Source organism: Episyrphus balteatus, chromosome 2, assembly GCF_945859705.1.
Source record: "Episyrphus balteatus chromosome 2, idEpiBalt1.1, whole genome shotgun sequence".
Lineage (NCBI taxonomy): Eukaryota > Metazoa > Arthropoda > Insecta > Diptera > Syrphidae > Episyrphus > Episyrphus balteatus.
Genome location: NC_079135.1, coordinates 71,810,803 through 71,952,646, shown reverse-complemented (window position 1 = coordinate 71,952,646; position 141,844 = coordinate 71,810,803). Strand labels below are relative to the sequence as shown.

At 31.2% G+C, this 141,844-nt stretch overlaps 10 protein-coding genes across 16 annotated transcripts; 6 read left to right on the top strand and 4 right to left on the bottom strand.

Moving 5' to 3' along the window:
• The first annotated feature begins 4,068 nt into the window (after positions 1–4,068).
• On the top strand, positions 4,069–7,273 carry LOC129912057 (regucalcin-like). 3 transcript variants are annotated; one of them, XM_055990155.1, is made up of 5 exons: positions 4,069–4,177; positions 5,949–6,129; positions 6,283–6,702; positions 6,765–6,900; positions 6,968–7,273. In XM_055990155.1, exons 2-5 carry the CDS (start codon positions 5,970–5,972, stop codon positions 7,161–7,163), a joined length of 912 nt encoding a protein of 303 aa, XP_055846130.1. In that variant the 5' UTR covers positions 4,069–4,177; positions 5,949–5,969; the 3' UTR covers positions 7,164–7,273. The 3 variants fall into 3 exon arrangements, with proteins under 3 accessions (XP_055846130.1, XP_055846132.1, XP_055846129.1); XM_055990157.1 differs by lacking the exon at positions 4,069–4,177 and adding an exon at positions 4,645–4,668; XM_055990154.1 differs by lacking the exon at positions 4,069–4,177 and adding an exon at positions 5,494–5,659.
• A 5,564-nt stretch (positions 7,274–12,837) lies between these two features.
• On the top strand, positions 12,838–24,572 carry LOC129910034 (regucalcin-like). Of its 4 annotated transcripts, none has more exons than XM_055987277.1 (5): positions 12,838–13,002; positions 15,474–15,633; positions 23,608–24,027; positions 24,097–24,238; positions 24,307–24,572. In XM_055987277.1, exons 2-5 carry the CDS (start codon positions 15,474–15,476, stop codon positions 24,503–24,505), a joined length of 921 nt encoding a protein of 306 aa, XP_055843252.1. In that variant the 5' UTR covers positions 12,838–13,002; the 3' UTR covers positions 24,506–24,572. The 4 variants fall into 4 exon arrangements, with proteins under 4 accessions (XP_055843252.1, XP_055843251.1, XP_055843250.1 ...); XM_055987276.1 differs by having other exon boundaries at positions 12,838–13,067; XM_055987275.1 differs by lacking the exon at positions 12,838–13,002 and adding an exon at positions 13,067–13,179.
• Positions 24,573–33,064: 8,492 nt separating this feature from the next.
• LOC129910708 (regucalcin-like) lies at positions 33,065–34,715 on the top strand. Its single transcript, XM_055988197.1, has 5 exons — positions 33,065–33,198; positions 33,275–33,434; positions 33,704–34,117; positions 34,172–34,289; positions 34,344–34,715. Exons 1-5 carry the CDS (start codon positions 33,121–33,123, stop codon positions 34,546–34,548), a joined length of 975 nt encoding a protein of 324 aa, XP_055844172.1. The 5' UTR covers positions 33,065–33,120; the 3' UTR covers positions 34,549–34,715.
• A 3,773-nt stretch (positions 34,716–38,488) lies between these two features.
• LOC129910955 (regucalcin-like) lies at positions 38,489–41,505 on the top strand. Its single transcript, XM_055988561.1, has 5 exons — positions 38,489–38,616; positions 38,709–38,868; positions 40,252–40,674; positions 40,994–41,126; positions 41,190–41,505. The coding sequence occupies exons 1-5, from the start codon at positions 38,539–38,541 to the stop codon at positions 41,407–41,409; spliced, it is 1,014 nt and encodes a 337-aa protein (XP_055844536.1). The 5' UTR covers positions 38,489–38,538; the 3' UTR covers positions 41,410–41,505.
• A 3,517-nt stretch (positions 41,506–45,022) lies between these two features.
• Positions 45,023–45,956, top strand: LOC129911821 (protein yippee). The gene is made up of 2 exons (XM_055989774.1): positions 45,023–45,672; positions 45,740–45,956. Exons 1-2 carry the CDS (start codon positions 45,395–45,397, stop codon positions 45,822–45,824), a joined length of 363 nt encoding a protein of 120 aa, XP_055845749.1. The 5' UTR covers positions 45,023–45,394; the 3' UTR covers positions 45,825–45,956.
• Positions 45,899–46,656, bottom strand: LOC129911822 (mitochondrial import inner membrane translocase subunit Tim9). The gene is made up of 3 exons (XM_055989775.1): positions 46,499–46,656; positions 46,218–46,313; positions 45,899–46,158 (listed from the first exon to the last, which is right to left on the bottom strand). Exons 1-3 carry the CDS (start codon positions 46,550–46,552, stop codon positions 46,027–46,029), a joined length of 282 nt encoding a protein of 93 aa, XP_055845750.1. The 5' UTR covers positions 46,553–46,656; the 3' UTR covers positions 45,899–46,026.
• Positions 46,657–48,628: 1,972 nt separating this feature from the next.
• LOC129908999 (protein wings apart-like) lies at positions 48,629–64,677 on the bottom strand. The gene is made up of 6 exons (XM_055985880.1): positions 63,208–64,677; positions 55,865–59,167; positions 55,643–55,800; positions 49,696–49,781; positions 49,437–49,627; positions 48,629–49,374 (listed from the first exon to the last, which is right to left on the bottom strand). The coding sequence occupies exons 1-6, from the start codon at positions 64,018–64,020 to the stop codon at positions 49,177–49,179; spliced, it is 4,749 nt and encodes a 1,582-aa protein (XP_055841855.1). The 5' UTR covers positions 64,021–64,677; the 3' UTR covers positions 48,629–49,176.
• Positions 64,678–68,348: 3,671 nt separating this feature from the next.
• Positions 68,349–74,802, bottom strand: LOC129910489 (uncharacterized). Its single transcript, XM_055987892.1, has 5 exons — positions 74,683–74,802; positions 72,462–72,599; positions 68,842–68,965; positions 68,629–68,785; positions 68,349–68,559 (listed from the first exon to the last, which is right to left on the bottom strand). The coding sequence occupies exons 1-5, from the start codon at positions 74,800–74,802 to the stop codon at positions 68,397–68,399; spliced, it is 702 nt and encodes a 233-aa protein (XP_055843867.1). The 3' UTR covers positions 68,349–68,396.
• A 101-nt stretch (positions 74,803–74,903) lies between these two features.
• On the top strand, positions 74,904–119,618 carry LOC129910488 (uncharacterized). Of its 2 annotated transcripts, none has more exons than XM_055987889.1 (4): positions 74,904–75,191; positions 102,645–102,726; positions 117,695–117,851; positions 117,914–119,618. In XM_055987889.1, exons 2-4 carry the CDS (start codon positions 102,667–102,669, stop codon positions 119,386–119,388), a joined length of 1,692 nt encoding a protein of 563 aa, XP_055843864.1. In that variant the 5' UTR covers positions 74,904–75,191; positions 102,645–102,666; the 3' UTR covers positions 119,389–119,618. The 2 variants fall into 2 exon arrangements, with proteins under 2 accessions (XP_055843864.1, XP_055843865.1); XM_055987890.1 differs by lacking the exon at positions 74,904–75,191 and adding an exon at positions 89,636–90,091.
• Positions 119,619–128,691: 9,073 nt separating this feature from the next.
• On the bottom strand, positions 128,692–141,429 carry LOC129909518 (uncharacterized). Its single transcript, XM_055986592.1, has 6 exons — positions 141,331–141,429; positions 135,272–135,425; positions 135,069–135,196; positions 134,827–134,974; positions 134,404–134,526; positions 128,692–130,175 (listed from the first exon to the last, which is right to left on the bottom strand). Exons 1-6 carry the CDS (start codon positions 141,427–141,429, stop codon positions 128,932–128,934), a joined length of 1,896 nt encoding a protein of 631 aa, XP_055842567.1. The 3' UTR covers positions 128,692–128,931.
• Positions 141,430–141,844: the final 415 nt, after the last annotated feature.

Genomic DNA, 141,844 nt, shown 5'->3' with positions numbered 1-141,844 from the left:
GTTATCGACTCGAATCAAATTATTAGTTCACAATAGCAAATATTTTTGTCGAAAGAGATACCCAATACCAAATTAGATATTTATCGATTCGATCGACTTTTATCGCATCGAAAGTTGAATGACACTCTTTTCTTTGAAATTTTATATTCATGTGTGATGTGCGTACGTTCAGTTCTTATGTCAGAAGACTCCCAAAAGCAACTCGATCGAGGAGTTTTTGAAAGGTCTCTGAATTATGAAAAAATGACTTGAAAAAAGAATATTTTTGTATTTTCCAGCTGAACAAAATTGCAGTATTCTGAATTAAGAAATAATGGTTTTTTAATAAACAAATACAAACAAACACAAAAAGTGGAATCCTAAATTTGATTTGAATCAAAAGCTTATGGAGAAGACCGCATTCTGTTGAATGAACGACAGAACAACATGAACAGATTCCTTTTTTTAAAAGGTTAAAGTAATTCATGAAATACAAGCGAAAGATAGAAATTGAACTTTAAAAATTGAATAATAATGACAATTATCCAAGACCATAATGCAATAAGTTTTTCAAAACACATGGAGGATATAAGAAAAAAGGATGAGGTGTCCCATTTTTTTCTTGTAGGGCCAATAGCTGTACAAAGTGTGTGCATATAATAAATGCAACCGCTTGCTTTTGACAATTCAACGAGTTTTTCATTTGCTTTGCGTTTAGGAATTCGCTCCATTTATTTTTGGAAGAAAGTAGAATAAAGACTAGAATTTGTTTTTGATTTTGTTTTTGGATTTATTTGTATGTATATGTTTTTTTTCGATACCAATGGAATTTGTGATTCTTTATTTTCGACTTAAAATGATACTTTTAATTAACTATGTACGTACTTACCTTGAACAAAAACGATACTTGATTATGTTCACTTTCATCGCGTTCATATTTCGATGAGAGGATGGTTTGAAATTTGTTCCTTGATGATATTTATTTGGTGATGGAGACTGGAGTAACAAATTGGCTGTATCAAGCACAGTCGCAGTGTTTACACCATAGTAATTCTGTGGCGTGCTCAGAATGCACAAAAGCAATTCCAAAGTAAGTATTTTTCATCAGTTGCTCCTAGATTTTTTGTTTCCTGCTATCTTCTTCTAAAGTTTAAATTTTGTTATACAACTCATTTCTTTAGACCTTGGAAAACACTTACATACATACTTAACAATTTATTTATAACTTATGTATGTATGTATTGCGTTCGTACTAAAACGACAAGAAAACGACTTGCTCTAGGAGCTGTTGAAGTACATAAACACGGTCATATCGGGAGCATCCTTCGGAGCGGAAAATTCTCCGAATTCATACAAATCAAAATCATGCTTCGAGCATAGAGGTCTGTTAATAAAATCTCTACGATTCTAATGAAATCGGACAAATTTTTGGAGTTTTTACCTGACGGAAGCACATTTTAAAGAACAATTCGTACAAAATCGGAGAACGTTCAAGAAACATTAGAGACTCAACTTTAAGTTAACTTCATTTTCCGAACGGAAATGATGTAAGATGATATTTTAAATTTCTTTGACAAAATTTTGTGTCCATAATGTTTCTGAAACTGTCCCATTGTAGAGTGAGAAAGTGCTTCAGAGATGTGGGCTGAGGCTCCGAGCACCATTTTTAATTTATCTCCCAGTTTCCAACAGTGAGATTATAATCTCCAGATTTTCTTTCTTTCATTATAGTTAAGATAAAACGAAACACTTAATTATTCTTAAGACCAAAAAACAACGAACTTGTAAAGAAGTGGACTTGAGCCATTTTATTATATTTTGAACGCCTTATTTGATAGAAAGAAATTGAATAATTTTTTTGTTTATCTTTTTTTTTATTATTATTTCCTTTGCGTTTCAAATGTCTTTTCCAAGTAATTGAAAACTTTGGTTTCATAATTAAAATACATTTTTGACACGTTGCTCATGAATTGTTTGAAGCCATCGGATTCCTCTATTGTACGAAAGTTTGCTCTTATTAAACAAACCATTCTCATAGTCTTCAGCTTGATAACTTCCCAATCCATATTGTTTTTATCTGATGGTTGAGATTCAGTCAAATTACAGCATTTACAATCCAAACTTTTGATCGCATTCTTCGTCCACTCAGTTAATGAGATACAACAATTCTTAATGAGCCATTTATCTCGAGGAAATATTTTTTGCGGAGAAGAACTTTTTAAACGATACTTATTCAAATTATTGATCACCGAATTATTCCCAGGTAATCTATTCATTTCAAATATAAGGCTTGTTTTAAATACAAATTTTGAATTTTTAAAAAGAAATACTAGCTTTTAATTATTTTACGTTAATTATTTACGTTTATATTCCATTTTGTTACTTCATTCTATAAAAATATTAATGAGGGTACAGTAGAAATAATTATGCTAATCAATTCTCAATCAACCGTATTTTAAACCTTTTATTGTTAAACTTTTCACCCGAAATAATCTTGTTCGTTCCAAACTTTAAAAGGTATTGCGAATTTCATCTTAATGAAATGTTGTTTTTTTTTTGATAAAATGGTTTCTCACTTAAGTGAAACGAAACGATCATTTGCCTCGCATTTCACATGAAAATATGTAGTTTCGAAATTTTAGAAACATTAATGTATGTATATGTGTACTATAACTTCAATAACTCCATTTTTTCATTGGTATTTGTTAAATATAATTTTATTTAATTCTTTGTCTGTACTGTATTACCCGGTTTTCGTGTTTAAAGTGCATTAAAATAAAATTTTAATAAAAATACACAAAAAGTACGTATACGCCATGTTGAATATTATTTTTATGATACAAGTACTTGGCCACATATGCAAGTAACCGTGAGAAAAAAGTATTCCTTGCAAGTCTGTCTGTCTGCATAAAGAGATACAAACATTTCCGACATTACATACATTACGATTACAAGTACGATTTATTCTAATAATCTACGTGTAAAAATATTTTTCGATGATTTACTAGGTATTAAGTGCAAGACAAGGAAAACGAGAAATTATCCTAAAGGGTGAAATAAAATTAGAAGTTCCAAAAAACGGTTTGTTTTGTCTGGAAAAATCGTAAATTTTATAGAGAATACGATGTTGCAACTCTAAATTTAAAATTATTTAATCGCTCCATTTTATTTTTCTAACATCATCGGATAGCACGCAACAAGTATTTTTAAAACTTTGAACGCGTTTTTTCTCGAAACAAGCATTTTTGAGATTTGCGTGCACAATAACTCAAAAAGTTCTCAGCCCATATTGCTCTCATTTGGATGCTCGAAACATAGACAAAAATTTCCGTTTCCGATTTGCTGGCATTTTTTATTTTTCGTCTTTTGCTTGTATGAGATTTTTCATTTAACAAACCGTAAAGAAAATAATTGGTTTAGCCAATTAACAACAGAACCAAAAAAAACTGTTTTTTGTATACTTTTTTGTTTTTTTTTATATTGATAACTTCTTTAAATAGTCGTTGTTGATCATGATAACGATACTTGGGGCTGCTCGCACTTCTTCCAAGTGGTCTCTTATTTCATAATCAATTGCAAGAGTTACTGATATCAATAGTTATCTATCAGTATGTTTTTGTACAAAATTTTATTTACAAAGGTATATGGTGATTTTAATTTGTTTAATTTTGTTGGTGCTAAAGTGACGGTATTGGTTTATTACAAATTTAATTTTATATTCACCGGGAAGGGAATCCGTTTTGATGGGAGGGGCAACTTTCGAAAAAAATGATACAAAAATAATCAGAAACAACGGCAACACTAACTATAAACATTTATACCTTTAAACTGAAATACTTTTTTATCTCTATATGAAATCATAATTTTTTTTAAATTTTTGGCTGCACACTATTTCTTAGAACTATGTAGGTACTTAAAAACTTTAGACTAAAAAATCAATAAAATATCTTTAAAAATAGAATATTGTACAATACACGGTTATAAAAACAAAAAATCTACAAAGCAAATGGAAAACAACTTCAGTCTTAGATTTATGTGAACAAGTTAATGGGACTCAATAGGACACTTTATGTTGTCAAACATTTAATCAAACTATTTAAATCATCACACTCATTAGAATTTGTTTTATCGCATATAAGCACAAGGTTATATATTTTGAATCGGAAGTATAATATTTCATAGTGCTGTACCGATCAAGGTAGGTGGTAAACCTAAGCTTAATTTTTATTTTTATAAAGAAAAGTTTGGTGCACAAAGTAAAAAATATTTAAAAACAAATATTGTTTAGAAACAATATTCTTCTTTGTACTCTTAATAACAAATTTTTCATAAGTTAAGTAGGTACTCCAGTTTTTGCTATCGTACTCACAATAAACGTATTATAGGTGCAAAAGATCAAAATAAAAAAACACCGGTTTGCACAAAATAAAATTAATAATATTAATCTAAAAATCGCTTTATTTGATAATAGCTGCTAGTGTCTAAGTTTTTTTTTAGTATAGAGCGTTATTTGAGTAGATATACCGAAAAATATACTTTGAAGAGTGTCTAAATATTTAATTGTTGTGATCTCAATTCAACGATAGTTAAGTGTCAACCTACGTGCAGTGTATCTTTTGAAAATTCGTTGATGACAAAACTCTTCCCGCCGCTGCCGGTTGTTGGGGAACACTCCCTTTATTTTACGATGTAGGCCGTGTTTTATTAGTACTCAGTATTTTTATGATTAAAGATTTTAACCTCTAAACAAAAAAAACGATTACTTTTATTTATTTTTAATAAACCCTTAAACCATAAATGTATAAGTTTAGAACAAAACTTTCTCAGAAAAATCTAAAAATGCAGTTTTATTGCAGTTGCTTTGAATATATCGTGTGCAAAGTTTAATCAAAATCATTAGAGTCGTTTTTAAAAAAATATTGCAAAACCTCGAAAATTTTGTATGGGAGGTTGGTTTTAACTTAAAGAAATTCATAAAAATTTAACATTTGAATAGTATCTTTACACCCCTGGGGGCAGTAGAAATATATACAGACGTTCAGATGCACAAACCGAATTCGAAATTTGTTGTTTACACGAAACCAATACTTGCCTTTTATAACAAGTAAAAATAACTTATCTCTCAAATTTTTATTTTGCGAATCTTCATTTGGCCTTTGATTTAACTTGCAACTTATCATTTCACCAATTTTTTGTTCCCCCTGTTTTGTTCTTAGCTATTTTTTGTTTTGCTTGAATTTGTTTGGCTAAGTGTTAGTTTCCGTTATATTACAACTAAATAAATGTAGTTGCACTAATAACAAAATAGCATCTATTTTTTTAAAAGTAAAATTTTGAGTTATTTAATTTTCTTTAATTAAATTGTATGTTAAAAGGAGAATATTTTCATGATTTTCATTGAATTTTATTTTTAGAAGAAAAGAATACATTTTTTTGGTCTTTAGCTTTTAAATTAATATTTCAACTATTAAATTATCATAAGTTTCACGCTAAATTTATTAGCATTTAATAGTTTGGAATTTTTTGGCAAGATGTTATTTTTCTTAACAAAAACTTAAGCAACAGTGTTTTGCAAAATAATCAAATTAGGAAATTAAGATTGACGGAATAATTTTGACGAAGTGAAAAGTGGCAGAAAAAAACCTTCCCGTGTTCCGATATATTAGTTCAGGGGCTAAATGTGAGTACATACCGCACATTTCAGAGAACAATTTTCTTCTTTTTAGTTTCTCCAATTCAATTTCTCCAATTTAAACTTTTAAGATTAATAAATTACAAGCATGTAAAAGATTCAGTTTTATTGTTGGTAAGAGTCACTTGAGTGACCGCTAAGAATAATAATCTTTAGTTTAATTTAATTTTAAAATAAAAAGATAAAAAATAGGTAATTTTAAAAGTTAATTTAATTGAAAAAGCATCAGTGTATGATCAAACTGACAATATACAATGATTTTGTTTCTACTCCATAGACTTTCAAGTTTATTATAGCGATGTCTTACCAAATTAAACAAGTACCAGACTGTTGCAATGTATTAGGCGAAGGACCACATTGGGATATTGAAACTCAAAACCTATATCTGGTTGATGTTTTTGGAAAAAAGCTTCTAAGATTCGACTATGCACAGCAGAAAGTTTATAGATGTGAAATTGGTAAGAAATTTATCTAATCTGAAATTAATCTTATTTTAAATCAAAAACTGGTAACTTTACTTGAGTATTGAACAAGTATTAGAATTCTGGATTGGACGATATAATTTGAAATCATTATGTATATCTAACCATGTAATTTGAATATATTTTTAGAAAACGAATCAGCTCCACCAACATTTATAATACCAATTGAAGGAGCTCCTGATAAATTCGTAGTTGCACTTAAAAATCGTGTTGTTGTTATATCTTGGGATGGCACATCTAAGACTTGTAAAGTTGACAAAGACATCCTTGTTGTTGAACAAGAGGATAAATACAAAAATAACAATTTAAATGATGGCAAATGTGACCCGAAAGGACGCCTCTTTACTGGATCCATGAACTCAGATTTCTTAAATTTTAGGACAGGAAATTTATACAGGTTAGATGGAAATGGCCATAAGCTTTTGATGCCAAATATTGGGCTTTCAAATGGACTAGTGTGGAATGAAGTTACTAAAAAATTTTATTACGTTGATTCTATGGATTTCACGGTCAGAGAATTTGATTACGATATCGAAACTGGTGATATAAGTATGTTTAATAATAAAAATTAATTGTCTACTAGATTTTAAACAAAATATTATGTATTTCAGAAAATCCAAAAATAATCTATGAACAACCACAGAAAGAAGGTAGTATTTGCCTTCCTGATGGTGTAACCATTGATTCAGAAGGATTTCTTTATGTAGCCTTTTTTAAAGGTTCGAATGTTCTTAAAATCGATCCAAAGTAAGTTATACTATTTATTTTTGTTATAAAAAAAATGTTGTAATTTTGGTACTAATTTTTATTATAGAAATTGCAAGGTTCTACTTGAAATTAAACTTCCATGTCAACAAGTTACATCACTTGCTTTTGGTGGGCCAAATTTGGATATTCTTTATATTACAACTGGTGCACTTGAAAACCAACCTGCACCAGCTGGCCAAACATTTAAAGTCACAGGTCTGGGGGCAAAAGGTCTGCCCATGAAAAAGTTTAAACTTAAATAATTCGTTTTAGAATTCTTGATGAAAATTTCATATTTGAATGTGCAATAAAAAAATTTAATTGATATTTGCTTGTAAACAATTAAAAAAATTAATAAAATATATTAAATGCATTTCGGTCTCATTTGATTTGAGTTATTGAAAAAGAAGTGAAAATGGAACTATTTTTTTAATTTCACAATGTTTGATCAATTTGGTATATAATGTTTATGCCCATAATAATTCTTAATAATAGTAATTAAACTTCTAAAAGGACCTACATATTTCATCCCTTTTGCGAGGAAGGTGCAATGAAAAAAAAATATATATTTAAAAACAACACTAACATATTTCATTTATTTTATATTAATTTTAAAACAATTTTAACAAACTATCGGTGTGTTGAATATCGGAAAACTCCTTTAATAATTGAGGCGCTCAGAACTAAAACGGCCTAACCCACATTTTCAAAAAAATCAAACTAAGTACACAGATCGAACCGCAATAAAACAATTTATAATATAAAAATACTTTCCCATTAAATTATATTAAATAGAGTTAAAATTAGAGCCAAAAACGTTTGTCACTCTAGTGGACGCCATTTTGGCTTCGGCGACGAAATTGCCTAAATTATTTATAACAAATGTAGTTTCGGAATAAAAAAAATATCAGACCCTAGCCCAAAAGTATAGCCAACACTCGTAACTAAAAAAAATTACAAACTAAGAATTAAATAATATTTTTTTTATAACTTTTACAAGCCAACAAAAAAGAAAACCCTGAAAATATGATTTTCTTTAAACTCGTTTTTCTCAAAACGATATTTCTGGGGTTAGGCCGTTTTGGCGCTGAGAGCCTCAATTATAATGTTTATGTTGATTTTGTGCCTTAAAATCGAGGCTAAAAAACGCAACGAAAACGATCAATCGTTTTCTCAAAAACAAAAATAAAGAAATCCAAAAACAAAGACGAAGAAACCCAAAAACAAAGACAAAGAAACCCAAAGACAAAGTAAAAAATGCTTGTATTTGGCTCCTCTACAAGAATTCGATACTGTTTTTAACCGCCTAAGTTATCGTGTTATCTGTTTCTTTAAAAAGTACCAAATCTGATATTTTCGTTACTTTTTTAAATAGAAACTAAATTTGTGACGACCCTAATATTATGCACACCAGTTTCATATTAAAAGCCTTTTTAAACAAACGAGTCACTATGGCGAATGAGTAACTTTTTTTAGATTTTAAAATTCCAGTCAAACTTAAAAAAATATAGTGGCCCTAATAAATTAAACTCAAAAACAAACATTCATCGTCAATAAGAAAACAATTCAATGGTATTTGAAAAAATATTTTTTCATTTTGTATTGGAGGCACGGGTTAGAATAATTAAAAAAATCTTGGAGAATATTTTTTAAAAATTTATTTCCAGCCATAAAAGCCCCTGGGAGCTTAGAAATTCCAATTTTTTTTAAACAACGACCACCCTAGTGAACATGTATTGTATTTATGGAATACTTTTTTTAATTAGCATAGGCCAAAATATAAAGAACCTAGAAAATAGTATTCTAATAACCTAAAAAATAGTATCATAATAAGGCGTTTTAAATGTGACGTCTTTATATATAGTCAAAACGTTTATAAATACGAAATGGGTACTTCGGGTATCTAGAAAATAGTATTATAATAAAGCGATTTAATTGTGACGTCTTTATCTTGATATGGTCAAAATATATGTATATAAATAAGAAATGGGTAGTTACTTCGGTAGAATTAATTTCTGTTGCTAATTACAGATAAAATTTAATAACAAAAATAAGTTTCAAGCAAATCGTTGATTTAAAAACTTTTTATTTAATTTTCTTAACAGAGAATAATAAACAAAATTTAAAACACTTCATTGGATATCATCGCGTTCTTATTATCTATCAAGTTGAATGTTGGTAAAAAACTAATTAATTTAAAATAAATTATTACTGGTAAAACTTTTAAAAGAATTATTATCATCAAGCTTTCGATAAAATCTAAGAGAACAGAATAGTAGTAGGAAAGAGATCTTTTAGTTAGTTTTAATTTTGTTATTGCTTCACTTGTACACTGCCGCTCATCTGAATAGGTTCACATTTTAGTTCATTTTACATTTGGCCTGTCTTGGTATTTAATGCAATGGCACATCTTTTTTATGTATGTAACGAGAGAACATCTTTATGCGCTTAGTTTAGGAGAAAAAAAATTGTCTTGGGGCCTACCGTTCTTCTCACACGGTAGCTAGACCAAATCTAGTCATAAAATCAAGCATATCTTTTGGCTCATCTGAATAGGTTCAAAAGCAAAAATGTTAATAAATGATGAGTTGCAATGGTCTGTTGGACTCAAAATTGTGTCTGTCAATAAATCTGATTGTGTATAACCTGTAAGGATGAAAACGGGTCGTGAAAAATCTTTAGGCGCGGAAAAAATGTGGAAAATAAAAGAAGAATTTGAATTAGACTGAAACCAACGATGCATTGGGACAAAAACAAACACAAGTTAAAATTTAGTAAGCAGTTATTTGCGCAATATCCAAGGGTATAGAAACAACATTAAAAGTCGATGTAACTCAGTCACAACATGGGCCGATAGATGTGCAATGATCAGAATAGCATGACTTCGAGCTAAAAATTAAGCTGAAAACCGGTATAAAATGCAGTTTAACGACGGCAAAACGGGTTGTCAGAAGTGGTAAACATTTGAGGAAAACAAAACCTCGCAAAAATTATCACTTTACAAACCACGAACAGAAACTCACCTCCAATAGTAAAAAAAACTCTGTTTGAAATTGCAGATAAAAAGTTTTGTATGAGGAAATAGCAAATTCGACTTTCACGACAATTTTTTTTTTTTATTGGAGGTGAGTTTCTGTTCGTGGTTTGTAAAGTGATAATTTTTGCGAGGTTTTGTTTTCCTCAAATGTTTACCACTTCTGACAACCCGTTTTGCCGTCGTTAAACTGCATTTTATACCGGTTTTCAGCTTAATTTTTAGCTCGAAGTCATGCTATTCTGATCATTGCACATCTATCGGCCCATGTTGTGACTGAGTTACATCGACTTTTAATGTTGTTTCTATACCCTTGGATATTGCGCAAATAACTGCTTACTAAATTTTAACTTGTGTTTGTTTTTGTCCCAATGCATCGTTGGTTTCAGTCTAATTCAAATTCTTCTTTTATTTTCCACAATTTTTCCGCGCCTAATGATTTTTCACGACCCGTTTTCATCCTTACAGGTTATACACAATCAGATTTATTGACAGACACAATTTTGAGTCCAACAGACCCATGCAACTCATCATTTATTAACATTTTTGCTTTTGAACCTATTCAGATGAGCCAAAAGATATGCTTGATTTTATGACTAGATTTGGTCTAGCTACCGTGTGAGAAGAACGGTAGGCCCCAAGACAATTTTTTTTCTCCTAAACTAAGCGCATAAAGATGTTCTCTCGTTACATACATAAAAAAAATGTGCCATTGCATTAAATACCAACACAGGCCAAATGTAAAATGAACTAAAATGTGAACCTATTCAGATGAGCGGCAGTGTATGTATCAATGATTTGCTGTCGCGATATTTTGACAAGAAACTTTGAGAAGTATAAAAGTGCGATAAGTAACAAGGCTTAAAATTGTACAACAAAAAGCTGAAAGAAATCAAAAGGCAAGACTATAGAGCATTCAATTTTGTGCAAGCATTTATGGTGGGTATAAAAAAACACTCAAAAATTAATTTATTAATTAATTCGAAAGAAAATTTCATTTTCTACAAAAATAACTCAAATTTCAAATTCAGTTTCAACTTGTTCACAAAATACCTATGGAAAAGAAAAAAAAAAATTGGATACAGGGCTTACTACGCCACTGTATAACAGTAAAGTCACCTGGAAATATTCGGTTGTAAAACCCTCATAAAATCTGATATTTTCTCTAAATTATTTCGCATCAGAATAAAACTTAGGTTGTTATGGTTATATGACAGTAATAGAAATATTTATAATGTAGGCTTTGCTAATTAGCAAGCATTAAAAGTTCTATCTTCTATGTTTATAGCAAAGGAGTCATCTTGAATGGGTATAATAAATAATATTATATGAATTCTGCATGAAGGTGAATGAGGGTAAAAATATTAATGTTCATTTTTTATTTCACTTCACCTAAGACAAATTTTAGATTTAAGCCCATAGAATTAGACAATCGTATCTAAAAAAAAAAGTATGGATTCGTTTTCGAGATATCTATTTTTATTTTAAAAATCATGTAAATAGTTTTGGAGACCGACTGTTTTTTAGAGAACATACATAAATCTATTAAAGTTGTTCGATTTGAAAGTTGAAGTGACCTCAACTCCAAAGCGTTTCGCCCAGGTACGACAGTGGGCTCATCAGTTAGATCTGTCGTACCTACCCTTAAAATAAAAATAATTTTTATAATTTTTATAATTTTTTCTTCGTTACTATTAAAGTTGTGTTAAAAAAAATTGTCGAATGTTAAAAAAAAAAAAAACAGAAGACTTTTAAAGTCCATATTTTATCCAATTTAAGTCACATTCCACTTCTGTTAAAAAATGAAGCTTCTTCCCTTCTTCATATGCTTTAATTCTCAGGGACATACAAAAAAGCTTTTAAATAAAAACATAAAAATATCCCTTTTTTTCTATTTTGTTGAATAGTTTTTCTGAATTTTTTAACAATATTTTATTTTAAGAATTTTGGTTTTCGGGGTCCGAGATTAACACGTTCATTCCATTTTTTAAATACATTCAAATACTTTGTCGGATAGACGTTAGACAAAAGAGCAAAGAAACTTTTAAAAGATTTACCAAGAGCTTACAACGTTGGACGACAATATTGATAAATAAACAAAAAAAAACTTAGATTTCATTTCATTTCCTGTACCTATGCACCTCAAAATTTCCACCTCCATTATTTCGAGGTCTCACAAACCTAGTTAAAATGTTATTTTTTGCTTTGCAACAACCGGTTTAAAAATAAAATATATATTTAATCAGCATTTTTTTGATAGTATGATAATGTAGGTATAAAGCCAATCCATGACGTACATAACTGTTTTTTATCAGTTAAAAAATTAATTAAAAAGATTACAGGATACAGTTTAAGCAGCGTAAACCCAGTCCAAAATACAATAAGAATAGGTTCGGCGAAACTTAAATTAATACCTACGAATGTATTGAACAAATCTAAAAACAAGCAATTATGATTGAGTTTATTGAAAAATTTGGGAAATCCTTAAAATACTAAGAAGCGTTCTGGCTGTCATTTTTGTGCCAATACAACGGTTTCAGAAGTCTTCTGAATGATTCCGGACGCTTCCGGAGAGCCAATCGAAAACGACATTAGTCGGTACATCTTTTAAATTCAAAGTATAAGGAAATCCTTCAGAGTTAAGAATGTCACCTACATAATTCTTTTTCCCTTCACTTTTAAACTTCTCTTCTTTTTGGTATACAGTATAATCAAGCCATAAGTACTTTTAATATTAATAAAAAGTTCCTTCAATACTATTTTAAACTTTTTCAATACATTATGATCAAAATGTGCTTTAGCACTAAAAAAAGCTTTGGAAAATTTTGAACAGAATAAAAGAGCATCATTTCATTACGTTATTCGCTCAGAGTGTACGATATTATGTACCTACCTACTAGTTCTCTATTTATATGTGTGCAATTAAGAAGTAAAATTTGAGATTCTTATCAAATTATTGTTATTATTAAATTTGTTTTTGTTTTTCTATAAATCTGTGTTTTTGTTTGCTCTAAAGACAAGTCATAAATTTATTACTTTTCGTTTAATTGTATATCCAGCCCAAATTCGTGAGTACCTACATAAAAAATAAAATTAATAAATTGTTATCAAAAGCCATCACAGAAAAGATAACGTAAGTGTTTGAGAAAAGAGTATAAAAACATTGACAATGCCGACTATCGGCATTATTTTGTATCGGATTTTGTTATATACTTGACGTAGCTATAAAAATATCATCGGAAAAGGTAAAAATTTTGTGAAACATTAAAATGAACAAATTGTCAAATATAAAGAAAAATAATTTATTTTTGTGATGTCATACAGTGCGATTCGCTCGGTTAAGCATTTATTTTCTGACAAGGGGACATTGGTTTATTATAATATATTAATATCTGATCACGAATTCTGTTTCCGCTTTTTGACTTACTTGTCGGCAACCTCTTTTAGGAATTTGAATTTTTGTTTTATTTCAAAAGTACTGTTAGGTTACCTACGACAATTAATGAATCTGATAAATGAATCTGTGAAGTAACTAGATATACATATTAATTTTTCTTACAAGTTTCTAAACCAATGAACTTTTTTTTCAATATAAAAACGGCATATTATTTGTTTCCATTTACCTTTAAATTCATCGATTTCAAGCCATATTTGAAGTTTAATAAAATTCAGTTAAAAAAAATTTAAAATTTGTCAAAAAAGTTAATTTGTGTGCCTAAACTAAGATGGTTCTTCTAACTTTGTGATAGTCTAGACAAAATATACGTTTGAAAAATCCAAGCAAACAATTCTAATGCAATTATCATTGATTTTCCAAAGAAATACGTATCCACTGAATATACATACATACTCGCGAATCGTGACCGAGCCAAAAGTTATTCAATAACGAAAATATTGATTTTTTGCTGAAAAGCAAACAGTAACGCTCGATTTCTTGACAAAGTTTGGGCTCTCAAAACTCGGTTTAGGGTTTCTATTTAATACTAATTTATCCTTTAAATGAGTTTAAAAAACTAGACCTCTGTCAAAAAATCGGGTTTCGAAAACTTTTTAAAAATTATGAAAAAATTTTTGAGATTAAAGCCTTTGTACGCAGCTGAAGCGAAACGAAATTTTCCATACAAAAATAGCACAAACGAAATTTAATTTTTTTTGTTTTATTTTCTGATGTTTTTTATTTGTATTTTTATTATATTGACTTTGAAATAATACTCGATGGTATTTTTTGGCTATCATGTTCGCTGTTTACTTTGGAAACTTCAAAATTTTTCGTTTCGCTTCAACTGATACATAAATGAAAAATTGGTAAAAAAAAGAAGACTTTGAAAGTCTATATCACAACAAAAAAATAGCTTTTAAAAAAGAGCCAAGTTCTCCCTTTTAAAAATTATGCTGGCACAAAAAGCACTGAGTAATAAAAGTGTACCAAGTTCTTATGTTGGGTTTTAATTAATTAAAATTTATATTTGTTTGTTTACTTGGCAAGTTTTCACTACTTTTTGTAAGGTTGTGCTGAAGAATTTAAATGTATAGTAGTTTTGTTTTTTAGCTTTATTTTTTAGAAAATCTCAAGGTTATTGGCATAATATGTATACTTGAAAAATTAGCCTTTTCACAAAAATCAGTTTCTGTAGACGTAGAAGAATTTCTGAAGTAAGGAAAATACAAATACTGTTTATGTTTTTTTTTATACGACTAACGACTTTCACTTAAAAAATACAATTTTTTGGTACTTAACACTATTTAAATTATTTAAAAACTATATATGTAGTTCCATAGTATCTAATTATATGAACCGGACTGTTAATATATAGTTGAAAAAAAGCTTCCAAAAAGCTTATAATATGTTTAAGCTCAATAATAAAATTTCATAAACAGCATTTTGTTAAATCAATAGAAATGATGCTTTATGTTTGTGATTATTTTTAAAACCACGGAAGCCCACCTAAAGCTTTGGAGGTCTTCATCAAGCCTTCTCCCCACATTCACGTTTAATTTAAGAGTTGTTCTTTTAACCTGACCACATTGAACTCAACTTTGTGTTCTGATTCATAACTTTTGGTGTTACAATTTCGAGCTAATTCGATCTGACCGCAAATGAATTTTAAAGAATCGTCAAAGCCAATTGGTACATCCCCTTGCACGGGCTTTAGATGCAGAAAATAAAACTTTCGATTTCAAATGAATTGAACTCCAATCGAAGCCTCACGGGTTTTATTTATTTGATTTTATGATCACTCTCAATCGAAATGGCATCTCGATCGATCGCAGTTATAGTGCTAATAAGCTCATTTATGGTGTTTAGTGTTTTAGGCAACAATATAACCGTTTCGATGGAGGCTAATATAAGTGTGCAAAATAAAACTGTGGTATGAGACTATTATACATAAATAGTTGGCCAACATTTGAACGCATTACAATAGTTTGCTTGCTTGACTGAATCTAAAATTATGTTGTGCTACATAAATTATAATAAAATTAAGTTTGATTTGTAATCTGTCTAATGTTATGTTGTTTTGTTTATTTTGTTTTTTTGCAGATGTCTTACAAAGTTGAACCACTACCAGATTCCTTTGCTGGACTTGGTGAAGGACCTCATTGGGATGTTGCAACACAAAGCTTGTATATGGTCGATCTTCCAAATGGAAAGATTATGCGTTATGACTTCAATGAGAATAAGATGTACAGGTGTCAAATCGGTATGTATCGGTTATACAACCTTTTGTTATTATAATGTTACTCTTTATATCCGTTTCTGGTTTGGAATTAGTTGACAAAAGTGTAATTTAACATTTGTATGAGTTGACATTTACATTAAATGCTATAACCGGAAGTGACCTTTAAAAATAAGTCTCGAGTGCAATTTGTATCATTTTCATTAGTAAACTTTTTTTTTTTTTTGAGAGAAAAATGCAGGTATATCTCTTACAATAATCATTCTGTGAAACAGGTCCAAACCAAATGGCAATAACCCAAACTAATACCTGCGGCAAGGTTAGTTAGTGTGCACACCAATTTACCAAGGGTTTAAGCTAAATGATGTGCGCGTTGTCTCATAAAAGTGTTTAACAATGGAAATTAGTTTATGATTGATGTGTTTCCATTAATGTTTTTTTGTTTATATTTAATATAAAATATAATTGCTTTTGTGGTCTGGTCTGTGTTGATAAAGTTTATAACTATGTATCTGAATTGCAATTTGACCATTGTTGGTGTTATTTTTTATAGGAAGCACGATTTAAAAGTAAACCGTTTTTTGTGTATAAAACTCTTTGAAAAGGTTTTTTCTGGTTTTAACTAACAGTCACTTATTTTTTTTTTATTTTTGTGATTGATGAATATGCTGCGTTCAATTAAAACGGTTTATTCCAAGCACTACACATGCTTCATTATTCAAAGGCTTAGAAAAATAAAGTGTCTGCAGATCGAGTTTTTGAAGGCAAAAATATTAACGTATGTTTTAGTCTACTATCATTCTATCCCAAATTTGAATCCTTATTTTACTGGACAAAATATTAATGAGAATACATGAAAAACTACACCAACAATTTTGCTGTTGTTGAAATTTGTACGTTCTTGGGTTGTCTTAAGTATCTTCCTTTAAAAAATTCTCTGTCTGATCATAAAAGCTAAGTTATTCAACGTTTAGTACTTAGATTATTATTTATAAGGGCTTCTACTAGCTAATTAGAAGTCATATGAAGTCGGACATTTAGTAGGTATCGATCACGACTTCAAATAATTTGATTCATTAGAGATAAGATTGAAATAACTACATTTATGTATAATTTTTTCTTACAAATTATGCATGAATCTTATTAAATGTAATACAGAAAAACCTTCATTAATCTGATTACATTCACTTACAAGATTTTGAAAGACGTAAGGTCTGATATAGTAGAGTAACTAAAGCAAATTATTAGGGAACCCGGCCGAACAGCTCTGATTTTGACGATTTTTTTTTTTTAATACTTTAAAGTCTATAGATTAAAAATTGCCGGTATTGCCGTATTGTTTTTTAAAATTAAAATTAATTTTTTTTTAACAAAACCATTTTTTTTTGCATAAATTTCATAAAACAAATGATAGCAAAAGATTCTCTAGGTAATTTAAGGAAAATATATAAAAGGCAGTAAGGGACAATCTTCCATCGTTTAAGCGATAAATGCAATTTTCTAACATTCTGACCTCAAACACAAAAAAAATATTTTGAAAACAACGGCAACACCTACAAGATTTTAATATACATTTTTAAAAAGCCAGAAGCTCATTCTTACCTCTTAAATTTAAATCCACTAAATTTAATCAAGACTTTTTGAAAAAAATGGTCCTCAAACTCAGAATTAAAAAAAAAAAATGTTATGAGAAAAATTTAAAATGACTTTTTTCCAAACTTTTTCTAATATAATATGAATTTATTTAAAAAAAATGTTTGGCCATAAATATTATCAGTTGAATTTCGAAGCAAAAAAGGTAAAATATATCAAACTTTTGAAAAAAAAAAAAAAATTAAAAATTACTTCAATTTCAATGGTTTTTTTTTATTAAAACTGAATTTTTACATTGAAATAATTAATTTTCTCAAAGACTGTGGTAAATATTAACTTTAAATTTTTGCTATTTAACTTTCAACAGTAAGGGTTATTAAATGAATAAAAAATAATTTTATGTTTAGATGTTGAACTTAAAAAAAAAAAATAAGTTACATTTTTTTTCAAAACTTTTATTAAAAAAAGTTCTTTGAAAATGAAATACTTTTTCATTTTTTTCATAAACCGTAATACATATTGACATTTCCTTTTATAATTTGAAATCATAATAAATGCGACCAAAAAAATTTGAAAATAAATGCATTTTATATTACGACCAAGTTTAAAAAACGACATGTTAAAATTTTTTCAATAATTTTTTTTTTTTCAAAAATCTGAGTTCAATTACCATTCTTTCAAAAGCCGTTCATTCAATTAACTTAATTTTAATTTTACATATATGACTAAGCTTCTAGCTTTTAAAAAATGTATATTTGAATATTGTAGGTATTGCCGTTGTGTTCAAATATTTTTTTTTGTGTTTGAAGTCAATTAATAAGAAAATTGCATCTATCGCTTGAACTATGGAAGATTGTCCCTCGCTCCCATATATTTTTTTTCCTTGAATTTCCTAGACAATCTTTTGGCATCAATTAATTTATGAAATTTAAGAAAAATATTTGAAAAAAATTTGTTTTTGTTCACAAAAATCTTCAATTAAATTTAAAAAATCAAAACGGCAACACCGGCAATTTTTAATCTATAGACTTTAAAGTATTTTTTATTAAAGACGTTTGAAAAAAAATCATCAAAATCTAAGCTGTTCGGGATATTGCCAATTTTTGAGCTCCACTAATAGATAAGATATTGTTTCGTAATAAATAGTCCAGTAATTTTAGGTTTTATCTGCGGAAAAATTCCTACTGGGCTGAATTTTAGTATACAGCTTAATGACGGCTTTGTTATGAAGATGTGAAAAATCGACATTGATATCGTGTCCGCGTTAAGAGTTATAGGGGTCAAAAGGTCACAAAAACTGGTTTTTCACGATTTTCAGCAAAACGGTAAGTCTTATCAAAAAATTTTCAATGCAAGAATTGTAGACCAGATTATTATATATAAAAAGTGTCATGACACTTTTTTTCCTAAGACCCACCGTTTCTTAGGTATAACGATTCAAAAAGTTGAAGTTTAGTTGTAATCGTCATAATCCTATTCCTGAAAAAAAACTCCTAACTGAAAAGTTCCTGAAATTTCATTATTTTTTTAGCTTGAATTTCGTTCTTCAACTGTTAAGAATATGGGGAAACCAAAAAAAAAATGGAAATTTTCGCCATTTTTCCGATTGGGGCCCTTCTCCCGAAACCATTTCCCTGGGAATTTTTGTTTAGAATATGTCTGAAAATATACAGGGTGTGCAATAGAGAATGAACAACCCTAAAACGGCTTAAAGCTACACTTATGATTGTTCTAAAAACAGATAGAAAAAAGTTCTATCGCAACCAGTTCATAAAATATGGACTTTTTTTCGTTCAGTGTATTTTAAATTTTATCATCTTATGTTTTCGTTCACTACAACCACGAATGAATGAATTTTATTTATTTCTTTTTTTTATAATTTTCTACAGTAATTGGATGAGTACATAAACGCTTTAGAAACTGCAAAGCTATTGCACATTTTCGTAAAAAAAATTTTGAAATCTGTTTTTTGATGCAAAATGTAAAAAAAGTATTTTATGAAAAATTTTAAACACCTGTGGTATAAAATAAATCTATAGAAACCTAGGTGGCCATCTTTCTTAAAAATATTCTCCTTATACCAGAATATTTTTAAGAAAGTTGGCCACCTAGGTTTCTATAGATTTATTTTATACCACAGGTGTTTAAAATTTTTCATAAAATACTTTTTTTACATTTTGCATCAAAAAACAGATTTCAAAATTTTTTTTACGAAAATGTGCAATAGCTTTGCAGTTTCTAAAGCGTTTATGTAATCATCCAATTATTGTAGAAAATTATAAAAAAAAGAAATAAATAAAATTCATTCATTCGTGGTTGTAGTGAACGAAAACATAAGATGATAAAATTTAAAATACACTGAACGAAAAAAAGTCCATATTTTATGAACTGGTTGCGATAGAACTTTTTTCTATCTGTTTTTAGAACAATCATAAGTGTAGCTATAAGCCGTTTTAGGGTTGTTCATTCTCTATTGCACACCCTGTATATTTTCAGACATATTCTAAACAAAAATTCCCAGGGAAATGGTTTCGGGAGAAGGGCCCCAATCGGAAAAATGGCGAAAATTTCCATTTTTTTTTTGGTTTCCCCATATTCTTAACAGTTGAGGAACGAAATTCAAGCTAAAAAAATAATGAAATTTCAGGAACTTTTCAGTTAGGAGTTTTTTTTTCAGGAATAGGATTATGACGATTACAACTAAACTTCAACTTTTTGAATCGTTATACCTAAGAAACGGTGGGTCTTAGGAAAAAAAGTGTCATGACACTTTTTATATATAATAATCTGGTCTACAATTCTTGCATTGAAAATTTTTTGATAAGACTTACCGTTTTGCTGAAAATCGTGAAAAACCAGTTTTTGTGACCTTTTGACCCCTATAACTCTTAACGCGGACACGATATCAATGTCGATTTTTCACATCTTCATAACAAAGCCGTCATTAAGCTGTATACCAAAATTCAGCCCAGTAGGAATTTTTCCGCAGATTGGGCTTAAAAATGACTAAAATGACTGGGCTAAAAGGGGAAAAAATAATCTCTGTGTGTTAAAAAAAAAAAATGATTAATAAAAAAAATATAATTTAGTTAATGTAAGTTTTAACATTAGCCACAGCTTGTACTTAACACTTGATTTAAAAATAGGCTTTTATGTAAGAAAAATCATAAAAGATTTGGGCTATAATTTTTGAAAGAAATAAAATTATTGGTTTTTAATACCTATTACAAAAACATCTATTAAATTTGTTCGAATCTCTTAGTGCAGTGTATAATCTTCAATTTCTTTTACAAGAAAGAATTAAAAAAAAAAAAAAAAAACTTTTAAGAATTTTTGAAGCCATTTTTTTAAATAATTTTTTTTTTTAAATACAAGTTTTGAAACATTAAAAAAAATTGGTACGCTATTCAAAAGAGAATTTTTATTCGAAATGTAGTACAGGAAAGTTAGTAAAAAAACAGGCATTTTGTGGAACGAAATACAGGACGGCTGAATTTTTCAAATCTGAAAGAGTTGTATTAGAAAAGCTTAAGTCCTGGTTTTCGGGACGCCACCCCCCTGGCGAAATCCGCCATTTTGGAAAACGCGAATCACTCTATATCTCCAAAACTATGGGTCCTATACAAATGGTTATCAGACCAAAGTTATTGGAAATTTAATTATCTTTTTCTTTGTAGTACAATATTTTTCTGAGCGGGCAATAGTTTTGAGGTTATGTTGTTTTAATTTATTTTTTTTTCGGTTTTTTAAAGATTTTATCATTCCCGGTATCAGTTACATAGTTTTTTAAAGAGTAAAAGTTATAGACCATCAAATTTCTAATAATTTGGTATATTTTTGAAAGTCATGCGATGTATAAGTCGAAAGTTATTGATCTGAAAACTATAATCTAAGTGCAGGAAAGTTAGTAAAAAAAACAAGCATTTTGTGGAACGAAATATAGGACGGCTGATTTTTTCAAATCTGAAAGAAGGGTATTAAAAAACCTTAAGTCCTGGTTTTCGGAACGCCAACCACCTGACGAAATCCGCCATTTTGAAAAACGTGAATTGGTCTATATCTACTACACTATTGGCTTGAGCGAATAAGTTACTTAACCAAAGTTGTAGGTAATATAAATATCTTTCCTTGTGCATTCACTGTTTTTCAACACAACACATTTGAGGTTTTGTTGTTTTATTTTTTCGTTTTTTTTTAATTTTTCTCAGTCTCTATGATAGAAATATAAAAGTTGGATGTTTGACTTAAAACAAAATATGTGTACCACAATATTGTACATAAGTCTTACCATTACCCACCTTAATAAATCCCTCTCATATCATATTTTTCTTGTTTTTACATAACGTACACGATTTATACTTATGCAAAAATACCTTATGCAAAAATATAGGTATTAGTGGGTATATTTTTTGAAAATATCGAGAGAGATTGCTCTTAAAGTTCCTTATCTTTGGTTTTAAAAGTCATATAATCTTCAAAAGTATACCAAATTAATAGAAATTTGATGTTCTACAACTTTAATGGTGCTTATGTTTCATCATAGAGACTGAGAAAAGTTAAAAAAATAACGAAAAAATAGAAAATAAAACAACATAACCTCAAAAGCGTTGTCCTCGCTAAAAAAGAGTGCATGTACAAGGATAGATATTTATATTACCTACCTACAACTTTGGTTAAGTAACTTATTCGGTCAAGCCAAAAGTGTAGTAGATATGGACCAATACACGTTTTTCAAAATGGCGGATTTCGCCAGGTGGTTGGCGTCCCGAAAACCAAGACTTAAGCTTTTCTAATACCGTTCTTTCAGATTTGTAAAAATCAGCCGTCCTGTATTTTGTTCCACAAAATGCCTGTTTTTTTACTAATTTTCCTGCACTTAGATTATAGTTTTCATATCAATAACTTTCAACCTATACATCGCATGACTTTCAAAAATATACCAAATTATTGGAAAGTTGATGGTCTGTAACTTTTACTTTTTAAAAAATCATGTAGCTGATACCGGGAACAATAAAATCTTTGAAAAACCGAAAAAAAATAAATTAAAACAACATAACCTCAAAACTATTGCCCACTCAGAAAAATAATGTACTACAAAAAAAAAGATAATTAAATTTCCAATAACTTTGGTCTGATAACCATTTGTATAGGACCCATAGTTTTGGAGATATAGAGTGATTCGCGTTTTCCAAAATGGCGGATTTCGCCAGGGGGGTGGCGTCCCGAAAACCAGGACTTAAGCTTTTCTAATACCCCTCTTTCAGATTTTAAAAATTCAGCCGTCCTGTATTTCGTTCCACGAAAAAGTCTATCTTTCCTGTACTAATGTAAGCATAAAGTTCCAAAAAAATACATATCCCCGTTTTCAAAAAAAAAAAAAATGATTTTTCAAAAAATTATTAACTTTGTCAAGGGTTAACAATTCTAAACCTAGATTCTGTCTTCTATTTGTAAATCAAAATGTATCTTTGATGTTGCTTTCTTCACTTGACTTGTATCGAAGAAACTTTGAAATTTTCCGTTCTCAGTATGTGTCTCTTGAGACAACCCTAATGCAATAGCTATTCCCGACGTCACCAAGAACGTAGTGAATTCCTATCATAATTCTCCAACTATTTTGCAATCATCGATGATAAGGCATTGATTAGAAGACTCTTCTATTTCGTTGAATAAATCACAGATAAGAAAACATAACTTATACTGAGGGAAAAAATATTCTAGATAAGTTACATCACATGTAACACACTCTTGAAAGTTACATCAGCTAATCATGCAATTGAAGTTGATGTTGCACTTTTTGAAGATATACTATAGTATAGGTACTTTAACCTCGAACTGATGAATATTTATGACGGTTTGATATGTCTTTCAATAAATCTTTCAGCCTGTCTGTATATTAGTCTGTTAGGCTCTTAGTCTGTTAGTCTGTACTCAAATTTACCTTCTCCATAATTTTGGCCCATTAAATACATTTTTAGCAAAAAATTTAAAACATTTTCCAGAAAATAGTTTTATAAGTTTTATAAAAGCAAGTATAAAGCGTTTACTGTGAAAATCAAAAAAATATGAATATTTTTTTTCTATTGAAAAACTTAAAAAGTTAATATTAAATTTCTTTTTAAATAATCTAAATAATGTTTTATTACCATTTTCAAATCTTGTCAATAACCATCACTATTCGTTCGAAGTTTAACAGTTTAAAATAAATTTTCAGCAAAAAATATAAAACATTTTCGAGGAAATAGTTTTATAAGTGCCATGCAAATTTGAAATTATCAGTATTATTATCATCTTAAAATATTCAAATTAAATTATATTTTATAAAGAGTCTCGTTACTCTCTTAATTTTTAAGTTATGATAAAAAAGTTTAACATTTATTAACATTATATTTTGTTTTATTTTAGAAAATGAACAATTTGCTTCATTCATTATCCCAGTCGAGGGACACCCAGATAAGTTTGCTGTTGGAACAGAACGTCGCATTGTAATTGTAAAATGGGATGGACTTTCCGCAACTTGCAAAGTAGAAAAAACTATTCTCACTGTTGAGCAGTCGGATAAACACGATAATAACCGGTTCAATGATGCTAAATGTGATCCTCGTGGTCGTCTTTTTGGCGGTACAATGCATAAAACCGCATATTCCTCGCGTACTGGAAATTTCTATAGACTACTGAAGACTGATGCACATGAGCTTCTAAAGACCGACGTTGGAATTTCCAATGGTTTGGCTTGGAATGAAAAAGCAAAGAAATTCTATTACATTGATTCTGAAGATTTTGAAGTTAAGGAGTACGATTATGATGTTAATACTGGTGAAATAAGTAAGTTAAAATAATAATAAATGAGAATGAGAAATTTTGTCTAACATTAATATATATTATGTTTTGTAGAAAATCCAAAAGTATTATTAGATCTCCATAATATGCGTGGTGATGGAATAAATCTAATACCTGATGGCATGACAATTGACTCAGAAGGTTCTCTCTATGTTGCCACTTTCAATGGTTCAGCTGTATTCAAAATTGACCCAAAGTAAGTTCAAATCTAATAAAATTTTTTGATTAAATGTTTATTTAACGTTTTGTACCTTTTTTTTATAGTAATGGAAAAATTTTAATGGAAATCAAACTGCCCTGTGAACAAATAACTTCTGCAGCATTTGGGGGACCAAATTTGGATATTTTGTATGTTACAACAGCTGCCGCAAATGAAAAGCCATTGCCAAATGGAACAACTTACAAAATCACTGGGTTAGGGGTTAAGGGTCTACCAATGACAAAGCTGAAACTTGAAGACTAAAATACATAAAGCAAGTGTTGAGTCTTCCTAACGTTACACAATAAATTATTTTATAAAAACTATAGAATTGTCATCTTATTGAAGGAAACTAAGAAAAGTCACCAATTATGTATTCATTTTAACAAGGTTTCAAATTACTTATGTACATACATTAGCAAGTACTCATAAATCAAGGAAATAACATTAATATGTTCATATTGTGGGTGAGTCAATTTATGAGATGGGTACTGCTTCAACAAAATGCCAATACAGCTACAGCTTAGTCTACAATTACAGCTTAAAATTTTGCCGGTATAATTTAGTATAAGTATTTAGTATAAGTATTGTAATTCCAAGTATTTTGCAACTTTAATGTTTAATGACTGAGTGATTCCACCAACATACATACAACAAATGAATGAATTGTGTAAAGCTAGAATTAGGCTATGAATTCGTATATGAATTCGAACTCGTCACACGAACTCGTTACAGATGTATAACTTTAGGATGTTCCTTTGTTTAAAATCAGATATAAGCAAATATAAAGCGTTTATCATGAAAATCAAGAAAATAGGAATATTTTTCAAAACATCAAGGGTAAAATAGGGTATTTTTTTTCCTACTGAATTGAATCTATTTACATATGTATGTAGTGAACGTTTCAACTATATCACAGATTTATTTATATCTGAAAAAATATATCTAGTTAGGTCATTAGAGTGACAAATAGAACGATTTGCTATAGAAAACTTAAATAGTTAATATTAAATGTTGTTAAATAATTTAAATAATTGATATATTTTATAAGCATTTTCAAATCTTTCAAATGATAAATCCTTTAGGCCAGGCTTGTCAAACTCAATGGCATTCACGGGCCAAAATAGCAGGATCTAAATTTCTATGGGCCGCAAAAAAAAAAGATATTAGAATTTTTACGAAACAGATTTATTTTTATAAAAGAACAAGAACAATATGTAGTAATATTAATGTTTTCTGCCTGACACTTGGCATCTCTTTTCTGTACCATCTTCTCTACTTGTGATGAAAATTTTTTAGAAGTTATTACTTTTAAAACAGACCCAAGGCGTAGATCTGTTATTCTGGATTTAACAGGTGACTCATTTCGATTCATAAGTGAAAACTGCTGCTCGCATCGATGAAGTGCTTCCAAACATACAAATGATTTCATATGCCAATTTTCGAGTGTTCTCAAATCTGCTTGTTAGATACTTGTAAAATTCAGGTATCCCAGCTTCATCGAATTTATATCTTTAAACGGAGCCACACTGGATTTCGATTAGCTCCATTTGCAAATGATTACGTACTGATTCTATATTTATAAACCCGTCTCAAAAAGAGATTAAAAAAGGATGGACTTTTCGGGACAAAGTAGCGAAAATATTTGCATTGGTGTTCATTTAAGAAAAAAGTAGCGACTGCAAGTCGACTGGAAATCTAATTTTCGGTTGCTTGGAAGTCGACTTAGGTCCATTTTCTTCACTCGGAGTTGAACAAAACTTGAGAATTTTTATATTAAAACTTCTCAAGTTATGTTCAACTCCGAGTGAAGAAAATGGACCTTAAATATTTTGTACAAATAAACAAATTCAGAGCTTATTCCCAAAAATTCACTTAGGATGAAACAAATCGTATGGAACTTTTTCACTGCTTTCCCATTGGTCAAACTGCACTCCAATACTAAATACAGCAAAAAAAAGCTTGTTTTCAATACAAAAAATGTTTGTTTACCTTTTCACCCATCAAGAACTCAAATAAGCTGGAAATTCTCCATTGCGACATAAATAGCAAAAAGTTAAAATCTCTGCAGTGAACATCGTGTTGAAATGGAGAAATTCAAAACAATTTTATTGGATTCCCCGGTTTGTTCGTGTTCATTAGAGACATTTAAATTTTATTTTATAACTAAAATTAAATGTAAAAATTGAAAATGCAAGTTGTACCTAAATTAAGCTTGGGCCGCACAAATATACGATGTGGGCCGCATGCGGCCCGCGGGCCGCAAGTTTGACATGCCTGCTTTAGGCTGTCCGTTATTTCCCAAAGTGATGTTTTCGGGGGAGACACCCCTTAGAGAGATGGAAAATATACGTATAAAATAAAAAAATATTTAAGAAAAAAAAAAATTCATTATAACAAAAATTCTTATTGCAACCATATTTTGTTTAAAAAACATGCAAATAAAAATATATTATATAAAAAAAATTGTTTGCAATTGAAATAAAAATCGAATTTTATGGCAATGAAAAAAATTTTTCACTAATTTTTTTTTTCAAAATTGTGTGTAATTTTTTTCAAAACTGTGGGTAGTTAAATACTTATTTTATTTTCTAAAATAGAAAAAATGTTTTGTCGTTTTCACAAAATTAAACTTTTTAATCATATATTCTTATTATTTTGAAAAGATTTTTGGTTTTCTGACTTTCTCGTGAACGACCAAATCAATTTCACGAATATTTAGTTTTTATACAAAAGCGTTTTAGTAAAAATATATTAAAATTAAAAAAAAAAAACAGTTTTGGATTTAAAAAAAAATAATTTTTTTTTTGAAAAATTATTTTTTGGAAAATGAATTCATGAATATTTTTGTAATTTTATTTGTGATTGAAAAATGCATCATAACTTTTACATTTTGAAAAATGTTTTTTTTAGTGGCTCTTTTTCGCAACTAAAAAATTTTTGTTATAAAAGAAATCAAATCATCTTAGGGCGATTTTGTTCACTATTGCTCAACTTGAAGCAAACTCTCAAGTTGACAAACTTGAGAGTTGACTTTAACTCGAGAGTTAAGCCTGAACTACATCAAAACACAAAGTCAAAAAAGTACAAAAAAGTAAACACGATGTTTTTTCTTGTTCCCCCTAGTAACTTGTTTGTATATCTCTCTTTCATTTTTAAAAAGTATTCGAGTCAAAAAGCTTGAACATGACCAAGCTTTCAATTTTCACAAAGTTTCAAAAACAAATACACTCAAACAATTTTGTATATCCTTTCCGTAAGGTAGCGTTGCGATCACTTAGTTCCTGTCATTTTGCGAAGAAAAGCTCTTTTGACAAATAAATGTCATTTCAAACTAATTTAAAAAAATTATCAGCTAAATTTATACAAACGTTTGGAAAACAATGCCGTATAGGCTATTGATTATGTAGTTTAGAAAGGAACTAAGACGTTCACGGGTTTTTATTGCAGGAATCGTTCAATCGGTTATAAAAGAAGATAAAACCGCGGAGTGCTATTAAATGAGAGGGTGGAAACTGAAGATAGGGGTGCAAAAGCCCCCTTTTTGGTTTTTTCAATATACCTCGTAAACCAAGCAAAATTTTGATATATTGCACATAAAACTTTTTGTAGAGAATTAAATTTCCTATTGGAATAATGTTTTTTTAAAATTTGAAAAAAAAATTTCCATACCAAAATAGTCGAAACAATCATAAAAAAAATATCTAAAAAATCGATTTTTTGAGTTTTTTTGCTTTTTTACTTGTATATTTTTTTTTGGTTGAGATAGACATAAACGTTGCTTCAAACAAAAAAAGAAGATTAAATTTCCTTCAAAATGCTGTACTCACTAAATTTTTTCATTGAAAATTAACCGAAGTATGGCCATTTTAATCTATCTTTTTTTCGCATTTTTAGTTTTACTCAAGTAAAATAGAAAAATTTGAGGGGAAAGTACGATAACTTAAGCACCAAGAACTGATAATGAGATTTTGTAGAGGGGTTAAATACAATTATTATTTACTATGGGAGGGGGGTCAATGTCCCCCTGTTTTGGCGGGAGGGGCAATTTTCTAAAAAAAACAACTTAAAATAAAAGAAAATTATTAAAAAACAACGGCAACACTTACAGTTTTTATTGATACTTTTTTCAAAAGCTAGAATTATAAACTTAATATTAATTTTAAAATGAAGTTATTTTAATCAATTGTTTTTGAAATACCCGATTTCAAAGTCAAAACTTGTGAAAAAAAAGTTTAAAAATACATTGAGTACAATTTTCACAAAGACTGTGGACCTCAATACGAAATTGATCGACAAAGTAAACTGCCTTAACTAATTTCTTATCAAATCATGAAAATCATAATGTTCCTATGCCTTCTACTTTTGAGAAAATTGAAAAATAGACAAAATACTTTCTTTATCGGAATCACTCGTTTATTTCAAAAAGAATTGATTAAAATAACTTCATTTTAAAATTAATATTAAGTTTATAATTCTAGCTTTTGAAAAAAGTATCAATCAAAACTGTAAGTGTTGCCGTTGTTTTTTAATATTTTTTTTTAATTTTAAGTATTTTTTTTAGAAAATTGCCCCTCCCTCCAAAACGGGGGGACATTGACCCTCCCTCCCATAGTAAACAATGATTGTATTTAACCCCTTTACAAAATCTCATTATCAGTTCTTGGTGCTTAAGTAATCATACTTTCCCCTCAAATGTTTCTGTTTTACTGAGTAAAACTAAAAATGCGAAAAAAAGATAGATTAAAATGGCCATACTTCGGTCACTTTTCAATGAAAAAATTTAGTGAGTACAGCATTTTGAAGGAAATTTAATCTTCTTTTTTTGTTTGGAGCAACGTTAATGTCTATCTCAACCCAAAAAAAATGTACAAGTAAAAAAGCAAAAAAACTCAAAAAATCGATTTTTTTGATATTTTTTTATGATTGTTTCGACTATTTTGGTATGAAAATTTTTTTTTTCAATTTAAAAAAAAACATTATTCCAATAGGAAATTTAATTCTCTACAAAAAGTTTTATGTGCAATATATCAAAATTTTGCTTGGTTTACGAGGTATATTGAAAAAACCATAAAGGGGGCTTTTCCACCCCTATCTTCAGTTTCCACCCTCTCATTTAATAGCACTCCGCGGTTTTATCTTCTTATATAAATCATTGAACGATTCCTGCAATAAAAACCCGTGAACGTCTTAGTTCCTTATTACCCTGTTTTTTTTTCGACATAATCAATAGCCTAGTAAGCAAGAAATAACATTAGCTGCGTTCCTTTGGAAATATTTATCTACTTTTTAGTACTTAAAGCTGCTTTGAACTACTTTTTCAGTATAGCAAAGTAGTTTTAAGTAATAAAAAGTAGATAAATATTTCCAAAGGAACGCAGCTATTATTAAATGTTTTAGAATATTTGTATACCTAAATATATTATGTGACCTTAATATCTTTAAAGATTTTGTAATGGTTCAATTTAAATTGAAGAAACTCATATATTTTGTTGCTTCTGTGCGTTTAAAGAATGGATCATAAAAGACTTGGATTTTGGACTCGAATGGTCTGTTAAATTGAATTTTTTTTAATTCTATTTTTTAAATCTATTTTGCATGAGGATAAGTTTCTGATAACCATCATTCAAAAAGAAATCCGCCGCTCTGGGATATAATGCGAAAATACTTCAGAGACTTGCAACATTTTGCAAAAAATGGCTCAGTGTTTTTTAGGGTAGTTTTCGTCGCATTTTCAAAAACTGTCAACGCCTGCAAAATACGGATTGGTGCATTTTGAAATATGAACATTTAAATCGTTTTCGTTTGACATTATTTGTAAACAATGTTAAATAATTTTAAATAAATTCAATATTAAAAAAAAGGATTTCATTTTTGTTTCCCTAACCATTTTAATGACTGTAGTTTTTTTTTTTCAATTACAGTCGATTCCCTAAAAGTCGAACTTCATCCAGCTCGAACTTCCCTCTAAATCGTACTTTTCCACAATTTTTAATGAAACCGCCTGCAGCAAAATGATTAAATAGATTTCTCTTACTCGAATTTCCCGGAAACTCGAACCAATATTCTGCCGTGCTAAGCAAAAAGGGCGCATATCCATTTTTGTAGTTTTGAGATAAATGCATTTCACTGACAAGGGAAAAGGTTGAGAATTGTAAATGTGCTCAATTTCAAAAATGATTTTAAGCAACTTGTAGTAGGAAAATTATAATTTTTAGTTTACACAATAATTATATATTGTTCAAGCATCCCAAATGTGTATCTAATTTTTTTTTTAATTTTTAGAGTTAGCGGAGTAATATCGTTGTGCTCATATTCATTGACTATTTTGAGCCACTTGGAATTGAAAATGCGCTGTTTTTAGTTAACACATATATGAAGCATTGTTTCAGGATGTCAAATATGCCTTTAACTCAATTTTGGATTTTTGGCTCATGCGCCCTTTTTGCTTAGTACGGCAGTATTGGTGTCTTGTGAAAATTCGACTTAAAAAAAATTTTTTATTTGAAATTTAAAACTTCAAAAACAAAAGAGCTTTTTTAGTTAATTTTTTTCCAAGAGATGTCAGATAAATATACATGTGATTTTTATATTTTGAGCTTTTTTTACTTTTTTGTACTTTTTTGACTTTGTGTTTTGATGTAGTTCAGGCTTTAAAACAAAAGTTGAGAATCTATTTTGTTTACTGTTTTTTTCTTAACTCTCGAGTTTGAAAAACAAAAGTTGGCCAACTTCGTTTCAAAAATATCCCTGGAATATTTGTGACAACTAATACAAAATCTGTCGACTTTAAGTCTGAAATGCAAACAAAATGTCAAATTTGAGTAAATAATAAATAATGTCATGAATTATTTGGTTTTTTTTTTCTAAGAGCCAATTTTTCAATCTTCTAATAAACAGTCAGTTAACTGTTCGACGAATAAAGTTATTAGGCTCATAAACAATCAGATAAAAACATTGAATTTTTCAATCAAGAATAATTTATTCTATAGAATAACAAAAAAAAATTGTCAAATTCAAAAATATTTAAAATTAAACGTCATTTTTATTCATGATTGTTTTTGTTTTCATTAGTTTCACTGTATTTTTTTCAAAATTCTTTCAAAACAGCTTTGACAACTGACACAATATTTTTGTTGAGATTATTCCTTAGAATAATTTTTATTCGTCTCTGAAAGAAGCAGATAGTTTTATTCTTAGGAATAAGCTATATCTGCCTGGTGAAAAATCGATTTTTTCTCTATTCTTAGGAATGAGTACTAACTGACTGTTTAACTGACTATTGAAAAATTGGCCCTAAGAAAAAATGATGATTATATACAAATCAATTTGTTTTCAATTGTTTGTGTGTATATCTGCAGTTGGAAAATATTCAGAACCTTAATATAAAATGCAACAATCAGTAATTTGTGTAAACGAAAGTTGAAATTGTACATAAGTATTTGTCTTTTGATAATATGTGAAATCTTCTTATAAAACCCATTTCGTTTATTATACTTCAGTCCAATTTGCTATTAATAAATATTATTTGGAAAATTTTGGCGCAATTTAATTTTTTCTCAATAAATAAAATAAAAACATGACATTTTCATCCAAACTCTCAAGTTTGCTTACTCAACTTCTACAATTTCCGGAAGTTAAGAAAACTGAAAGTTAATAAATTCTCGAGCTGAAAACCGAAAGTTAGAAACGTCAACTTTCAGTGAACAAAAGCAAATTGGGAAGTTGAAGATAAAAATCCTCAAGTTATGTTCAACTTCGAGTCCCCGTACACTAAGGGCCATTTTTTTCACTCGGAGTTGAACATATGTTCAACTCCGAGTGAAAAAAATGGGCCTAAAGACTTTCTATCGGCCGAAAGTTTAGTAGGTCTTTTAATCAGTATGAAATTTTATAAAAGCACGCGATTAGTATCGACCGAACGATCAAACAGTTTGAGCGATCGAAAAAAAAATTTTGCTGTGCACAATTGCCTTAAACCTTAAATATTTCCTTCCGAGTCGACTGAATGTGCGAACGCTATAAAAAAAATTATATTAACCAAAATTGTATGATCCGTTTTAGAGAACGTAAAGCTTTTCTTTAATTAAGTTATGACTGCTACGGACTGATAGGGCCAGTTTTTTTCGCATTCTCTTATGTTTTTCACAATCAACATCTCATTGTTTTTCAATAATCACAAAATGATTTTAAGTTATGTTGTTGTTCCAAGTGTGTGTTCAACAACTAGCATTATGGCAGTGATAACTTTGTCCTTTCGATTGAGTTTTCTTTTAAATCGGTAAAAAATAGAATTTAATTTTAAATAAATTTGAATTGACAAAAATTCACAGCCATGTATTATTGTATATGTATTTTAGACGATTCATAAAAATATCGTTTATTATTACGCATTTTATGAGAATGTTTTCAGTACCTACATATTATTTATATTTATTTACCTAAAAATAACACGTTAAAAATAATTTGGGCCAATTTTTTATGCAAACGATCACACTGTAGGACGGTTTGGTTTAAATTTATATTTGTTCTGAATCAATCAACATTTAACATATTTATTTTCTTACATAAAACTAAGATTTCTTCTGCTGGATTAATTCTATTGTTATTTTTGTTCGTATAAATTTGTTAATTACAAATATTGTTGTTAAAAAAATTACCAAATATTCAATATTTACAAAATCTGCTTAGTTTGAAAAGATACAATTTCCTAAATACATAAGTCAAGTGGTAATTAGATTCCCACTTCGTTAACTACCAAACTCCGAAAGTATTATAATTTAATATTTTTTCTCAAACAGCTTAACGCCGTGCTAAGATAAAACTAACTCTCAACTGACAATATAATTCATTTAGTTTTCTGATCGCTTCCTATCAAAATGGTTGTTAAGCTTATAGCACTTTTTGGACTAATAAGCTCATTTTTAGTTGGCGTTTTAGCTGACAATGAAATAGTTGTAAGAGGAATTTTTCAAAAATATTCATTTTGTAATCAATCATTAAAGTAATTCAAATTATTTTATTCCTTAACAGGAGGATTACAAGGTTAAAGAGCTACCTAGCTCTTATGCTCATTTGGGAGAAGGACCTCACTGGGATATTGCAACACAAAACTTATACATGGTTGATCTTGATGTTGGAAAACTGAAACGTTTGGACTACAATCAGAAAAAATGGTACAAGTGTCAAATTGGTATGCTTTGGTTTTTGAGACAAATAATTACATATTTTAAAATTAATTCTGTTACATTTTACATTTAAATTGTAAATTGTTTTATTTTCCCTATTAAAACCTCACTTTTATCTCAATTATGAATTTAACAAGCTTTAAGAATATTTGAAAATACATAATTTTTTCTAAGGGCTTGCATGTCAATGATTTAAAAAAAATTAATTAATTAATTATAATTTATTTATTGATCCCTCATTTTCAAGAGCTTTTAAAATATTTTTTTTTTAAAGAAAATGCGACTTTTGCTACATTCATCATACCAGTAGAAGGAACGACCGACAAGTTCGCTGTTGGAATTGAACGTCAAGTAGCTATCGTTAAATGGGATGGTGTTTCAGAAACTTGCAAAGTTGAAAAAATCATTCTTACCGTTGAACAATCGTATAATAATAACCGCTTCAACGATGCTAAATGCGATCCTCTTGGGCGTTTATTTGCAGGAACAATGCGCAAATCTGACTTTGATTTACGTACTGGACATTTGTTCAAACTATTGAAGCCTAATTCATATGAAGTTATGTTATCTAACTTAGGAATTGCAAATGGTCTTGTTTGGAATGAAAAAGGAGATAAATTTTATTTTGTAGATTCCCAAGATTATAATGTAAAGCAATATGATTATAATACCAAAACTGGCGAAATAAGTAAGAACCAAGTTCTTTTCTACACTAAAACAAATTAATTTTTATTCATCATAGGCAATGCAATAGTAATTTCGAATACTACATCACTACCTGATGGGATGACCATTGACAATAAAGGATTCCTGTATGTGGCTGGTAATGGTGGCTCCGCTGTATTAAAGATTGATCCAAAGTAAGATGATTCACATTATTTCATAAAATAATTTAAAAAAATGTTTATTTATAGAAAACGAAAAATTGTACAAAAAATCGAAATACCAGCCAAGGAAATAACATCTTGTGCGTTCGGTGGTCCAAATTTAGATATTTTATTTGTTACAACAGCAAATGAGAAATACCCATCTTCAAACGCTGGTAAAACCTATATGGTAACTGGCTTAGGTGCAAGAGGCTTACCAATGACGAAGTTGAATCTTAAACATTATAATTAAAAATGCAACTGAAGCGAAACGAACATTAAAATTTAATTTTAAACAATAATAAATTCAAAAACTAAATTAAACTTGGTATTGAACTTGAGGGTAGTTTAATTATTTTTCAATTCAAATAAATAAAATAAATCTGTAAATAATGTATTTAAAAGTAAAAAAAAATGTTGCAACTGATAATATTAGTTTTATTGATTTAAAAATATAGGCATAAAAACAGTTTTTTTTTTTTTAGTGGCCGAAAAGGCTCTACCAAAGTTTGGACTAAAGTGGGCTTGGTGTTTTTCCCAGTGGCTTTTATTTACTCTATCTAATCTAATAATGGGATATTTTGGTTCATGCTCTTTTGAGCTTCTCCATAGTGTTTGGGTATGAATTTTGTATCACTTTAACCTTCATCCAAATACAAGCATGGCCTGCGTTATACTCTATAGGTTAAAGGAGAAAAAATGACACTAGTTAGTATAGAGTGTAAAGTTGGGTCACTTGAAAACATTGCGGAAACAATAACTGCATTTCAATCAACACTGTTAAGCGATTATTTGAAATTCATTCGTTTAATGTATTAACGTTAAATCTTTTAAAAAATATGAAAAAAAAAAACTCGATTTGTCGCTGTGCTGCTAAACATAACTTAATCATTTAACATTTTTAAAAATTTGATACTAGAATGTTTTGATTAACATCCGTTAAAATAAAATAGTAGTAAACGGTAGTACACAGCTGTCAACCGGAGTACATACAGTATTACTTTCGACAACACTGGCTTGCTTATATTTTTGGTAAATAAAGGAAATGATGTTCGACTTTGAAGGACAAACAAGCCTCGATACGGCTAAAAGCTGAATTCCGAGCAGTTTTCGCTCTTTTTTATATGATGATGCAATAATTAAAGCATCTCAAGAATAATAAAAATCTGAAGGGATTACCTGATTTCTCTGGTTCTCCCAAATTTAACTTTGTAAATACAAAACTTTGAAAACTTTATATTAATACTTTTAAAAACAACTTTTTAAACTAATAAATCAGAGTCAAACCATATAATTTTTTTATGGTGCTGTTCTAAAATAAAAGCATAAATAGTTAAGGCCATTACTTTTGGGACACCCTGTATATAAACCATGTCTTTGGTCGATGTTAAAGGTGTCTATTGTCGCTTGCCATTTGCCAAATTTGGAAAACGACATAAAGAGCTATAGAGACAAATGCTTCTGGGCATTAAACTTAAATTCGTTGTCTCTTCAGGCTGACAATTGTAACATTTCGCTGCTCTGTCGAAATCAGTCAGAAAATCAACGAACGAAGCATAAGTTTTTGTCCAATACTAAGACCTAAAATCACCAAAACTCACAAAAATTTAGTGTATTTTATATCATAAAGTTTTTTTTTTTATTTTGAATACTCTCATTGTAAAAAGTTAATGGAAATGTTTTTGTTATTTGCAGGAGGAAATAACTTCGTATATGGCAACAGTAATAATAAATAAAATAATAAAAATTTTTATCTGTTGTAGCAATATATAACAAATAATCCGAGAAATATCTTATCAACTTTGTTTTATAACAAAAAAAAACAAAAATTAAGAAAACCAAATTTTTAAGCTAAAATATAAATATAATTAATTATTAAAGCAATTTTTAATCTAAAAAAATAACTTTGAAAGATGAACTTAATAAAGCGAACAAATCTTAGGAGTTGGCACTACGCTGCTGATTGCTTTATATCATATTTAATCTTTTCATGTTTATTTTTTTATGAAATGAACTCATTATTCAAGTTGAATACAAAGATGTTATTTATCTTAATCTAAACAGGTATATAAAGTTAATATTATATACATATATGAAAATGTATAGTTTAAGGCATATAATTAAAATATAGTCTAGGGAAGGGATGAACTGAACATATACCATTTTTTTAAACTGTGGCTCTTACTAAGGAAAAAAGTTGCTAAATTATGCAAAAAAAAAAAGAGAAAAATGTTCTGGAATTTTGTATGTATATGTAGGTATATGTATATATGTAATGTATGTACACCAAATTTATGTGTAGTGTAGCCTAAAAACTAAGATTTTTATTAAAAGTATAGTTCTTCAAAAAATCAAAAATTAAGTGAAATTCTAATTTTTCATACGATTTCGATTTTCGGGTTTTTATTTGTTTTCAGAGACCAATTTTCAGGGTCATTTTTTTTATTTTCATTGAACTTAAGCTGGTTAAATTGACCTTTGTACTTTGGAGAACAAAACTGCATATTGATAGGACCTTGCACCAAGCTATATGCTTTGGAAATGATTTTCCTACAAATGGAGCGTATGGGTTTAAAGTACATAATTTAGATTGGATTCAAAATCATCTATCAAGATTGGATTTGGTCAACTTCTTACAAAAAAGTCGACCACATTTCTGTAGCTACATATTTTTGCAGCTTTTTAAGGTGATTCTCTCTTACTATATTTGTAACGGGATCAAATTGGACATTCCATGTCGGGTGTTCACCTGATATTCCCAAATTCTAAATATGCGTGATAGTAAAAAGACATTATCGTATGGTGCTTGCTAACCGACATAATATCTGCATTTCTTCTTTGTTGAACATTGTCTGAAAAGATACTCAAAGAACTGCCATACCTAATGTTTTTTCCTTTTTTTAAGAGTCATTATATTTTGCGAATGACGACTGAAATGCTTAATTTTATTTGTTTAAACTAAACATGTATTTATACGCACTAAGATCTCTTTTAGAATAATAAATAAAACTCTTTTAAGGTAAATAACAATGTGATCTAAAGTTTGGATACAAAAGACAATAAAGTTTACTTTCGAAAAGCTTCTTACGTATACATATTTGAACAATTAAAGATCTCTTCAACCATGCAGAAGTTCAAATAATGAACATTTCGAAGAAAAATATCTGTTAGATACCAAAATATAATTAGGGTTTTGCAGATGATAGCTCAAGTTTATCTCGTTTCCACATTAAACTCATGAGAAAAAATGACCGCTTTTTGATTTTTTCCATATAAATTTTGAGAGTTCAATAATGCAAATAAAATTTCAAATGTTTAAGGAAAAAAAGAAACGTATTATTCAATTCCTAGGGTTATTAAGTCTAGTTTTTTTTTTCTTAATCAGATGTTTTATACATCTTTGGAAAGCATTAGATGAATTTCTAAAATAGGTAAAAAAGGATGAAAATTGACATAGCTTAAATGTTTGAAATGCATGAAATTAAAAGAAAAATCCATAAATCGTTATTAAGTCTAGTTTTTTTTCTTAATCAGATGTTTTATACATCTTTGGAAAGCATTAGATGAATTTCTAAAATAGGTAAAAAAGGATGAAAATTGACATAGCTTAAATGTTTGAAATGCCTGAAATTAAAAGAAAAATCCATAAATCTTACTTTTGGGATTGTTGTTTTGTTGTATTCAACAAGCGTACTAGTTCTTTAAAAAAAAACTATATTTAACTCTTTTTTGACATTGTTATTTATTTGACTGATACCTGTTTTTTTTTTAAAGAACATTTTTTTACTGTAAACATTAGGTAATAATCTGTTTTAACTTAAACCATTCCAAGTTGGTTTTAAAACTAACTTTAATTCGAATTTGAAAAGAGTTGCAAAATTATTTTGTTTTTTTCTGTAATTTTGCGAAGAGTCCTTTTAATACAAGCATCGATCTCTAATATGACGACATTAATAAAATAAATACTTGAGTAAATATCTATTGTCTACTGTTAGACTAAAATATACATAGGTACATTTACCTATGCAAAACAATATCTGCTGCTAAAGCTATTTTTTCCATCTGTATATCACAGAGCGTGAGATATTTTCAAAACTGAAAAGCTATCTTCTAGCTCTCTTTTTTGCCTAACTTCTTAACTATCTTAGAATACTTTTTTTGTTAACGACACATTATTCTCAGATAAAAAGAAATTAAGGCCTATGGTTTATTTCATTTGGGTTTCTCGTCTCTCTTGATCAAAATGGCATTTCAGCAGATACTAGCTTTTGGTCTTATAAGTTGCTTTTTAGTTGGTGTTTTAGCTGACAAAAATAATTCGGTGAGAATAGTCCAATACTATGAAAATTTTATATTTTATAGTTCGTTCTTAAGTTATTTATTATTTTAAAAACTATTTTTGTTCTTTTGCAGACTTCTTACCATGTTGAACAACTACCTAATTCACTCTCAAAAATAGGTGAAGCTCCCCACTGGGATATTGCAACTCAGAGTTTGTACATGGTTGACCTAACTGCTGGACAGCTGAAGCGATTTGACTACAATCTGAACAGGATGTTCAAGTGTCAAATTGGTATGTATTTTTACTATGTACTTTTTTTTTTAGTTAATTTTTTAATGTGGACCTAATTATTTCGGAGCAATTTGGATATACTAACCATAGGCTTTAAAGAATTTCGCACGAAGAGGTGCAGACAGAGGTTCTATGTCTGTTTTTCTGTCAGTCATGGGCGAACCAGAGGCTAATACAGAGGTACTGGGCCTGCTTCTAATCAAGAAGAGCCCAAATGGTTCTAACTCTATTTATGTTTAAAGTCATTGATGTGTTTGATATATGTAGTTGATGTTGTATGAGTACAGGATGTAAAGAATTTATTTATAAAGATTAGGAGCGGAATTCAGAGTCGTTACTCAAGTAAAATTTTTTCTCAAGCACAAGTCTGAGATGAATTTTTTGAGTGTTTGCCCAAGCATTTACTTCAAAAATTTCCTCAGTTGGAATTCTTCATAAGCTAAAGTAAAGAAACCCTTAGGTTTTCTAAACGTAGCCAGTATCTGAAGTGGGCCAAACGCAAGAGCAAATGTTCACTTGAGTAAAATTTTTACTTGAGTAACGACTCTGAATTCCGCTTTAGAACCAAATTTTGCCTCAATCAATTTACAATTTAGAAAAGCCAAACAAAATATAATAATATTCTTCTATCTAAAGAACTCTTTGTCGTGTTTATTTATGAGAATAGAACTCATTTTGCGTACATGTTTTTGCATTTGCGATTACAAAAAAAAAATGAAATTTTTTTTATTTGCTTTTGGTGTATTTACACTTTGATATTAATTATTAAAATAATGATTAAATTCTATTCTTTATTTTAAGAACAAAGTAATCTAGAGTTTGAAATAGACAAAGCATTAAAAACTTGTGTAAACATTTGTTTTTGTTTGTTGTTTTCTTCGTCTTGAACATAATAAAAGATCTCTTCAACAAAAGCACAAGTTCAAACAAAAAATCTTTGGGGTAGTTTAATAATTATTACGTAAAATGTCTTTTGTCATATCATAAGAGCTATTTGAGAGCTCATGAGAAGTCCGAGAATTTGAATTTCATCTTAATAATATTGATTTTAATACCATACAAAACAAAAAATATGTTTAATTTTCGTTCCTCTTCTACCTTGAGACATTTGTCATTATGTAGTTTGCCCATGCATTTCACGTTTGTTTGTTTTTATATACAAAAAAAGTACGCATACGCCCGAGTGTACATTCAAACTATGATAATGGAGAGGAATAAGATAAAATAAGCAAAATACATAAAATAAAATGAAATAAAATGAGATAAAAATGGATGCAAAACTGAATTTGTTTTCGATATTTTAATTTGCTTTAATTAATTACACAAAATAGAACTAAGGTGTGTCCATCAAATTTATGTGATTGTATTTTTTTTTTTTTGTAGAAAACGTGACATCTGCTGCATTTGTTATTCCAATCGAAGGTTGTCCCGATAAGTTTGCTGTTGGAATATTACGTCAAGTAGCTATCGTTAAATGGAATGGTATTTCTGAAACATGCAAAGTTGTAGGAAATATTGTTAATGTTGAGCAATCAGACTCAAAGTATGACAATAATCGTTTTAACGATGCTAAATGCGATCCCCGTGGTCGTCTTTTTGCTGGAACACAGCATAGAACTGAATTTGAATTACGTACTGGACATGTGTTCGAAATTGTGAAGCCTAATGCCACTGAAACTGTGCTGTCGAATATTGGAATAGCAAACGGCATGGCTTGGAATGAGAAAGTTGCCGAGTTCTATCAGATTGATTCTTTAGATTTGAATATAAAAAAATACGATTATGATATTAATACAGGTGACATTAGTAAGTATCTATATGCATATCGTCGGTGAAACCACAAAAGTGAGTAACTCTAAATTTTCTGAAAATTAGATTTGAATGCCATCTGTTAAACAATCCTAATATCTAATGTTCCTTAAACTCAGAATCCCCTTAAAGTTCATAGTTTTTATTTTATTAGCAAATTAGAAAAAGAAAACTCATACAAATGCCTTCAAAACGATTTTGTTTTTTTGCTCTCCTATAAAATTTGCTAAAATGGAGTTACACACTTTTCTGGTTTCACCGACGATATACAAATAAATATAAGTAACTTTTCAATGATAAAATTTTGATTCTTTAGAAAATCCAAGAGTTATTTATCAATTAAATGGAACCGGAATAGATGTTATTCCTGATGGATTAACAATTGATTCTGAAGGATTTTTGTATGTCGCTATCAAGGGTGATTCAGCTATACTTAAAATTGATCCAAAGTTAGATAAGATGTTTTTAATTTTTTACTAAATAAATATTTATTTAACATTTTTTAAACATAGGAACGGACAAGTTGTGCTTAGAATTGATATACCCTATAAAAAAGTTGCTTCTGTTGCGTTTGGCGGACGAAATTTGACTACTCTCTTTGTAACATCGGCAGCTTATGAATCAGCATCTGGACCGACTTTTAAAGTAACTGGATTGAACGCTACAGGTCTTCCAGTGAAAAAATTTAGACTGCGAGGGAAGAGATTCTTAAATCGAGGGCAGTGTTATTGATTAATAAGAGCTACATGCTAAATTTTTTTCGCAAATTGTCCAGCTCCACTGTACTATTATAAATCATTTTTTAAATAAACTTGGTGGGAATATACATATTAAGTGAGTTTGGATACATTTTTTCTCCTGATGGAAGCACTTATGCTACCTTAGATGTGGTCTTCTTCGGCACTGATGTCATTTTGCGAAGTTGAAATATATAGTAGATACAGTACGCAGGGCTACCTTTGCGCCTCTAAAGAGGTGTTTTTCCTCTTTTTTTCACCCAATCCACTTTCACTCCACTTTTTAAAAATTGTCAAAAAATCCCTCTTTTTGATATTTTGGTTCCACTTTTTCCTCTTTTTTAAAATTATGTACGTTTGATTAAAAAAAAATTGACATTTTTTTGAAAATCAAGGAAAATGTGACTTATAACACTTTCAATTATAACGACTCAAATCTAAAAAAAATATACGTTGCTATTGTTGTTTTTGGCCTCTTTTTGAAAATCTACGAAGGTAGCCCTGACAGTAGGTACAAGATAAATAAAATCTTTGACTATCCTATACCATGCCGATAACATAAATGATAAGGGAATAATCGTATATGATAATATCGATACTACGGTTGCGTGTTGCGTTAAGCCTGGTACGCTGCTCGCGCTAAATTTTAGCTCCCATACAAATTATCGAAAATTTTTAGCCGAGATAAAATGGATCCCATACAAGTTATCGATAACTTGTATGGGAATTTTATTTCAGCTAAAATTTAGCGCGAGCAGCGTACCAGGCTTTACAGGTAAAAAAAAATGATACAAAAAAGGCAACGAGTGCAGTTATCACTAATGATACTATACCGTCTCTCATTATACCATGGCGATGGCAGCAGTTGTCTTCTGTTGTGAGCTCAGTTTTAATGTAGCTTTTAAGGAACTTTGAATGTGTCAGTTTGGAATTTTTCATACAATTACCCGTACCGCTACCGCAAGTACCCTCGGTGCTACCAAGCCTTCAAATTAGAATTATATTTAAAAAAAAATTGATTTTAAAATAAAAACGACGTGATCAGCCAAAAAAAAATAATGAAACTCTTAAAATGTATTAAATAAATTTTTTTTAATTCTTGTCAAAAGTGGGACTTGAACCCACGTCATTTACGCTCCCATACCTTTTAAGGCAACATTGCTTCTTGACTCAGGCGCCTTAGAATGCTCGGCCATCCTCACATTTTACATAGGCGTCAACGAAGTCAAATTTGTCACACAATTATATTGAAGCCTATCCTGTAGATTCTACCAAAAATTACGTTCTGTTTGCTAACGTATGCCGTCATCCCAATCCCTGTGCTCGTTTAATGTATCACGTAATTGTCTTTCGTACACTTGAGTTTTCGTCAACGGATGCGACGATTTGGCCCCAGTACTTTAATGGAGGAGAATTTCACATTTATTGTTATGATAGAAAGAGATAGTTGCTTCAAGTATTCTTATCTAAAGCCTGGTACGCAGATCGAGCTAAATATTTGCCGAGATGAAATTCTCATACAAGTTATCGATAATTTGTATGGGACTCATTTTAGCTCGGCTAAAAATCTTCGATCATTTGTATGGGAGCTAAAATTTATCTCGATCTGGCTTAAAAGAAGTAAATAACTGAGTCTTTTCACCGAGTGCCTATCCTTTTTCAGTGGAAAGAGGTACTTCCAACGTACATAAACACTGAGGTCGAACTACGGGATGAGGAGTGAAGGGGGAAGATGCTCACGAAGCGAACTGAATTTTCTGAGGGTAGTTACAGTTCCATTCCTAAATTTTTCCTCTTTTTGACGTTTGTTCCTAGAAAATGTAAAAGTGGAACGTGATTGGGCACAACAGTGTGTAGCCACCATGGTATAAAAAGAGAAGGTATGATCATTAGAAAAAACTCAGTATCGAGAACTGTCAAAACTTATGGCTACTTAAGGTTTTGACAGCCCAGCCCATTGAAATTGTTGTTGTAAACAAATTTGTCTTGGAAATTGTTGTTGCTTTTGACTTTGCCAAATGCCAAACGTCAAAACCTTATTACCCCATTTTGTAAGATGGCGGCTCTAATGATCATACCTTGTCTTTTTATACCATGTGTAGCCACCTCATGTGATTTTTCAATCGATTGAAAAATCACTGTGTAGCCAGGCACTATGATTGTAATCGTATGCAGCAATTCGACCCCTGTGCCTACGTTCTGTAAATCTTTCATCGAGAAATTTCTCGCATGAAACACTCAAATCGGAACAAAAATAATGTGAATCGACACAAAAATCATTTTCTCACATTCGTTTGTTTCTATAAACAAAATTTTCTCGCCTTGAAACATTTCTGAATCAAAATGCTTGACAGACTGGAAAAATGTGAATAAAACTGTGTCTGTAAGAAAATTATCGAGATAATTTCTCGATTGAACTGCCAAAATTACTCACAAGCAAAAAGGATGCGAGAAAGTAAGATATTTGAAAAAAAAATTGATAATCATGCATTAAATGTGAGATTTTACTTCTGAAAAAGTGTTCACGGTAATTAAATTTTGTATCACTTAAATTTTTAAAATAAAAAAAAAGGATATTAAAGAAAAAAAAAGAAAAATTTACATGCCACAACTGTGACTTTAACTCGGTACCCTCCACTCGCTGACCGACTGCTCTACCTTCGGACTACCGAGCCTTGGGATATTTATTGTAAAACTATGTCTATATGAACGTTGATGGCCAAAGGTACAAATATTTTCAATTTTTTTGACAGTTTCCAATAATTCAAATGGAATAAAATATGTACAGGGTTGCTTCTCACATCGAGATACAGACACAGGTTATTTTTCCAAATAGAGAAACGTATGGAATTTTTGTTTCAAAATTTTTCGATGCGAGAAGTTCTCGACTAAGTTACAGAACATAGGCACTGGTTATTTCCAGAGATGGCAAAAATTGGATTTTTTTTGATTTCCTACATTTGTTACGTCTACTACATAAATGAGGTAGTTAACGTAGTTTAATGTAGTTAACGTAATTAAATGTAGCAGACGTAGCGCTAGACGTCAAAATGTAGTTTGAAATGCCAATTTTACCACCAAATTGTCAAAGTCTTATTCAAATCGAAATACATAGCTGTGATAGTGTAAATTTGAATAGAATATTTGAAACCAGATGGACTTGGGGTGGTTTCTTTGAAAAGGTTTTACTTTACGAAACCAAATTCTCACGAAAACACAGCTATTTATTTTTTAATATTTTTGAAATATAACGTTTTTTATGTAGTTATTGCACGTAGCAAATGTAGGTAGTACATGAAACAAATCAAGCGAGTAGTTTATTCGATTAACTACGCGTAGTTAACCGAGTAGATTACCTGACGTAATCTACTCTGCCATCTCTGGTTATTTCTATGCTTCTACGTTTTCTGAGCGCTACCCCTACTGCTGATACGTAGTTTCATTCTGTTTCATGCATAATTAACGAAATCAAATCTTTCAGCCATTTAACGAAAGTTCTTCTTGTCATATAACCAACCGCAACCAACTTCACACTTGTTTACATATTTTTTCTCTGTTTACCCTTTGTTCAAAATGAAATAAAAAAAAATTAATGAAAATTTTAATTTTATAATGATCAAGTTGCGTTTGTCGTTTCATAAAATAAAAATTATATTTCGCTTTCCACAAAAACATTGAAGTTATTTTGAAAAGAAATTTCTATACTAAAAAAAAAAAGAAATAAAACAAACAGAATTGAAAATATTTACTTAATAATCAATAAAAGCAAAAAGTAAATTAAATTAAAATTTAATAGATTACCAAAACAAAGAAACTTTGTTGTCTGCAATTCTTTCATTCAATATTGTCAAATGAAAATATTCTATTCTTTTGATTTATTATAAAAAAAATTGTTTTAAAAATCCATTTGAATTGTTTTCCAAGACAAGTCGGAAAAATTCTTGATTATAGTACAAACAAAAATCAGATTTAAACAAAAAATGGGTCGCATTTTCTTGGAACACTTGGGTGGCCATAAACTATTCAATTGTGGACAATGCAATGCCAATTTAACCAATAAAACTCAATTGATTAGCACACGATTTACTGGAGCCACTGGACGTGCCTATCTCTTCAAAAGAGTAGTTAATCTAACCTTCAGTCATGTCCAGGAACGCGTTATGTTGACTGGCAGACATATGGTCCGCGATGTTATGTGCAAAAACTGTGCCCACAAACTTGGTTGGATGTATGAATTTGCCACCGACAATTCTCAAAAGTAAGTTAATTGCTTTAATCGATTAATTTTGTTTAAACACTCGTTTTAAATTCCAAATAATATTCAGATACAAAGAAGGACGTGTTATCCTCGAGTACGCCCTCATAACAGAGTCTGAAGGAATTCCATCTGACGCTGGCATAAGAGACTAACTGCCTACCTTACATCATTTTTATGTCTTTGCTCTTCTTTTCTTAGTTTTTAAATTAACAACAATTTATAATAATTAATTAAATTTGTGTATTTTATTTTGACTTTTGAAATAAAACTAACAGTTCATTTTATCATTTGTCTGGTGGTATCTTAAAATGCTAGGCAGAGTGAAACAACATTTCCTCTCAACTTTGGGGGCTTTTACATTTTTCCAGTTTTTTGTGCGACAGCCATGGCGTTCTCGTTGGCAATCATTTGGAACTCTTGGAAGCGCTGAGATATTCTTTGGTTCATTTTTAAATATTTTTCCATGCAATTTAGTGAGCATTTTTCCTGTGAAATCGAAATTAGTTAGAAAAAGTTCTCGTAGAAATAAATCAATGGAATTAAACCTCATCTGGTTTCACTGTTCGTGCAGTGAAATCTCGAATGCAGTCAACAAAACAGAGTTCAGATAGTTTGTTGTATGACAAAAGGAAGTCTTGGAACTAAAATAGATGAAATTATTTAAATGATGTGATTTGAAAAATTTTGATGGAATTTTTGAAAACTCTCCCATCAAAGGAAATTCCAATAAAGGAGGTTATAAAACTACTGACTGGCAAAATTTTCATTCATGAGTAAACAATGAATGGATTATTGATTAAATTAGTTTTAAAATAATTCTGCTAACCGTTTTCATTTGTTCTTTATCAAGAGAATCAATTGATACGGTTGCTGCTGCCATTTTTATTTAAATTTATTTTTTTTTATTTTAAAATAATTGAGAAACTTTGTGGGTATTTAGTTTTTTTTTTTAATCAAAGAATACAGAACGAAAGAATCGAAATGTGGTATATTTGACGAATATCAGCTGTTGTTCAAAAGTGACAGTAGTTTTGTATCGGTTATAGTACAGGGGTGTTATATACACAAAAAAAACTTGTCGATTTATTTTTATTATAATTATTGTAGTTTTTTGTTTTTGCAAATTAGTTAGAATTATTTTACAAAATATGAGGCATTGGGCTCCTAAATTTATAAGCATTCATAAATTATATAAATATGTATCAATGTCTGCGCTTTAAGTCTGGTAAGCAGATCGACGTAAATTTTAGCTCCCATACAAGTTATCGATAATTTGTATGGGATCCATTTTAGCTCAGATAAAATTTTTCGATAATTTGTATGGGAGCTAAAATTTAGCGCGAGCAGCGTACCAGGCTTAAGCCTATAGGATACATTTTAGCTCGGCTAAATTTTTTCGATAATTTGTATGGGACCTAAAATTTAGCTAAAATTTATCTGAGCATCTTATCGATAGTTTGAATAAAGCCATGTACGCAGATCGAGCTAAATTGTAGCTTCCATATAAATTATCCAAAAATTTAGCCGATCTAAAATTAATCCCATACAAATTATCGATAACTTGTATGGGAATTTTATCTCGGCTATAACTTTATCACTAGCGATAAAACGTCTTTTTATTTTTATGAGATAAAATGGATTTTAAAGTCAACCAAATATTTTATCGCCAGTGATAAAAGTTACAGAACATGGGCATAGGCTTTACGGTATTATCTCAAGCCTAGTACGCAGATTGAGAGAAATGTAAGCTACAATACAAATTATCGAAAACATTTTGTGGAGGTAAAATTTATTTGAGAATCTTAGCAACATTCGGAAGATAAAGATATTACCTTATTATGTGTACTTTGGGGTTTGAGTACAGATTCAGCTTGAGAATCACACATTCGTTTCCGACTACATATTTTTTATGTGTCACAATTTAAGCCTGGGAGCTATATTTTAGCCTAGCTAATATTCCCATACAAGTTAATGATAATTTGTATGGGATCCATTTTAGCTCGGCTAAAACTTTTCGATAATTAGCGGACGAAAAATAAGTCAAGAAAAACGGAGAAAAAAAATATCAGCTAAGATTTAGCGCGATCTCCGTACTAGGCTTCACGGTAAATATTCCAAAATTGTCTTCCCCGAGCTTACTTATTAAATAACCGTCAACTTCCCTCTTTTATCTCTATAAAGGTTTTAACGAGATATTTTCAAGTTATATCAAGTAACCTTATTTTATGTATTGATGTGACGGTTAATAATGATGGTAAATAAAAAACGAACTTGTGAAAATATTCACATACATACTCAACAGCTCATACTATGGTTTCGTTCTATCAATACCGCACAAACAAACTTACTAAAGGTGGCGCTCACAGTCCAGGATGGATCTCGTGCTCAATCAAGAAGCCTCTCCCTTGATAGCTGTCACCAGTTGGTTTCCTTTTTTTTTTATTAATATTTCCTCATTGTAGAAAAAAAGACAGACAGAAATTATCAAACAAAAATTTGTTTAAATTTAATATTGATCGCCATTTAAACGGTTCTCTTTTTCCATCCCGATTCTGGCAAACCTCACAAGATGAGATGAACTTGATTTACAACAAATGTCAAACTTGTGAGTTGTGACTAGCCCTCAGAGCAGATCACAAATTCGAAAGATTTTTTAAGCTGATTTTATTTGTCGAAGTTGTATCAGCGCCCAGGCAAACAAGTTGTTTGATCGGCTGAAGGTAATACTTGTCAAAGTGTCGATAGCCAGGAACCACGATCTAACAAAGGCGGAAGCCGACTCTAGTTGATAACAGCTATGCATTCTCCTCATTTAACTTCAAAATTAATACTTAATATTAGTAGAGTTTTCAGTTTTTTTAAGGCAAAAGAAATAGAAACCTCCTGACTTCTAGCAAAAATAAATTTCTTAGGAAGTTAAATTCCACATTTAAATAAAAAAAGAAAACCACACACATATAATATACTAAATACTTATTTAATATTTCCTTAATAATGTTATTCTTTTAACAATACATAATATAATATATTTACATTCAAAAACTACAACATAACCCAGCGATTTTTGCATCTATATTCTATTCAATCCATCTTATACGAGTGATAATATCAATAGTAATTACACAAGTTTGCCAGGCTGAGGCAGCATTATATAGAAGCTAAAATCTGTGATAATAAATGAACTAAATTAAATTTAATATTTTTTTTTGTAATAATTTGTTTTTCTTTATCTGTATGCATTCTTAAATATATATATCTATGATAAGTTAAAAAAAATAAAAGAAAAGATAAAAATAACCGTTAAAAATTTTTTAAATAAACCTTTAAGTGTAGTAAGTTTGCATAATTAAAGTGAAAGTGTTCCTTTGCAGTTGTTGTTGATGATTTTTTGTTTAATTAATAATTATAATTGTTTGTATTCAGCCTTTAAAGAAAAACTTATTTGTTCTTGGAAATGGAAAAGTTATCTTAAAATTTGAGTTGTTTTTTTTTTACAATTTACAATTATCTCTGGCTGTATGTTTTGTAGACGCGCTGTGTACTGCGAGTGGCTATTGCTGGTGATGAATTTGACGAAGTTGAAGCTGAATCATTGTATTTTGTTGGTGTAGTAGTTCCGCCTTCGTTTATAATATCACGTTTCTTAAGGTTGTCGATAAGTTTTTTTGTCGATTTTATATGTTGGACAATTGTTGCTTCAGACTGTAAGAATATAAAAGTTTGTCTTTATCTGATTTGGAAAAGTAATACAATTTTTAACTTACACTTGCTGTCAAATTCATGAATGTGTAATATTTCTCCAAGACGCCGGTTATATCTTTGAAACCATTTTCTCTGAGGTATGTTCGAACAACTCTCTCATTTTCTTCACTATCGGTGATTAAATGTGCAATGAGGATACCTGCATAGCTGCCTTTGAGAGTGTGTTCCATGTGATGACCCGCTTTTTGAAGAACTATTTTAAATACAAAAACAAGTGGTTAGTTATAAAGAAAATATAGATGGCGAAAGTATTCTTCTTACGGTTATTAACGGTTTCATCAACTTCTTCTTGTTTCTTTTTCTGTTCGGTGTTGTCTAGGATAGCATCGGTGTTCTTTTCAACCAATCTAAAAGAAAAAAAAGTACATTTCATTTCGCATTTCTATATTTCAAAGCCAATTTGAAGTGATTAATAAAATGATTTTTTTGATTCACATGAATCAAATACCAGAATAGGGCTGATAACTTTATTGAAGGAATTATACTTTATGGCTAAGAACTCGCAAAATTATGTAAATTGAAATGCTTTTTTTTTTAACCAGCGCAGCGTTGAGCAGGATTAAACAGGACTAACTGAAAATGCCAACTCTACGTAACTGTAATAAGAAAATTATGTATGGAAGAAAGAATTATCATTACATTTTCTATCAGAAAGGTTTTTGTATATTTTCGTGCTCGAGATATTTGCAGTTATGCATTTTTTAAAATGACGGGAGCTAAGGCGAAACAAGATGAAAACTGAGATTTATGTACATTTCCAATTGCCACAAGAAATCATTATATTTGCTTCAAAAATCTCTGTTTCAAATGGAAATCGACATTATATTGTGATAGAATATTACGTCCAATTAATTGGAATACAGAATTGAAAAAAGATTGTTCTTCAATTTTGTGTTCCAATTCTGGTGACGTCACAACTTTTTTTCAGATCTTTTCACCAAACTAATTGCTTTTAATGGAAGTTCGACCACTGAAGTTGAAGATTATACTATTAGTCCTGTCAAATTAGACTAAAATAAGGGGGTTAACTTACATAAATTCCCAGCAAGCTGAAAATTGGTAGGATTGTTGGAAACACCATTATAAATCAAATCTAAAAAGTCCCCATCGATCCGAGGCGTTGGAAAAAAATTTACTTGGGGTGAAAGGTCACACAAACTGTTTTTTTACGATTTTCAGTAAAACGGTAACGGCCAATTTCTTCACATGAGTCCTAAGTCTGCCTAGTACCCGATCTAGCTAGACCAGGTCCTAGCACTAGTACTCGGTCCTAACGAAAAGTTAGTACCTGAGCATTTCTTCACATTTATAGGACCTGATCTAAGTTCCCAACGCAGTCCTAAGAATTAATTCGTATAAAACTGGTCTAACTGTCATTTTGACAATATTTTGATGTTTTAAATATATTGTTTTGATAATTCAGCAAATTAAACAAAACAAAATAGTCAAAAAGCTTTTAAATTTAGTGAAATCACCATTTAAAAACATTATAATGACGCTTAAGAAGAACTAACAAGAAAAATGAAAGTAAAAAAAAAATAAAATTCAAGTTCTATCAAGAAGTGTCACCATCAAAAATAAGATGTCATGATCTATTATCTACGAGGGTCGCCTGCTGGAAGAAGAATCATATTAAGTTAGCAAATAAGAAAAGATAGTTTGCGTATTAGACGTTTGTACCTACATATATAATTTCAATAAAAATAACAGTTTTTAAAAGTGCAGTCTTTTTTTGTGTGATTATGTCTGATAAAAATAATCGGTGAGATTCGCGTTATTGACTACCTATAACTTAAAGAAGTAAAAGGCGCCGACTTTTTATTAAAAACGTCTACCTAAAACTGTTTTTAATTGCTGGACAGATGTCGTTTTCTAATTGTGCATCAAAAATTAAATTCATTTTCTTCAAACAAAAATTACAAAATGCACAATTTCGACAAAAAATAAAATGCCAAAATCAGAATAAAAATCAATAAAAGCAAAGATTATCTATATAAAAAGACATCAAATCTCCAAACAGCTAATTAAATTTTCGATGAATGCAAAAAATCCCACCAATTCAAGTTTTATCGTCGCTAGACTGCCGATTTGTAGGTTCTAACTTTTAGGACGTCCTAAGCAAAAATCGGTACCAATTTGACAGTTCTAGGGTTTAGAACTTGTGTGAAGAAATCACTTGGTACCGATTTGAGTACTAACGATTGGTATAATAACCAGGTACTAGCAGATTTTGAGGAGCTAGCTAGTACCGAGTCCTAACTAGTACTCGGTCCTAAATTGACAGTTCTAAGGCTTAGTACTTGAGTGAAGAAATAAGTTGATACCGATTTGAGTACTAACTTTAGGACTAGGACCGGTACTAGCGCTAGGACTCTGTGAAGAAATCGGCCGTAAGTCTTATCAAAAAATTTTCAATGCAAGAATTGTAGACCAGATTATTATATATAAAAAGTGTCATGACACAAACCAACTGAAAAGTTTCTGAAATTTCATTATTTTTTTATCTTGAATTTCGTTCTTCAATGGAAATTTTCACCATTTTTCTAATTGGGGCCCTTTTCCCGAAACCATTTCCCTGGTAATTTTTGTCTAGAATAGGTCCGAATATAATACAGGGTGTCCGATAGAGAATGAGCAACCCTAAAACGGCTGATAGCTATACTTATAACTGTTTTAAAAACAGATAGAAAAAAGTTCTATCGCAACCAGTTCATAAAATATTAGCTTTTTTTCGTTCAGTGTATTTATAAATTTTATCATCTTATGTTTTCGTTCACTACAACCACGAATGAATGCATTTTATTTATTTCTTTTTTTTTTTAATTTTCTACAATAATTGGATTGGATTTTAAACACCTACAAAATTTCATAGCTATTGCACATTTTTCTTAAACAAAATTTGAAATCTTTTTTTCGATGCAAAATGTAAAAAAGTATTTTATGAAAAATTGTAAACACCTGTGGTATAAAATAAATCTATAGAAACCTAGGTGGCCAACTTTCTTAGGCCGTGTGCGAATTGCGTTAAAATGTTGGTTAAAATTTCTACCACGATTAAAATTTGACGTTTGGTTAAAAATGGGATCAAATTTATTTTTTTGCTGTGCGAATTGGGTTAAAATGTATTAAATGGGACTTTTTTCTTGGTAATACTTTGGATATTGGATATATTTATTAATACTTTTAACATTTCTTCAAATATCACCGCATTATAACAAAAATAATTTCAAATCTATCTTGATGTTTCTATCTTGAGAAACGTCAAATTTTAACCACTAGTGTCAAATTTTACCCTGCTCCGCAGCTGGGTAAATTTTAACCAATTTTATTCACCATGCTAGTGTCAAATTTTAACCAAACGTCATATTTTAACCAACATTTTAACGCAATTCGCACACAGCCTTAAAAATGTTCTCGTCTAAGGTTTATTTTACTATGGAAAAACTATTTTTATTTTTCGCGAGAGCTTTGACATTCTTTAATAAGCTCATTCTTTAAAGATCACTTATAAGCGCATTTCAATGAATGCACGAAAATGACCCTAAGCACACTTTAAAACTAGCGAAAAGTGACTTAGAGGTCAATATAAATGTTTTATAGGGGCATCCTCAATCTCACGATCTAAACCCGATAGAAAATTTATGGAATCACATTGTGTAACGCATTGGAAAACAAAAACCGAAAATGTTATAAGATTTGTGGCAAGAGATACGGAATGCCTACTATTCAATACCTTAGCAAAGCTGTGAGGCCTAAGTCGGGAGCTTTCCATTTTTTTTCCGATTTGTTCGAAATCGGAGAATCCGTTCGGATTGACATATCGGAGAATCTTCCGATGAAACATGGCGCGCATAAACGCATTGCGATGAAGTGTGTTCAGTAAAGACTTTTTGACAGTTGTGCTCTGAATTTATTTTGAAATTCTCCGACACAAAATAGTTGCGGAATATTTTCAGAAAAGTTGAATTTCACAGAAAAAAAATATAAAAATGTAAATATAATTTTGATTTTTTATTTCAGATTAATAAAAAAACAGCGACAAAGCCTCAGCAAGAGAGGTTGGTTGAAATTAAGAAGACTTGAGCATCACAAGGATTTTTATTTATTGAATAAATCACGCTGACACATGTGTCAAATAAATGGGATTGTATACTTTATTTTTTTCTTCAGAAGTGGATACCTTGAAAGATATTAAAATTATAAAATTGTTTTTTTGGGAAAATAAACTAATATGTGTTAGTAATGTTATGAACATAATGGAAATAGAAAGAAGTTTTCTATATATAATTTAACCCTCTGTCGGCACACAGGTGCGAATTTGGCAGGACAAAAATAAAAAGTTGTCACAAAAAAGTGTCTTCATAAGGGTGAAAATACATTTTTTTGGAATTGTGAAAATGTGAATACAATATTTGAATTCCTCGGAAAATTCTACATCAATTTCATGCGATTTCACATGCGACGATTTTCTATCAAATAGTGACACCGAAAAAAGTTCTAGCGACATGAAAAAGTATAAACCGAATTCGCAAAAAAGAGGTGTGCCTACAAAGGGTTAATTTTTTTTTCTATTAATGTGCTAATTTCTTGTCTAACACTGTATATACAGTAATAACACTGGTCAACAAGGTTTTTGTTACAGACACCAAGATATATTTTTCTATAGGTTTTTTGGGTGCTGAGCTCGAATCCGAAGTCAGAACAATTCTACCACATCACGTTTTTGAGATAATCCCGTTAGAAAATCGAAAATGCCGCTTTTTACCAGTTTTCGAGATTATTTCTTAGGTTTTGGTTATTTGTTTTAAATAAATTTGTAACAGTTTCTAATAGATCTAAATCTTGTCTTTCTTAATCCGTTTAAATCTTTTAAAAATCTCTTATCTTCTTTGAGAAATCTGAAATTGAAATCAACGTGTTTGGTATATCTCATATTTATTTGCTTTTAATAGTAAATCTCGAAATGTTCTTTGCCAATCGCTTTCAAATTTTGACACAACGTTTCATTTACATTCCAGTAAGTTTTTATCTTGTTTTTAACAAGAAAAAAAATTATATTTTTCTCACTAGTAATTATTTAGTATAACTCTCTGACACGGTTACGCTTTGATGTATCTCACTGCAATTCACCAACTTCGTAAATATAAAAACTTGCAAGATTCTAAATGGAACGTTGTGTCAAAATTTGAAAGCGATTGGTAAAGAACTTTTTGAGATTTAGGTACTATTAAAAGCAAATAAATATTAGATATACCAAACACGTTGATTTCAATTTCAGATTTCTCAAAGAAGATAAGAGATTTTTAAAAGATTTAAACGGATTTAGAAAGACAAGATTTAGTTCTATTAGAAACGTTTACAAATTTATTTAAAACAAATAACCAAAAGCTAAGAAATAATCTCGAAAACTGGTAAAAAGCGGCATTTTCGATTTTTTAACGGGATTATCTCAAAAACGTGATGTGATAGATTTTTTTTGACTTCGGATTTGAGCTCAGCACACCAAAATCCTATAGAAAAGTATACCTTGGTTTCTGTAACAAAAAAAAAGTTCAATTTTGTTGACCAGTGTAATTAGAAACGTTCTCCTTTGTTTACAAAATATTATTTTTTTTACTATAAATACAAAATATTTAACAAATTTTTAGCAAACACGAGTGATGATATAATACTTGTAACATTTTCGGAAAGTAATCTTAGCATTTATCAAAAAAAAGAAAAATATTGCAAAAAATCTAAAATATAGTCCAATTTTGTGTGGAAATATAGTTAGAAACACTAAGGAAAAATTATTAAGAAATATCCTATTTTTGATTTTTAGCATTTCAATTTGCAAAACTTGGTGAATTAATTAAACGTACAATTAATAAAAAGGACTATCACCAACTAATTTCTATAAGTTGGTTTATGTGATTGCAGTCCTCGAAAAATGCCACATGTTCCGAAAAAAAAAAAAAAAAAATAAAACGTCCTTAACAATTCTTGACTGACAAACCCCTTATATTTTAGAAAAAGGAGGTGCAATAAAGAGGAGATCCTTAATAAAACATCGAGCTCTTCAAATGTCTCTGTTAAAAAATATTTTTAATATTTTTTATTTATATTAAGAACATCATACATTTTGAAAAGAAAGAGCGTGTTTCTAATTATTTTTCCACCACTGTATGTACATAAAATAAAAAAAAAAAAACTAAATAATTATAAATACCTTGCTAATTCCTCGCATTTGTAGAAATATTCAACCAATGCCTTTACAGCTGGTATTTGTTCAGCAAAAGTTTTAAGATCTGGTGGAGCCATTGCTTTCATAACGCACGTGCGATTATCAACTGTATGCATTGTCAGATTGATCAACAATAATAGAACCTATAAAACAAAAGCAAATTCAAGTTAACACCTAATTTTACTAACAAAATATTAAACAACTTACGAGCATACTCAATTCAAAGACACAACGTTCAGGAATGTAATTTGGACACTGCAGCAGAATATGCAAACTAATGTCAAAGATTTCATGCCTCTGTCCAAGTAAGGCACTTCCATTTGCATTCGAATCAAACGGATGTGTTAAATTGATAAGAACCTTAAGTGTTGGTATTAGAGCCTCACGCAGTACAACACCAGGATTATTCTTTGATGTAGCATCAGTGGTCGGATGAAGACATAGCTCACGATCACACATTTTGTAAAGTTTAAAAAGTGTATTTATTGCTTCACCATTGCTAAACTTCAGTATAAAGTCCTGATTTAATTCATTTACTTGAGTGACATTTTCTAAAACTCGTAAACACCGTTCAATTGTTTTCAAATTTTCCAACAAACTCGGCGTCCAACTAATAGAATCGCCTTCTTCTGCTGCCATTATTTGTGTACAACAATCGCAAATTACTTTGATTATATGCTCTAAGCCACCAAGGTTACGAAGCTCTTCTTTAAACCATTCACCAGCTCGTTTTGAGGTTAACGAGAGTAGAGTTTCCATTGCTAAAGTTCCTGACGATATAGTTTCCATATTTAGATGCGTTGCTTTGCCTTGACTTTTGATTTCTTCACACATTTCCGTGACGGTTTTCTTGTTGCGATTGTAGCTTGTTATTTCAGGGAAATAAGCTGGATCAGACACGTCCACTTCCAAGAGATTCATCATCAATTCAAGCGAATCCCGATCAAGATCCATATTCAAGGCATCTTGCGAGAGAATAAACATAATCGCTGATGTACACAGACCCAAACTGAGGTCCTTGTGAGCATCACTGAGAGCCTTGAAGAACTTCGTTACTACTCCATGAGCTCGAACATGCATCCTAAAACCAGGTGTCATACATTTAGATGCCAACTTAATGGCCGACAAGCAACGAGTTGAAATTTGATTATGCGGCTGCAGGGCTTCCAAGAAATAATCAACATCGTCGTTGATTTCCTGGTATTCCCCAAATTCTTGAATTTGATGAGCGGTCTTGACATTGCGCACCACTGTATAGTATTCCTTAGCTTTTCGTTCACATCGAACGCTAGTGACTGGTTCCTCGTCAAATTTACTTCCACCCGTAGGCTGTTTGACAAACCGCGTCAGCTTAGGCTGTGGAACATCCGAAGTATCTTCACAATCCTCACTGAAATCTTCAAATATCTCCCCACTAACTGTTTTAGCTGGTGCTGGATTATCACTCTGATTAGCTGCTTGCCTCGACTGCTCTCCATTGAGTTGCTCATCCCAACGATGTTTGTATAGATGTCTTTTGGGGAATTGATCTGCAACTCTACTCTTAAAGATGCTGCCCTTCTTCTTCGATATTACCAATTTCATTGCCGCCGGTTGCACCATTTCCTCATCCTGATCAAGCTTATGTGCACCAGCTTCGGATTTGGCTAATTGTTCGGCAGCTGCAGCTTTCTCGGCTGCTTCTTGCTGTTCGCGGGCATCTCTTTCCAACCATGTTCGCTTGAATTTATCTTTGATTTTATAGTCACGTCGTTGGACTTCTTCTGTAACCACTGTTAGCTTCGGTACCACCAAACTCACAGGTTCATCGAATGGTGTAGGAATTGTATTAGACTGTAGTTGTTCTGCTTCATGAGGAATATCAATCGAGGAGGTAGTTTGCAGAGATGAATCAATGTCTATATTGCTGAAAGGTGGCTCTGCTGGTGGAGTTATTTTAGCCGGCGATAGACCACCCTCATTTGTAGCAAGTGGGTTCTTGCGTTTTCTTCCATAGCTCCGAAGAACTGGAGGTGGCGTCACAACTGGTTGCACTGTGTCTGCCTTAGCTATTGGAGATTTATTATTGTTGTTATTTAGATTGTTATTACGAGTTTGACGTCCACCACGTTTCGCAACTACTTCAGCTGGAGGAGTCACTGGTTGAGGCTCTTCTTCAACAGGTGTTGTCTTAGCTGGTGTGTTTTTACGACGAGTTGTTCTTCTCGTCGGCGACTTGCTCACCGTTGGAGGTGTTATTTCAATAGCTGTATCAGGTGCTGCTTGAGCATTTTGCACTCCTCTTCTAGTTCGTCGAGGCGTTTGGACTTCCTTCGGCGAAATCTCTTCCTGGGGTTCCTCAGAGACAGGTTCTATGGGAAAAGTTTCCTTAATTTCAGGTTCCTTTACAGCAGGTAATTCCTTAATAACTGGTCCAACTTCTTTGACAATGGGTTCTTTTAATGCCGCCCTCTTGCCTCTTGTAACTCTCCGTGTTGTTGGTTCTTCTTGAACAACGGGGAGTTCTTCTGGCTCTTGAACTTCTGGCTCTACACCACCTGTAAGAACTTCAAGAATATCTTCTTGCAGAGGTTCTTCATTGATAACAGCTTCTTTCGGAGCCTCTGCCGTATCTTCCCCATCCATCATCGATTCTAACCGAGACTCAATATCGGACGGAGGAGCCACCAGCGAACTATGCTGACTTGTCTCCAAATCACTGGTAATGTCACTCGATCCTCGACTTCGTATCACACAAGCTTCATCAGGTATAGCTTGTGCCAGTGGTGTACTATTACCCTTTGACGAAATACTTCCCAACACCGATGACTGTGAATCGAAATCTTTTTCCGATAGCGTTGGAGGCGATATGATTGTGCGGTAATTGTCTGTGCTTTGTTGAGGCGATGGAGTCTTGAATTCGCCCTCTTTTGTCGTTGCCATAATATTCTTCAGATGTTTGTGCTTCTTGCTCTTGGATTTCTTTTCTTTCTCAGGCTTATCTAAACTTACAGCCGAGTTGGAAGCTGCTGCAGCGGCAGCAGCTGCGGCTGCAGCAAGTGCATTGCGTATCACGTCGGTTTTGATAATTAATTTTAGTCGTTCTTTTGGTGGTTTGTCAGGAGATATTTTGACTGTACAATAGTTGAACTCTTCAGGTTCGTCTGATGGAACAAATGGTGCAGGTATTGGAATTGCCGGTTCGGGTGGAGGCAAAGGTGATAATGATGATGATGGTACAGCTGGTAATGGCTTGACAATGACTTTTGGAATTGGAGGAGGAGGACTTACACTTGCTGTGGCACTTTGTGGAATAATGTTTGTTGTTGTTGTTGGATCTAGTGGTTTGTCAGCAGAGTTGATAGCTGAATATGAAGTTATGGAAGTTTTATGTGGCTCGGATGATGATGTGGTTGTAGTTGTTGACGTTGTTGAATTGAATGCAATTATATTATTGGTGTGACTTTGGAAATCATGTTGTGGAGAATTTAGTTGTTCTTCACTGTCTGTGCTGACGAGGCGTGATGTGCCCTGAAATTGAAAACATTTATTAAGTAATCCTTTTTTTTTGTAATTGAAAGTAGAGCATTTTTTTCATGAGTATGCAATTATTACTTTTTTTTAACATATTAAAAAAATAAGTAAAACAAGAAAACATAAACACGAAATAAAAAATTGAACTTGACACTTGCTAGTAAATTAAAAATGTTGTTTGCTCCAAACACTAGCAAAATGCGCGCGGTTGGTAGGTAAGTAGTTTTCGTTTGTTTTTTTTTTGTATTTTATTTTTTTTATATGATTTTTGACAAGAGATATGAGAGTGTGGTAAGAAAAATTGTAATAGAACAAGCATTTGGTGAATTTGAAATGCGTTAGAAATTGGTACAATTTTATTGTGCTGCTGTCAAAAGTGGAGTTTTGGACAAAAAACAAAAAAAAATATGATATAAAGTAGCATGAGATTTTGTTGTTTCAGAAGGACATGAGATAAATGGAATGGGAAATAATAGTTATGCTACTAGGATATTAAAAAAAAAACCAAAAAAAAATTACTGAAAGGCAATTTGAATCGGCAAAAGGACTGAGCGTGAGCAGAATCACACAATGCCGCATACTTGTTCAAATTCATGTAACATGGTTGTTTATTTGCACTAAGTAAGGTGATTTGTTATCCTTTTGAATGAAGAGGGCATTTTTTATTTAAATAGGAACCAAAAACGCCGAGTTTACCGAACTGTGTGGTTTTTATTCCCTGCAGGCGTTTTGGACACTCGTTTACATTTAAAATTGTGTTTTCCAATTGTTTTCTTATTCGATGGAAAAATAACCCATGGAACTACTTATACCTGCATTACACTGGTTTTTGAGTGGAAGTTTACAAATTGGTTATTTGTTTTTTGAAAGTGTAACTTAATGCACCAATTAAAAAAAAGACGCGACAGTTATGTCGTCGTAAGGAACCGAGAAAACAATTACTAGCAGCGGAGGTGCTTACGATGACTACTACTAATGAACTTTAGATCTATGAAATCGCGAAACTTGCAGTAGGGAATGGTCGACAAGTCAAAAAGGAGTAGGATGTTGTAACTCCTTTCCCCATCCAAACGAAACAGTGTTTCTACAAAGATACTCCCAACAAAAACGAATTTAGAGCACATGTCTATAAGGAGAACATCACATCAAGGCAAAACAAAAAGTGACACACAATAACATCTAAGAGCTTTTCAAAGCGTGCATGTATGTACTTGCTAAAACGAGCAGCACTACCCGCAGTATCGCTGCTAAGTACATTACTGATCCTGGACCGATTAGAAATAATCTGTTCAGAGCTATACGGATTTCAAAGAGCTAAACAATTAGAAAAATTATGCACGATGTTAAAAGAAAATTTAGAGTCACCAGTTGTAACGTTGAAAGTATGAACGTCCGAAGCTGAGAGAAGAGATGATGTAGCTGAGTAGACATCTTGTGCGGCCAAGAAACATCTAGCCGCTAGTCAAAAAAAAGCAAATTAATATTGGAAGACGCGATAACCAAAAAAAAACCGTCTTTTGCTAACAGATTTTTTTATGAGGACGAGGGTCACAAACAAGCAAAGAGGGGCAATCGGGGGAAATAAGGAAAAAGGCACCAACGGATTTCAAGAATATCTGCTAAGAACTTGCTTACTGAAAGCAAAGTCAGTACTAGCCCTGTTCCTTTGGGAGGTGGCAAAGTACTACTAGTACTTTACTAGCGATTTTCAATGGAACGCACTTTTAACGTATTCATACAAATCTTAGACTCGGGAAGAAGAGCATGAGTAGATGATAGTACTAGATTAACCAAAACATCTACTAGTAGTAAACTACCACCTCCAATGGAACAGGGCTACTAGGAACTATCTAAAGGAAAATACCACCCCGACAAAGAAATATGACGGTGGAGCGATGAAGTCAAAGCAGTGATATGTAGGGAAAAGATCACTTTCAAAGCTTGGTCAAATTGCCTTTTCACAACAGATATGAAAAAGCACGGCTCGAAGTTGACTTCAAAGGTTGCAAGAAAAAAGCAAAGAAGAAACGTTCTTAGTATAAAGCAGAGAGTACAGAAAACAAGTACCACGAGCTTGGTGAAGTATCCGATTCGACTGATAATGCAAGCCAGACTTCCAAGTACTGCAACATGCAAGCATAAACAAGAGTGCAGCTAACTAAAAATCTTAGGAAATTCGTTCACCCAATTTTATTAACGATGCTCAAGGCTAACTTCTTATAGGTGACGATAAATTTCTTTACAGGTGTTGACAGTAAATGAGAACCAAGAGAACTGATATAGGTTTCCCCGATAGTCAGGGTTTCCGTGCGGCTGATTATGTACGAGTAAGTAAAAACGAATATAAGATGTCCCGCAGAAGACACCAAAGAGTTCCTGATTAAAGTCGGTGTGCACCCAAGAAGCGTCTTGAGTTTTAATCTGTTTATCATAACCATCGCATAAGTGTAGGGTAAATGAAGTGGCGAGAGAACTCTGGCATCTTATGTGATCGAAAAATGCCCCCTAAACTGAAAGAAAAGTTCTATACTGGAATTCTCTACCAACCCTTACATGCAGTTCACAATGTTGGACAATGTACAAAACGTATGAGAGTACGTTGATAGCAGCTCAGACGAAGATGCTTCGCATGACTGCAGGAGTAACAAAGCTTGATCAAATTAGAAGAAAGAAAATTTATCATGATTAAAATTTTTTTCTAAATATAACTTTGCACTAGTTTATAAGATTTTTGTATCTTAATGTGTAAATTCCATAAATAAAATAAAAAAAATAAAAAAAAAAAAAAATCGAATGAAGCCCTCTTGCCAAAATGCCGTTTTGGATAAAATAGAGCACGATTGACTAATCCTGATAAGACAATAGCATACGACGTCGCAACAAAATTCCAAAGAAGATGTAGGTCCCAAAACTCAAAGAAAACAAACGGGCGAACCCCACATGTTGAGCCACAATGTGAAGCGGTAAAGTGAGAGAATTTTGGTCTTATATGAGATTATGATTGTTGTCTTTAATGCTAATAATATTATTTTAATTTGTATCTAAATAAATAAATAAATGAAGAAGAAGTGTAACTACAACATGACAGAATCTTCAAAAGTTACGTTCAGCTAATATTTGTCTTTCAAAAACAATTGAAAAACACGCACATATGATTTGATTTGATTCTTTATTTAGCTTTAGCTATTATTTACAATATTTTGTTAAATAACTTAACTTGTTTTTCTGTGTAGGCTATAGGCAACTTATTGAGAACCATAACAAAGAATTTAAGAAAAGAAAAGTTTAAGATAAGTATCTATTATAAATATATTATAATTTTTTAGAATAATTTTATTTTTTAGTCCTGAAGAAGAGTGTATTCACACTTGAAACGTCGACGAAAAATAATTAGTTATCAAAAACGACCTATAGCCTACACAGAAAAACAAGTTAAGATAAAGAAAAAACTTAAACTAATCAAATATTCTATCAAAGAAACTATTTGGGGCGATCAGAAATGTTGTTAGGGATAACAGGATTTTGTTTAATTGGTATTTATTTTCTTTATATGTTAAATTCCTTTCTTTAACGGGTTAGGGAAGTTTTCATGTGGCTAAGTCACTTGAGTATGTAACTACTTTGACTCTACTATACTTATGATTCTTCAACAACTACCTATAGAGTATCCAGAGAAGGGGAGAAAGGATTCCAAAGAGTGGGTTAGTGACAACCTGCTCTAAAAAATTCAAACAAAGGTGTTCACAATGGTATTAAAGACATGTTTTTACAGTAATAACTTTAGTCTGTTTTTAGATATCGGAAATAAAATAGTACAACGGTGTCGATGACAATGTCAAATCAGCCTACTAAAACTAGATGAATGCTAAAATGATCAAAGTGTTACCAATTATATCATCTGGTGCTCATAGACTACAGACTAAGGAATAGGAAAGATTGCCATTTACTTAAACACAGAGAAAAATTAATTACCGCCCACAAAATCCTTAAAAAGAAATTATAATTTTACGAAAAGAAAACAACAACAACAAAATTACCTTAGATATCCTCAAGACAATTGGAGGATGCTCAACGCTCGGTGTCTTAGGTGGTGGCGGTAATGGCGGAGGTGCTGCTGGAACTGCAACTGGACTTTTCACAATTGCAATTACCGGGCTTGGTTCTTCTTCAGGTTCTAATTCAGTTTCCGGTTCCAGTTCCTCCGGCTCCGGAGAACCAGGATTTGATGCTGTTTTAAGCATAATTATATCTTTCAACGGAGTCGGGCAACGTTCATAGTCATCTTCCTCATTATAATTGACGACTTTCCTACTGCGTGAAGTTACCCTCGACGGAGGAGCTTCAGGCTTAAGTTTCTTCTCTTCCTTCTTCTTTTTCGGTTTCACTATTCTTTCCGATGATGACGAAGAGTTCTTCCGCTCAGCGGGAGCTTTTGGTACTTTCAATTTAATTACAGTATTCCGATGATTCGAACTCGATTGCGAACCACTTGCCGGATAAACATCTCGAATTGGTGATGGCGGAGCTCTTGGTAAATGCTGAATTATTTGCGCAGAAATAAGAGTTGTCGCCGAATTGCGACTCTTAAAGAATTTCTTTGGTTTTGGTGCTTCGCGTGTGGGCGATGAATCGCCTTCACCAGTACTGCCCGTTGCCGCATCGGGACTTTGGCCAGGACTCAATTCGGCCGTTATCGATTGCAGAGCGTAAGTGCGTGTCGATGTGAAACCCATTTTGCCCCATTTGCCAACTGTGCCAGCTGAACGTGCAGCAGTGGGGCGATTGGTGTTTTCTTTTTCTTTGATTAGTGAATCCAATGGCACGACGATGTTCTTGCCCCATCGAGCCATTGCGTCGGATTGAAGTTTACCTATTTTTTGTATTCAATTAACCCAATCTATATAATTTGTACATGTTTTTATTTATATTTAATTTCGTAGTGAATTCACTTTGGGGTTCTTGTTTATATTTACGTTTTTTTTTTGTTTTGTGGAGAAGACAAGAGTAAAATAGTACATAAAGAAAAAAAAAGTTGCATGAGTTCACTTTGAGGTGAATTTCTAAAAAAGAGTTGCACGTATATCAAAATGTCAAACGATTAATGAAAAAAATTAAAAAACTTGATAAAATCTAAAACGAAACAAGAAAATGCACAGATTTATTAATTTTCCAATGTGATTTAGGAAATTTGTAGTTTTTCCAATTCGATGGAGTGTAAATAATGGAAAAGGGAATAAATTATGAACCAGAAAAGCGCGATTCACTGCACAACATAATATATGGTGGGACTTTCAACGAATGACTTTTTGTACGAATTTCAATCACAAATTAGAGATCTTTAAAACACAACATGTAATGCAAATGTGATATCAATCGATAGGTTAGAGAAATACGAACGATAATAATTATTATTGAACAATAAAATATATGAATTTTCCAAATTTAATTGCAATGTTTTGTTGAAACTACATTTTCACAGATTTATGTACAACGGAGCCATTTTTATTTTTCTGAGATTTTTTTTTGCACAATACTTACCACAGTGTTTTTGTAGTAGAATGTTTGGTAGATTTTTTGTAGTAGAATAATGTTTTATATTTAGGGGTGTGTTCAAAGAATAATGCAACAGACGTAATGAATAAAATTTATTCTGTAAAGTGCAATTTTTAAGAAGAAAAATTTATGTCGTTTTTCTGAGAGTGAATTGCTTTCAAATTCGGGTTAAAATTTCTACCACGATTAAAATTTGACTATTCATTTTTGATGGGATCAAATTTGGGGCGGCTTTCCATTAAGGTCGCACGCCTAGAGTTGTGATTTAATTTTTTACAGTGAGCTTAGGGTCTCAATAGAATACCTTTAAAATATTAAGGTTAGGAAACACCCCTAAGTATGATTAAAAAATAAATATTTAAATTTTTCATACAAAATGTATGCAAATGACGACCACGAAGAATTTGAAGTTTGAGGCGTATAAAAGTATATAATTTGAGGTGGGGACAAGTTTGGGCATTGACTTAATATATATGGACTGCTAGAAGCATATTCAGGTTGGTTCCATTTGTTTCTTCGCGATACTAGCGCCCTAAAAAAAAGCGGAGAATAAGTGCAACATTTTTGACGAAGTGCGAAAGGAACAAATATAGAAAAACAGAGAAAGCACTACCTTTTAACTACAGATGTCATTTACTAAAAGTTTCCTCTTTTCGCCGTCTAAGGTTATACCGCTAGTAGAGCTAGAAAGATGTGGAATCATTTTTTTTCAATTTTTGTATGGAAAAGTCAAACGACTAGCAGTCCATATATAGTAGGTCAATGAGTTTGGGTATGTAAAAAGAACTTCAAAACAATTTTTTTTTCTTCGCGGTCCTAATTTTAAAATTGTTATTTTTATTGCTTTTAGTCATTAATCTTTCAAATAAAATTATTCGCGTATTAAAATTCGTGCGACCCTAAAGGAAAGTTGAGCCTCAAATTTAGCCATTTGCTGGGTTGGGTTGTTAACAACTAACATTTCAGCTTTGATAAAGGTATTACAGAAGCTACATTTCAGCTTATTTTTAACTTTAGTAAGGTTTTTTGGCATGGGAAAAGGAGAACATTACACAAGTTTGACCCCTTATAGGAATGTACTTAGAAGGTCTATAAGAAATTTAAACGAAGCTTTACCGAAGCTTTGAGATTTGACAGATAGCTTCGGAACAGCTTGTATATCTCTTTGATACAATATGTCTTATCGAAATTAAAAAAACAACTACAAAAACAAAAAAGAACTTTCTTTTTAATTGGTTTTGATTTGATTTTAATTCATGAATTTTAGCTTTTAATCTGAAATTATATACAACATTCCATTAGTTTTTAGTATACATATCTATCGATAATAATTTTAAAAGTATACAATTTTTTTGGGATCGGGTCAAAATTCTGGCTTCAAAATTCTGCTTTTTTAACGAAAATTCTGTTTTTCAAAATTCTGCTTTTTAAAATTCTGCTTTTCAAAATTCTGCCAGCATTATACTTAAACAAAAAAATTCTGCCAATTCTGTTTTTTTTTGTATAGCATATGTTGACTAAAGAAAAATACGGGTTGGGGTCAAAATTCTGCCGGGGTCAAAATTCTTTTGTCAAAATTCTGCTTTCAAAATTCTGCTTTACAAAATTCTGCTTTCAAAATTCTGCTTTTCAAAATTCTGTTTTTCAAAATTCTGTTTTTCAAAATTCTGCTTTTCATAATTCTGCTTTTCAAAATTCTGCAAAAAATTAAAAAAGGGTTTGGAAAATGTTAAAATGCGCGCGCTTTTTAACATTTTCCAAACCCTTTTTTAATTTTTTGCAGAATTCTGTAAAATCATCTTTTTGAAAAATTATCTGCTTATTTGATTACTTACCTACATAATTTGTCATTTTTTAAATGCGAATTAATTTTTGTTTTATAAATGAATAAATTTGAAAATATTAAGAAAAGGTTTTTAATATGTATTAAACATTTCCGAAAATACCTAACTAAAAATTTATTAATTTATCAAATAAAGATGAATATTCAAAAATTTGAATAAGAAAAGGAATATACAACATCGGTTCCAATTAGTATACATATTTTATTTGAAAGAAAGTCAGTATATGCATTTCAAAAAATATTTGCGACACTTAAATAAAAAAATTTAGGAAAGTACCAATGTTGAATTACATTAATGAGGTCACGAAGATAGAAATTATTACATTAATGAGGTGTATTTTTTCTTTAGCCAGAGCATATGCTATAAAAAAAAACAGAATTAGCAGAATTTTTTTGTTCAAATATAATGCTGGCAGAATTTTGAAAAGCAGAATTTTAAAAAGCAGAATTTTGAAAAACAGAATAGAAAAAAAGCAGAATTTTGAAAAACAGAATTTTCGCTGAAAAAGCAGAATTTTGAAAAGCAGAATTTTGAAGCCAGAATTTTGACCCGATCCCGAAAAATACACCTCATTAATGTAATTCAACATTGGTACTTTCCTAATTTTTTTTGTTTAAGTGTCGGAAATATTTTTTAAAATGCATAGACTGACTTTCTTTCGAATAAAATCTATAACTTATTGGAACCGATGTTGTTTGATACAAAATATTCCTTTTCTTATTCAAATTTTTGATTATTCATCTTCATTTGATAAATTAAAAAAAATTTGACTTATTTTCGGAAATGTTTAGTATTAAAACAAAAATTAATATGCATTCAAAGAATGACAAATTATGTAGGTAAGTAATCAAATAAGCAGACAATTTATCAAGAAGATGATTTTACAGAAGCGCGAGCTTTTTGACATTTTCCAAACCCTTTTTTAATTTTTTGCAGAATTTTGAAAAACAGAATTTTGAAAAGCAGAATTTTGAAAAACAGAATTTTGAAAAACAGAATTTTGAAAAGCAGAATTTTGAAAGCAGAATTTTGTAAAGCAGAATTTTGAAAGCAGAATTTTGACCCCGGCAGAATTTTGACCCCAACCCAATTTTTTTTACCATACCCAGGAATCGAACTTCGTACCTATTTGGTGGCAGTCCACCACTCTACCAACTCGGTCATCCTAGTATATTCATTAATGAAATCAAAAACTTAATCAGTTCAAATAGCAGAAATGTCGAAACAAAAAGAATGTCAAGCTCAATACAAGCTGTATAAAAAGTAGTACCTGTGAGATTTCAATTTACAGAAGCTGTTGTGCTAGTTGGGTCTTGGGTATTACCCTTTAAGTACGCAGATCGCGCTAAATTTTAGCTCCCATAAAAATGATCGAAAAAAATTAGCCGAGCTAAAACGTATCTCATACAAATTTTTCGATAATAAAAATTGATGAGGGTTGGGTAGGAAATTCTTTGCAGCACTTAGTCGTTTAAAAACGAGGTCGTACAAGCTTTGTTTTCCGATTTACATTACAACGTTCGTTGAATTTTCCAACTGTAAGAATTCGCATCTGTCTTAAAGTTGTTTTTAAAGCGTCACTCACATGAAGCTGCAATGAATTTTTCAGATTAGAATAAAATAGCTTTCTGCTTTTCATTGAAATTGTAAGTAGTAAAATGTAATCGAAAATAAGATCCCAAAGAACCAGTATTGATACCTTGATTGCTGTTTTAAAAGTCTTTAGGCCACCATTAGTCTTTATCAATATATTTATTTAATGGGTAGGACAGTAGGTACACTTTAATAACAGAATCTCATATTTATTTTATTGCATATTTACATTTTCTTTAGTGTTTATTGATTATTTTAAATATATTCTTTGGAAATTTGCGGCCATTGACAACATAGGTAAAAGGTGTTTCATCAGCACTTTCTCTAATATCATTGCATGAACTCTGATTAATGGGAAACATAAAGGACAAATCTATGTCATATCTTGGAAGTTTTTCTCTGCGGATGTAAATAATCAAAGTTTTTATTAATATTTATAAAAAAAATTAAGATATTTTTTCTTAATACCGTAGAAAATTAATGACATTATCTCCAAGTGTGGGTTCACGGGATAAAAGTAAAGCTGAAAGATATCGTGGTGATTTATTCTTTTCAGCGCAGTGCATTATAAGTCCCCAGCTTTTGTAATCAGTATCCAATATGTAGGTGTTATAAATTCCTTCATCTGATAGAAATTTAGAAGATATATAATTTTTTTTTATTTTGATTTAATCATTTTACAAATATCTTCTGTGTGCATCCAATGAGCAGGTACGTCAAATTGCGGAATCATCCATGTAATATTTCCTTGCAGTTTTTCTTTTAAGGGATCCTCTGCATAAATATATGTAAAGTCCATAGTTACCTTTTTATTTGTGCAAAAAAAAAAAAACATTTATTCATGTGTATATAAAATGTAAGTTGTTGATGGAAAAATAGTTTACTTTAAAATATGTAATCTACCCTCCGATTAAAAGTTTCTATCAGAATTCGAACAAATAAATAAGTACTTTTTAAAGAGTGAGTACTTTGTGTTTAATAGTAAATCCAACCCTAAATCAGGCTTTTTCATAAATGCATAATAAATCCTTAATAAGAATTACACCAGATGTTTTCATCGCCAATATTAACGGATCCAAATTACCAACCTACTTTTTTTATTCAATTTTTTTTTAGTGTATAATATACTTCAATTTTTAATTTTTTGAGTTTATTTTTTAATTATGTAAAATACGTACATGCTCCATGATTTAGTTGTGAAAAAGCCTCTAACACAACTGGAATAGAACCAATTTTTTTAACTAAAGGGTGAATTTAATTTAGGTACACATTTTTGTACCTTTAAATCATCCTTTCATCATACTTTACTAAAGTTCTAGTACATCTATCAATGTTGGCCTATCCCTTAAAACCTAGCACTTCATATAGAGCATTTGGACGTTTGCATTTGTGTTAGAAAAATGTATTAGAAAAATGTTACACATACGCCACAGTGACCTTTGAAGTTTAAATTTTAAAAATGCAATCAAAGAAGCTACCGCTGCGCTGTAACAAAAAATGAATCTATTGGACTTCGTTCATTTATTTGATCAATAATATGATAAAAATAAGAGTCTGTTGCTATCGCCTTATGTTAAACCAATAAAAGTAAGTTTAACACTAATTTTCTTTCTTAGTCTTAGCCGGCAAGAAAGTATTCAAAAATGCTGCTTTGGTTTGGTAAATTCTAAGTATTTTCAAATTCAATCAAAAATTGTAATGAAGAATATAAACACTCGAAACGTATAGCTTAACATCGTCTATAAAGATCGGAAAGCCACTGTAGAATAAAGGTTTTTCATGAAAATCGACATTTTGTGATTTTTTTTGGAACCCATCTGCAGAATTTCGTAAAATCATCATCTCGCAAAATTTGCTGCTTATTTGAGATAACTTACTTGCGAGTAGGTACTATGTCAATTTTTGTAAAATTAATTTTTTTTTTTGATAAATCAATAACATTAAAAATATTGAGAAAAGGCCTTCGAAAAATAATTATTGAAAATTTTTTAATTAATTAAATTTAAATTAATATTCAAAAAGTTGAATAAGAAGAGAAATATTTATTTACAACCCACCAACATTTTTTTTAATTTGTTTTCAACGGTATATAGATGCGGGCTATAAGAAAGTCAGTCTAGGCAGTTAGAAAAGTACCAAACTTAAAGTATACAATTAGGTGTATTTTTGTTTAGTTAACGCATATGCATGAAAAAAAAACAGAAGCAGCAAAAAAATGCTTGCAGAATTTCGAAAAGCAGAATTTGACAGAATATAAAAAAAGCAGAATTTCGAAAAACAGAATTTTCTTGAATAAAAAGCAGAATTTTGAAGTCAGAATTTTGACCCGATCCCATTTGGTTTCAAACCGTAAATATGTCTATTATGTTTTTGAAAAATTGACTAAAAACCAAAAGTAATAACTCAATTTTTAAAAATATTATTTTTGTCAAAATTGAACCACTTGTTTGGAGACTAATTTAAAAAAAAACGGTTCTTTAAGAGGGACCATTCATAATTATACTTAAGAAAAAGGACGACTTTATTTTAAAAAGCACGAGTGAATTTTTCAACCAACATCGTATTCGATTATGAAGAAGTTAAACTTCCCCAATATTTCAAATAAAAAAAATTCGTTTTCAACTGTATGTTACTAACCTGTTTTCTGCCACAAAAGTTTATACTAAAAAATGTTCACATAATTCTTGTCCCTTATTTAAATAAATAACAATTCCTGCCAAATTCAACTATTTGTTTTATAATTTTATTATTTTTATTTGTGATGTATAACTACTTAAAGGCCCCTGAAAGCACCCTATTATTAACATTTTGAATAAAAAAATGTGTAATTTTGACCGTCAATGAATGATCAATTCAACAACATGTTTCATTTTTAGTGGCTAATACATTTTCGTTATAGTATTTTTTGCATTTTAACTTTTCGGGTCACTGTGGTGTATGTGGAACTTTTTTGTATTGAAAAATCTACATGAGTAATACAAATTGTTCTATTCCTGAACAATTAATTAATGTATCTTTGAAGCTTTTCAAAGAATAATTAAATTTTTCATGGAATAAGCTTTTCAGCCCTTTCAGTTTTTTAAATAATTTTGCTATAAGTAGTCAAAATTTGTTTATCAATCACCCACTTCGTGGGCTTACAAAAATAGTCTTAAAATTATGATTATCACAAATTTTCTGCTGTGAAATATGATTTTCATGCCCATATGAACTTGCGAAGGACATCTTTCGAGAGGAATAAGCCTTAAAAGTCATGCTTTTAACTCGCATAGTTTTGAAAATTAAAATTGAATATTATAAGAGGGGTATTTCATTGTAACGGGTGGGACATTTGTATACCTATTTTGTTGATCCCTCTTCAATTTCTATAAATAAAATGTAAGATATAAATGTACAATCAACATTAAATCTAAAAACAATTTTTTTTAAATCAATTTAAAACAAATCAATAAAAAATGTACCTACTTGAATTACATTAATAATAAAAGATAGGCTATTAGGATTCGCAGTCTGACTCATATCAATCACTTTCTCGAAAAGAATTTAAAAATCTGAAATGAAGACCTATTAACATTGATATGCCACTAACTATTTATGTACAAATATGTTCTCCTCACAAGAATAATAGAATTCAAGTGTTACACTGCCCTTGAAAGATCAAGTCACAGTGAATTTGCTCTCACTTTTTCAAAAGTACACACGTCCACTTACTAACTTTTCAAATGCAAATTTTATGACAACTGAAAAAACATACAAAAGGTCAAAATGATGAGCTCTTGTCCAACTTGAAAATTCTTATCAGCTTAAATTAAAGCATTTAGATCAACTGTCTTTCTTTTAGAAAAAAAGGTACATTCCACTTTCTAAGTCCACCTTTGTCACACAACCTCTAAAGAAAACATACAATACAATATATTTTGTTGTACCCTATTAAACCAAATTATTATTCAATCGTTGTTTTGCCAAGAAGACTCGAATAAAAACTTTCAACTGAGAATTCAAATTCTTGTAAAAAAAAAGAAGAAGAAATAAAACAATCAAGAAAAACTATGCACGCATCTCACAAACTCATTCCAAATATCTTTGTTGCAAGTGAAAGAAGAACCTGACTACAATACCAAAACAAATATACTTCGATTTCTACTTTTGTGTCTTTTTTTTCTGTTTCTTAAAATAACAAAAAAAAAATATTGGGAATAATTTAATTTAGATTACGGAAGTGATAGCATATCTTCTTCCAAATGTTGTAAATGCAATTACTATTTTATTCTAGTACTTGTAACATGCATGCAAATACTTACATGCTGATCTTGATCCGAAAATGTAAAATGACTTTGCATGCAGGCATATTCAGGAAGCTCCTCAGATGATGCATAATATTGGACGACATACCAAAATCCCATCATTGATTCCAGATCAAAGTTTCGTATGGCCTTCACCTGTATATCGCAAAAAAAAAAAAAAAAATTAAGAAACTACTTAAAGTCTACTTTTGTTAGAAGCATAAATTAGTTCACTGGGTGCGAGAGATGCATTAAATATTTGAATGTGATGGAGTTCTAAATAAATCCATCATCAACATGTTCGTCAGCCATCATAGAACCTGTAGAACGGCGGCGACCATCTGCAGAGATCGCGTATTTTGTGAAGAGTGGTTTCACCCGAAAACCCAGCGTGCATAATAAGTACCCATTAAGTGTGTGTGGTTGCTGTTGGTCAATGAGATTCGAATTCTTAGTGCAAGCTTTTTTTCCTTATTGTCATCATGTGAATTTCACCAAATGACATTGTTTGACATCGATTTAAAAAAAAAAGCCTTGAACTAGATTTTTTTTTTAATTTATAAAAATTAGGTACAACCCAGAAAGAATATAGATGAAAAATACATAATATTCAAGTAAAGGAAAAATTCTATAAGACTGATTTTGGTTATACAAATATCCGGTTTTTGCGATGTAAACCATTATTTTTCGGAGCTATTCGCAATTTTACCAAATCATTGATTTTACCGAAGCTTTCCCTGATTTAAGTGGCAAACTGACACGAATTGTGAAAAATTCTGATAGAAAAATCCGCGACCGTGGATTTTTATTTTTGGAAGGCAACCCGTGATTTTTCCAATTCCTGATTTTCCCGGAGCCATTCGAGATCGCGATGTACAGATATGTATGTGATTTAACCAAGGCAAGTCATGATTTTACAGGGGTAGGAATTAAACCGAAAAAAATCACGATTTCTTTTTGGAGTGACCTGTGATTTTACAAAAGATCATGATTTTACCCGGAAAACCGTGATTAAAGCGACTCAACTGGTGATCTAAGTGGGACAACCATTAATTTTACCGAAGGTTTCCGTGAGTTTACCCAAGTAATACCGCAGATTTATGATTAAATGCATTGAAAATGACTTTCAACCTGTGATTTTGACCTATAAAAGAAGTATAACTTTTAAAGCTTGTACATATGTATGTACAATGTACATACATAAGTATGCCCATCTTAAGAACCAATACAGGTTCTACAATTCAAGCCAAAAGAAATATTTTTTTAACTGATATTAACGGTACCTGCCTTAGGTCCTTTTCTTTGTTAAAAAACTTTCTTGCGATTTAACCGATTTCGATGAAATTTTTTTGTGCAAAAAGGTTTAAGTTTAAGAATTTTAAAATTATTTTTAAAGAATTTTAAAATTAATTTTAAAATATTGGATGAAAAAAAAATCAAATTTTTTTTTTCTAGAACGTGTACGTTCTAATCATCTTTTATTAGAAACAAGCAAAATACAAACTGGCGAAATTCATCTACCTCTTTACTTGTCACTATACTGCTGAATCCTATTAGGAACAGTTTCCAGCACAGCGCGCGATGGGCTCGATTTTAATGTTGTCGTTTGTAGAGCTCGCTTGATGATCGTTGCTCGTTGTGCCTGTCTTGGGGTTCGGCTCAGTTCGGTTTGGTTTCACTTCTTCATTTCAGATGCATTTTCTCTTTTTCCATCATCTTTCCGAGATTTTCAAGGCAAGACACATACTTAACGCAAACGCACGATAAGAAAAAGTGAAGAAAAGAACACAACTCAAAATCTCATCATAATGAATAGTAGCTTGGCTTTTACAATATAAAAACAAAAATTTAGATTTTATTTGTGTTTGGTTTATTCAAATGTTTATTTGCGTGCAAAGTTATGTGCGAGACGGGAGAGACACACCTTCGGCTAAGATGACATATATTTTCTAGGTCTCTCGCTGTCTTATTCGTGTTGCGGTGTTGCGGGCTTGCGACAGCCTCAGCATTCTTTCGCGCCTAGACCACAAAAGAGAAAAAGAACAGATCCAATGCAATATCATTGGCTCTATCAACTTTCTGGCGATCTTTCAAATATTTACCGATCGACTACCACGTGTGGCAGACTGGGACTACTGGCAGGTATCGCGGATGAAATTTTAAGCTAATTTCATGTACGAACTCATTTTGGAAGAAAGCGTGTCGAAGAATAAACTCAATAAGTTTAACTTTTTCTTACCGCAGGGCACTCCAACTTTAGGTCAGTTCGACGTGATGACCTTGAGAACCCGTACATCCATGGTTCCGCAAATGACACACACAAAAAAAGCAACAACACTACTTGTATAATGATATTCATATTTTTATTTGATTTTATCACTTTGAATATTAATTGCTAGTTTGAAGTTGAGAACAATAAAATTTTTATTCTGAAGCAATCAAAGTGCTAAATGAAACTATAGTCTTGCTGCGCAGCAAATAATGTTCTTACGTACTCTTATCAGCAATAAACTTGAGTTTGTGTGTTGGATTGCTTCCGCTGTATGTTGGCTTATTTTTAGATATCGAAGAGTTAAATTCCAGTGCCCTACCGAGAAAAGTTGGAATATTTATTGTATCAAAAGATTTGTATTTTCCGGACAATCAGTCTGGAGTTTGTTCTTGCGCTAAAGCAGGAAAACGATTTCTGCTGCAGCAGATCGTGCATCATTAAGTGGGAGATGATGAATTACTTCAATTCAGTCGTGGGTATGAGTTAATTTTCGTTTCGGTTTAATCGTTTTAATTGAGCCGGCCCGACCGGCCGGCAAAATTAAGTGTTTGAAAGTGCTTTTATATTCTATTATAAAATTTTTGTATTACAATTGATTTTTGTCATGTTAAATCCAGAGAACAGAGTGGATCATTCTAAATCTTTTACATACTATGCGATAAGTAAGCAGGGCGGCCGTGTCGAGAAGAATAACGAATCTGGTGGCAATGTTGTGAAAAACATCAGGAAATAAAGCCAAGTAGAGAATGACGGAAAAGTAGCATTGTATTCACAAGGATTAAGTAATGAACAACAACAGTGACAAAGAGCCCCCCCCCTCCCCCAAAATTATTAGATTCCAATTCTCCGCAAAAAAAAATAAATACTTACAGCCCCCTTCTTCTGTTGACTAATCTGTATAACATCCATAACTCATGATTATAGTTCTTGTAATTTTTTTCAATTAAAAAAGATAAGAAATTAAATATTTTATTCTTAGAAATGCCTACTGTTCGACTTAATTTAATTAAATTCTTGATTAAACAAGTTTAAAATATTTTTTTTTAGGATATTATTGGAGTTTAAAAATCAATTTTTATTTGGTTGAGGTTTTACAAATTTTCCCAGTTTTTATTACCATGCCCTAACCGACATCACTGGATTTTGGATGAAAAAATATCAAATAGCTATAACTCCAGCCTATGAACTTGGTGGTAAAACACACAAGTTGTTGTGGTAAAACACACAAGTTGTTGTTTGATAAGGTGCTTGTATTCATACCCAAAGCAGGCAAATTCTCTCATGTCAATCCGAAAGACCTCCGACCTATCAGCCTATCATCATTCCTTCTTAAAACCTTAGAACGAATGATTGATATCCACTTGCGTAATGTCATTGATCCCAATCTTATATCTACAGCACAACACGCTTATTGTAAAGGGAAATCGGTTGAAACAGCACTACATACTGTAGTGCGCACTATTGAATATTCCCTCCATCATAAAGAGTTCACCTTAGTTGCATTTCTTGATATTGAAGGCGCGTTCAACAACGTCAGCAACATAGCAATCACAAATGCACTGAAGAACCTTAAAGTAGATAGCTCACTGAGCGAGCTAATAGACCTTATGCTGAAAAGCAGAATTATTAACTCAACTCTAGGAGATTTCTCAGCAAGAAGATCTGTTAGTAGAGGTACACCACAAGGAGGGGTACTCTCCCCACTCCTGTGGAACTTAGTGGTTAATGAACTACTAGTCGGTCTAGAAGTAGATGGATTCAAAGTGATTGCATACGCTGACGACGTCGCCATTGCCATATCAGGAAAACATCTCCATACTATAATAGAACTAATGCAAACTGCTCTAAATAAGCTACTAAAATGGGCAACAAACTGTGGATTGGGGGTAAATCCTCAAAAAACAGAACTTGTCCTCTTTACAAAGAAATATAAAATTCCACAACTAGACCCCCCCTCTATTAATGGTGTTCCACTTAATTTTGCCAGCGAAGCCAAATACCTGGGTCTTATTTTGGATAGCAAATTAAACTGGAAAACCAACATACAAGAAAGAATAAGAAAAGCCACAGTGGCACTCTTTTCTTGCAAAAAAGCTATAGGGAATAAATGGGGACTATCTCCTAAAATAACTCATTGGCTATACACTGCAGTCATCAGACCTATTCTCACTTACGGGGTAGCAGTTTGGTGGACTGCTCTGGAAAAAGTAACATATCGAGACAAGTTAAGCAAAGTCCAACGTTCAGCCTGCATGTGCATCAGCGGAGCTCTCCGTTCGACACCTTCCGCCGCTCTTGATATATTACTCAATCTTCCACCCATAGATATATTCAGCAAGCAGGTGGCCGCGAGCACTGCTATTCGACTCCAAGCCATCTCTCAATGGACCAATAACTCTATTGGCCACACAAATATTCTGAATTCATTCGGATCAATCCACAGTCACTCCGACTACACCACCCCACAATTGGTTTTCGGCAATAATTATGAAGTCACCATCCCAAATAGATCAGAATGGGACAATGCCGAGTTTCTAAGAGATGATTCAATTCATTTCTACACAGATGGTTCTAAAACCAATGACGGAGTGGGTGGCGGGGTTTACTCCGATAGACTTAATGTTAGTCTCTCCTTCCGTCTCCCTAATCACTGCAGCGTGTTCCAAGCGGAAATAATGGCGATTAAAGAAGTACTGACTTGGCTCAAAGAAAACGTGATATCTACATCGGATATCCGCATCTTCTCTGATAGCCAGGCCGCCCTTAAATCGTTAGCTTCGGTTTCCACAAACTCCGTTACTGCCCGCGACTGTCGATCATCTCTCATGGAGATGTCAGAATAGTTTAACATTCACCTTTTCTGGGTGCCGGGTCACAGAGATATTCTGGGAAACTGTGAAGCAGACGAACTCGCCAGAAATGGAACTCTAATACCAATTTTACCCAATAAGGCAAATATTGGTATACCAATCGCAACGTGCAAACTCATGCTGAAGCAAGAAGCTATAGAGGCAACAAACATACGATGGTCAAACATTATAACTTGCCAAACGACCAAGCAGATCTGGCCTAGGCTAGATCCAAAACGTTCAAAAAATTTGTTGTCTCTAAGCAGATTGCATATCAGCTCTGTAATAGGTGTCTTAACAGGACACTGTCTCATAGGTAGACACGCCATAAGACTTGGCGTAATCTCTAACGACTTCTGTAGAAGTTGCCTTGATGAGGAAGAAGAAGAAACAATCCAACATCTTCTCTGCTCATGTCCTGCCCTTTCCAGTAGACGTAAAAAATACCTGGAAAAATATTTCTTAGAAGATACCAGTGAACTAATCAATACTGACATCTTCAACCTTCACCGCTTTATTAAAAGCTCCAACTGGTTTAATTAGTGAGGAATTTCCTCACAAAATCACGGTATCACAACGGACCAATAAATGGTCTAAGTGTGTCAGTTGTTTTCCTGACAGCCATTTCTACCTAACCTAACCTAACCTTGATAAGGTGCTATCAGATCTGTAGTTACCCTAACGTAGTAGATATTTTTTCACTTGGCAATTGAATATTACACCTTGCAGCCATACAATTCACATTTGAGTTTTATTGGGAACAGAGTTGGGTAATCGAATCGTTAATTACATTACATGTAATTACAATTAATTCGAAATGCAATTACAATTAAATTACCGTGTAATTTTATTGTAATTACATTATGAAATTACAAAAGTAATTGCATTGTAATTAAATATTTTGGAATTTGAAAGTAATTAAATTGTAATTGAAACTCTGAAATTAATTTCTAAATTAAATTAAACATTTTATTTTATTCAAACGAAACAAAATCATTCAATAAATTAATAAATATTAGCTGTGTTTTATTATTCCCGTGATCCAGATCAGATCATTTTATTTGTAAGTTTTACAATAATAAAGCAAGATCCTGCTTTTTTTGTAAGGGAAATGAAAACAATATGATTTGATCTGGATCACGAGAATAATAAAACACAGCTATTATCATATTACACGAAAAGTTACAATAAAATTACTGGTAATTTATTATTTCTTTAAGCAAAACAAACATTTCAAAGTTTGTGTCCGATAACTTATTTCACCGCGTCGCATTTATTATGTCCGCAAATGAAAAAAGCCTTTCAATGGGAGCGAAGATTGAAGTATTGTGTTGTACTTCAGGAACAATGGCTTTGCAACTTGCCACATGCAACTTGCCACATGCAACTTGCCACATGCAACTTGCCACATGCAACTTGCCACATGCAACTTGCCACATGCAACTTGCCACATGCAACTTGCCACATGCAACTTGCCACATGCAACTTGCCACATGCAACTTGCCACATGCGACTTGCCACATGCAACTTGCCACATGCAACTTGCCACATGAAACTTGCCACATGCAACTAGCCACATGCAACTTGTCACTTGAAACTTGCCACATGCAACTTGCCACATGCAACTTGCCACATGAAACTTGCCACATGCAACTTGCCACATGAAACTTGCCACATGCAACTTGCAACATGCAACTTGCCACATACGGCTATATCTCGGAATTTTGAATAAAATGAAAAAAAAACTTTGATGCCCAAAGGTAGCGGGGACTCTAAACTACATTTGGGTACAACTCCCATCCCTGTAGGTCTACGCGTTCTCAAACCGGGAGAACTTAAAAGTCAAAAAAAAATAAGCCCGATTCTGAAAAAATAGGCATGATGTGGCGGTTTAACATGGAAGATGATTTTTTAAAAATCTGACAATGTGCAAAGCGTAGGCCCATGACCCAAGCCATCATTTGGCATCACTCCCAAAAATTGCTCTCAAGCGGTTTAGCTTCGAGGAGCGTTCAAAGGTTCGGGGATTTTTCGTAAAAAATATTTTACCCCAACTTTCAAACGCAATTTTCTCGGAATTTTGAAAAAAATCCAAAAACCGAATTATACCACTATCGGGTAGCTGAGAATATAACCTTTCATATGGCACCACCCCCATGTCTCTGGGTCAAAGCGTTCAGCTCCCAGAAGCTTTTTCGCGCCCCCAACTTACAACGGCTATATCTCGGAATTTTGAAAAAAAAAATGAATACAAAATTTTTGATGCACAAAGGGGACTCTAACCTACATTTGGGTACAACTCCTATCCCTGTAGGTCCACCCTTTACATGTGGCATAGTTCTTTGAAATCTTAAAGGTTTAGATTTTGGTTTTATTTTGTTTTTAAATTATAATTACTTTAAAATTACAATTTTAATTACAATGTAATTACCTTTGTAATTTCATCTTTTTAATTACAATAAAATTACACGGTAATTTAATTGTAATTGCATTTCGAATTACATTCATACTATGAAAATCTTCTTTATTAAATAAATGTGGTAACTTTTTAGTTGAAAGTCTTCGTAAGGCAAACGAATCACAAAGTTAAAAAAATAGCATTTCGAAAAAAAATATTTTTTTAAAATCTTATGCAAATTTTATTAGACTAGGGGGATAACATTTTTTATAATATATACACTCAACTACGACCGACCCATGTTTAGGATAATTTCCGATTTAAAAAACTATCTTTGGCGTAAAACATAATGCTAGTTTAAAGGTACCTATAGAAATTTTGGTAAATGCTTTATATAGCCTACTTATTAAGGATTTTACAAAATATGGGTCTGATTTCGTCAGCCTTCGGGTTACAAAATAACACACATTCAGTTATATTTATTAGATTTTCTTAAATTGGTTCTTAAAGGTTAATTTTAATATTCTAAGCTTGCTGGAAATATGTATTTAATTTGGCTGTAGACAAGGTTACTTAAATTCTTACCTATAATCGGATAGTTTTTTCAAAAGATAAAGTAAAAAATACTATTACCTATATTTTATAAGCAAACAAAATTCACAAATTCTTGGCTTTTTAGATAATTAAATAAGGGAGCGATTTCTTTTTGTGAATGTATTTGTGTCCAAGTGACCAATGAAAAGCAAAAAAATATACAAAACTTCATAGTAGGAACAAAACAATGTAACATTTGTTTGTTTTGTTCACTAAAAATGATTTATATTTCACAAATAAACAAAAATTGGCTCTGGTTCTTCATTTCTTTACAAAATTTTGTTTTGGTTTGACGTTTTGTATTTGACAAAATTGTAGTGTTTGTGAAAATGTGTGTAAATACGTCTCGATTTAAAAGGATCGATTCTTCGGGAAAAAGTAGCGAATTTTTCATTGGAATTCATTTAAGGAAAAAGTAGCGACTGCAAGTCGACTGCAGATCGAATTTTTGGTTATTGAGAATTCGACATATAATATTTTTTCTTTTGCACTATCAAGAACGTATTTTTTTCTAGGTGCCAAAGAAGAAAAACATTAATCGCCACATGAAAAAACATCCATTGAAAAATGAACTGACTGTGACCTCCTGGGAAAATTTTGCATGACCCACCGGCACCGGTGGGTCACATGGTGGTCAACGTGTTAAGGATACGTTTAAAATTGAACAACTTTTAAGATTGCTTTATAGAAACGACCGTTATTTTGTTTGTTGGTAAAGAGCTGCTCACTAAAAATATGACCGCATCTTCAAAATAATATGGTAAAATAGTTCGTTGACACCAAAAAAATTTTTCACTTTTCATTTTCGTTCATGTTCTAAAACTTAAACATTTTAAAAATCATCTTAATTAAGTATAACTTACCAAATTTTTGTTTAAGATTTGACTTCTTGGGGGGGTTATGACCCCGTGGCCCCCCCTTGTATACGCCGTTGATTACATTTCCTTTGTAATGGGAAAGTAATTCGATTACAATGCAATTACTAGTGGAGTACAATGCAATTACTAGTGGAGTAATTGCATTGTAATTAATTAGTAATTAATTACAAATGTAATGATTACTCCCCAACTCTGATTGGGAATTAGTTTAATGTATATTTTATACAAGTGCTAAAACCCATCTGCACTGGATAGAATTTAATTTTGTCGGTTCTATTCAGTTAATTTTTTAATGAAATACGGGTAACATCTAAAATGATAGAAATAACTAGCTAATCGAAAGCATTTATCAGATATTCTTTTTATTTATCTAACACTTTTCGTTGACTGCCCAATTCTCTAAAACTTTAACTTCTTCCAAAACTTACTTTCGTAGGTTTACGACAACCCATCAAATGAGGTTATATTTTAATGTTAATTGTTTTGATTAAAAAAAAAGAAAAGAAGCAACAATCTTATCTTCATTTCTTTTTATTATGAATTTTCATCTTAAAAAACCGACAAAATAAAAATTTTAAATTTATCGTCAGACTTCTGCTTTACGTGCAGTTAAAGCACTCACCCAGAGACTCAACAGTTGTAGGATCAATCCCCAGTGGCTGGCAGTTTTTTTTTTTAAATTAAATAACATATAAATAAAATGATTTTCCGCTTAAATTAATTGGATTTCTTTTAAACTTGCACGTTTAAAGACAGACTCTTTTTGTTACTTTTCAATATTTCTTTATACAACTTAAAAATTAAGACCAATTTTAAAAATGTACTTAGGATATAATCTAAACATGAAAAATCGGAATAAAATAACTATAAAAATAAAATAGAAAACACTGGTCTAGATGTTTTTGGGATGCTGAACTCAAATCCGAAGTCAGGAAAATTGCGAAAAACCTTATTTCGGCTGTTTTCGAGATTATGTTTTTATGTGAGGTAATTCACTATAAACAAATTTTTCTTCTTCCAAATACTGTTAAAATCTTTCCGATATCTGTTTTATTGTCCAAGATATCTTTAGTTTCAGTTACTAAGCCAAAGACAAACTTAACTCAATCTAAACAAAATCCAAAGTTTAAGTCACACTGGTCACAAAATTTTTGACACAAGGACCAAAATATACTTTTCTGAAGGTTTTAAGGTTGGTAAACTCAAATCCGAAGTCAGAAATATTCTATTAGCCTTCGTTTTTTAAATATAACCGTTATAAAAAAACAACTTTTTTTTGCATTTTATAACATTAATATTTCAAGAACGGAGGCTAATGGAATTTTTTTTTTTGACTTCGGATCCTTCAGAAAAGTATATGATTCTTGTGGCTAAAACCTTGTAGACCAGTGTAATTTACAAATGGACTAGAGTGCATTTTTGACGTTGTTTTAAATCGTTTAATTAGTTTCTGATAATTTATAGATATGAAGCAAATAAGAAAAAAGAAGATACCTATGTATACTTAGGGCGGAATTAATAGTCGTCACTCAAGTTGAGAAATATCTTAAGCATTCGCTCAAGCAAATCCTTATTCATAGTCATCAAACAATCACTGGAGTCGAAATTTTTCTCAAGTGAACGTCTGAGGACGCTTTTTTACATGAGGAAACCCTTAAGTTTTTTCAGTCAGTTGACATTGTGGGACGACGAATTCTGCAAGTATGTTGGCGAATTATTAAAAATAAGTTTTTTTTTTTGATGACAGTTAATTCAAATCAGTCCAATTTTCGAGTTTGAAAAAAAAAATTTTCCTCAAGACATGATTTTTCTTTACTCAAGTGACAGCCCTATTTTCAAATTCCCTTGAGCGATTGCTTGAAATATTTCTCAACTTACTGGAGTTGCGAAAAATCTTAACTCGAGTAACGACTTCGAATTCCGCTCTTAATCTTTTAGTATTGAAGTATTCAATTATGAGGAATTTCCTGAACACTAAGTGAACACGTAATAGCCTCAGTAAAAAAAAAAATCGTGTTAAAAATGTATTTTAAATTTTTGACGTATTTTGCCTTCAAGACCTTTGAAAAGCCAAGTACAACAAAAATACCTTAAATATTGATCTTACAAATTTTAACCTATTTGAAGCTAAACTATCTTATCTTTGTCTCAACAGAAATCAAATGTTCTGCTACTTTACACAACTTATCGCTTTAAAGAAATAGAATTTACAAAAACACTCAAAAACCTTCAAAGTTAGATTGGTGGTGGACAAAAAAGGTACCAACTTTACAGCTTTTAAGAAAAAAAAATACACAAATGGAACATGTGGGACAACTATTATGTACATTGACACTAGCTTAGATATGAGGCTCTTCCGTTTGTGTCCACTTTCAAGACACGACGACAATATTTTTATTTCTATTTTTCTCCTCTACCATTGGAAACCCCACCCCACTTGAATGGCAATATAGGAGAGTGCGTGCTTTAGATATAAGCTATAGTGCGTGTGATCTGCTGCCAGTATATAAATATATGTGTGATGTTATATCCTAACCATATACGAGTCGCTATACCAAAAGGAACCATTTGATGATCGTTACAGATCTCGTCTATGAGAAGTCGCGTGCATGGCAAAGATTTATATACATGAGGCAAATATGGGTTAAGAGGTCTGTAAACTCTTTTAGAATAAGTTGGTACAGTTTTTTTCGATAGCGACATTGAGGATAGATATCTAAAAAAAAAAACACAAAACAAATAGGATTTTCCTTTTACATTTTCAGCAGTAGTTGTTTTTTTTTTTTTGTTAAATTGTCCTCTTTGTTTTCGCGAAGAGAAAAACTATCATAGGCTACTTCCGTATAAATATGGGAAATTTATGTTATAAGAAATTTGAATTGTTTTGTGAACTTTTTGTGAACCTTTGATCCTAGAGGGTCTTTGTTTATTGACAGACTTGACAAGGTCTTAGTTCAATGATGGAGTTCCAGGTTTTTACATTTTGACACTTTTGATTTTCTGTTCTAATTAATTGCATCACATTCTTTTTTTTGATTCATAAACAAGTAAAAGTAAAAATCTTTACATAGGATTTAAACCTTCTCCTCTGGATACTCTCATATTATAGATATCTATCAACATTTTATGTATAGATGGTGAGGTCTGAGGTGCTTTTCAAAAGTGATTGACTTGAAGGTTTAACTATTCTTTCATCTTCATTTCATTTTTGTTTTATCTTCACTTCACTCGCAGGTATAAGCCAGGTATCCACTTAATTTACGAAATGTGAGTGAAACGTAACGCGAATATGTGACAAGTTAATGGTCAACTTCTAATCCGCATTGAATTATACGACCTACATTTTGCGCGTACTCACCAAATGGACGTTCGGTCGTACTTATAGACAATTTTTTTTTCTAATGTATAATATCAAACAAAATTTATGATGTTTACGGTGTATGTCTGTCTGGCTGGCTGTAGATACATTTTATCTGTTACACCAATATGGCCGGACATCATGAATCGTATGTTTGTGTGTGTGTGAGTTGGAACTGGAAAGTGAATTAAGTTACTTATCAAGGACGCAATCAGATTGAAGAGCCAAGTATTTTACTTGAATATGGTTTTCATTCTTATTTGTAGTAAGTTACTTATAGGTTTTAGTTTGTAAGCATTTTATTAGAAAAAAAAATGAGAATTATGCACAAGTTTGTGAAATAAGCCAATAATTACGTTAGACAAAGTTAAAATTTAATGTTTTAAGTATTTTTTTGTTATTACTTCTTCAATTATAGAACAAATTTCAGGCATAATATTACGATGATAAAACGTTAAAAAAGGGAGTCTGATAATTAAGTCTCATGATTGCTTTTTAATTTTTTTCGTGCCTTATTCTTTAGATTTTTAGAATATGGCTTCTAAGATTTCAATCATACATCATACTTGACTTATGCAATTTTAAAAATAAATTATTGTAAACGTGTGTTTTGATTTTCCTTGAAAAACACACATAACATTGTCATTTTCGCAAAAAAAAAATTACTAATTTTGTTGAAAATTGTAAAGAAATATAATTTATAAAAAAAATATTATAAAAAGTCTTCGAACTGGAACCTTTCAACGTTGAGCTTTAACTTTGAACTGGACCTTTAGGTCAATGAACAAAGAAGTGTCAAAATCAAAGTATTAAGTAAAAACAATATTATCATGATACTCCACGAATGAGGAATTTTTAAAAATAATTTTAAGTATTAAGTAAGAGTCAATGTTGGCAAGATTTAATTCGTCAAGAATTCTGTACAGTGCAGACATACCATGCCATTCAAGACTTTGATGGAAATATTTTCAGTTTTGTCTTGGAAACAAATGTGGATTGTGTCTTGGATGAAAATTGGCGGTTGATTGTGAAACAGAATAAAAATGTTAAATTTTACAGACAAGCTTCACAAATTGGAAAATATACTATGGAACTCCGCGAATGACAACGAAAAAAATAATAGAGTACCGCGACTAACCGCGGAAAAGACCGTGGGCTATCGCAGAAAAAACCGTGGAACACACGTGCAATTTAATATTTAATATAATGGACTAATATCAAGCTTTTAATAAATTAAAACTTTCATGACTTAATGTAATACATATTAGCATTTTTTTATTTCGGTTTTCAGAGAAAACAAATTCGATGTATTAAGTTAGACTCTCAAGTCTCAAAAGTCCAAATCTCAATTCAATTGAGAATGCAAACTTGGTCAATTATGAAATTTATGGATGGGAGGAAGCACCTCAGATTCAGATGAAGACCGAAATAATACATTTATCCGGACCTGGAACACTATATCTTCATCCACGTAGAAAAAAGCAATATGAGTCAATGTTTTCATGAAGCGTACAGCACCAAAAAATTATCTGCCATTCAGGTCGTCTTTTAAGCCTTGGAGCATTACTTTTTGTTGGTAGTTCCGGACATTGTTTCTTAAATCTATGCCACTTTCACAGTTTATTGGAAAAATTCAATCAAATCAAAGCGAGACGTGACTTGACAGTCACAAAATATTCTTCACTAAATTATTTATTATTTACGTAAGGAGTAGGCGTACAAGTTCTTCTTAAAATAAGGGTTACTCCATTCATTTTCTCAATGACTCAATTGTCAAAATAGCGTCTGCAACAAATGTCGATTGGTTTAATTTTTAACCTGCGCTATGATTTTTTCTCTTTTATTTAGAGAATGTTAAAGTTTAAATTCAACTGGTCACTGGGGCGTATCGAGTATGCGCAACATTTTTGTATCAATAAAAGAAAACATAATGAATAATGGAAATTTTTCTTTCGTTTATTAAATAATAAAACAAAATGATGTTTCGATAGCATACATTGAACTTCTTTTTTTTTGTCATTTAAACATATAGAACTCAGAAAAATCAAAATCTGTTTGGCAGGGATAAAGGGATATAATAGTTTTTCTCTTTTTATCAAGGTAAAGAGCTTTGGTTAGATAAAGATTCGAACGCTAAAACATCGCTGTTTGTTCATTCGATTATCCGAGAAAGGAAAAAAACGAAAGTGTTTTTATTTCCTTTCGTTCGACATTTTGTAGCTACATTTTTTTAATAACTAAAAAAATATTCGTATATGTATGTCACCCCGCAAATGCACTAGTAATTTGCGTATGCAAATTTATAAGCAGTGAAATGGTATTTTTCTCACAACTCTTCGAGTTATTTTTTGTTCAGATTAAAGCTTTTGAACACCTTTTAAAAATGGAGGCCAACTTAAAAATGTTCACAGATCTTTCATTCATTCTAGTGCCAAACAAATAAAATATAATTCCATATTCCATCATTTCCATCAACTTCAATAGAGCGACTATAAAAGAAAAGTGTTTCCGATTGTTTGTGTATATGTTGTAAAAAAAATATGAATTAAGTCTTCACTTGTGTTTTTGCAGTCTTTCGCATAGGTATTTCCGACTACTTGCCTTTGCCTTAACCCAATTGTTTATTTTTTTTATTTCGTGTTATATCTAAAGGTATGATACCACAGTCACAGTCACAGTCCTCTGGGAACATTTTTTTTTGACTAATTGTTTATGCCACCGATATATTCAATTGTTGAAAGGTTTTCACCTTGTTTTCTTAGATTAAAAAAAAGACGACGGAAATCTTAGAAGATGTACATATATTGAAACTGATGTCATTGAAAAGATTTTTTTTTGCTCAATTAAATCTTTTAACTTTATTAATGTGTGTAAGTAGTTAGGGCAATTGTTTCAATGAAAGTTTTTAAAAAGCAATAAGTTTGTCTTTAACAAGCAAAAAATTGTTAAAATTTTTTTCTTTAAAGGGAAAGTTATTGTTTTGTTTTAATTGCTGGATATCGGTTTTTATTTAAAAGGTGATAAAGTTATTACACATATCTCTGAAGCGAACAAAACAATAATTTAAATGTTTTGTCGTTTGCTAGTAAACATTACTCATAAATGATTATAATTTCCCTTTCGCTTGTAGTACTAGTTTAAGGCTATTTAACAATCGAGTATGCCTTAAGGTATTTATAAAATAAATTCTTAGTATAAAGAGAAAGTAAAAGTCACAAGTATACAAAGTTAGCAGAAAGGAAGTTGCCCACCTTTTGTACATGTTTGTCCTCCCAAAATTTTCGTTTGTCCACCCTTCAAACAAATTTTAGAGAAAGTTCATTTTTTTGTAAGAAGTCTGAAAAATCGTCTTAAATTCTTAAATATAAAATTTTGAGATAGACAGACTCCATTTAGGAAATATGCAAAGTATCTAATCCCCGAAAATAATTATTTTTTTCAAAAATTCAAACTTCTGTCGTCTGTCCATTTCGAGTTCTTTACATATACCAAAAACGCGTTTAGAAGATACTCAACTTACAAAATTTCTCAAAATAAAAAAAAAATACAAGCATTTTAGGACTCAACGTTAGCCGTATTTTGCTAAAAAGAAGAAATCTAAATTGGATTTATGAAAAATAAAGACGACGGCGACGTCATCAAAGCAAACTTTTTATAATTTTAATTTTTATGATTTAAGGTGTTTTTTGTTTTTGCGTATGAAAGAGAAAACAAACTATGCTAACTAAGCCCAAAAGTGAAAATATAGGCTCTACAACCCTATAATTTTTACTATTCAGATTAATTTAAAGGAAACTAAGAAAGTCACTGTGGTGTATACGTAATTTTTTGTATATGTAGGTAATAAACTAAACGCTTATTATGTATTTTTTTTAAGATTATAAAAAAAGTTACGCATACGCCACAGTGACTTTGTTAATTTTTTCTAATGTAATAACTGACTGAATTGTAAAACCATCTGAATTTTTTGACTGTTGGGCTAACACAGGACTGCATATTTTTTTTCTTTTTCAGCGCGTAAACCATAAGAACTTAAAACATACAAAAATTGGCTTTTTATGATGTTAACTCTATTTTGTTTCTATGCAATCTAGGTTTTTTTTTCTATTATAACATACAACTTAAGTATAAGTTCTAATAAATGTTTGAAAGACATTTTTTTTTTTAATTTTGAGGACTTTTGAATTTTTCAGTGCAAAACTATTTTTTTGAAAATGAGGGGTGAAAAAACGATGATTTTTGGTGTGTAGGGGAATCTCGAGGTGGACAAACAATTGCAATGGTTTTATACTAACTTCTATCTCATTGCACTTGACTCAATATACTGAGTATTTCATACTTTAAATTATTACAAAAAAGCATCAATAAAGTTTCTGCTTAACACTCAAATAATTCTCTGATTATAATGTTTATTATTTATTCTCATCAACATTCAATTATCGTAATTATAGAAAAATGTGATACTGACATTAATGAGTCAAAATTTGAGTTTACCTTGCAACATCGACTTTATCCTTATTGGCTAATACAAATATTAAAATCTAATATTGAATAAAGCAAGTATGTAAAATTGATTTCCCTTTTGAATTTTGTTTGTATAAAATTTCTAAAAAAAAATTAAGAAATGACAATAACCGGTTATTTCGTAAAAATTTTATTTAAATTAGAACGAGGTCATTATCCAAGATGCATCAGCATCGGTATATCCGCCGATTCATTACTTTTACCTGAAAGAAATTGCATTGTAATTACAAGCAAAAGTTTACACCCACACAGCAACAAAAAAAAATATGCATCGAGGACCATCTGCCAATAGCAAGTAGTTCTCTATTTGAATAGTGTTTCACTGTGTCAATAATATCAATCAAATAGAAAATGAAAACATTCCTTGACACACAGACACAAAAAAATCGGATTCGTCGTGTCTTCTTGAAGTTGTCCCCAGCCGTGTCTTCCATGATGGCTACGAACGACGTTCGACGGCGACGAAGACATCCAACAATCAAGAGTCAAAGAACCACAAGCACAACACCATTGCCTCAAAAGAGGCATAACTTGTCAACAGACAAAACACGGATGTACACATCTCGCCAAAGTAGCTTAAGCAACAATCCAAGCCTAGAAAAAAAGAATGAAAAGATAGAAAAAATACGACCAAGATGAAAATCGCGTTTGAAATTAAATGAAAAGTGCGCGAAACGGCCAAAAATTAAATCATAGACAACTTGCTGCATCCTGAAGTTGCAAGTAGAGGAGACAGTCGCATCGCGAATCAAAACCAACACACAATCCCAATCAGGTAAAACCAACTTTAGATAAAAAGTATCTCAAACAAATGGTGCCATACGCCGCGCCGCCTCTGCCGCCGCTGCTGCCGTCGCACTGTTGTCCAAAATGACTTATCTCGTTGCAAAAATCATAACTTTTGAACGGATTGAGGTAGCGGTACAGTTTTTTTTTTAATTTGAAGGAAATTTCCAGGGCTGTTACACCAATGAATTTCAAGAAAATTGTTTTACAGGGTGTTTAGGAATCATCGGCCGAAAACCGATTTTCTTAAAAAAAAAAATATTTAAATTAAAATTGGTATGCCATTTTGTAGAAATCACTAATTCACATCTAAAAAAAGTTCAGATTACACTTTTCCATGATATTACGATTATAGAGAATGCCAAAAAAGTTGGTCCCGGAAGTCCGTCTGTCTGTCTGTCTGTATAAGGATCTACATCCTAAACGGATGGACCGATTGACTTCAAATTTGGTATGTAGCATTTTTTGGAGACCCTCCAGAGGTGTTTTTGGAATTAATTTTTTTGGGCCAAAAATAACGGTACTTGTCATACACCAATTTCAGTAAAGCTGTAATTGCTCAAAAACGGCTCCAACGATTTTGTTTAAAAAATTCAAATGTAAGTTTGAAAACAAGGTCTATCTTCTAATGAAAAAAATTTTTTTGGAAAATCATTATTAACGGTACCTGCCATAGAACGGTTTTTTTTAAATCCGATATTCTCCGAAACGGCTTATTCGATTTCAACGAAACTTTTTTTGAAGAAGCACTTATATAACTCAAATATAAGCCAAAAATAAAATTTCAAAAAAAATAATTTTTGGATTTTTAAAAAAATTTTGAAATTTTTTTTTGAAAAATAAAATTTTCGAAAACGGGACATTGTATTTTTTTGAAATTTTGTTTTTAGATGTGGATTAGTGATTTCTACAAAATGGCATACCAATTTTAATTTAAACATTTTTTTTAAAGAAAATCTGTTCCTTCTGCCTTCATTTTTTTTCAAAGTACAAAATCTCGGCAGTGCGCAAGCATGCGCAGCTAAATATTTTTATTTTGAATCAACAATTGATTGGTACACATACCCTATTCGGCTTAATGAATGGAACCGAATGGATTTTTTACGGTACCTGCCATAAAACCGTTTTTTTTCAAATCCGATATTCTCCAAAACGGCTTATTCGATTTCAACGAAACTTTTTGTGAAGAAGCACTTATATAACTCAAATATAAGCCAAAAATAAAATTTCAAAAAAAATAATTTTTGGATTTTTAAAAAAATTTTGAAATTTTTTTTTGAAAAATTAAATTTTCGAAAACGGGACATTGTATTTTTTTGAAATTTTGTTTTTAAATGTGGATTAGTGATTTCTACAAAATGGCATACCAATTTTAATTTAAACTTTTTTTTTAAAGAAAATCTGTTTTTGGCCGATGATTCCGAAACACCCTGTGAAATAATTTTATTGAAATTCATTGGTATAACAGCCCTAGAAATGTCCTTCAAATAAAAAAAAAAATTGTACCGCTAACTCAATCCGTTCAAAAGTTATGATTTTTGCAACGAGATAAGTCATTTTGGACAACCGTGCGTCGTAGCCACCGGGCCGCCCTCCGCAGCTTTAGTATCTTTCTGTCATGACACGGCGCGCGGTGGTGGTGGCAGTGCAGAATGGCCCATCGCGAACGCGAGAAGATGCACAAGTGTGCATACTATATGTGACCAAATGAAGTTTTCCAGACAGTGTTGGATTTATGTTTCCGGAGGGCCTATGTGAACATTCCATATTCACATTTTATTCTTTTTTTTTTTCAATTCTTACTCCCCAAGATGTTAGCGATTGACAAGAAAAGAACCCTCCTGAAAAGAAGCTTAACTCTAAAGGGTCACTATTTTATTTTTAAAATTAACAAAACCTCTCTCGAAGCGAAGTACATATACTATAAAATTTCTTGAACAAATCATAAAGAATTTTTAGAATTTTTTTTTAAATCTTAAGATCCGTTTTTGAAAAAGTTTGATTTTATGTGTAAATACAAAATTCAAAAAATAAACTTAAAAAAAAAACTATTAGTATGCAAAAAAAAAGGAAATATTGATCGACACATAAAAACTAAGTTTCCAAAAAAATCCTTTATTTATTTATGTGACGAAAAACTGTTTATTTCCAAAAAGTCTGCAAGGAAATCCTCCTTTAAATAAAACTATACTTTTCCAAAAGATTTTTGTATGCTAATTCCGAATCCGAAGTCAGAATTGACCTAGAACGTCACGTTTTTTAAATATTCCCGTTAGAAAATCTCAAAACCCATTTTTTTGCTGTTTTCGAAGAAATATTTTGGCATAATGTAATCTTTTTCAATTAAAATTGCTACGGTTTATGAAATAACTTATTTTTTTTTTCAAATTCAGTTTCAATCTTTTGTAGTATACTTTTGTTTCTAGGAGAAACAAATCTGAAGCTTTACAAGGCAGTTTTGCTTTTTTTTTTGTCAATCAGTATTTTAAAATATGAGTAAACATTATTAATGTAAAAGAACATATTTAGTGTCAATCGATAGGTTATATCATGAGGAAAAAGTCCTCCAAATTTGACAAACAGTTTTTAATTTATACAAGTTCAAATGAATGTAAAAGGGTGATTTTTTAGAAACTACCCTCATTTTTCAAAAATCAGTTTTACAAATGGTACCTGATAGAATTTTTCTGAAACCAGATTTAGATTAAGAAAAGTCTAATCTTTCATAATATCAAAAAATTATTTGAAGGAGAAAAAAAGTTAAATTTTGCAGACCAGTGTTCTTTTTCAAAAAATTCATAAACAAAAAAATTTTGATTTTTTTTAAATAAAAAAAAAAAATTGTTTGCAAAATTTTTATAAACATTTATTATAAGAAGAAAAAATAATAAAAATTATTCACATTATATTCATATAAGTGTCGGTAAGCATCATCGACCAATATTAGACGTCTTAATAGTACGACAGATCTAAGTGATGAGCCCACTGTCGTGCCTGGGCGAAACGCTCTGTTGTTGAGGTCACTTGAACTTTAAAATTTTAAGATTACTAAAACGTTTTTGTGCAAAACCGTTGGAATCGGTTAAGTTGCTTACTTTAACGTCGGACACCAAGAAAACGGTTTTATGGCAGGTTTAAAGCACATTTTTTTATTTTAAGAGTAGAACCTAATTTGCAACCGTGCATGTACTTTTTTTTAATCGAAAAAAGAACCTTATCCATTTTGAACATATGGTAAGTACCTTCAATTTTGGCCCTAAAAATAAAATTTTAATTTCCCTTCTAGAGACCAAAAACACTTAGCTACAAAAATTTCAAAGCAAATCACGCTCGAGTTCAAAAAAAAAAATCAATCTGTTTTGGTTTGCGATGCAAAGTAACCTGATTTCACGGTACCAACGTTAGTTAAGCTTGAAAATTTCTACAACACACGTATTTTCTCATAAAATATGTTTGTTTTGTTTTTCACTTTCCATAACCCTGTCTTAGGGCGAAATTCATAGCCGTTACTCAAGTTAAGATTTTTCTCAACTTAAGCATTCACTTGAGTAGGGTAAAATTTTGACTTGACAAAATATTTTTTTCAATCAAACTCAGAATGAAATTTGACAGATTTGAGCAAACTACATTCGTGTTTTTTCTTTAATGTTAAATATCGTCTATCGCAACAAAAATAAAATCAAATCGATGACGAATGATTAAAAAAATATATTTTCAGATGATAGTTTATTGTCAGTTGGATTGAGCAACGACTATGAATTCCGTTCTTAGTCTCTTAAAAAAAATGGAATGTTCTGGTGTAATGGTTTTTGGTGGCTAACTTTATATTTTTTGTGGTGCTGAACACGAATATGAAGTTGTTGTCCGGAAGACAGTTTTTGTTTCTTGTTGTATTAGTGACTTGAGAAGAAGAAGGCTTTGTCAATTCCTCACAAGAGCAATTCGTTGGGATTCGAACACAGACCTCTGTCGTTTATTAAATTAATATAGGGTTTAGAAAATCAAATTTTCTCACTAAAACATGCTTACACATTTTATAGATTGCAGAAACATTACAATCGTTCTATTTCAGTTTAAATATAAATTATTTTTGTACCTCAAAACTTCAGCCTTTTTTTTTTTGTAAACAAATTCATTGAACTATAGCTCATACGCAATTTTTCTTGCAACAGAAATAAAAAAAAATGCTTTTGTGATGTAACCACTACAAAAGAAAGGGTTAAAATCAAAATAAGAGCAAAAAATTTGAGATTTTATGTTTTTCCTTTGCCATGATTTTTAATTTTTTTGAAAATTATCTTTGCTCTCAAGTTCTTGTAATGCCATTAAAATTATTTAATCATGTTTTAAATAAAATCCTAGCTCAATACAAAATAAAATATTTCCTTTAGATAGTAAAAGGCCCTCAGCACGTGCTTATTGTGTTCATTTAATTGTCCGCCGCTGGGTTATTTGCCTTACCTATCCCACCGCGCACACTCATCTTGCGCGCATCTCGAACAAGTGACAGAGCCCAGAAGTATCTTTTCAATGGCAATGGCAAAAGCATTTCTTTTTTATTTTCTTCAGGTTGAGGTTGATTTTTTTTATCGTTTTCGTGCTTTCTGCGGCAACTTTTCGTTTGTCGTCGTTTCAATCTTCTCTTATCGTGCGCCGAAGATGTGAAGTGTATCGCTTTGGAAAAGCAGGTGTATTTACCATTCTTTAGTTACCCACGGCACGGTGAAGACGCGCGTTTAATGTGTGCAACTTGTCACCAGATACACTGCGTGTATTATCCATAAGATATTCGTCTTAAAGCTTTTTTTTTTGTTTCGACCCAGGTCCTAGCTCAATTATTATAATACGGGATGTGTTTTTGAACCTTTTTCTTATAACAACCTTTCATTGTGATAATGTTTGTTTTTTAATATAATTATCATTATTTGCCAATTGAATTTCCTTCAATTAAAGTTTGTGGCGCGAAAGGAAGACTTTTAGTTCACTCTATAACTATCCGATTGAGTTGTGACTTGTGACCCACTTGCATTGCTGCGTAGATACACATCACGTTGAGTTTTCACTTAAGGAATTTAAGGAATATACACATTTTCATCTTGAACGACTACGACGAAGACAACGAAGTTGTCGATACTTTGCTTTGACTAGATACAAAGTTGTGTGGATGCAGTGAAGTGTTAATGTGCTAACAGATACGCGAGACTGGAAGCTGCTAAATTGACAGTATTGCCGGATGCGCTTTAAGTAAAAGTAAAATTTTCATAAGTGAGAACATAGCAAGTTTTTTTAAAAACAAAAAAATAATAAAAAGCCGGGAGGGTGCAATCTAATTGGGAGATAAAAATACTATTTGGAATCAATTTTACGAGGTAATTTAATTTTTATTTTAATGACTTTCGTCGTATGGTTATGAATTTTGTTTGGCATATTTAAAGACTCTTATAATTGCTTTGTAGACTTTTTCTTGTGCACGGTGTTGTAAGATTTACAAAGGTCAAAATTTATTATTCTTTATGAGTTGGTGAATGACTTTAGTGAAAGTAAAATTGGTCAAGTCTAGCTATGTTTTTGAGGTTAATTAGAATAATACTAAGGTACTAAAATTACAATTTTTCATGACAAATTGTATTTGGTCCATTAAGAAAGTGTATGCTTTTGACAATGTATTTAATACAGAAAATAAATCCAAGAAGGTTTGAGTTGGATGTTGGAATTAAAGTCGAAAGTTATAAAACAAGTAAAACCGTTTAAAACTTTGACGGATTCATAAGTTTATTACAACTTTTTAAATAACTTTAAAAATAAATAAAACTTAGAAATCTTACTAAAAACTGATAGAAATAAATTACACATATCAAACCGTTTGTCTGTCTGTTTATTTGTCTGCCAGTCTATCTTTCTGTATTTCGGCATTATAAACGGCTGATGCAATTTTATTCAAAAGAGTGAATTGGCTTTTTTTTAAACTCTATATTCTACGTCACTTATCATAGACTGATTACTTTTGCAACCGGTTCTAATGGATTATAGCCGGTTTTATTATAATCATTTTTATTGCAAATGGCTCAACCGATTTTGATGAAATTGGTTTGTACAGAATATTTTATGTATTTAATTTTTCAGTTTTATTTAATTTTTTTTTCGAAAAATCTGTTACAAAAAATTTTGCATTTTATATTAAAAAAAAATCACTGTATAAATTTGTAATGATATTTTTTTTCTGTAAGACTCGACTTTTAAAAAATCGTTTGCACGAACCCCACAAAATAATCAGAATGATAATCTTTGATGATTTGTAGATAGGCAACATTTTAATAAAATTGAATAATGTTAAAGTTAATTGAATACATTTTAAAAAACTACAGCACAACAAATTTCAAAAAGTTAATATTTTTGATTTTCAAATCTTTTAAAAATTTCCACAAATACATATTTGATTTAATTTCATTTCGAAAATAAAAGCATTATGTTAAGCTGTTTTGTTTTAAAAAATGTTAATGTTGTTTAATTTATTGTACTCTTATCGAGTAAACTAATTACATAATTTAAGTTCAAAACACGTTAGCAATTTTTTTTTTCTTAATTTTAAATTTAATTTTAACAATCTAACGCCCGTTCTCTTGACAAAATTCTAGCTCAAAAACTTTTTTTTTGAAAAGTCGAATACGGGTGGATGATTTTTTTTTTAAATTAATATAAAATAAATAATATAATAATATAAATAAATATAAAAATATTTTAAAAAACGATTTTCAATTTTTTCTTTCTAAAAATTTTATTATGTACCTATACAAGAACCTCAATAGAAAACTTTGTTTTGTGGTTCAAATCATCTAAAACGGATTTAAGTACCTATAAAACAAATTTTAGATTTACGGGTTGCCGATTAATTGTTTTCGCAAGAGTCAGGGTTGCCATGTGTTAAGAATTAATTTTTTTTTTAAATTGTGCTTAAACATAAACTATATGCACAAGTGTAGGTAATATTATTATTATTTATTTCTCAACTGCAGTCTGTTGTCTAAGTTGCTAGAAAACCCCAAAAATGGGGTAAATTTGTAAAAAGTAACTTAAAAAAAATTAGAACATTAAATTTAACGCAAATACCTACTTTAATTAACATTTTTTGATACGTTTTATGTTCAAAATAGATTTTTTAATGAAACATTTTTGCAAACAAAGTTTAAAACAAAAAATTTTAAAAATTAATATTTTTCGTCGTAATTACCTACTTAAAAATACCTTTGTCAAGGCGGTTACTCTATCGTTTCGTTTTTTGACCCTTATTACCCAATACAAAATTTGACGTGGGGTTCCATTGGGGGATCTTTTTCTAATTGATTTTTTCTATAAAGTCGAGTTTTTAAAAATAAAAAAAAATCTAAAAAGAAATAGTTTAGAAAACAAAGTAGGTACTATATTTATTTAGACGTAAAATTAAATCTAAATTTTTCAAAAACACATTTTTGATTTTATTTTTTGAATATAATAGGTAATTGTTTAATTTTTTTTTTGTAAAAATCTTATTTTAAAAACGGGTTAGTGAATTTTTGAATTTTTTTCTTTAAAAATTGCACACCATTTTTTGAATAATATGTTATCTATAAAATGTCTATAAGACACAGTGAGCCTGAACAAGTTTAAGGTTGACCTAAAATAACGACAGAAACTAAAAATGAGGCTTTGTTCCTGAAGGCCTCAGCAATAATAATCTGTTTTTACCAACATTGAATTGGCTTCCTTTTTCGAGATACCTCCCGTAAACGTGGTTTTTTCAAGAAAAAATCATATCAGCACAAGGCTCGAGTATTATAACTTAGGCGCCGAGAATTGAAAACAGTTTTTTGTAGAGGTATTCAATACAATCATTTTTTGTTATGGGAGGGGGGGTCTATGTCTCCCCCTTTAGGCGGGAGGAGCAATTTTCCAAAAAAAAACTACTAAATGAAATATTAAAAAACAACGGCAACATTTACAGTTATTAATGATACCTTTTTCAAAAGCTAGAATTATACACTTAATTTGAGTTTTTAAATCAAGTTATTTTAATCAGTTGTTGTCGAAATAATCGATTTCAAAGTCAACATTTGTGAAAAATAAGTATGAAAAAATACATTGAATACTATATTTGTCAAGACTATGGATTTCAATACGGGTTAAATCGATTATGTAAACTATCTCAATAAATTCCTTATCAACCTTAAACTTGTTTTGGCTCTCTGTGAAGGATTTCCAATTTTTGATTTGTTTTTAAATTCCAGTTTTTGATGACCAAAATTAAATGTATCTGCCATATAACCCAAATAGAAAACTTATTTTTCTCAAAAACGGCTGCAACGATTTTGATTAAAATATTTGTGTGAACTGTCAAAACTCAAATTTTTGGATTTTGATCTATCTATCTTTAGAAGGCCATGGTTTTCTTTACCGAGCTCCATCTCCGAAATTATAATAGTTAAAAATCTGAAAAAAATCCACATGATTGCTACAACTATAAGGTATAAGCCTGCCAAGTTTCAGATTTTTAGAACGAATAGTTTGGCTGGAATTAAAATTTGATGGGACAAGGTCCAAAACCCCATGTTATTCCCATAAGAAACTTCAACCGCTTTTCGACACGGGTTAAAATAACTTTAGAGACTTGAAACTTGGGGAATATTTTTTTTAATTTATTTCCAACCATATAAGCCCTTAGAAGCATAGAAATTCCAATTTTTGGAAAACAACGACCACCCTAATGTACGTGTCTCAAAATTCAACAAACAATTTTCCATTTTATGAATGAAAGCTTACTTCCATTTAAATATACTACGTTCACATCAAGAACCTGTCAAAATCATTCATTTGAAATTCCAACATCAAAAGATCAACGATTAATTAAGACCTTACCATATTCTAGTTCGTAATTGAATTCATAGTGTGATGGCTTCAGGGCGAAGTTGTTTTATTAATTAACAACCAAGAAACTCGAAAAAAAACAGCAACACACCAAACATACATTTTATTATCATCTCGAGGCGTATTACAACTTGTTAGAAGAAAAAACTGATCGTTATTAGTGGGTTGGGCAATGGACACCTACAAACAAGTTGCCTTCAGTTAGCATTAGTACATTCAGTAAGGTAAAAAATGTTTAAGTGAAATTGAAGTTCGAGTGCGATGATGATGAGTAAAGATATGTGGTTGTGCGAATCTCAGCAAGCAACAAATGATCGATGAAAATTTCCTTCGAATTGTAAATTGAATGATTGAAATGTGATTGATTTGTGATTTCTCTAATTCTCTTCTCATCAATGGCTTTATAGATATACACAAAACACAACTCTTATGCATATAGTTTGGGAACTTTAAAGTTTAAGACAACATTGAAAAATGAAAGTTCTACTCTACACTAACACCGCAGGTGATTTTGGAAATTGTGTCACTCCATCGGCATCGTAAAACTACGATTGTATGATATTGATGAGAGTAAATTTAAATAAGAGGTTATTGTGACTGCGTGAATGAAAAATTCTTCCAATACTTAAATGATAAGATTTTATTAATGAAAGAATTTATGGTTCTTCGAGATTTGATTTGTAATGGTTTCAACTCAGAAAGAAGGTAGTATTTACAATTTTTAAATATTTATTTTTTTTTTTTTAAATAATAAATTTATTTTAATGGCAATCTTTATTTGGTGGATGCAGCAATTTGCCGGTTTAGTCGTTCCTGAATCAGGTACTTTTTTAGTTAAGTCATTTAAGGCTAATAAGAGTGTACATTAGAGCGTTTGTTTTTTGAGGGTTTTGCGAGAATCAAGTTCCTAAGTGGAAAAACTATTTCAAATTAATAAAAAAATCCCTTAATTTTTGCGGATTTTAATTTTGACGCTAGATGGCGCCCAGGAAGGTTACATTTTTTCTAATTTGAAATAGGTAAATATATGTTGACTTTTGAGGTAATTTTTTTAGATATAAAATAAATTTGATGAGGTTCTTGTCTACTGTTTTCAAAAAGATATAAAAGGTTCAGTCAGGACATATAAGTTTTTTTTTTGGGTTTTATTAAAACAAGTATATTAAAAAGCATTAAAAATAAAATATGTAAAACACAAAAAGCATCCATGTCCTGACTGAACCTCTAGTCCTAGAAAGATTGTTTACCTATATCTTTTTGCAAACGGTATTTAATGCAGACAAGAACCTTATCAAACTTTAAAACCTTTGAAGCTTTATCTAAGAAAATGACATGGGTTATGAAAAACCGAGGTTATGAAAAACCAAAGTTATGAAAAACCACTCAAGTAGCACACTGGTGTATAAATTGGTGTAAATTCATTAATTTTTGTGTAAAATTGCTAAAATGGAAAAAATATGGTGTATTTGTCAAATTAAATGGTACAACAATTATACCACTGTTTTTTTTGTACAAAATTTCAACATTTTTTTAAGATTCCGTGCAAAAAATATACCGATACTCAGTTGTTTTTATAATATACCATTAATGGTGCATAAAATTAATCGATTCTGAAATCAACCAAAACGGTATATTTTGTACACTGTCTTTGGTGTAGGAAGTACACCCTGTGGACATAAAATACACCAGACCGCATAAGTGGGGGGCGCCATATTTTTCAATGGCCGCCATTTAAAAAATGAAGATAGCGACTAATTATTTTACTATAATATGTAGTATTTATATCGACCTAATTATCCCGTATTCTTAGTTCGACTCGTTTATATTATATTATAAGAGAACGCTTAGGAAAAAATAAATGTAAAACAGCAGAAAAAATTATAATTTTTGAAAAACTCATTTTTAAAATCGAAAAAAATATCATTAATTCATTGAAATTTTAAAACGGGGTAGTATCTAAAATCAGTAGACAGAATGTGTTTCGTTCTTAAATTAGGCACTCAAATTCATATTTAATCATTAGTTTCTTATTATTGTGATAGTGAACAAAAATTCATTTTCATTTCAATATGTTTGAGTTAAAAAAATAAACTTTGGTTCAAATTATAAATCAGAATAATTTAAATGGTGTATTTTATCCATAGATTTATTGTGTATTTTTCAATTTCAAAGGAATAATTTTTCACCAAAAACCAGTTCATTTTTTATACCACTAGCGCTATTTATATACCGAAATAGGTATAATTTTTTAACCAGCGGAATTTATTATATACGAGAAAATGGTATATTTTTTATATTCAAAATGCATATCACGAAAGTGCAAAAAATACTCCAAAAATTTTGGTGTATTTTAGACTTTTGTGCTACTTGAGCAAAGTTATGAAAAACCAAAATTATGAACACCAAAGATATGAAACGTAGCTTTTGGGCTGGCAACCATTGAGAGGAAAGATGTACGGGAGGAATGTACTAAAAAGCTAGAGCGGGTAGGTTGTCGGAGCTGTCTATTCCCCCTTGTTTGGCCGGGATGGGCAATTTTCTAAAAAATTGACATAATTTGGAAAAAAAATATTAAAAATATTGATTACACCAACAATAACGGGCTGTATCTTTTTGCATTTCAATTTCGTCCAGTTTTGACTATAGAATCCTTGAGAAAACCATAAATTCAAGTTTAGATGCATAGAAGTCAGTTTTGTTTTTGTTGATAAAAAGGATTATTACATTTGAGTTTACCAGTTGGTTCAGCGGAATTTCATTTTTACTTAAGCGGTTCGTATAGAGAATGAGCTTCTACTTTTAGGACACATTTTCGATCTTGCTTGCTGGTTCAAATGATCATTTTAAGAGTTTTACAATCCTTTTATATTATGGTGCTTCCTTTGAAAAATTATTCCATTTTTTTTTTTTTTTTCATTTTCCGGTAATAATTTGGCTTTCTTTGCCAGTTGTCGGAAGTCATTTGTAGTCGAACCAAGGCTTTCAAAAACACTATCTACTACTACGGGCTACAGTGTCGAATAATCTAATCTTTAGCAAACTCATGGCAATCTGTTTGTTTTTTTGTTTTTGTTTTTGGTTTTGGCTTGAACTGAAAACATATGCATTTTCAAAATTAGACTTTATAATTATTCAATATAAAAATTTGACGAATAACATTTGAAGTACATTTTGAAACTGAAATGACCATAGTTGCGCATGCACTTAAAATAAAATAAATAAATTGTATCCATCTTTGAAACAGTCTCTGGGCCTAATCAAGGATAATGCTTTTCATGTCTTCAATGGTTAACAATTGTTTCAAATAAATACCAGTTTTTCACAAAATAAACCAAAATTTAGGTCCATTTAGTCCAATTTTAAACAAACTGTATGACAATAACAACAATAATTTTGGTATCATTTCTCTAACCGTAATTAAAACCATTACCAATATAATAATGCCCTATAAAGCAACTAAAAAGCAACTTTTTCTCAATTCTCATAAAATATGTGAAAAAAAAACTCCGCCATTCCCAAGTCTGAACTTCCTTCCATTTAAACTTGAACATCCAAGGTCTCAGAATATTTTAAATTCTGGATTCAACTAATTGACTTTCACTTTATTTATTTTCAATTTTTTGTTTTTGTATCTTTTCTTGCAGACATCATCGACATACAAATACCATGAGAAAGATGCGAATTAAGAAGATTTGGCTGACGATTGCAGTTTTCCTTTCACTACAGGTACGTGTGGGTCTGTGTATTGACAGTAATAATTTTAAAAGTGGAGGAAGTGATTTATCCACTAACTGTGCATCTCATAGATTTTGAGGTTTTAGAAATAATATTTTTTTTTTCCTGTATGTATGCGCCCACAACATCGATAAGTAGTAGGAATTTTTTTTATAATGTGATCGGTTATAAACTTGTTTTGTTTTTAGCACGTGAGAATAATTTAGTGAAGTTTGAAGTAACTTAAAGATTTCGTAAGTAATGGTTAAGTTAATTATTACTGCTGATAGAAATGTTAGGAAAATAAAACTAATGCAACACAAATTAGAGTTTGAATGGTTCATTATTTGTACAAGTTTTTCAAAAGGGTTTTAATAGTTATGAGCTTTTAATAAGTGAGCTTTAAGTTCAGATTAATTCTAAGAAGTTAATCAATTTTTTATAATCAGTGGTGTCTTACCCGTGTGTTTGTTAAAAAATATTTTAGTTATAAAACAATTTCATTTGAGCAACAACAACTGGGTATCTACATTACATAAATATTGTATAGGTACTCAACCTAAAAAAAAATCATTTATAAAAACTAAGAAAAAAGATTTAGGGCGGAATTCAGAGTCGTCACTCAAGTTGAAAAAAAATCTTAAGCATTCGCTCAAGCAAATCCTTATTCATAGTCATCACTAGAGTCGAAATTGAAAGTGAACGTCCGAGGAGGCTTTTTTACTTGAGGAAACGCTTAAGTTTTTTTTTTTCAGTCAGTTGACATTAAAACGCCATTGTCATTGCGAGCGTTTGTTTTTTGTGTTTAACAATTAAAATTTGATACTTATTTTATAATAAAATAAATGAATCGCGAATATTTATTTGATTTGCACGAATGGGACGATGAATTCAACGAGTATGTTGGACAAATACGATATGAAGGAGTGCGAATTATTAAAAAAATGTTTTTTTTTTTGATGAAAATTTGAGAAAAACATTTTCCTCAAGGCAAGAATTTTCTTTACTTAAGTGACAGTCCTATTCCCTATTCCCTTTATTGATTGCTTGAAATATTTGTCAACTTACTGGAGTGGAGAAAAATCTGTTGTTCTCAAAATTTTCAATCAGAAAGGTACCTTACATCAATCTATAACATTGAAAGTATCACTGTAACAGAGTTCGCTCTCAGCTCTTTTTTTTTAGGTTAGTACTGAAAATTTAAATTGAACACAATATAGTTTTTTTTTTTTTTAAGTAAGACTAAACAAATTTAACATCTAAATTATGTGTAAAAACACTACCTTTATTTATAATAATATATAAAAAGTGAAAATAGCCAAAAGGGTTTTGGAGCTAGAGCTAATTTTCTTGGCAAAACAGTTAAAAACAGAGGGTTTTGGAACTTTGAGCGATAGATTGGGACTGCTTAGTACAAGCATTTATTATATCTATGCAAAATAAAAAAAAAATTTTAATTAACAAAAAAAATTAAATTTAATATTTCATGTTTAATTTTCAGAAAGTGTCAAAATTTTAAAACAAAAATGTTTTAATAGTCAAGAGTGTTGAGAAAAAAATAACTCAGTATACATATGTACATAAAATTAGGTATATAGATATAGACATTAAATGAGAAAAGAATCAGTAAACATTAAACATAAATACAAAAAAAGTTTATGAGCGTGGTACACTGGTTTTTAGTATTTTTTTCAGACTAGTTTTATTAATATTAAAATCAAATTTACAAGCTTACACATGCGAGTTAAGGGCTCATGCATACCATAATTAGTACGGTGTTGGGGTAATTTTATTAAATCTAAGCTACGAAAGTTATAAGCACCTCTCCGGTAGTTAAAATTAATAGAATTAAGCAGATCCGGGCCATCAATTACACCCGTTATAAGTTGATGAATAAATACAAGGTCGTTATTTACTCTCCTTTGAGACAGGGTTTGGATCTGCAGTAGGTTGATTCGATGCTCATAGGAAGGAAGGTTAAAAGGGTCCGTCCATAGTAAGCCTTTTAAGGCAAAACGAATAAAATTACGTTGGACTGATTCTATTCTTTCTATATGGATGCTGTAAAAAGGTGTCCAAACTTGAGATGCGTATTCTAAGTGGGGGCGAACTAAGCAGTTGTAAAGAGCTAATGTAACGTAAGGGTCCCTAAACTCTTTCGACCAACGCTTGACAAAACCTAACATAGAATTGGCCTTGTTTACAATCAACAATGATAACAAATGTCATTTTGGCTGTTTTCGAGGCTCTGTTTTAATGTGGGGTAATTCATTGAAAACAAATTTGTAACGGTGATTATAAGAACAGATATTCTTCTTTAAAAAACTATTTAAATTTTCCCGATATATCTTTTATTGCTCGAGATATCTTAAATTTCAGTTAATAAGCCAAAGAGAAACTAAACTTAATCTAAAGTTTAAGTAACTGATCACAGAATTTTTGTTACAAGAGCCAAAATATACTTTTCGGAAGGTTTTGGGCTGCTGAACTCGAATCCGCAGTCAGAAAAATTCTATTAGCCTCCGTTCTTGAAATATAACCGTTTAAAAAAAAAACCTTTATTCTGCATTTTATAACGGTAATATTTCAAGAACGAAGGCTAATAGAATTTTTCTGACTGCGGATTCGAATTCAGCAACCAAAAAACCCTCAGAAAAGTATATTTTGGTTCTTGTGACAAAAAAATTTTAATTTTGTTGGCCAGTGCTGTTTCTGAATCAAAGACCGCAACTTAAATTTTAAATATCTCGGGAAGCAAAAGAGATATCAGAAAGATTTAAACATTTTTTGAAAGAATAAGACCAGTTCTTATAGGAACCGTTACAAATTTATTCATAATGAACTACCCCACATAAAAACATAACCTCGAAAACAGCCAAAATGACGTTTTTTAGCATTTTCTAATGGTAATATTTCAAAAACGAAGGCCAATAAAAATTTCTGACTTCAGACTCGAGTTCAGCACATCGAAAACTACTAGAAAAGTATATTTTGGTTCTTGTGGCAAAAACCTTGTTGACCAGTGAAATCTGCAAAGGCTTATAATTTTACGGGGTTCCACCGAAAAGAATTCGACGAAAAAAAAACATTTCTTATGAGAGTTGCGGTGCAATTACAATACGATGTTTATGTGGCAGAATTTTTTTTAGCAGTTATTGAACGTAATAGAATAATGCCACTTGATTTTAAAATGCACAATGTTGTGCCTATTAATCGGTTGATACAATTTCAAATGGAAACGACGGAGTTTTTGAATGCTTTAGATTTACCAGGGCTGTCTCCACATTATTTAGCGCTGAAAGTAGGAGCTCCAATTAGGTATAATGCTACGAAATATCAATCAATATAAACTTTGTTATTGTATCAGTAGACTTGGCGCCAAGAGTTTGTGATCAAATCTGAATTAAATTATCATTTTGTGTGGAAATTTCAAAGACGGAGATGTTTTGATTTCTCGAAGTCCAATGATTCCGCCAGACTTACCATTTGATTTTAAACGTCTTAAGTTTTCTCTTCGCCTTGCATCACTATAACCATGAATAAAGCCCAAGGGCAATCGCTGAAAATATGCGGTATTGATTTTGAAATTCATGTTTTTTCTCATGGTCAACTCTATGTTGGCTGCTCGCGAGTAGGAAAACCATCTGCTCTACTTATTAATGATATAAGTATACTGTGAAACCAAATTTCGTTGGCAATTTCTTTGAGATATTTTTTCATACAAATTTTCTTTTCGCTTCAGCAGCATAGTAGGCTTTAAACGGAAATCATAATATTTGTAGTATTTTTTTCGAAAGTAGGCAACTAAAAATACTTTAACATCTACAGGTTAAATATTATCGCTGTTAACGTATTGTTTTTTAAAACTAAAATATTTTTTTTTTTTCAAAATTTTTGTCTCAGTTTCCAATGAAACCAAAAGATTCTCTAAATTATTTCACAAAAAAACTTACTTCAAACATTAAAAAAATATTTGAACACAACGGCAAGACCAACAATATTAGGGTATACGTTTTTAAAAAGCCAGGCATATAATTGTATCTGTAAAATTAAAATTAAGTAAATTGAACTAAGTATTTTTGAAAAACTGGGCCTAAAACTCAGATTTTTGAAAAACAATTTAAAAAAAAATTACCTCTTTTTTCTAATTTTTCACAAAAAAAAATGATATTGAAATAATGTTGATTTAATCTGAAAATTAAAAAAAAATTAAAAAAAAATTAAAAAAAAAGCAAATAGCACTTTGAAGAAAGTAATTAAACAAAACTTTTGCTGTTTCTTTCTTCACACAACAATTCTAATTTGATTATGATGTACCTTTGCAATATTAATACGAATAAACCGATCTCCTGATGAATGAAAACACACCTCACTAACTCACCATCTCGCCTTCATTTCATGAATTGAACAAGCGGATGGTGCACAATCTATAAACGGCATCAATTCAATCGTCATTCTGAAATGCAATGAAAAAGAAAGATGCACCCGATATGATTCCGAAGAATTGAAATAGAAAACTCTTTACAATTCTGTGACGTAGAGCACGCTTGACCTATTTTCCCACCAACGACGAGTCATGTTAACAATGACCTTATTTCGATGTATACTTACGGTGCGCGCGCGGTGCGGCAGCCGCACAATCTTGGTTATCGTGGCGCATGCACTTTGCAATGAAGTATAAACATCTACAAGATCGAAGATGCTATATGAGCGAGGTACGAGTACCTACAAACATGGTTGGTTGGTAGCTTTTAGCTTATGGTGTAGTGACAGCCAACTGGGAAACTGAGAAACACTCTCTCCAATTCATTGATGAAACAAAACGAAACCATAGTATTGTACTTTGTATCTGTGGTTTGTTAACTTGGCATGAATTATATCTTTGCCTTGTGTTGTTTATTTTCCATTTGAATTTATATACACAAATAGTAGGGGAAGTGGTTGTAAGAGCGCCCCTTTAGTGTTTGACTGTCTTTAAAACCAATAAAAATAAATCTTTTAACTAAAATACATTTTTTTTTTCATTAAGGGTAATGAAATTTAAAGAAACTCTCATTATTATAAAAAGATATAAGACATACTGGACAAAAGATAATAGGTTTTGAAAAAAACATCTAACAATAAATGGCCTTGCCCTCACATGCGGGTAAGACCGTCCTATCAAATTCTGTTGGCAGTAAAACCGTTTCTTTCTAAAACTTTTAATTATTTCACTGTTAGCGGTTCAACTTACCTACTTTTCATATGAATGATGACGATTTGATGAAAAATCACAAAATTAACCGTAATTATTGGGGTTTCAACCCCGAACACAGTAAACAAAAAAGGTCTTCCCCCATAGGCTGTCTTGTCTCCACTTCCCCTACATAAAATCAACGACTGGGTCGCACTTTCTTCCTCTTTAGATTCAAGTAAAATTGTTAAATCATATTTTTACACAAAATTTGTAAATATTATATAAAAAATAAAATTAAATTAAAAAAATAAAAATCATTCTTCAAAGGATAAACAACTTCTCTGATGAAAGTGAGCTTTTAAAAAAGCAGAACACGTTTTTTTTTTGATCGATTTTAGTGTGGTAACTACAGCATATTATTAGGTAACCCGGCCGAACAGCTCTGATTTTGATGATCTTTGTTTTTCAAACGTCGGTAATTAAATGTCTATAGGTTAAAAATTGCCGATGTTGCCGTAGGTATTGTTTTTTGAAATTAAATTTTTTTCTAACAAAACCATGTTTTTGCTTAAATTTCATAAAATACATGAAACCAAAAGATTCTCTAGGTAATTTAAGGAAAAAAAAAAAAATATATGGGAGTGAAAGACAAATCTTCCATCGTTTAAGCGATAAATGCAATTTTCTCACAAACTGACTTCAAACACAAAAAAAATGAATTTGAACACAACGGCAACACCTACAATATTTGCATACACTTTTCTAAAAAGCCAAAATTTCATTTCTATCTGTAAAATTTAAATCTAAATTTAATCAAGAGGTTTTGAAAGAACGGTCCTCAACTCCGAATTTTGGAAAAAAAAAGTTTTTAAAAATTTTTAAATGAATTTTTTTCAAACTTTTTCGTAGTAAAATATGAATTTATTAAAAAAAAATGTTTGGCCATAAATATTATCAAATGAATTCCGAAGAAGCAAAAGTAATATTTATTACAATTTTGACGAAAATATAAAATAAAAATAACTTAAATTTCATTGGATTTTTTGATAAAAACTGAATTTTTGCATTGAAATAATGGATTTTCTCAAAGACTTTGGCAAATAAGTACCTACTTTAAACTTTTGCTATTTAACTTTCAACAAAAAGAGCTATTGAATGAAGAAAAAATAACTTTATATTTAAATGTTGAACTTAAAAAAAAAAAAAAATAAGTTAATTTTTTTTTCAAAACTTTTATTAAAAAAAGTTCTTCAAAAATGAAATACTTTTTAATTTTGTTCATAAAATTTAATACATATTGACATTTCCTTTTATAATTTCAAATCATAATAAATGTGGCCAAAAAAAATTGAAAAATAAATGCATTTTATATTACGAAAAAGTTTCAAAAAGGACATGTTAAATTTTTTTCAATAATTTTTTTTTTCATCTGAGTTTAATTACCATTTTTTCAAAAACCCTTTCCTCAATTTACTTAATTTTAACTTTACAAATATGAATAAGCTTCTAGCTTTCTAAAAATGTATATTTAAATATTGTAGGGGTTGCCGTTGTGTTCAAATATTTTTTTTGGAGTCAATTTGTGAGAAAATTGCATCACTCCTATATAGGGTGGTCCTTAATACAAAGTTCATGAAGACATCCGCTCAATCGTCTCCAAATAAATAAAAAAAAATCTATACCCCTTACTGGCCCTGTAACAAGGTGAAGTTCATGTACTCGAACTTTGCGTCTGATTTTTTTGATTATTTCCATATATCTCCTTTACAACTTGATTAATTTTGTTCTAATTTTGCTCAATTATACTTACAATGATCCTTAGTAATATTGCTTTCCAAGATATTTTTAAAAATACGTTCTTGAACCACAAAAAAAAATCGAAAAGGAAACCGATTTTTTTCGTACCTACAACTTGTATAGTATACTTTTTTTTTAGATTTCTCAAAAACGACTGAAGCAATTTTTTGCAAACTTCGTCAACACGTTAATAGACAATGTTTAATTAATGTTGCATACTAAAAACCTTCATTAGGGTTTTAGTTTCCTTGTAAATTTAGTTAGTTTTCTGATCTTTTTTTACAAAGAAATTAAAACACTAATAAAAATTTAAGTATCCACTATTATTTTAACATTGTCTATTAATGTGTTGACGAAGTTTGCAAAAAATGTATAGACTCTAGATTGGGTCTTAATAAAACAACGATTCGTCTCTCAATTTAGACTACGCACGTTTTACAAAATTGTCAAAAAATAAAGAATTATATGAATTGATTAAGTCCTACGATTTAAAAAAAATTGAGAGATAAATATATTTAATTCTTTTTATGTCAAAACCTAATTTTACTATAATACTCCAAATCCTTATCGACGAAAAGAGTTCTTATAGAATACTTTACAGACTATTTTTAATGTTATTCCATCAAAAATGTCGTTCAGTTCGTTTTTTTTTTAGGAAAAGTCTACCACTTTATTAGGAGCACATCGCAGCATTGCGGAACTCTTAGACTAACTCTGTGGCAAAACACTTGCCAATTGCCATGCATACTACACTCTAGCATCCATTCTTGGGTATTGGCTGTCATGAAAAACTTTCGTTAACAACAACTGCAACAACAATTTCAAGTATGTGTGCTATTTGTTGTTTGCAGTTGTTGGAAAGAGATGCAAACACACTTCATCAAGCTACTTTTAAAACACTATATTGCTGCTGTAGTGCTGCGCCTTTGGTGCACTCTCCACCCCAGCGCAGCGCCCGCGTGCCGATCAAATTGAGTTTCGTAAGGAAAGTTCTCATCAATTAGCATCGCAGTTCTGACTTTCTCTTAATTCTCATGCTGTGTGCATTTTAGAGGTCAACCTTGTCATTAACTAGTTCCTTTAGCGCGACTCTCAGTCCCGACAATCCGTCTGTCGGTGTGTCTGACCACATAAGAAGCGTGTAGTAGATGCGTTCCGAGACTGAGACAACTCTCACAAACATTCCTTACTTCGAAGCAAAACGAAACGAAGCGACGAAGGCCAGAAGATGCGAATTGAGTAGTGTGGCACGGGTGTTATGGTAGTTTGGAACATGAATGGGTCTACTGAAGTTGCAGCCGCGTTGTCTTCGTCGTCGTCGTCGTCGTCGTCAACATAGCCAAGTCATATCGATGAAGCTCTCGTTAAAGGGGTGCCGGAAGCGTCAGCACCAGTTTCTTTAAGTCGTGCATTCGCCTCGTTTTCGATCAAAGTCGCGCATTCGCAGTTGCAGTCGCTCTCGCGCAAGGTAGGACTTAAATTGGTATTATGTAAATTATGTTCCTTTTCTTGTGAAGTAGGTAAATGTACATTATATTGTTGCTTCACAATATGGCCGTAGGAAATGAAATGGACAGCGCCAGTGCAACCATTGGAGATAGCAGAAGTGACCTTATTAAATCAAGTACCCAACACATAATTGTGAATGTAATTTGGTTTCCTTTTTGTCGGAATTTGGCGATTTTTGTGTGGTCCAGCTTTTTGAGGATATTAATTAGGGCGTAGGTATTTTGAAACTTTAGTTAAATTATTAACTGTAGGTATGTTAAACAAGTTCTTTAAATTAACTTCGACTGGTATTATTAGTTATCCAGCAAGAAGTGTAATGTGATCCGAATGGTGGAAGGAAGTAATATTGAAACTTTTTGTTATTTGGAAATCGAATAACGCCGACATTTTTAATCGATGAGTGTTCGTCTTCGTTAAGAACTCGATACACGATCAATTTACTGTGATACTTCATTAGATTATAAGATACAAAATTATTTTGTAGGTAGGTACTAAGAATGAAAAGAAAAATTAAGATTTTGAAAGGGTCACTTATAAGTAAAAGTTTTTGACAGATTGATACAAAATTTTGTTGGCACAAAGGGGGCCTAAACTTATACAATGACTAAATTATAAAATATTAATAAATATAATACGTGGATTGACTTAATTTAAAAAGTCTGCTGACTAGATTGTCCTAGCTCCACATCAAAATAATCGCTTTTAAACCGTTGCACATATGAGTATTTGAGCCAAAAAGTTGATGAAAATTATTTATTGGTACTTTTAAATGAAAAAGTTTTTTAAAAAGTATAATTAATAAATGTAAAAACTTCTTACAATATTTTACTATTTTTACAATTTTTATCAACCAATAAGATATTTAAATATAAAAAAGTTTCACATACACCATAGTGACCCGCAGTTAGGACGTAAACAAAATAATTAAAACAAATTTTTAGCTGACTTAAAAACTTCACCAGTTCACTTTTGTTGGCCATTAAATAAATGTAAAAGGGATGCTAACCCATGCAGAAAACAAATCATAAAATAAAATGGTGGAAGTTTATGTAGTACTAAGTTTTCTTTTTTTTATTATTGATCCTTGAGGAATACCATTATTAACACAACGGAAAGGGGGACAGTTCGCCATTACTCTTTACTGCTTGTATTCGATTTATTAATGACTCTTTTATTTTGATTCTGAAAAATGCTTCCTTCACATTCCTCTTTGAGTTTTAAAGACAAGACTTCATTTCATAAACTCATCATTATATTTTAAATCTTTTTCAGAAATCATTATGTGCAAGCCTAAGCTAAGTTAAATCGTATATAACACATTTATGTTATTTGTGAAGCCTCCTATAATTGAAAAATGCTTTCAGTACATTTGACACCATCCAAGACTATGACATATCACTGTACCAAATGAAGTCATATATAAAGAAAAACCCTCAGCATTGAAAACTGTCGCAATCATTTTGTACACATGCTCAAAAGTTATAAAAAAAACTGGTTAAATTTGTCAAAAATGTTTTTTTTTTATCAAGAATCAAAAGTGTTCCTGAAAATATCTATTGTAAATATATTTTTTTTTTTCAAGGAGAATTTAAAATGTTTGAAAAGCCCCAGTTTCTTTGAGCAAAAGAAAAATTTGGATTTTTTATGATTCATTTTATTCAGATCACTTAAATTTGACTCGGTATGCGCAAGTTTCTTCAAGTCATGACTTATTTTTTTATCCTCTTTTTGCTGTCTCACCATTCTAACTTTGAATCACACAATTTTTAAATATAAGATCAAAATTATTCAGGATCCGGTCAGATTTTGACTTTAAATTCTTCTTTTTCTTATGAAAATTCTGCTTTTTTTTCTATTCTGTCTTTAAAAATTCTACGCATTTGCCCTTACTTAAAAAAAGGACACCTCATTAATGCTATTCAACTTAAGTACTTTCCTAACTGTTTGATGTTTATCCGTCGCAAATTCGTTTTTCAAAATGCATAGGTATACTGACTTTCTTAAAACTCACATACCTATATACCGTCGTTTTTTAACATTTTTCAAACCAGAAGAACGTGATGTTGTAAAGGACTTAATCCTGTAAAATTCTCCGAAAACACAATACTCTGCTATACACAAATTGCAAAAAAAATTGTGTTAAAACAGCTTTTAAAAGTATTATAATTTTCATCAGTATTCAACTTATGATTTCGTTTTATTTACTCATAGAAAATTTTTGAACTAAAAGGAGAATGGGCATTTTGGACGCTGAGCTGCCATTAATGAAATTGGTATCAAATGAAAGAGCTATAGCTTAGGAAAAACTTTTCCATTAGAGGTTTCGCTGTATTGCTTTAAGAATGCAAGATATTGCAATATTAGTATTGTTGAATCATCTTTTAACGTGTGAAAGAAAAATTGAATTATATTTTTATTTTAAATATATAATATGAAGCTCCTGTCATTTTCCCTGACCCTAAAGATATTGATCTTGAAAATCCGACCAATAGAACTCATAATACAAGATTTTAAAGCCAAACACTTTTGTTTTTGTTCTACAGTTTTTCAAACGATTCAAACTAACAAAAAATTGAACAACAAAACTCTCAAAATACGCTTGAAATTGTTATTTAAAAAAGCTAATAGTTTGGGTTCTAGTGGTTGGATATTCAAGATTAAGGTCTTCAGAGTAGGGAAAATGACAGACTATCATAATATGCACTTAAAATACAAATTAAAGTTACAAAATTGAAACAATCTGCATAAAGTGTTAAATGCAAAAATGCATTTTGTCCGTTTCTGAAGTACGTCAGAAGAATAAAACTTCTGTAAAACATATGTAAGACTTAATAACATCATAAAATAACAAATTCATTAATGGCCGCGTAACGTCCACGTTGCATACAAATTTTCCCATTCTCCTTTTAATACAAAAAGTATTTTTAGGAAAAATGTCAAAGGAAAAAAACACGTATACGCCATAGTGTACGTAACTTAAGGTGTACTGTATATAAGATCAGATTATTTAGACAACACTCTTCCAAATAACAGTTTCAATCACAGTTTTGTTGGGTCTAAATACGATTTCACATAGAATACATTTCAATGAGATATCTAAGTTTGGTAATTGGTAAAGAAGGTAGATACTCTTCGGGAACTATGAACTATGAACTATGCGTTAAATTCATTACGTATTTCATTCTAATAATGTTGCTTTGAAATATACAATCTTTATATTATATGACCAAGCAATTCTCTAAATAAAAGTTTCGAGTGTATTTACTGTCTATAGATTTCAATTTTAATAAATAAAACATAATGCCAACTTATGAACTTTTGTATTGAAATAATATCTAGACTTTATCATAGACAACATACCAGGATGCAGTATCCAAGTACAGACATCACGGATATTGGGATCAAGAAACATGGTGCAACTGTTCCACATCTTCTGACGGGACAACAATTCAATAGCAAACTGGCAATTAATCAGCACTTAGCCATAGACTTTTCTGTCAAAGAATTTATTAGAGCGACTTTTATTAGATATCTTTTTAGATGTGTCCAACAACAAAGAACCTCGAGCGAAAAAAAAGTGAAGCACCAAGCACGTCTTGTGCTTGTATCTTTGCACTCATAAAGGCACCATAACTTTTCATATAGACGCATGATGATCTCAATTCGTGGCCACCAAACACCGGTGGTGGTGTTGTCTGTGGCAATATCACTCATTTATCATTTTAAGGAATTTTACTTTGTGACAGGCTTCAGTCGAAAAAAAAAATTCATGTCACTTTTAATGCCAACCGGTGGACTTTGTTTTTAATGTTTGTAAGAAAAAACTTGAGAGTACGTACATAGACACACTCATACGTATGTATAATAATATGAAATTTGATATTTTTTATAAAAATTGTGTGAATGGAATTTATGCATTTCTAAAAAAATTAAATTCTATATGACAATGTGTAACGAGGATACAGAATATGAATCTGAATATAGTATTTAACAAGAGCCTAATGTTTAGATTAACATAATTTCATCTAACATTTTCTTACAAAATCAATAGATTTGACTTGATGTTTCTTTTTGGACCAAAACTATACCATCATAGTTTTTCATTTTTCTTAGTTTTTAAGTTTTAAAATTTTAATATTGATATTAACATGGCCTACTTCACCTTTTAAAATTATAAAAAAAATACTTTACACCACAGTGTACACATAACTTCAGGTGTACTGTACCTACCTGTAGTCTTTCGAACTACAATTTTATACCCACAGTTTTTTTTTGTTGATATAAACGATTATGGTTTATGGAAAGAAAATAATTTAATAAAAGATCTGTGCGCGGTTGCTGGTATGAAAAAGGACTTTTTAACACCAAAATGGTAAACTCTTAAAATTCAACCCGGGTCTTGTATTAAAATAGTTTGAAAAAATAAACGCGACGCATGTAAAACAAAACAAAAGAATTCAACAAAACCATAGCAGCACAAAATTATGGAGTAAAAAAATTTAAAATCATACATTTTACACACAATAATTTTGAATAGGTATACCAGGACATTGGGCGGCGTTCCTTTCACGATTTGCTTATCTCAACCATATGTTGTTCAAAATTTGTTTCGGCAATTGTATCTTAGACGAAAATAAATTAAACAAAAAACTAAAGACAATGATAACAGAACTTGTTTTCATCAAGAAAAATATTTGGAACACTTTTAATAATGTAGTACAAATATGAATTTCTGTTGTCAAATTTTGTTTTTTAATAGAAAACTAGATAATTTTGTATACAGAACATGTCAACAATCAATCTAGATTTTAGAGGTATGTTGAAAAAGCAAAGTATGCAGTTTTAATATTTAATGTGCCCTACAAATCGTCACGAGAAAAATATTTTTAAATTTTCCACTACAAAAAAAAAAAAAAAAATTGGTCAACTTTAAAAAATAATTTTATTAACTTTGTTATCTTTTTTAAACAATATCTAAAATAGAAATGTAAAAAATATGTATAATTTTACAAAAAAAAAACACAAAGAAGTAAAAAAGCTGAGTTAAATAAATAGTTCAGTCATTTTAGGCATTTTAAACCCTAAGAAAAGACTTATTCTTATTCTGCTATTCGATTCACGTTAATCGAAAGATTTCCTTCCTTTACCACCGCAACATGGCTTTGAAAAAACGCTTAATTTCGAAAGCAAAACGTTGTTTCTGTCTGTTTTATAAATTTTAAAGAAAAAAAAATTGCTTAAGTTTAATTTAAACGCCCATTTAAACGCTTCTTATTTTAGACTTACACGTGAAGCGAATAGTAAAATACGGCCGTTAATTTTTGTTCAGAGACCAGACGGATACTCACCGCTCTACTCCGACTGTTTGTCTTACAGAAAAATGTTACAGACATTATTTTGTTTATAATTTCACGACAAACAATTTTTATAGTGACCTCTATTGTCCTTCGAGCAATAGGTCGCGAGATATTTCTGAAAAACTGGTTTTCGTAATATTTTATCTCTATAACTTTTAACAGCACGACATCGATGTCGATTTTTCACATCTTCTTTACAACGCCATTGTTAAGATGTACACCAATATTTACCTCACTAGGATTAATAAAATTACTAAATACCTAAAATTACTGGATTATATAAAAAATTGCACATATATACATGTCAAGTCATTTTATTTTTGCTCTCTAATAACATACAAATTATGTCAAACCTTTCATGAAAAATCATTTGCACGAACCCCACAAAACGACAAACGCAATAGTCGATAGTTGATAGTCATAAAACGATAATTTTGATCAACAATTGATTTATCATTTATCGACTATCGCGTTAGCCGATTTCACTCCTGATTTCTGGTGAATTATTTCTTAAACATTGAATTTCAGGGTTTTGACTTTAAAACCTCGAGTTTAAAATTTTTTGCATTTTTTGTTTGTATGTGTGACTTTCATATACATCTACAATATCTATGAATTCCAATGTCAATCTTGTTCTATCACTTTTTATTATTCGTTTCTGTTATCCTACTAAAATTTCTAAAAATCTTGAATATTCAAAATTTAAATTAAATTTTCCGCGAAACAATATTTTTTTTTTGTCGCTAGGCAACCAATGTGCAAATTGTTTTAATTACACACTACCTTTAAGAAAATATGTGTAACTCTCAACTGATATAACGAAGAGGGTAGGTTGTCCAATGGCGGGATCTTAGATTATAGAGTTTCCTACGTCACGTGTCCGCTTGACCCGTTATAGTGGGTCAAAGTAAAAGTTTCTATCACAAAAACAGTGGGGTTTAGAAAAAAAAAAAATAGTCTACAAACTTGACTTGAGTTGATTTTACATAAAATTGTCTTTACACATCTTCTGGTTTCACTTATCGTTTCAAAATTTCAGCACTTTATATATTCTTATCTCCTACAAATGTATACATTTTTTTTACTAAATAATCTGGATCCACTTACACTTTACTTACACAATTTTTTTTTAAATTTCTAGATTACTTTCGCAGAAGACATTGATGTAGTCAAAGCTGTATCTGGTGACGAAGTATCTGAGCTTGAAAATGAAGTTGACCAAATCGCTCAGGAATCAGATCAAGACAACACCCCAAAGGTTCATTATCAACACAATCTTCAAAATAATCCTGGCCGAGGTACCCAAAATGAATAAATTATTTTGATTTACAACTAATTTAAAAACTATTTTGTTTTTCAGGAAATCTCCCAGGTTTACCTTTGGCTTTGAGCCAACCCTTCGGACCACCCCCACCACCACAACTGTCATATCAAGGACCACCGCCACCTTTGCCATTAAGACCACAAAATTTGCCAGATTTGAGCATAAGTGCATCAAATAATAACGAAATATGGGCTTCACCTGGTCAAGATATGCCCAAGATCATCTCTTTAGATGTAAAATGTGAAAAGAATGGCATGAAAGTATTTGTGCAATTCGATAAGCCTTTCTATGGTATTGTCTTCTCTAAAGGTCACTACAGTAATATCAACTGTGTACATTTGCCTTCCGGGTTGGGACGCACTTCGGCAACATTTGACATTGGACTTCATGAATGTGGAACATCTGGTAATACCGAAAATGGTCTTTATGGCTATGGTCATGAATCTGGTTCGGGGACATATTTTGAAAATATAATCGTCCTACAATATGATCCTCAGGTTCAAGAGGTCTGGGATCAAGCCAGAAAACTTCGATGCACTTGGCACGACCAATATGAAAAGAGTGTCACCTTTAGGCCATTCCCAGTCGATATGCTGGACGTGGTGAGAGCTGACTTTGCTGGTGACAACGTTGGTTGTTGGATGCAGATACAAGTCGGCAAGGGTCCTTGGGCTTCTGAGGTTTCTGGACTTGTGAAGATTGGTCAAACAATGACAATGGTACTCGCTATTAAAGATGACGATTCCAAATTCGATATGTTGGTTAGAAATTGTGTCGCCCATGATGGCAAACGAGCACCAATACAACTTGTTGACCAACGAGGCTGCGTAACCAGGCCCAAACTTATGTCGAGGTTTACGAAGATTAAGAACTTTGGTGCAAGTGCGTCAGTTCTTTCATATGCACATTTCCAGGCGTTCAAGTTCCCCGATTCAATGGAAGTACATTTCCAGTGTACGATTCAGATTTGCAGATACCAATGTCCCGATCAGTGTTCTGACCCAAATCTCCAAGAAGTTCATCAACTTCAGGTTGGCCCTGAATCACAGTATGGACCTCCACCACTTCAATTAGACTCATACCATGTAGGTGGATCCATTGGCAAGCGTCGAGATGAGCGTACAGTTCGTCGTTCAAGAGCGGTCAATCCTGAGCCTGAAGTCGGACTAAACCGAATTATTAAAGTTGTGTCTTCCGGTGACCTGACATTTGCAATTGAAGAAAGTGCGAATACCACAACCGAAAACCAGCCCACAACTATGGTCTTCCCGGCAAGGGACGATGGACTGATATGCATGACCACACCTGGATTTACGATAACCCTGGTAATTCTACTAAGCATCTTGGTGGTTTCGTGTTTGATGTCCGCTGTTCTCTACGTTCGATTACGTCCATTTTCAATGTCAAAAAAGGAACATTCTGTAGCATTTACAAATCCTCAGCTAACAGCCACACTGTCTCACATCATTCAGGGACCAAAATCTGTGCCAAAAAATCGTAATCTCTCATGAACTGAGCTTCTAGGTTAAATAAAAAAATAAAAAAAACAAAAACAGTTTAGTGAAATAAATATTTATTTTCAAGTATTTTCTTCTATAAAAAAAGCCGAATGCATTCTATAAAATGTGAATTAGGCTTAAGGTAAAAAATAGTTCAAACAATTTTTGATACAAAAATAAAACGGTGCTATAAACATAGCTTTATGTAAAATTTTACCTGTAACTAAAAAAAAAAATAGCAACTTTTATGACAGATAAGGTTTTTTTTATTGTTTTTACTTTGTTTTCTTTTTTGAATAATGTAAAAACAACCTCAATTATGAAATTAAATTTCAAACTCTTATGCTGAAGTTAAAACTGACTATGAAATTGCAAAATTGATGAAAAAATATAAATATTCTCTGCTTTAACAAAACATTTATAAATAGAATATTAGACATGTTCTTTCCAATTAGTCATTTCACTTTATTTTCTAAGCTTAAGTACAATTTTATTTATGTTTAGTTTCTAAGTATTTATTTTTAAAGGTTAGAAAAATTAAGTTAAGAAAAAAAAATTCATAAAATATTAAAAAAAAAAACACTTTATAACTCTGTTGAACAAGACTTTTAAACTTAATTTTATCAGAAAAAGAAAAACAGAAATGTTGATTTTTTTTATCTTTTTTTTTTGAATAACCTTAATAAAAATGTTCTATTTTTAATAATATATACCTCAGATAGTTTGTCTTTATTAATTTTTTTTTATGATTTTTTCCAAAGCCTTTTTTAATTTTTTTCAGAATTCTGTATAAAATCATCTTCTCACTAAATTTGCTGCTTATTCCATTACTTGCTTACTTTATCAATTTTCCTTACATTAATTTTTTGTTTGATAAATCAATAAATTTAAAAATATTAAGAAAGGGTTTTTGATATATTTAATGTTTTCGAAAATTAAAAAATCATAATTTTATCAAATAAAGATGAATATTCAAAAAATTTAAAAAGAAAGGGCATTTTGGACGCTGAGTGGCAAATCAAAGAACTATATCTTAGGAGAAACTTTGACTATGAAAATTTTGCTGTATTGCGTTGAGAATGCCAGATATTGCAGTATTAGTATTGTTAATGCATAGTTCAATGAGTGAAGGACAAATTGAGTTATATTTTTTATTAAATACAAAAAATGATGCTCTGTCATTTTCTCTGAGTCTGAAGACATTAATATTGAAAATCCGAACAATAGAACTCATAATATAAGATTTTTAAGCCAACTACTCCAAGATTTTGTTTGAGAGATTTCAAACGATTCAAACAAACAAAAAATTAAACAATAAAATTCTCAAAATAGGCTTGAAATTGTTGTTATAAAAAGCTTATACTTTGGGTTCTAGTGGTTGGATATTCAAGATAAAGGTCTTCATACTCAGGGAAAATGACAGAGTATCATATTTTGCACTTAAGATACACATTAAAGTTACAAAATTGACACAAGTGACACAAGAAAAGTGTTAAATGCAAAAATGCATTTTATCCGTTTTTGAAGTACCTACATCATAAGGATACAATTGGTGTATAATATTTGTAAGACTTAATTGCATCAACAAATAACTAATTCATTCCTGGCCGCGTAACGTCCACGTTCCATACAAATCTGCCCATTATCCTTTAATAAAAATCTAATATAAACAAATATAAAAAAAAAACGGTTCTTGCTACTGTCAAAAACTTTTTTCTGAAAAATCTTTTATAACATTAAAAAGGTGTTTAATTTTAATTATTTATAAAAACATATTTATTTTTTGCATTTTGAAATTCTTAAAAAATCAAATAATAACATTGGCCAACAATTGTAAACTTTTTAAAATTTTCCAGAAAGATTTATTTTTATAGATTTGAGTTCAGTTAGCTCAAAAATCATATTGGTTTCCTTCTAGCAGCTCTAGTTTTTGAAATATTTAATTTTTCAATTTTAAATATTCATACTAATTTTGAGGTTTGTCACCATGTCGCCTTGTCGCAATGTCGCCATGTCATCTTGTCGCCATGTCTTCTTGTCGGCGACAGGGCGACAAGACAACATGGGGACAAGGTGACATGGCGACAAGGCGACATAACGACATGGCGACAAGACGACATGGCGACATAACGACATGGCGACATGGCGACAAGACGACATGGCGACAGGGCGACAAGGCGACATGGCAAGTATATTTTTGACTTCCAATTGAAAACCATGCGAAGGATATTGACTCAGAGAGCACACAAATTTATTTTGTATACATTTTTTTTTAGAGAATTTTGAATTTTGCAAGTTTGGGGCTGTTTGGATGCGTATTTAAGGAAATATGACGATTTAAACAGTGAGCAATATCATTGTCTTCAAACATAGATTTTTGACTTCCAATTAAATTCCATGCGTAGGATATAATTTTAAAAAATCCTTCATTTGTATTCAACTTTAGGTTATTATCTTTCAAATAAGCTATATAGAATATATTTGTATCTCTAATACATAGTTTATTTTTAATTGAAATTTTTGGTGCACTGCTAAAAATTTCAAATGGAACGGGAGAAAATGGCGTCACTTTTTCGTGGATGCTGCCATGGTTCATCGATTTATAAGACGTTATCACGTCAAAAACAACTGATTAAAAATTACTTGTGTTTTGTTAAATTTAAGATAAAATATTAATTTGATTGTTGGCATATTCTAAAGGAGTTTACTACACCACATTAAAATATCTTATGTAAGTATTCCACTTTAGCGGAAACAGTGATATTGTACAAACAATTAAAAAAATATAATAAAAGTTAGATTTGAACCAATTTCATATTGAAATCACGTAAATCAAAAGCAAACTGTTCTACTTAAAAAATACATTTTTGTAAATATTGCTTTTTAAACGCTTGGGAATGCATTTTGTAAAGCGCCCAAAAAAAAAGTCCACCTAACCGTTTATAAGGATTTATCAATTTTTTGAAAACTATGGAATATTTTTATTTATATTTGATTATAATGTTCATCGTCCATACATTTTATTCTAGGCCTTGGAAACTTTTAGAATGTTATTTTTTTCCAATTTTTTTTAATAACAATTTTTTTTTTTTAATTTTTTAATTGAAGAAAATAAAAAGAAATAAACTAATATGAAATTATTTAAAAAATGCAAAAGAATTAGTAGGGTCAAAATAGACATTTGAAATAACAAAAATTCACAAACAATGTTTCAAAAATCCCTATCGATCCTATGTGTGCAACAAAAGTTATTCGGGGTCAAAAGTCAAAATTTGAGGTTTTTTAGATTTTTTTCGAAACCTGTAATAGTGCAGTAATTTTAGGTTTTATCTGCGGAAAAATTCCTACTGGGCTGAATTTTGGTATAAATCTTCGTTACGGCGTTGTTGCCGGCGCGCCGCTGGCTGGCGGCGTTAGAAGTTATAGAGGTCAAAAGGTCACGAGAATTGTGCAAGTTGGTCAGGTAGGGTAAAATGGTTAAGAGGGGCAGGTAGGGTAAATTGGAAAAGTGGGGCAAGTAGGGTAAATTGAGTAAGTGGGATAGGTAGGGTGAATTGGGATAGTTGGGCAGGTAGGATAAATTGGGTAGGTATGACAGGTAGGGTAAATTGGCTAAGTGGGGCAGGTAGGGTAAATAAGATAAGTGGGGCAGGAAGGGTGAATTGTATAAGTGGGGCAGGAAGGGTTTTTTTTTTTGACGGGAGGAAATCTTCAAAAGACACTTGGCAGTATTCGACACCAAGTAGTGTGGGACAGATCGACATCAGATTTTTCTTTCTTAACTTTGTAAAATCACTTTGGGGGAAGTTTAAACTTGTAATACTTTCCCATGTTTTTTTAGACCATAAGCTCATGAGGCTTGGTTCTTCTTAATCTCCGAACATGGTTTCTTGTATTCAAGACGGACTCCATTTCAGAATTGGTATGACTTTGCAGTCTCTGATTATGCGATATAGCGTATTTTTTAACAACTTCTGTAACCGTTTCTATTTGTAAGTCAAGATGTAGATCGCTATTTCTTATGTACCAAGGTGCATTAACTATTCCACGAAGGACTTTGTTTTGGAATTTTTGGATGATTTCGGTATTTGTTTTCTTTGTACAGCCCCATAATTGGATACCATAGGTCCAAACAGGCTTTAGTACTTGATTATACAGCATTATTTTGTTTTGGGTTGATAAATCAGAGTTGTTACCAAGTAACCAGTACATTTTTCTATATTTCAAGTTTAGTTCTTCTCTTTTCTTTTTGATGTGCTCTTTCCACTTTAGCTTTGCATCCAAAGTCATTCCAAGGCATTTGGCCGTATTGGCATATTGGTACAGCTTGATTATTAATGAATATTGGAATATTGTTTATCTTTTTATTTGTAAAGTCTATATGTGAAGACTTTGTTTCATTGAGTTTGATACGTCCAATCTCTGACTGTGTCGACGGCATTTTGTAGTTTTACTGCTGCCTTAGAGACACATTTTTTCGGGTACCAAAATTGCGGTATCATCTGCAAAAGTAGCCATTATGGTGTGATTACCAACTGGGATATCCCTTGTGTATAGTAAATACAGGGTAGGACCTAGGACACTTCCTTGTGGTACACCGGCTTCTATTTTCTTCAATTCCGAATATTCTTGATCGTTCCTTACTCTTAACAATCGGTCTGAGATGTACGATTTTAATATTTCATACCACTGTCTGGGAAGATCCCTTTGCAGTTTGTACTCAAGTCCCTCATGCCAAACTTGTCAAAGGCTTGTCCCACATCTAAGAAAATAGCTGAACATACATACTTTATAGGTTAATTGGGTAGGTGGGGCAGGTAGAGTAAATTGGGTAAGTGTGGCAGGTAGGGTAAATTGGGTAGGTGGGGCAGGTAGGGTAAATTGGGTAAGTGTGGCAGGTAGGGTAAATTGGGTAGGTGAGGCAAGTAGGGTAAATTTTGTAGGTGGGGCGGGTATGGTGAATTGGGTTAGTGTGGCAGGTAGGGTAAATCGGGTGAATTGTTAAGTGGGGCAGGTAGGGTAAATTATGTAAGTTGGGCAGGTAAATTGGGTAAGTGGGGGAAGTATGGTAAATTGGGTAGGTGGGCCAGGTAGAGTGAATTGGGTTAGTGTGGCAGGTAGGGTAAATCAGGTGAATTGTATAAGTAGGGCAGGTAGGGTAAATTGGGTAAGTGGGGCAGGTAGGGTGAATTGTGTAAGTGGGGCAGGTAGGGTGAATTGGGAAAGTTGGGCAGGTAGGGCGAATTGTATAGGTGGGGCAGGTAGGGTGAATTGGGAAAGTTGGGCAGGTAGGGTAAATCGGGTAAGTGGGGCAGGTAGGGTGAATTGTATAGGTGGGGCAGGTAGGGTAAATCGGGTAAGTGGAGCAGGTAGGGAAAATTGGGTGAGTGGGGGAGGTAGGGTAAATCGGGTAAGTGGGGCAGGTAGGGTGAATTGTATAAGTGGAGCAGGTATGGTAAATTGGGCAAGTGGGGCAGGAAGGGGTTAATCGGGTAAGTGGGGCAGTTAGGGTGAATTGTATAAGTGGGGCAGGTAGGGTGAATTGGGAAAGTCGGGCAGGTAGGGTGAATTGTATAAGTGGGGCAGGAGGGTAAATTGGGTTAGTTGAGCAGGTAATGTAAATTGGGTAGGTGGGGCAAGTAGGGTAAATTGGGTAAGTGGGGCAGGTAGGGTGAATTGGGTTAGTGTGGCAGGTAAGGTAAATCGGGAAAGTGGGGCAGGTCTTGTGAATTGTATAAGTGCGGCAGGTAGGGTGGATTGGGTAAGTGGGGCAGGTAGTGTAAATTGGGTGAGCAGAGAGCACAATAATATATAATATTATACATTTTGGGCTCGTAGTTTTGGTTGAGAGAGTTTTGAATTTTGCAAGTTTGGGGCTGTTTTGACGACTTTAACATGGTTTTCTTAAAACATGGATTTTTGACTTCCAAAAGAATTTCCATGCTAAGGATATCGACTCAGAAAGCACAAAAATGAAATTTTTATAAATTTTTGTTCGTAGTTTTGTTTTTTTTTTTTTAGATAAATTTGAGTTTTCAAAGTAATTCATTTCATTTGATTGATTTGTGATAGATTTGGTCGTTCATAAATTCATTAGGATGAAATCAAAATTGATTTAATAACGAAGAAAAAATAATAAAAAAAAGATTGTGGACTACCGCGGTAAAGCTATTGCAATGCATTTTGTATCAACTTATGCAATTATAACTTGTTTACCTACACTACACAAAACCAATTATTATGTTTTGTATCTACCTATCAATTCATATACAACAACAAATTCACATTTGAAAACATTCATACTCACAATCTCATGCCATAAACTTCTCCAGATCAAAAAATAACAAAACACAAGATAATCCAGTCAAATAAGGGTTTAACCTCGGAATGAATGCTAATAGAAATTTTTTTTGCTCAATACCTTCGTTTTGGCATTCTATAACATACCTCAAAAGTCTAGAAAAATCTCATGTCCGCAAGTCGCGATTTTGAAGGTCAAAAAATACCATTTTGTCATAGATATGAACGTTTTTTGCATTGCATTGTTTTTATTCTTAATGATAATGGATATTAAATCCTTCATGCAAAATTTGTTTCCTCTACCATAATTTTTAAGTGTTTTTCGGTAGTAATTTAGCAACTGTTATAATAATATGGGTTGACAGATGAAAAACAGGTATAACTTTTTTCAGAGATGTTAAATTGCCTTAATTTTAGATTGTTTGGAATCAGCATTAAAAAATACCTTGAAATCATGTATCATATGTGGATATAATACCATCGTCTTTTTTTGCTAATTTTGAAAACCCCCATTGTGCGCTCAATTCAATTCAATTTTGTTTTATTGAACATACTATATACAATTGACTTAAGCTTAACTTATTTCTAATAAGATACATTGATTGATATAAAATTTGTTGGCACATATGGGGCCTAACCTTATACAATGGATAAAAGATAAAATATATATAAATATAGTGTATGAATAGGCTTAATTTTACAAGTCTGCTGACTAGGTTATCCTCGGGGTGTTCCGTCCCGGTTGTCCAGTTGTCGTATTGATTATGGTGGGTTGGGTGGTATGGCGCTTTGCGCGCTTTGGCCTTGAAAATCGCGACTTGCGCACGGAGAAAAAATAAGGTATGAGCTACCTTATTTCTGGTATATTTAACTTTAATGTAAAGTTTAAATAGGGATGACTCCCCAATAAAATGGAATTCACCTTACTTTTCTAGTAAATTTATAGCTTAGGATTAACTTTACAGTAAAGCCTTTTTTTGTATGACTTTCTAATAGAAATTACTAGAAAGTTAGGTACATATTTTACCTTACTATAAGGCTGAAAATACTGATTTTTAAAATAAATTGAACTTCTTTATGGAAGGTATATAATTTAGTTCCAGATTGGATCAAATAAAGTCAATTTCATTTTTATTGATGACATTTTTCTAAATAAAATTGTGTGCATTTATCTTACAAAAATTAAAATAAAAAAGTTGAATTTTGTAATTATTGAAAAGCATAACTAGGTAACACGTACTTAATCCTCAAAGCTATTTAGAAGTAAGTAACGTATGACCCTGTTATGTTTTTCAATAATTACATAAATTACCTAGTTTATTATAATTTTGTAAGGTGCAAACAAACAATTTTATTTAGGAAAATATCATCAATAAAAATGGAATTGACTTTATTTGATCCAATTTTTATCTAATTCTTCATGAATTAATTAGATTGAATGATGTTAATCCATATGGATACCTATATATTTTTCTAACACAAGAAAAAAATATGCTTTCCGTAATTACGGAGCCAATAACAACGCCTAAAAGAACACAAAAAGTAATGAAAACATTACACTTCCAAAAGAAAAACACAAATGAGAAAATAATTTTTTTAGATTTTATTTCTTTATTAATTATTCCGCACCCGCACACCTAAAAGCTTTGACAAAAAAAAAATTTCCAAAACACATGGAAGACAAAATGGCAGACTTTTCAATGACAGCAATTAAGAGTTATTACTATGTATAGGGGAAAATTCCTAGAATTAGGTAATATTATTACCTTAGTGTAAGGTAAAACTTATTCACAGAATAGTTAAATTTGTAAAATATGTTTTACTAGAATCTTAAAGTGAAAAGAGTCATACACTTTTTTGGATGAAGGTTTATTTTACTCTACGTAAAGAAAATATTGCTACTCGTAAGGTATATACTACTTTATTTTGTTCACCATAATTTTCTTGTAAAAATTACTTTACGGAACCAAGAAATGTTCAATACGTAAGGTAAATTTTACTTAAAATCTAGGGCTTTTTACTTTAATTTCCTTACTAGTCATATGGAGTATAAAATACTAGATTCATTTTTCTCCGTGCGGACATGAGATTTTTCTAGACTTTTGAGGTATGTTATAGAATGCCAAAACCATAAACAAAAAATATTTTTTTGGAGTTGAGGTCCCTTGAACATTAAAATTGAATCAAAATCGATGTGGTCGTTAATTTTTACAAAATTTACTTTAAAGAATTATTAGTAGTAAGACCCATTTGCTTTAGTGATAGATAATAATATTTGTTTAAGAAAAATAGTTATTGGAGTCCAAAGCGATCTAAGGTTGAAAGAAGCAAAGAGTTTTTAAAAACCACAAAATTAATATCATCAGAAAATTAAATAAAATCAGGTTCTATTGATATTCCAATAAAAATTAAAACAAACTCAACCAATTTTTACTTTTTATTTTAGTTTGGTTTAACTACAATCGTAAATATTAATATAGTCTATTTGACAAAATATTAATCTTTTCATCAATAAATTAAAAAATTCATTGGAAATAAATAAGTATTTTTTTTTTTTACTTAGTTTTTAAAAATAATTGTTTCTAATTTTTGTTTTATATTAAAATCATTGCTAATTTTTGATTTAGAAAAAAATGCTTAGTAAATACATTTTACATTAAATAATCCATTTTATTTCATTTTTCTTCCCAATTTATTAAAACCTTAATTATGATAAAAATAAATAATTTGTATTTCTTAAACTACTTTATGTTTTTATGAAAAACTTACTGAACACGTAATTTTATCAATTCAATAGTAAATCTGAAAATTTCGTATTACATATATTTTTTTTTTTTTGCAAAATTCTGTTAGCACTACAAACGAACAAATAAAATTGTAACTTAAAGAAGTGCACCAATTGAGCACCAAAGGTATTACAATATGAAAAAAAATTCTATTCTTGTAGCAAGTCCATATTTTGTTGTATTTAAATCTTAAATCTAAGTTTATTTAAAATAGTTTGAAAAAGCCCAGATAAAAGAAAGAAAACTTTTTTTGTATTTTTTTTTTTTTGTTTAAATATTTAAACCGATATCGAAGAACACACATTTCTTATTGCATTTTCGCCCGAAAAATTATTAAGAAAATAAAATTATAAAAAAAAAAAATAAATAAAACTTAAAATGTTGTTTTCTATTCAAGTAAAGATTAAAATTTTAAATCAGTCCATATTCGTCGTATTGGAAAATTAAGAAAGCAAGCACCAAGTTAGCTTCATTGTGACGTTTCGTGGACAACAGCGGCTGCTGTCGCTACTGGTGATTGATTTGGTGGCACGACAACTCCTTCGTGTCGCATTCGGAAAAGACGCAGCGTCATCCAAGACGCAAGTGATCCTAGCGGAAGAGGTGTTTGCTTTTCCAGTGCTTCCTTCTGCAACTGGTATCGATATAGAAGAGAACCTGCAATAAGAGCCGAGACTATAGTGGCAGAGACAACAACAATGAAAAGAATGCTGAATCCTGGAACTGGCATACAAATGCCATAAACCACGTCTTCAGATATTTTTCCTTGGAAAACGGTGACAGCTTCTTGTTTGGTATCTGGACTGAAAGCCAGATCGGCTTCAGATATAACGTCGTATAGACCACTAACACCAACGTCAGCACTCCTGGCCTTGCGGTCAGATACAACAATTGAACGCCTTCGGCGACGGCGAGTCTTTCGTTCTGAGTCTTCAGCACTTTCGGTATCATTATGGACTTCTTCCTCTTCTTCCACGCTGGAAGCTTTATAGACCGGCCTAAGATCATCCTCGGTCTTAGGTTCCAATGAACGTGGTCCCGCAACTGGTACACCCATGCGGTTTTGAGCTTCAAATAGTCGTGGACCTTGAGGGAACTTCCCGGCCTTCTTTAGTTCCATGTACTGTTCTTTTTCCACATCATCATCATTCTCAAACAATGAATCTAAATCAGCTTCGTCTTCTTCTTCATGCACCGGGCGTGGTTCCAAATTCACATTATTGTTCTTTTCGTGCATCTTGAAGTTATCGAGCATATTGGCAATGCCATTGTTGATTGAAGACAACTGCTTTCGGTTGTGAATAATATCATCATAGAATATATCATGATCACGATCACCGTTATCAGGTGGTCCAGGACCGATGACATTGTGTAGTTCATTATTACTACTTGCTGCATTGTTGTCATCAACTGTTTCAGCACTAATGACATCCTTACGTTCGTGGACATTTCCGTTGAGTTGACAATGGTCCAAGCATCCATGTCGGCAAATTTCTACCTTACACTTGATATGGACGCTGAGTGCATCTGGGAATTTGAAAGCGTGGAAGAATGCATATGTAATGACAGTTGCACGCTCATCTGGAGCACGGGCTTTAAGGAATCTGGATATCATTTTGGGACGCAGAACACATCCAAATTCGTCGGAGAGCTTTATGATGTGGCCAGATCCGTCAGATGCAACGCAAGATTTAACACGCATGTCAAATTCACCTGCAAGAGTAAAATATTTATTAATATGCCGTTAAGAATATTGTATATTATTTTTGTTTTATTTAAAATTTAATTATATGTATTAAGAACCATATAATTTTTGCAGTCGGTAAAAAATAATTTCGAAATCAGATCTCAATTTCTTTTGAGACTTTGTAAGCAAAAAAAAAATTCGATCGCAAATAACTCAACATTTAGACCTCAAAAAAGTGTTTGGTTTTTATACCTGAATAGAATTCAAAGAGGCCTTTCTTTTGATATCGCATTCGATGGATAAATAAATAAATAAATAAATAAAATAAAAAATACTGAACAAAAGATAATACGTTTTTAAAAAACATCAAACAAAAAACCGTCTTGCCCCCATATGGGGGTTAGACCGCGGTATCAAATTTTGTTGGTAGAAAGACCGTTTCTATTGTTTTAAATGCAGCCTATTTGTAATAATAACACAATTATGCTATATTTTCATTAGTTCTCACTCCAGAACAAGCTTTTTGTTACCATTTGGTACACATTTTGCACTTAATCCAACAATACTTTGGATTGGATCTAGAAAACAGCTACAGATAGAAGGTACAAATACAATCTGTAAAGTCCTCTTCATCAGAATCATCAATTACAGTATTGTTTGTCACTTGTTGCTTAGCTTTTTGGAAGATTTAACGGTGAACTTCTTTTTTCACTTTGTTTAAGCTACCAGAGCTTCCAATTTCGCCCATAGGCGGTCTTGCCCCAGTCATATCATATTTAATGTTTTGTATTATTTTTTTTTAAATTTATTTTTATGACTCCTTCTTTCGCAGAAAATACTTTTTAATATTCACTTTCTATTAAAAAAAAGGAAAAGTTAAAAATTTTAATTATTTCAGTGTCAAAAATACAACTGACTTTTCACATGAACGATAACAATTTGATGAAAAATCACAAAATCTACCGTAACTCTTCGGGGTCTTAACCGAAATTGCTAAAACTTACAGACGTGGTCGATCGTACCAAAGGGCACCTATTTTATATTGTAAGTGTTGCCAATTTTACTTTTTTTCATACAACATAGTACGAAAACCATCTTGCCCCCATAGGCGGTCTTGCCCCACTTCCCCTATATTAAAAAAGACGAGGAGACCACAAGATTGGCCAAAACTACTAAAACTGAGACAGGCCAAAATGTTTCTCTGGAACTACCACCTAGAGCACGGATGGCGAACCTTTTTAGAGCCTCGTGCTATTTAAAAAAAATATTTATTTGAGCTGCCTTCGGCGTGCCATACAGGTTTGATCTAGTTTTTTTTTGTGACCACTAGAAGCAAAAGTAATTGATTTTAAACTACTCAGCGTTTTATTTGTAAACACACCTTTTAATTTATATTTGAAAATAACAGATTATTATTGTAGTTCGTTTTAATAAAGAAAAACAAAATTTCAGATTAAAGGTATAACTAAGTGGCCACTTTTTGCAAAAAGTGGGAGATTTACAAAATTATTATTTCTTTATAGCGCTATTTGTTTTTGAAAAAAAAAACTACAAAAATTGTTTTTGGAACAAAAAAATAAGCTTTCTGCATCAAAAAAAAAACTGAGTTTAAAAAAAAATTAATTTGAAATTTTTCACTTTTCAATTTTTAGATGAACAAAATAAAACAAAGAAACAAAAAAATAAAAAGTGAAAGAAATATTGTAGTATGACTTCTCTTGTTGTGAACTCGATGCCAAGTAGTTTATATCAGGGCTACGTTTCGTCATTTCAAGCAAAATGCTGGCTAAACTGAAAGATAAAGTTGGAATCATCTGACAATATGCTTCAAAGCGAATCTATAATGTTATTCATTTGGACAAATTATGACTCACAGGCGTAAGTAGGTGAAAATATTGTCAAGATCTCCAACTTTTCCAATTTCATGTTTCCATTGATTTGGAGTTGTTCGTCGTATTGCCCTCCACCCTCTCTAGTTAGATTGATTCCAACTCTTTCCTCGTTTCGACTTATTTTTGAGTCGATATCGGACAAATTCGTTCAGCTACATTTCAATTTCCTACCAGTAAAATTTAGACATGTTAAGTTTATCAAAGGATGTCGTATCAGGGTCCTTAGTAGACCTAGCATTTTCGATAATTCTTCAACTTGTGAAAACCTAATTACCTACCGACAAAAAACTGTTCAGTTAATTTTACTTAGTCTGATTTTTCATGTAAATTCAATCCGTTCTTCAGAACGTGAGTTTCTTCCTCTGAGAAGAAAAGATTTTTACAGTTTTACAAAATCACAAAGTTTTACTGGAAAAATCGTTGAATGTCACTCAAATGGCAATTGAATTACTTAACTGGTGGCGTGCCGGAAATATTTTATGGCGTGCCACTAATGGCACGCGTGCCATTGGTTCGCCATCCCTGACCTAGAGCGTTTGAAATCCTGTATCAGTTTGAGTTGGAACAACCTCAGGATAGTCACTGGTCTCCTCACGGGCCCCTGTAAGCTACGAAAACACCTTGATTTATGTGACTTTAAAATACGAAACCATCAAAAATTAACCTTTTTTCGACGTTGATTTTAAAATTTTCATCTTCAACGCAAAATCATTCCGAATAATAGTTAAATCAATGTGGTTTTCATTGATTTTACGTTGTTTTATGGTGGCTTTTCCCTCAGTGTAAATAGTGCAATGTCAATCATCAAGTTTAAAGAGACATTTCTTTTGATATCTTATTGAAAGCAGTGCAACATATCGTTACCTGAATGCAAGAACCAGCTAACTCGATAGCTATTTTTCGTCTTTGAGATATCTGGGTTTTCTCTTCGTTGAATCGATTTGCTAATAGTCTTTTAAATAGACCCTTTTGAATGGAACAAAATCGTTCAAGAGTTTTTAATGCTGAATAAGATTCCTTACCTACTAAAAAATTATACTTCAGCCAAAATTTCTTTTTGAAAATCGAATCATCGGTTATAGAGTTATTACTCGTATTACCGTGTGAAGTTCATATTAAGAATGCATTTTCCATCAGAAGCCTAAGACATATCTACGTCTAATTGTTTAATATCAATTTCATTACCTTTCGTATAGTGATAACAAATTATGAATTAGTCTTGGGAAACAGTCAAATAATGAAATAACATAATTAACTTTTTGTAACAATTTTATTTCTTATATTCAATTGAGAGTGTTGCTTTCAACTTATTAAATCAGTTACTTTATTTAATTTGAACGTTCTACATTTTTTAAAAAGTTATGAAATTACCTTTCATTTCATATACCAAATAGTGGAGGTCTGCTTTTGATGAAACATGCATTCTAAATAATATGAACTTCATATTTCATGAGTTTTGGTAATAAGACAGAGCTTTTTGCGATAATTAGGTCATCAAATTAGGTTGCTTATCACCACCTTCTCTACTTACCTACATACTGATAGATTTTTTCATAACTACCGGTTTTCATAATTTATTTTATCAATCATCAGAATAACCCACTTGAAAGTTCCGAAATAGCAAACATGAAAAAAAATATAGTCGAAGGAGGTTTTCACTACTACATTTTTGAAGTCGGTTTAAAAATAATTTCTTTTAAGAAATAACTCAGCAATTAGACTTCAAGGTTTTCAAGGATCCAAGAGACCCCCATTGGATTTTTTTTTTTTGTCCAAAGATCTAAAAAAACAGTTTCGTAATTTTTGTACCTAGATGGATAAACCAGCTCACTAAGTCGTCATATATCTAAAAACCAAAACTTCTTTCGAGACTTTGGTTCAAAGACATCTGCTTCCAAATCCAAAATTAAGGAAAAACAAAAATAATTCCGATTGCAAATAATTTAATTCTGCAGTTTAGAACTCAAAAAAATGTTTGGTTTTCATACCTGAATAGGGTTTAAAGATACCTTTCTTATGATGTCTCATTTTTTAATGTGTATTGAGGAACAATTTTAGCAACAATATTTCCAAATAAAACTACCAACTGGCTGTGTTGTTAAAATCTACTAATTCTACTAACTAAATTTACCCTTAAAGCGTTTATTGCATTTTCTTATACTTGAGAATTGATTTCATTCGAAAATGGCTTAATTGATAAATTTTTTGTCGCACAATTTTGTAAACTTAATTTAAACCTAACCCCACCATTACCATATCATTAATGTTTTCATCACGCATCCATTGACGTGTAGGTTAATTTCAATATTTAATTACCACTCATTAAAAACCATGTAAAACTAGCTGATGAAAATTATCTTACCACGATAATCGTTGATGGCCACAACAAGAGTAAGTGTCGATCCCAGCGGCACGATGCCACTTACCGGTGGTGCCCATGGTCCTTTGCCGTGTTGAATTTCCATCCAGCAATCGACGTTATCGCCTATTAAGAGTAAAGTAATAAACCTTAATGTAATTGTTGTGTAATTATGATGCAACCAATTATTATAGAATTTATAATTCAACAACGTCACACTTCAAACAGGATCGATTGATCCGCACTCTCAGAGACCAACCCGATCTGTTAAAAATTATGGTATAGGCTTGAAAGATGAATTCAATCCATCGGACATGATTTCCCCCTGATATGATATGCTTGGAATGGTCAAATTGTGGGGTAGTGTCGTTCTTCTCTCGATAGATTGAATCTGAATATACACATATTTGCACAATGATTACTCACCTCTGAAATCAAGTTGGATTACATCCAAGTCTGCAATTACCATCGGAGGCTTAGATGCGGTCTTCTCGTAGTCATTAAACCACTCACATCGAAGACGCTTTGCTTCGTCCCAAACCTCAAGTAGATCTTTGTCGTACTGCACGACCACCTGCAATGATATTTTGTATTTTTATATTATAAATTTTTTTCTTAAAACAAATGTAAATCATTGGCTTAATTAATTAAGCCTATGGTATACTTACAGTATTCTCGTAAAATTGACCATGTAAATCAGGCTTAGTGCCACAGCGCGAGTATGATATTCTGAAGGAGAAAAATGTTTTACCCGTAGATGGAGGCACGTACACACATCGTGGATCGCTATGTTGTCCTTATAAAATATATTTTTTTATTAAAAAACAATTTTTGGTTAAAAATAAGAATAGTAATTAAAAAAGAAGGAAACCTTTGGAGCTGACGATTCCTTCAAAAGGATGAGAAAATGTTAAATGCACGTCCATGTGATCCTTCCCACACATTACTTCTAAGGAAACTATGTTTGGCATACCGTCCGGCCTTTCCAGAGGCCATATTTCATTACCAGCTATAACTATACTAAACTGAAAAGAAAAACAAAAGGAATATATTCATTAGAATAAGTTAACACATTATTTTTTATAAATTTATGGATCATAAGAGACCAAATTGGTTCATGAACTTGATGATCATTTATGCATTTGGTACCTAAGTAAGATTATTCTTTGAGAGTGTAAAAAGGACAATTTTTACACTGACAAAAAAAATATTTGTATTTTGTATGGCTTTTACGGTAAAATGATACAAATCAATTTTAAATTCTTAACTTGAATGTTATATGGACTACATTCAATCAAGTAAGAAGTTCTGATTTTCCAATCGCCCTTTAGACCATCAGAAGAATAAATGTCAATATAAATTTTTTTATAGGAATTAGATCTAACTGAGGTTTATCTGACAATTGAAAAATTTGCCCTAAGTCAAATAACATTTCGAGCCCTTCCCGCTAAAATATCGTTAGGGACATTTAACTTACGATGTTTTTGGTAACAGTAAAATCTTAATTATCTTTCGTCTTAGGAAAATACGATTCTATGTTGCATTTGTTAATAATTAAATTTGGCGCTTACGATAATATGGCGGGAAGGGTTCGATTTGATGTGCAATTCCCACACCAGTGAATTTACTTTTTTTTATTTATTTTATTATAACTAAAAGAGGTCACTGTGGTGTATACGTAATTTTTTTTTTTGTAGGTGAATACAAAATAATGCTTCTATAATTCTTTAACTAAGCGTAGGATAGCGAAAATAAAAGTTGGGCAAACAAACCACGATTTTTTTACTAACGATTTTTTCACAAGAAAAAAAAATCACAAATTTTTCAGTTTCTGATGAATAAAAAAAAATATTTTTTGAAGTGAAAAAGAGTAACTCCGTTATAATTTAAGAACTAAGTGTGGGCTAACGAAAAAAAATCTTGGGCTATACAGCTATACTGGGCTAACTTTGGGCAATCAAACCAGGCAGCATTTGATTGTGCCAACTTCACATAGCCCCTCTTTTGGTCTTTTACAATTGATTTAGTGCACACGATTAAAATTTAAAAAAGAATTTGAACACTTCGATGATTTTTAAATTCTAATAAATACTTTTATTGGAAAACTAAAAGGAGAATGATTGAATCAAGCTTCAAAAAACTCTGATGCAAAAAATCTGAATGAAAATTCATAATTTTTCGAAATTTTATAAAAAAAAATTTTAAAAACAATTAAGTTTTTTTTGTAAACAAATTTTCAACGCTGCGCTGTTTTTCTTAAAATGTAAAAGTTCTGCCACTCCCTATTTCTTTGTTATAGAAATTTTGGATAAGACTTATCAAAATTAAAAAAAAAAAACTACATATATTTTCATAAAAGAACCTAAGTTTTGCTCCGGGGGTTTGAATTTAATTCACTGGTCAACAAGGTTTTTGTTAGAGAAACCAAAATGTACTCTACTATAGGTTTTTTTGTGTGCTTAGCTCGAATTCGAAGTCAGAAAAATTCTCTCACATCATGTTTTTGAGATACTCCCGTTAGAAAACTGAAAATGCCGCTTTTTACCAGCTTTCGAGGTTATTTCTTAGCGCTTGGTTATTTGTTTAAATTAAATATGTAACGGTTTCAAAAAGTTTTAAGTTTTGTCTTTTTAAATCCGTTTAAATCTTTTTAATATCTCTTTTCTTCTTCGAGAAACCTTAAGTTGAAATCAACGTGTTTGGTATATCTCATGTTCACTTGCTTTTAATAGCAAATCTCGAAAAGTTCTTTATCAATCGCTTTCAAATTTTGAGTCGCTTTTGGGTCTGCTAGTACTTTGTGAGAGCGAATCTTAACTAAATTATTTTAAAGTAAGGCATCAATCTATCAATAACGTAAATAAAGCCTTTTTGTAAATCAGGGGTAATGTTACGGAAACACTGTTGGATCCAGTCAAGTAAGTAAGTCCCTTGATAAGAAGTTTTGTTTATTATGAAACAGAGCAACTTGATTTTTGAGTTATTGATATAACTGGCAATGAAAAAAAGTTTTAGGGCCATTTGCTGAATCGAAACTTAAATAATTTATGTTGAACATAAACTATTATTCCCTACTTTTTCCTCTGAGTAAACTGTCACATAAGGATTTATGTAGCACTTAAATGCTTAAGTTTCGATTCAGCAAACGGGTCTTAATCAATTTTGATTTGTTAAGTTGTAGATCAAAAGTAAAATGCAAGTTAACAAATAATGGAGCATTCAATGTTGATTTTTCATTTTATGATAAAAAATGCATAGTAAGCTAGTAAAATTTAAATAACTGCCATATGTTCTTTTGATTTACATCAGAATATCATAAAAGAAATTCAACTTCTATCCACAAAAACTTTAGAGCAAAAAAATGTAATTCTCAAAGATGCATCTTAATAGAATTCTTCATTAACAGTAGCTGCAGTTATAGTATCACAGAGAAAGATTCATTGAACAAAAAAAAAGAAACGGTGATAGTGTTGCAGCAAAAACTACTGTGCCACAAATGTTCTTCTTTTGCTTTAATTGCATTCAAATAATTAGCAGCATCAGTTGCAGTTGCAGTTGCATTTGCAGATCCAGAAAGATGGTTGTGCAAAGTCTTCAGAATCTACAAATAGCATCTGACATTTGACTACAATTCTACACCAAGACTTTGAGAGTTTTTTAGTGTTACTCTTGTTGGTGGTAAGTTGGTTTTAGTTGTGAGAGCTACGAAAGCCATTACCAGCAGAAAACTAACACGCTGCTGGTAGGTATAGAAACGAGTAAATGCAATGCCGCCATGAACAATTGTATTTCTGCGCGAAATGCGCAAAACCGTTTGCATTCCCAACACACACCACAACAATATGAGTAAAATTCACAGCAGCAGTTAGATTTTTCCTAGAAAAACTCATTCAAGAATTCCATACAACCGTTGCATTGATCTGAGCCACAGAAGTAGCAGAAGAAGAGGCAGAGCTTGAATAAGAGTCACAGCCATAGTCACCTCAGGAGCCGTTTGCAGTGCTTCTAGCTTTTTTGTCCCATAGAGAATCAGGCTCCCGATCCGTTGTCGTCATGGTGTACATGCAGAGAGAACATACTTAAGTCGATTGTCTAGATGAGTACCAGTGACGACTGAAGACGACAACGACCGACCGTCGCGACGCGTCCGACTGTGGTGCGCGAAGCAGCAAGGGTACACTGCAATTGCGGTAAAACTAGTTAATGGCTGTTAAATCATAAAAAAAATGTCATTATCATTTCTTAGTCTTGACCAAAAGAACATAAAAATGTATATGATATTGTTTCTAAGCTTCTAGTAGTTGATTTTTGTTTTCTTTCTTACTTCATTGAGTGACTACAAACATGTACATAAGTTACAAAAGAAAGTAAGTATTTGGTTGTTTATGTCACTTTAAAGCATGTTTGTAATAAAATGTTAGGCCCCTCGTTTCTAAATGTGCATTAAGTCCAAAAATTTGACGAAAATTAAAAAAGTCAAAGTTACCAATACAAAACCGATCATTTTCTTTTTTGAAAGAACCTTACACAACAAGAAACAATTATGTACCTATATTGAACTTTGCAACTTTCTGGGGGCCCTGCGACACGTCGCTGATCGGTTTGTTATTGTGTGTCTAAAACCTGGAATAGAGAGCAACATAATTTTTAGTCACAAGGAAATTCTTTTTTCGCTTTTTCGTGGTAGTTCACTGGAAATTTTTTCTCGGCCACTTATGAGACCGAAACTTGGACTGTTCTTTACTAAAACCGCTTTCACTTGGCTAATTTCATGGGAACCACTAAGAGACTCTACGTCACTTCACTTTCATTCAGTGTAACGCACCAAAAATCAAGCTCCTGCAAAAAAGGAGACAGGGATCGAATCACGGCACACATTCGTTAACGTATTGCAGCTATCTGTCCCTATCTTTTTCTACTAATTAAATAGGGAAGGCAATAGTCAAAACGTGAACTTATGATCCTAATCGTGTGCCGTAATTCGACCAAAATTTCTATGATATATCTTGAGAATGCTTGAGAAGCTCTTCTTAGGAGAATGGGTATGATTCTGTTACACAGACAAGTAAGTGGTAGTGGCTTCTCAAGAAAAAAATTTGAAGGGGCTGGAAAATTTTTCAAAAATTTTTTAGAGGGTAAATGTAAGAAAAAAATGTACTATCTCTTTTTTATTCAAGTTGATCGGGAGTGAAGCGCTGTGCTGCGGTACTGAAAGTGGTATAGTAGCATTTTACTGATTTCGGCAGCTTCGTACTACTACTTCCTCCTTTCACGTTCAAAGTTGTGTTTTATTAAAGTTCTTGTATCCCAAACATTTTACACAAACAGCAAGGTGTTTAGCCATCCTTAAAAAAACACTTTATTTCGTTCGAACTTTGTCTGAATGTCTTTGTGCTGAATTCAAAACTGTTTACAGATTTATTTCTATCACGTCTAGTTTTCTAAATATATTTTTTTTAATATGTTTCTTTTAAAATCCAAATCAGAAGTGCAAACTGGATTTTTCTAAAAGAAACCATTAGATATGTTGACCACTAAGATTTTGAGATATCAAACATTTCTATTTCCAACTTTGAGAAAAATATACTTAAGACGATAAAATACGGCGTTTTTAAGATTGCATAAGAAGTTTTGCAAAATATAAGGATTAAAATACTAAACAAAATTGATCTAAAGAATTTCGAATAGAACTAAAATCCGAAAAAAATGTACCCCAACAATAAACGCCAGCTAAGACTCTTACTTAAACAAACACAAACAACCGTTTCAGAATTTTGAGGGGCTCGAGCATCTGAGCTGACTCTAAATATCTAAGATTTGTTTACAAGTTTGAGTTAATCATGTACATTATGATGAAATCAGCTAAATAACATGATCTTGAAGGCTTGGAGAGGCTTGAGCCCCCTGAGCCTCCCCTGAATACGCCACTGGTAAGTGGTAGACGATTGTGTACACGCTTCGAAAAGGCAACGATTAAATTACAAATCAAGCATTAGAGTGGAAGCCACTCACTCAAGAATGCAGAAAAGATCTATAGAAGTTCATGGCGTAGAATATTCCGATTATGGCGTAGAAAAGTCGAGGAGAGTCAGCGCAATTTTGGAAGAACTAGCTACTTTCGATTTGATTGATTTAATAAGATATAAAATATTTGTTTCTTTCATAACTTCCCATTCCTCAAATGAGAAAAGAAGAGCTGATAAGATATGGATTAATGCCTTCAAATTATAGTGTTTGAGCCATCATCGGGAAAAACTGTTTTCTATATTTTGATAAAGCCTAAGAACTTTAAAACTATAATACCCACTCGCAGACTCGTTTTTTTTCGATTACTAGAAAACTTGCAGCAAAAAAAAAAAAACAACATAAGATTCTTAATTGCAAAAACCGTTTTCTTAGACAAAAAAACTTATGAAAATAATTTATGTGTCGGTCGTTGTTTTTTTTTTCATCTTCAAATCTCTGTGATTAACCCCCTTTTCATTGTATACAAACATGTACAATTATCTTAAATATTCATTTACAGAAATAATAATTGATTCCGATTGCTAGCTAGCTATAATGCATCGATATAACAAAAGGCTAAAAAAAAGATTCAATTACATTCAATTGATCTTAACAAAAACATCAGCCTTAAGACAATGCGCTGCACGCGTTGTGGCTTAGCGGTTCCATTCTCTTTGTCTTCTGTCACTTTCCTTTCCGTGCTATTTGGCAATTTCAATTGGTGCTTCGTAAAAATTCGATTACTGTTCAATTGCATTTTCATTCTCGTCAAGCAATGATAGACCATAAAACTTCACATTCTCTTTCCACTCTTCAATTTTTGCACCCCCCCCCCCCTCCAAAAATCGTCGTCTCGCCCATCTTTCCGCACTGAAGCACTATTGAAAGAGAATAAAGTTATTTGCAAAGTGTGCCACCATTTACTTGTTGCAAAGCGCAATTATACCCATCCACCACCATAGAATGTCTTCGTTCGGTGTTCCCAACAAGTCTCACAAGATCTTTGATGCTAGATTCCTCCATTCGTGCGGTTCAGCTTCAGGATATCTCGCGGCTGATGCGCACACAGAGCTAACCCCTCTTCTATTCGAACAGACTAGTTTTGAATACCTAGTGAAATTTTAAACTGATTTCACAAAAGCAACAAAAAAATATCATAAAATGCATCACGCAGCAAAACAGCTCAAGCAATGGTGCTTCAAGTGCAGACATTTGGCTAAGACAGGCACAGGAGCAACTTGAAGTCAAGGCCTGCTAAGTTGATGCTCACAATATGTACGAAGCTGACTTGCCACGCCACTTAGTAGCAAAGCAATTTCACTTAATATATTTCCATGGTGAAAACTTTTACTACTTCCGCTAAGCCAATGTTGCAAATAGATTGGGGAAGGCGGTTTATTTTTTTTTATCACTTTCAGAGAGAGTGTTGTGCAGCAAG

Coding starts and splice junctions, on each gene's coding strand:
- LOC129912057 (XM_055990155.1), top strand. CDS start 5,970: ATGTCTTACCAAATTAAACAAGTACCAGACTGTTGCAATGTATTAGGC. Junction 6,130..6,282: donor AGTTTATAGATGTGAAATTG/GTAAGAAATTTA, acceptor ATATATTTTTAG/AAAACGAATCAGCTCCACCA. Junction 6,703..6,764: donor TATCGAAACTGGTGATATAA/GTATGTTTAATA, acceptor TATGTATTTCAG/AAAATCCAAAAATAATCTAT.
- LOC129910034 (XM_055987274.1), top strand. CDS start 15,184: ATGGCATCTCGATCGATCGCAGTTATAGTGCTAATAAGCTCATTTATG. Junction 15,304..15,473: donor GTGTGCAAAATAAAACTGTG/GTATGAGACTAT, acceptor GTTTTTTTGCAG/ATGTCTTACAAAGTTGAACC. Junction 24,028..24,096: donor TGTTAATACTGGTGAAATAA/GTAAGTTAAAAT, acceptor TATGTTTTGTAG/AAAATCCAAAAGTATTATTA.
- LOC129910708 (XM_055988197.1), top strand. CDS start 33,121: ATGGTTGTTAAGCTTATAGCACTTTTTGGACTAATAAGCTCATTTTTA. Junction 33,435..33,703: donor ATGGTACAAGTGTCAAATTG/GTATGCTTTGGT, acceptor TTTTTTTTAAAG/AAAATGCGACTTTTGCTACA. Junction 34,118..34,171: donor TACCAAAACTGGCGAAATAA/GTAAGAACCAAG, acceptor TATTCATCATAG/GCAATGCAATAGTAATTTCG.
- LOC129910955 (XM_055988561.1), top strand. CDS start 38,539: ATGGCATTTCAGCAGATACTAGCTTTTGGTCTTATAAGTTGCTTTTTA. Junction 38,617..38,708: donor TAGCTGACAAAAATAATTCG/GTGAGAATAGTC, acceptor GTTCTTTTGCAG/ACTTCTTACCATGTTGAACA. Junction 38,869..40,251: donor GATGTTCAAGTGTCAAATTG/GTATGTATTTTT, acceptor TTTTTTTTGTAG/AAAACGTGACATCTGCTGCA.
- LOC129911821 (XM_055989774.1), top strand. CDS start 45,395: ATGGGTCGCATTTTCTTGGAACACTTGGGTGGCCATAAACTATTCAAT. Junction 45,673..45,739: donor GCCACCGACAATTCTCAAAA/GTAAGTTAATTG, acceptor AATAATATTCAG/ATACAAAGAAGGACGTGTTA.
- LOC129911822 (XM_055989775.1), bottom strand. CDS start 46,552: ATGGCAGCAGCAACCGTATCAATTGATTCTCTTGATAAAGAACAAATG. Junction 46,314..46,498: donor ATAAAGAACAAATGAAAACG/GTTAGCAGAATT, acceptor CATCTATTTTAG/TTCCAAGACTTCCTTTTGTC. Junction 46,159..46,217: donor GAACAGTGAAACCAGATGAG/GTTTAATTCCAT, acceptor TCGATTTCACAG/GAAAAATGCTCACTAAATTG.
- LOC129908999 (XM_055985880.1), bottom strand. CDS start 64,020: ATGGCTCGATGGGGCAAGAACATCGTCGTGCCATTGGATTCACTAATC. Junction 59,168..63,207: donor TTGTCTTGAGGATATCTAAG/GTAATTTTGTTG, acceptor TTTCAATTTCAG/GGCACATCACGCCTCGTCAG. Junction 49,782..55,642: donor AAATGCGAGGAATTAGCAAG/GTATTTATAATT, acceptor TTTTTCTTTTAG/ATTGGTTGAAAAGAACACCG.
- LOC129910489 (XM_055987892.1), bottom strand. CDS start 74,802: ATGAATATCATTATACAAGTAGTGTTGTTGCTTTTTTTGTGTGTGTCA. Junction 72,600..74,682: donor TAAAGTTGGAGTGCCCTGCG/GTAAGAAAAAGT, acceptor TGCGATATACAG/GTGAAGGCCATACGAAACTT. Junction 68,786..68,841: donor GATGCACACAGAAGATATTT/GTAAAATGATTA, acceptor AATTTCTATCAG/ATGAAGGAATTTATAACACC.
- LOC129910488 (XM_055987889.1), top strand. CDS start 102,667: ATGAGAAAGATGCGAATTAAGAAGATTTGGCTGACGATTGCAGTTTTC. Junction 102,727..117,694: donor CAGTTTTCCTTTCACTACAG/GTACGTGTGGGT, acceptor TTAAATTTCTAG/ATTACTTTCGCAGAAGACAT. Junction 117,852..117,913: donor TCAAAATAATCCTGGCCGAG/GTACCCAAAATG, acceptor TTTGTTTTTCAG/GAAATCTCCCAGGTTTACCT.
- LOC129909518 (XM_055986592.1), bottom strand. CDS start 141,429: ATGGAGGAATCTAGCATCAAAGATCTTGTGAGACTTGTTGGGAACACC. Junction 135,197..135,271: donor AGGAATCGTCAGCTCCAAAG/GTTTCCTTCTTT, acceptor ATATTTTATAAG/GACAACATAGCGATCCACGA. Junction 134,975..135,068: donor GTCAATTTTACGAGAATACT/GTAAGTATACCA, acceptor ATATCATTGCAG/GTGGTCGTGCAGTACGACAA.